The sequence below is a fragment of the Cottoperca gobio genome, chromosome 21, assembly GCF_900634415.1.
Source record: "Cottoperca gobio chromosome 21, fCotGob3.1, whole genome shotgun sequence".
Classification (NCBI taxonomy): Eukaryota; Metazoa; Chordata; class Actinopteri; order Perciformes; family Bovichtidae; genus Cottoperca; species Cottoperca gobio.
Genome location: NC_041375.1, coordinates 19,955,918 through 20,099,307, shown reverse-complemented (window position 1 = coordinate 20,099,307; position 143,390 = coordinate 19,955,918). Strand labels below are relative to the sequence as shown.

At 41.9% G+C, this 143,390-nt stretch overlaps 9 protein-coding genes across 14 annotated transcripts in view; 5 read left to right on the top strand and 4 right to left on the bottom strand.

Annotated features, from left to right (window-relative positions):
* LOC115026779 (glutamine amidotransferase-like class 1 domain-containing protein 3A, mitochondrial) overlaps positions 1 to 500 on the top strand; it is a 2,157-nt gene extending 1,657 nt beyond the window's left edge. The window contains exon 4 of the mRNA XM_029459740.1: positions 6 to 500. Within this exon, the coding sequence (XP_029315600.1) occupies positions 6 to 201 (196 nt within the window). The 3' untranslated portion in view covers positions 202 to 500. The remainder of the gene's footprint in view (positions 1 to 5) is intronic.
* Positions 491 to 3,354, bottom strand: acod1 (aconitate decarboxylase 1). The gene is made up of 5 exons (XM_029459739.1): positions 3,298 to 3,354; positions 2,938 to 3,099; positions 2,256 to 2,345; positions 1,958 to 2,157; positions 491 to 1,592 (listed from the first exon to the last, which is right to left on the bottom strand). Exons 1-5 carry the CDS (start codon positions 3,307 to 3,309, stop codon positions 656 to 658), a joined length of 1,401 nt encoding a protein of 466 aa, XP_029315599.1. The 5' UTR covers positions 3,310 to 3,354; the 3' UTR covers positions 491 to 655.
* Positions 3,355 to 4,564: 1,210 nt separating this feature from the next.
* On the top strand, positions 4,565 to 6,063 carry kctd12.1 (potassium channel tetramerisation domain containing 12.1). The gene has a single exon (XM_029458399.1). The coding sequence runs from the start codon at positions 4,618 to 4,620 to the stop codon at positions 5,485 to 5,487; it is 870 nt and encodes a 289-aa protein (XP_029314259.1). The 5' UTR covers positions 4,565 to 4,617; the 3' UTR covers positions 5,488 to 6,063.
* An 18,752-nt stretch (positions 6,064 to 24,815) lies between these two features.
* Positions 24,816 to 68,746, bottom strand: lmo7a (LIM domain 7a). The gene is made up of 31 exons (XM_029458694.1): positions 68,635 to 68,746; positions 68,276 to 68,385; positions 62,947 to 63,017; positions 61,003 to 61,072; positions 56,486 to 56,592; positions 48,466 to 48,496; positions 46,993 to 47,106; positions 45,787 to 46,006; positions 44,725 to 44,974; positions 40,354 to 40,383; positions 39,458 to 39,572; positions 38,516 to 38,655; positions 37,312 to 38,020; positions 36,732 to 36,989; positions 36,325 to 36,439; positions 35,331 to 35,492; positions 34,232 to 34,416; positions 34,069 to 34,132; positions 33,723 to 33,779; positions 32,488 to 32,513; positions 31,739 to 31,846; positions 30,389 to 30,475; positions 29,578 to 30,029; positions 29,297 to 29,353; positions 28,295 to 28,344; positions 27,976 to 28,134; positions 27,424 to 27,607; positions 26,855 to 27,181; positions 26,069 to 26,177; positions 25,515 to 25,617; positions 24,816 to 25,425 (listed from the first exon to the last, which is right to left on the bottom strand). Exons 2-31 carry the CDS (start codon positions 68,342 to 68,344, stop codon positions 25,403 to 25,405), a joined length of 4,452 nt encoding a protein of 1,483 aa, XP_029314554.1. The 5' UTR covers positions 68,345 to 68,385; positions 68,635 to 68,746; the 3' UTR covers positions 24,816 to 25,402.
* Positions 40,403 to 44,207, bottom strand: LOC115026085 (LIM domain only protein 7-like). The gene is made up of 3 exons (XM_029458695.1): positions 43,461 to 44,207; positions 43,004 to 43,150; positions 40,403 to 42,550 (listed from the first exon to the last, which is right to left on the bottom strand). The coding sequence occupies exons 1-3, from the start codon at positions 43,871 to 43,873 to the stop codon at positions 41,764 to 41,766; spliced, it is 1,347 nt and encodes a 448-aa protein (XP_029314555.1). The 5' UTR covers positions 43,874 to 44,207; the 3' UTR covers positions 40,403 to 41,763.
* Positions 68,747 to 70,416: 1,670 nt separating the features above from the next.
* Positions 70,417 to 74,206, bottom strand: uchl3 (ubiquitin carboxyl-terminal esterase L3 (ubiquitin thiolesterase)). Its single transcript, XM_029458345.1, has 9 exons — positions 74,058 to 74,206; positions 73,875 to 73,886; positions 73,015 to 73,143; positions 72,673 to 72,826; positions 72,065 to 72,150; positions 71,672 to 71,719; positions 71,471 to 71,546; positions 71,274 to 71,332; positions 70,417 to 71,173 (listed from the first exon to the last, which is right to left on the bottom strand). The coding sequence occupies exons 1-9, from the start codon at positions 74,097 to 74,099 to the stop codon at positions 71,084 to 71,086; spliced, it is 696 nt and encodes a 231-aa protein (XP_029314205.1). The 5' UTR covers positions 74,100 to 74,206; the 3' UTR covers positions 70,417 to 71,083.
* Positions 74,207 to 74,770: 564 nt separating this feature from the next.
* Positions 74,771 to 78,326, top strand: commd6 (COMM domain containing 6). Its single transcript, XM_029458396.1, has 7 exons — positions 74,771 to 75,097; positions 75,875 to 75,933; positions 76,170 to 76,235; positions 76,338 to 76,414; positions 76,739 to 76,907; positions 77,014 to 77,166; positions 77,265 to 78,326. The coding sequence occupies exons 1-7, from the start codon at positions 75,073 to 75,075 to the stop codon at positions 77,313 to 77,315; spliced, it is 600 nt and encodes a 199-aa protein (XP_029314256.1). The 5' UTR covers positions 74,771 to 75,072; the 3' UTR covers positions 77,316 to 78,326.
* Positions 78,327 to 79,189: 863 nt separating this feature from the next.
* Positions 79,190 to 106,618, top strand: tbc1d4 (TBC1 domain family, member 4). Of its 4 annotated transcripts, none has more exons than XM_029458668.1 (24): positions 79,190 to 80,276; positions 85,949 to 86,077; positions 86,171 to 86,402; positions 87,555 to 87,799; positions 89,667 to 89,756; positions 90,220 to 90,324; positions 90,543 to 90,675; positions 90,788 to 90,879; positions 91,075 to 91,185; positions 91,744 to 91,866; positions 92,420 to 92,479; positions 94,568 to 94,785; positions 95,258 to 95,410; positions 97,413 to 97,570; positions 98,001 to 98,213; positions 99,300 to 99,302; positions 99,813 to 99,974; positions 100,094 to 100,252; positions 100,604 to 100,704; positions 100,807 to 100,950; positions 102,252 to 102,411; positions 102,582 to 102,751; positions 103,155 to 103,331; positions 103,983 to 106,618. In XM_029458668.1, exons 1-24 carry the CDS (start codon positions 79,878 to 79,880, stop codon positions 104,211 to 104,213), a joined length of 3,768 nt encoding a protein of 1,255 aa, XP_029314528.1. In that variant the 5' UTR covers positions 79,190 to 79,877; the 3' UTR covers positions 104,214 to 106,618. The 4 variants fall into 4 exon arrangements, with proteins under 4 accessions (XP_029314528.1, XP_029314526.1, XP_029314529.1 ...); XM_029458666.1 differs by having other exon boundaries at positions 79,191 to 80,276; positions 94,565 to 94,785; XM_029458669.1 differs by lacking the exon at positions 95,258 to 95,410 and having other exon boundaries at positions 79,192 to 80,276; positions 94,565 to 94,785.
* Positions 106,619 to 133,553: 26,935 nt separating this feature from the next.
* The window catches only part of klf12b (Kruppel like factor 12b), a 41,157-nt gene continuing 31,320 nt past the window's right edge, over positions 133,554 to 143,390 (top strand). The window contains exon 1 of one of the 3 annotated variants that reach the window (XM_029458525.1): positions 133,554 to 133,647. In XM_029458525.1, the coding sequence (XP_029314385.1) occupies positions 133,554 to 133,647 (94 nt within the window). Of the gene's footprint in view, positions 133,648 to 133,706; positions 133,957 to 137,378; positions 137,496 to 143,390 lie in introns of those variants that run through there. The other 2 variants (XM_029458526.1, XM_029458527.1) reach the window with 2 other exon arrangements.

Genomic DNA, 143,390 nt, shown 5'->3' with positions numbered 1-143,390 from the left:
CTCAGGTATCCTGACACTACTGACACGGCAGCGGCCATCAACCAATTGGGCTGCAAGCACGTGAGTAAGAGTGTCAGCGAGAGCCACGTGGACGAGAAGAACAAGCTGATCACCACCTCTGCGTTCATGTGCAACGCTCCGATACATGAGATATTTGATGGCATCGGAGCGATGGTGCAGGACGTGTTGAAACTCTCCTGATTGTGCTAATTACTCACAAGATGGTGGAAACAAAGGAAAGAATGGGTGGCTGTCGTTTTAGAGAGCTTAACGGTAGCTGCATGCTGAACGGAGATAAAATTACGTTTCAGTAACTCCTTGCTCAAAAGCAACTTCCAGATACTAAAATATACGTGTGTGTAGTAGCAGCATGCATTGTCTTGTTTATTTTTGTTCTGTTTGATTCAATTGTATTGGATTATATTCTGATGCAGTGGATCATATTTTAGAACATCAACAGATATTGTACAAAAGAAAATGCAATAAAATGAAAAATTTCAGTTCAGTTTATTTCTTACTCCATGCAAGAAAAATGATGAATATTAATATTAACATTATGATTCTATTAGAAAAGTTTAAAATATTACATTTTCACACATATAACACACACATTGGCGTCATTAAATACTGTATAATCACAAACTCTGCTGTAGAACTACTCCTGTTGACCACTTGTCATTCTCAGATATGAACCCAAGATTGAGCATTCTCTCACGCTCTCGATGTTTCCCATCACTTCGATCACGCCCTCCACTCCCTCTGTGCACAACGCTGAGGAAGCATTAACGCTGAACTTCTCCACCAGATCCTTCTGACTCAGTGGCCTCCTCCAGTGGCCATAAAAGGTATCGCATCTGGCTGCATAACTCTGCCCCTGATCAGTTTCTATCTCCACCTCACAGTACATCTTGTCAAAATTTGGTTGGTTATCTTTCGGGGTCTCCACCAGGACTTTGGACAAGAGCTCCTTTAGAGCAGGCCGGTTAATCTGAGTTTCACTGAAGGAAGACACTGTCACTTTGTTATCTAGCAGCGCAGAAGAGGCGTTGAACTGAAATGAGTGCCTGGCTTGGTGCTCTGTGGCAGGTAAGGGGCAATTAACGTACTTGGACGGAGGCACTCGAAGTGTGACGTGCCGGATCTGACTGAGGTCAAAGTTCCCGACTGTATTGTCAAGCTTTGCGCGGGCTGCCAGCGCTGCATCCACAACCCAGTGCATCCCCAGGTGAGCAGGGATGCGCTTGAAAGCCACATCCTGATCTTCCAGAATCCATTTAAAGTCACTCGAAGCAGGAATAGTCATTTCTGAAGGACTGTAGTTCTTATAGTAAACCCCAAACCCGCAGTTTAAGTCCAGGATGGCTGGGTTCCCCTCAAGTCCCATCCGGGCCAGCTGAGCGGCCTCCAGGCCTCTCCGAGCAGCATTTCCAATATGGAGAGGTTTGGTTTGCGTGGCAGCGTTGGCCAAGGGAGCCCCAGCAGAGGAGGCTGCGATAGCCAGAGCGTGACTACACTGTGCAGGGGACAGACACAGGAGCTTTGCTGAGGCTGCGGCGCTGCCCATCACCCCAACAACACTTGGAGGGTGGAACCTGAGAGTGATGACAGACGATCAAAGCACGAGAATCTATTAAGACAAGCTGACAGAAAATGAATTGGCAGCTACTTTCATAATCCATTATGTTTAAATCATTGTTCAAGCATAAATGCCAAACATTCACCAGTTCCAGTTTCTCAAATGTGAGTGCTGCTGCTTTTCTTTGTCTCACCTGATAATGGAGGAAATATTTCACTATTTTCTGACATTTTATAGACTATAATTAATGGAGAAAATAATCGGCAGATTAATTTATAGTGGAAATAACCGTTTATTGAAGCCATATCTGATACTTCTGCCTTGGTTTGAGACATTATATTAAAAGAACCTGATGTTGGTTGATATTATTGAATATCTCACCTCTCAGGGATGTTGTAGGCCTCTCTGGAGAACCTCATGAGTCTTCCCTGCACCTCAATGCCAACATTAAAGGCCAGCAGCAGGTCCAGACCAGAGGGCCGACTGGGCAGCGTCTCAGCCAGAGCCAGCAGGGCAGGTAGCACAGCTCCTGAGGGATGAGTCGCAGGGTGCCAAGTGTCGTCAAAGTCCATGGAGTGAACCTATTAGCAAACAATGTGACGGAACAGATGATCAGAAGTCAAACCACCTTATTATGTTTATGTTTTCTATATGTTAATGATTTTTGACTTGAGTTTACCGCGATGCCGTTGACAAATGCAGCGTAATGAGGAGGAAGAGTTGTCTTGGATTTACCCCAAACACTGCTCCTGTCGTCAGACGTGAACAGCTGCAATCAGACAATACTATGAGGATACGTGTGCAGTTAAATACGGATTTAACTCTTGAGCTTGTTCCCAATTTCCAACAAACAAAATGACGATCAAATAGCAGCATAAAAGGGAATATATCAAGTCTTTTGCTTTGGAGAGGAAACGTCTCATGGAGATGGGGAGTGAAACAGTGCACAATAGTTCAATCAGTAGTATTGGATGTAAAAGATATTTGAGAATGAGTAGCTTAGTATTTATTAATTCCAATCAGCACAGACAACCTCTGATGAAGCCAAATAAAGAACGTTCTCAAAGGTTGACTAATAAAAAGAGATATAGTATATAAAGGGTTGATATGTGTTACTAATATGTATTTAGAATTTAATATAAGCCAAGTCTGGTGTTTTTAGTCCTATAGTGAAAATCACATTTTAAAATTTTAAATAGGAAAATTAAAAAATAAAAGAAAATTGAATTAAAAAAATAAAGAAAATGTAATTTTAAATTTAAAAAACATGTAATTCTAAACGTATTTTTTTTTAAAAATAGGATGTTGTTGTATACCATTTTTGTATAATATATCTACTCCAGTCAAGCAGTTTACCGTACCTGGCTGTACGTGAGAGCCTTGTTGAAGACAGCTGTCCTGGTTCCTAACAACCCGACACCCAGGGTGTCCAGCATCATCCTCTTGCTCCTGCTAATCACACCATCTGTCAGCTGAGTGGTGTTTAAGGCGTGGATAGCAGCTCCAAAGCTCTCTGTAATACCCTGGAAAGGTGAAACAAGGCCAAGTCACATCATGTGCAAACCTCCACAGTACACAATACAGTTGTTTTTAGGATCAAATCAGCCTCGTGGAGTAAAAGATATGCTGCATCGATGTGTCTTAAATATGCCTCGTCTAAATTTCTCATACAGTGAAAAGCTGGAGAGACAAAAAGTAAATATATAAGAAAGCAGCGATACCTTGCGTAGCATTGTTGCAGCTCAGCAATGTGTTCAAGTGACAAAACATTAAAGTGCTGCCTTTTATAGGTAATCTTAAGGCTGGTCAACCAAATTTCCAAAGTGGCAACAGACGACGACGATGAGAAGTAGGAACTTTCACAATGACGAAGTCGTCTACTTAAGTCTCTTAAAGATAAATGCAAAGAAGTGTCATAAAACTTCCTATGAAATGGGAACAGGGAAATGAACCTCTGCCCATCCCATGACGAGGAAGTGTCATTTCAAACCTTAAAGAGAGTAATACTACAAATCAGCAACTTTGACCTCGGTTATGATATTACAGAAAGTTTAGGGTTTAGTTTAGACTGTGGACAGCAGTTTGCACATAAACACAAGAGAAACTATCTTCACTAAGCACTCAGATCCAGAAAGCAGAAGCATGTAAGGGTATTTAAAGATTGTAGTTTGTCGATGTAGATTTTAGACACGTATACCGGATGGATTAGTAGTACAGTGCTGCATTAAATCATGAAAGCATATGTTTTTTTAAGTAACTATTAGTACTATAAGTGGATTAAATAGAACAATATTTCCATCACAAAAGTGGGGTAGAAGTACAAAGTAGCACATAATGGAAATACTAATAAAAAAGTTTATAAGTACAAGTTTATAAAACATTTACATAAATGAAAATGAATGAAATTTGAATTTTAAGCCTTGATATTCAGTATTTTTGTAAGTCATCAAGTGTGTGTGTGTGTGTGTGTGTGTGTGTGTGTGTGTGTGTGTGTGTGTGTGTGTGTGTGTGTGTGTGTGTGTGTGAGAGATGGCTGCATTTCCATCAGAAATACAATGGGTGTCACTATTTCCATATTTTCCAACAATTTCTTGATTTCAAAGCAGGTATAACTCAGGCCAACTGCACGGTTTCTGGTTTTGTGTGTTCATATAGGATTTGCAAACAAATATAAATATAATTGATTTCATTAATTAAATAACCATCAGAAAGAAGGTGGGTTACATTTATATTTAAGTCAGACAAGGCAGGGAAAAACAAATGACTCAGATGTGGGTGCTTGATGCTGAAAGAGTCTCTCTCTGTGTCTCTGACACACACACACACACACACACACACACACGAAAAGAAAAAGAGAGAGAGGACGAGAGAGTTGCTTATATTTTTGGCAATGCAGTCATGTTATAGTTAAATGGTAATTTTACAGTCATCACGCACGCGCACTCATGCACGTGGTAAATCCAGGCTTTATAAACAAGCCTCTGCCTCTCAGTTGCTCAGTGTTTCCACTGATCTCACATCAGTGCAGCGGCTCAGAGAAGATGGCACTGGCCGACACAGAGCGCGGAGTGTCCAACTGCAGCGATTTGGGTTCCCCGTTTTCAGAGATCATTGAGCTGAATGTCGGCGGACAGGTCTATGTTACCAGACACAAAACTCTCATCGCCGTCCCAGACTCGCTGCTGTGGAACATGTTCACCAAGAAGTCACCAAAAGAGTTGGCGAAAGACAGCAAAGGGCGCTACTTCTTGGACAGGGACGGATTCTTGTTTCGCTACATCCTAGATTATCTCCGAGACCTGAACTTGGTCCTCCCGGACTACTTCCCCGAGAAAAGTCGACTGCAGAGGGAGGCCGACTTTTTCCAGCTGCGGGACCTTACCAAACGCCTCAGCCCCCGGGTGAGTAAGGACAATTCAATCAGCGAGGAGATCAGCCAGAGTGACACGGAGGAAGGTGCGCAGCAGTGCAGCTCCTCCGGTGGCATGGAGACGTTACGCGCCATGTCGGTCAGCGGGGCTACGCGCTCCCCGTCACTGGACTCCAGAAAGTCGGGCTATATCACGATAGGATACCGTGGCTCGTACACCATTGGCAGAGACATCCAAACCGACGCCAAATTCAGGAGAGTGGCGCGCATCACGGTTTGCGGGAAGACAGCCCTGGCCAAAGAAGTGTTTGGGGACACGCTGAATGAGAGCAGAGACCCGGACAGGCCCCCGGAGAGATACACATCACGGTACTATCTCAAGTATAATTTTCTAGAGCAGGCATTTGACAAGCTGACAGAGGTGGGCTTCCACATGGTGGCCTGCAGCTCCACAGGCACCTGCGCCTACACCAGCAATGACCCAAACGAGGACAAAATTTGGACCAGCTACACTGAATATGTCTTCTGTCGGGATCAGTAAACTGTCACATTGATGTAAATAGACATTTCTTAATCTAGATGGGGATGTCTTAATAGTATTGCATTTGCTGTGTTGAATGGTAACGTTTGTCAAGGGCGAGTGACTGCAAAATACTGCTCCATTATTCTAAGAATAGACTAATAGAAGTAGCCTTTTACCACTTCTGTGGGTAAACCAGAGACACACAATGCCACTAAATAGACTCTACACAAACAAATGGAATTTGAGTGTTCAAAGTAAGCAAAGCATAGTTTGAGTTGACACAACAACAAAATACCATAATCATCTCAACCTCACAGAGCTGCATATCAATGTTTCAGTCAGTTCTGACTCAGAAATGTGTCAATTGAGCAGCGTCCAAGAACAGACAAGCAGCAATTAGTATTCAGTGTCATTGTAATTTCTAGGCTTGCTTGATCACGTGTGTGGCAGAGTTTTGTATGATCTATTAGGCTCTTATACATAGCAGTTCTATGACATGCTTGTAAGTGTATGTGCTTGCTTGGTAGAGTTGTATTTAAACCTGTTCAGATGAAATAAAATCTTGTATTTGGCTATTCTCAGCCCCTTTGCCAATCATCCTATCTTCTTCTTAACCTCGTCTGCACAACATGTTCAGAATAACAACATTCTGGCATTCATATCATCTCCCTCCAACCTTTTCAACTTTACTCTGTAGGGAATCAAAGAGTCAGCCTCAAAGAAAGATGCCAACCCATCACGGCACTGAAGCTGCCAACTCAACGAAATCTGTCCGAGTTTTGACTTTCAAAATACCAACCATGAACTTTCCTTGGCTCTGACGAATCACATTGTATCTATTTTTTTTTATCGTCATCACCCTGCTATTAAATGAATCGGGCAGAAAAGCTCCACATCTGAATACAGTTAGCATTTAAATACAGTAGGAGGACCCGTGTCCACCTATCCATTTTGTCACACAAATACAGCTGCACGCTTTGTGGCTGCAAATAGTGCAGCTGCACACACATGATGTCATTATCATTTCAAGTGTAAATAATGAAAGGGTCCAGCTGCACACAAATAGGAGGGTCCAGTCTGCCAGGGAGCATGAATGGAGAGTGGATCGGTGCACCTCTGCTACAAGAGCGGAATTATGCCTAGTGTGTACAGCCAGCGCTGGATTATACGTTTCATTCAAACAGACATGTAAAAAAGCCCTTACATTTATAGCCATGGGTGGGATGACAGAACATAAGGGGCTTATAGACCAGAGGCAATGATGTAACCCTTCTAGGGGTCCGGGGACATCCTGTCAGAGGGAACATCTTTGGGTTTCATGAGTCTGGTTCAATTTGGCTTTAAGAAGTTGGAAAATGTTCTGTTTGGGAAGGAGCGAAAAACATTGTGGATCATTGTGGATATATTATCTACGTAGGCCTTTTTTTGTATTGAAGACAGTTTTGACACATCACAGTAAGAAAAGCCCAGGTGTAAATAATTAATTCAATGATGGCAGATTCAGTGTCAGAGTCCTGGTATTTGTGCATGCTTGGCTCACTGTCACACTGTCGTGGCTTGTTAAAGTTATTAATAACACCTGTGCTTTCCCTAACGACGAGTCAACAATATCTGGTGTGAATAAGGCCTAAATGGTCTACCTTCTATTCTTAAAACAAATACTTAAATCAGTTTGTGTCCCTTTACATGCACATTAACAGTAAGTCCACAAGTACATTAAAAATAGACATGAGAGAGCTTTGAGTCTAGAAATATAGTCACAGCCAAGTAAAACCACTTTAAATGTAAGCTTTAGCAACCCTCCCTGACAACAATACAATAATAGACAGAGAAGAAAAATAATCCAGATTATTTATTATTTTATTATATAGTTTCTGTTGATACTTTCCTAATACTAGTTTACATTGCCTGATACTTTTCTGGATTCAAGATAAGGTTTTGGGGGAAGCATGCTTTATTTGAAGACATAAATGGTCTCTATCATTTGTTTCAGTACTTCAACAACAGCTAACTGGTGGCTTCTTTGAGTTGAACCCACAAAAACATGTGTCAGCCTAACTGACTCTGCAGGTTTACTGTACATAATCCCGACGGGATACACCGCAGATGTAGCAGCTGCAGTAACTGCAGATGATCCTTCACAGACATCTGCAGTTACATTTATCAGTGATAGACTCAAATGTTTCTGCCACTGTAAATTAATAGCCAAGATATTGTCGCAGGCCTGCAGAAATGTGAATTATTCTTTGTCGTTTGGCACCTAAAACGAAGCAATCAGAGCGAACATAAGGTGTTTCAGAAAATATGTCCAAACAATCCCAATTTTGATAGATTCGGTTTCTTATGGTGTTCAAATGAGTTAAAAAGTGTAGCCATCTTGAGATTTAAATTGGAATAGCCGCATCAAACCATTCATGGTCCAGTTCCCCTCCAGACTTTGATCATATTAAAACTTGAAAATAGACCCAAGAGCTTATTTCTTTGATGTTTTTCTTTTTTTGTGAATGTAGAAAAAACTGTAATAATTTCTCTGTACCAACTTCCATTGGACCGAATGCAGGGAAACACCCTGGATCAGTCACCCGGTCCATCACAGATATCAACCTACAAACAATCACTGACTCGCACCCACAGTCACACACACAGCACGAGTGTCTCCACAACACTTGCCTGTCTCTGGACTGTGGGAGGAAACCCACTCGATGTGCAGCACAGGCTATCACTCACCGCTGAGCAAAATCTCTCAAGCTGTTTCAGCACATGCAGATGCAATCCCATTGTGCACTTGTAGCAATGAATATATTTCAGCCCGTTTCAAAGGAGCAGGATTATTTTTTTTTACCTCCCCTACGGACGCTTAATATCTGTAATTTGAATTAAAAGATAAGAAACCATAAATTACAGTCCATTCAGAGAGATTGACATGTTGCTTTAACTAGTCTCCTGTAGATTTATATTTACATTCTGACGATGCTCCAGTTGTCTTTTCATTGTTTAGTCACATATATTTATATACCAGTCACGGTATCTGACTGTAATTTGAATGTAATTACTTATTGACTCGCAACATTTGTTCTGAGAATGAACAGTTTGGCAAGAAGAGGAAAAGAAAACAACAAAACAGAACAAGCAATATGATTGTAGTGGTATTAAATTGTGGGAAGTCATGAAAACTGTAGCCGCACATAGTATGATATAGTAAACACGAATAATTGACTGACAATTCTCAGGACTGTTACCTTTCAGTGAAATGGAAATGCAATAAATGGGTTTTTCAGTGCGAGTGATGACGAGATAACAAAGAACAAAAGAAGGAAACTGTGAGACAAATGGAGTGAAGGAATGGAGGACAATAACAAGATTTGAGAGAAAAAATGACTTTCGATTGACAACCATTGTTACCGCTCTGTCCTCCTGTGCTTATCGCTCTTTGTCATATTTCTCTCTTCTACCCCTCTAATGTGAGCACGCTCCACATTGAGCTCGCCCGACATGAACATCAGCAGATCGGGACTGTTTGAATTCCACGCATGGGTCCATGATGCGTTTCAGCTTCCTGAGTTATTTTAGATCAAAGTCGCTTTCATTAGCACATCACAACAGTAACTCTGGACCAAAGGCTTCATTACTGTAATGAAATTCTGAGTCAGAAATACATTTCAAACTTGACTTCACAACAGGGGATATGCCTCAGTCAGCGCTCAGAGGAGGAATAGTTCCTGCTGTTATGTAAAAGCATAACATTCTAGTGTTTCACAAGGTAAAAAGGCTCATGGTGTTAACAAAGCTCAGGTGTTAGAGGATCTTTAGATGTATCTACAGTAGTAAGATATTTGTAACAACATTGACATCAAAATCATCATCACTGTAGCTTTGTCGCTCACATGCTCACACTTGAATGATATGCTCAATTCTTAAAACACAATGTATATTGCAAAGAAAGCTACCTATATTAAACCAAATAAATAACAAATTGTTTCATTATTTTCGCTGGATAAAGTTTCACTGGGTCTGAAGTTCACCACCAGCTATTGTGGTATCATATGAAGATAGCAGCAACATTATCTGCAGTCGCCCAATCACTGTTTCTGGCCACATATGGTCATATTACCCCAGCTTCAGTTAAAAATAACAGCATAGAGAAATAAGGTAAAGAAGGAAACAGTTACAAACTGAAGGAATGATTGCTCTGTTTGCTTTTCAGAAGTGAGCGTGGCATCAGCTTCCTCACTGTTATGAGAATAACAACAGCAGGAGCAACAATATCACCAGAAATATTATATCAGTGATAGTAATGATTTGACTTTCGCTAAAGAGGGCAAAGGGACAGCAGCTCGAGCCAGCGTAGTCACTACTCTGTGCATGTGCCTGCATTTAGATGAAATCCCTAAATTACAGAAATAAAAAATATTTTAAAACGCTCCGTCCTGCTGAGCGGTTATTGTTATAACACCAGTAACATCAGACTGAGCACATCTCAGGTCGCTGAGAGTGCCTTTGATATTCTTGAGAGTTTCTAATGTGCATTGCACCCTTAGTTCAGACTCCTTTTGTTTTAGACTTCAGCTAGAAGAACGCAAAATGTCCTCATTTGTGATGAGCAGATTCCACTCTAATGTAATGTGCCCTGATCATCTGAGCTGAGATGCTGCTCTATCTATTCACATGGCCATTAAAACTCCCACCTTTCACACCAGCGCAGTTCTTTTGAAAATTACAGTCATCAAATAGAAAGAAATGTCTTTCCACAGCTGCTATATAAAGGCACTTTTCTCACATGGAGGCCATTCATTTGAGTGGTCTCCACATTCCTACTCTTATTGCAAATGTGATGTCCTTTGAAGCAAGAAAGATATTTGTTATCTGCTTGATGCTCTGCACAATTTTAATTTGTGTACAGCTGACTGCAGATAACCTTTTTCTTTTGTTTTATCTATCACTGCACAAATAACTGAACCTGTCTTTGCCTGGTTTTGCTTTAAAAACTTTAAATCGCTTTTTCATTGGGAGGCATCAGATGTGTTCTCCGTTTTTGGACAAGCAAAAAAATTGCTTATATGCTGTGCAACATGCTTTTAATGATGTATGTAATGTCATGTAATATATACTGTAGTATATTGCTGACTCTGGGAGGTTGTTACACGTTGTCTGAGTCAATCTGTGAGTAGAATTAGTCCACGATGACAGGGTTACGTCTGCACCAATGTGGTTCTCATTCAAGTGGTAGAGGCTTTGGTTTTGGTACCCATCGCTGTCGTTTCAGGTTTTCTCACATCTGGCTTTGTTTTGAGAATTGTTTAGGAGGCTGAATTACAGAGGGCAGTAGCATAAATAATAAAAGGGGGGAAATGATCAAGTCAGATGCTTACGCCTGAATACAAAAGACAGGAATAGGCTTAAAAAATGTATTAATGTATTACTCCGGACGGACGTGTTAAGCTGAATAAGATGATGTTCTGGGGATAACTGCAGCATCAGTTCTATATTTACCGATACAACACAAGGCAAACACTGTGCGAGCAGGGAGACGGCACTCAAGTATTGACAGGTCTTTTTTTACCTCAGAAAATCCAATGTTGCCTTATTGGCGTCTTTTAAATGTACTTTCAACAACACTTTGGGTTCATTTAAATAACGTATTGACTTCATTGACGTCAATTTGATAAAAAAATCACACATTTGCCTCAATCTTTACAGAATACACCCTTTGACCCTTAGCTTCAGATAAGGAAAAGCTCCCTCAAAAGAAAAACCTTTCAAAGTGGAAAAATGTTGAAACGTCTGGTCTGCAATAAAAGTTGTGTGTACAGAATAAATCAACATAATAAAATGACAATAAAAACAATCCACGTGATAAATTGATAGGTATAATGTGAAGATATATGAAACACATAGATCCTGGAGGAGGTCAAGCAACTTCCAGGTGTTGACAAAACACTAGAGACTGAAACAGAGCGACACCCTGCAGGAATAATGTAAATTATACACAACCACAGCAACCTCGTGGTCCTTTACAGTCTCCTCTTTAGCCTTGGAAGTTGACTTGATAAACTGCAACTCTCTTTCTTGCACAGAGTTGAAAAGATCAATTCTCGTCTCATATCTGTACAGAAAATATGTATCTGGAGCCAGCAGCCGCTTAGCTGAGCTTAGCTTAAGGACTGGAAACAGGCTGTTACAGATGTAACTACCTGGAGTCCCCGCTGGTTGCCTGGAAACTGCACCTGGCCAAGAAATGATCTGGCTCATAACCCCCCATACAACAAGGGAATTGATGTTTTTACACCTTTTTGTTAAATAAAAAAAGATGTTAAAGGTTCATTAGTGAGCTCGAGATGCAGGCAGGTGGGTTTTGCTACCTTTGGAAAGAGCAAATAGATTTAAAGTAGCTAAGCTAGTCACTCTTATACTACACAAGTCTTTTATAAAGACTTGGATGAAGTGATATATATATATATGAGGACATTTAGGGAGGATTTTATGCAAGTGTTCTGTAAAATACAAAACAATACCCACTGGTGTAATATAGTACATGTGGCTACACTCTCAAATGACTCAGTTGGCATTGATTACAAATACGTCCAGTCATGTTATGCTGCCAAAGTCTTCTGAATTCCTCTGAAAGCACAAGCAACTTTCAAAAGCTGGTTTAGTTTTCATGCAAAGTGTGCACTCTGAAGCATATTATCATTAAGTGATTAGGAACAACTCTTTTGCTGGTTGTGTTTAAGTTTGCACATTTCTTTTGGGCAGAATGCTGAGGATGGAAATGTCGTAAAAGCGCCAACAGATTCAAACTGATTATTTGCGGTGTAAAATAAATGCAGCCCAACTATAATTTAGTCTAAAATACCCTGAGGACTATGATTATTTGTATTTGCACATGTAATGTCGATACTCTTTAGAGAAAATCCCAAACACAACTCTGTCTCTATCTATAAGGAGAGGTTATGAGGATGGACTTCAAGCACCGCTGTGATCAGTGACATCTCTAATAACAATAGAGACTTGTCATTTGTAGAAAACCATGGCGTGTGAAATACATCAAAACCCAGTGAACTGTTCAAATCTGTCAGAAAGAGACAACTTTCTCTCAGTGCATCCTTCATATTCGTGCACAAATCTTCTCTCTTGTTTTCTATTGGTCGTCTGTTCCCCCTTGAACATCTAAATGAAAACAAGAAAATATAAAATATATAGTTGAAGGGGTAGACCAATTAGGAACATCTTATCAATTTCTATATTTTATATTGATCTCTCATCGTCTACACATTAGTAAAAACAGAAAACTAAAATGTACTGGTCCTCTTTAATAGATAAAAATTAGGAAACATTAAGAGGATTCGAGTCTGAAATCACAACAGCACTTTCAAACGCTGATACAACCACCGAGACAGCTGTGGTGCTCTGATAAAAAGGAATAAATGTCTGTATCTGTCATATCAGATTAAAGGGAAGAACTGGTGCAAAAAAACATTCTGTATACAACATTTCACAGGTGATTTCATCCAGCTTGAGCTTTGCTGCGTGATTCATCTACACACTGGCTGTCTGACAATCCTCTATTTGTAGCAGAAGAATAAACACCGGAGGAGTTGATGGAAGCCCCTACAGATATTATGTAACACACGCTAAAATCAATACTAACCGACAGGGACTTATATTACAAGAAAAAGAACACTTCTCTCTGAGGAACTACATCAGGCCGACAGTCTGACAGACAGGTAGGAGATATTCATCACAGCGAACTTTTAAAAAACAGGGACACGTTGTCAGCGGCACAGAACTAAAGCATGAGCTGTGCAGGAGGTCCACGGGGTAGTGTGTGTGATCACAGCATTGACTTCGGTTCCCATGTTCGGGAATGAAGAGATGATGTATCGTAGAGAGCGATAGAAATACTGACTTAGTAAACACAAAATATCTAACATCTGCTTGACTCATTTCCAACAGATGTCTGCCGCTTCTGCAGTACATGTTTACAGGTTGCAGCTTGATTGGATAACTAGGTCAAATAATCCTTAGCTTTTCATTTTCACATGATGTACATGCAGGGGCACTTCACAGTCTTCTTTTGTTTCGGACAATCAACAAATAGGACACGGCTTATATTAGTTACCGAGGATGCAGAGGAAGATGAAGCTCATCACATGCCATGGACACACTCAAGCAGAAATGCAAATCTATCAACTCATCAGCAATAAGACGCAAAGAGACGAGTTTCTGTTTGACAGAAAATCCCAATCACATGGTCTGCCACTACAACCTCGAGGCACAGCTTACACTGCATGTTCTAGCAAACATCAGTAGAGCTCTTTTGATGCACGAAAGGCATCGCAACAGTGAACTACTTTTTGAAATATATTTGGGAGGCATGTTACATGTTACTGCCGCCAAAATCCTGCAAAAGACTCAGTGACACAGTGAATGACACGTGACCAGAAAAACAATAGCTAACAAAAGATTCTAAGTGCACTTAATGTGACATTTCCATCTGCTAAGTGTTCAGCAGAAGAGTCTGACAATAGACAACATTTCTGTGCAACTTCCTTCAAGGTTATCACCAGATACATTTTCATCCTTGTCCCTCAGACTATTTAATAGTCTCTGTAAATTGAACAGACACATGTCGAACGTGCATCCACAGACTGTATTGGCATGTCAAGTATTGCTTTTGCTTCTGGAAGAATCCAACAAAGCCTCATTTTGCCAAATATGTAAATCTGATATAGCTTACTTCTTCCCACCAGAGAGATCTAATGATGTGTAATGGAGCTCTCTGACTGTTAAAGACATATACATGTGCCAAATTGTTGCACTTGGTAACATTAGTCTTCATTACGATGAACATGGGCACTGTAGTTTATTTTGTAGTCGATGATACATTGCCCTCCTGCTGCAAATATTAACAAGAACACAACATGTGTATTAATCCACAACATAATATCATTTCCAGTAAGTGCACAAGTCTTGTTTGAGAAGAATTTGCTAAAAACTACATCACCCAGCTGTTTATTTTATCATTTCTTTACTACTGTCATGATTATAATGTGCTGCCTCATTTTCTTAATATTTGTATGTTTATTATTTAAATTTTATTAAAAATTCCACATCCTGTTTGTGGCTGAACAATGATATTAACTTCTTGTGTCATATTTGCTGGAAATGTTCATTAAAAAACACAAAACTTAATAAAATAAAATCGTACAAATTATTTTGAATCATTTTAATTAAAGAGATTTTTAAACTTATTTTGGATTTTTAATATGTACTCCAAAAAATACTGAATAAAAATCTCTAAATTTGGAAAGAATTGTTAGATTGTCATGTCCTACCTATTATACTGTAAGAAAGCAGTGCCATTCAGTCAAGACTTCAGAGGGTTTCCTGAGACACCCAGCAGACGACACAATGCTTGTAATTCTCAAACAAAGCACCGACCGGACTCTCACAGAGAAACCTTTAACTCTGCGTCAAACTTGGCCATTAACCCAGAACACTCAGCAGTCTGCAGTCAAATACCACTTGAGTATTGACTCTGATTCTATACTTGCTCCTGTTTACAAAAGTCTCTCTCTTGGATCCCCTGCAGTGCATCAAAAAGGCGGCTTGGCTCTGGCAGAGACCCTTGCGGCTGCTGGGGAGACCAGCGACCTGCCTGACTATGATAAAGGGACATTGATCACTACAGTACTTCTAAAGCCCTGAAGTCATCACTAGTGCACAGCTGTGTTTTACATTACATTCATTCATTTAGCTGATGCTTTTGTCCAAAGCCTACAATAAGTGAATGAGGATACAAACTCAGAACATCAAGAATCTAACTTCAAATAAGCCAAACCAACTGAAGTGCTACATACAGATTTCTTTTTTTCTTTTTTTATTGGCCAAAGTGCAGTCGAAACAGATGGGGTTTTCAGTCTGTGATGGAAGATGTGAAGACTTTCTGCTGACCTGATATCAATGGGGAGCTCGTTACATCATTTTGGAGCCAGGATAGCAAACAGGCGGGTTTTTGTTGAGGGGTATCTGGGTCCCGCTCGCAGTGAGGGAGCAGCGAGCCAACTGGCCGATGCAGAGCGAAGTGAGCGAGCTGGGGGTGTATGGTTTGACCGTGGCCTGGATGTAGGAAGAGCCTGATCCATTCACAGCACGGTAGGCCAGCACCAGAGTCTTGAAGCAGATTCGGGCCGCCCCTGCTGAAGGGAGGAGCGGTTTTACCAGCAGTCAAAGCTGCAGTGTGGTAACTTCAATCTTGGCTAAGGGCTCATTATATGTGAAGTGGGAGCAAGTAGGAAATCACATGTGAGATTGTTGCAAAGAAAAACACCTTTATGGAAATGGCAGGAGGTTTAGAGGGTTGAGTGGGATGTGGCAGCATCTTCCTCATCCTTTCAACTGAATTCAATTCACGTTGATTAGATGAGATGATAGGAAGGGAACCATTTAACAGCACTGGGGAAATGTTGCCGATTTAAATTTCACTCTTTCTTAGAGAGGCGGCTGTTCGGAGAGCCCTGCTAAATCCAGTTACTTATTAATGTGATTGTCTATGACTGACTATGTCTCGTTTGATACACAAAGGATCTTGAGTTCAGGTTTAATGGCATGAGCATTAGATGATGCATGAAGACGCAGCCTAGCTGTAAATAATTCTCTCACTAATGCACACAGATCACATTGTGCTTGATGACGACAGTGCAACAGGTGGTCTGAAGAGTTGCACTCAGTACATTCCTTTTTTACCTCGAAGCGCAGATCACACTGCGACAGGTGACATTTAAAACATACTGCAGTCGTTCAGGGACATTTTTCAGGAAATGTAAAGGTCACATTATGCACAGCATGGCTGAGAATAGCAAAAATATTAGACTTGAGAGAAAGCAGACATCTCCACAGCCAATATCTCCAAAACTGGGCAACTCACGACAAAACAATCTAATACAAATGAATAAATAATTATACACAAAAAGAGGAAACATTTGTATTTTGGGGTGTACTGTCCCTTTAAGTTATTATAGTTTCACTGTCAAACATCCTGCTAATGAATCTGTAGTGTAAATTATTTCAGTCCTTCCCATCCAGGAGACTTCAAGGGGGTTGCAAGATCATTGCCAGCAACAATTCTCTGGATTGCTCTCTCATATGCACAAGGAAAATGGGAAATATTGTGATATACATTGAAGAGTTTTTGCTCTCCAATTCCACCATGTGCTTTACTTAATTACTTACATCTGGCCTACTGTTTGATCTTGTCTTTGTTCTTCCAGTCAAACTGATGCACAGAAAGATCCACTGACGGGTAGGACTGCTCACAAAGAAAAGCATCATCATGGTCCTGTGGGACAGATATAGACAGCGCTCAGGTGGATTCATGCATGTAATTATTGAAAACATTCACTTATTGTACATTTTATGCTTCATGACAGCTGTGAGTTGAGAGAATCATGAGGTGAAGGAGACAGATGTATGCAAGAGACAACAGGAAGTTAGTTATTACTATTAGCAGCAAAATCCTGCGCCTGATTGTAGGAGTTTTCTCCAAAATCGTAGGCTACTCCTTATATTCAATATAATAAATTGTAAATCATTGGAAAGAAAACACTCCTTACTCCAAAACATGCCTGAGAATCACTATGTTTTTAAGTTTTTGTCAGTACTGAAGTAATATTGTGATAGCTGTCTGTTCATACATGGATACACTGCAAACAGGAACTACTAATAGATAATTCATCATACTTTTAATGGTACCAATTTGCCAAAATGTAACAAATACAGGCAAAAAAAACGGAATCCATTGCTGAATCCATGGCAACACTATACTTCCTGCTTACATTCCCCAAAGCATTATGGGAACTGTAGTTCCAGATGTTGTCTTGATGGGGGGTGGGACTTTGAGAACCTCTAAATTTAAAGGAAGCGGGGGAGTGCTTTTGAAAACACATCTTGCTATTTAGTTTTTCTAATGTAAGTTTTTGATAATACTTATTTATTTTTTTTATCAAAAATCGTGACAGGAAATAATACCGTATCTTAAGAGCCAAAACAATTAAAAGCACGGCCAAAATTATGTTTTAAGTTAGATATATATATAGGTATATATGTTAGAAAACACAATAGAATAGAAACCTCTTGCTAGTCCTGCTGTTAAAATAATGCTAACCACCTGCTTAACCTGTGTCCGTTTTGAGTACTTTGCAAGGTGTTTATATACCTGTCTGTCTGTCTGTCTGTCTGTCTGTCTTTGGCAGTTGCCCCCCCCCCACACTTTGCAGACATGTCCCATTTTGGCGTTGTGGCTGGTGTGATCCCATTGCAAGATGGTTGCTAGTTAATTTGTGTGTGTGTGTGTCTGGGATGTCTATGAAGCTTCTGGTGGAATATCTCTCCTCAGCACGAGGTACTGTTTAAATGCTTAAACAGCTCAACTAGAGACAGTTGGTGATTAATATCCTCTAACGGACTGACCCATGTGCCGTGCAGTTTAACCCTTACAATTAGTGCTTGCTCGAATTGATGAGGAAGTCAATTGAATTTACAGGGACCTAATTACCGGCCTCTGTTTCCGAGTACAATTCTCTCAGTGTTGGTTCATTTCCTCTTTTTTTCAAATGACTATATTCAGGTCATGTTTCTGCCCTAAAACAGCACAAGCCATGTTTCGTTAGTGTTGTTGCTATAGTTCAAAGTCAGTTTCTCAACTCAGGATCTCTTGTATTATAGACGTGAAAATCTTTTCCTTCCGTTTGAACGTGGATATCCTTTGGTTGAATCGTCTCAACTTGAGAAAGTCTTGATCTTTCACACATTTCAGCCGTGAAATATTGATTACAAACGGCAGAGTGATACGCCATAGATGTGAAACGCAGAGGTGGCTTAAGATTCATTATATTGAATCATCAAGGACCAACTCCTGTTGCAGCTTCATGATTATCAGCACTGTGCCCTGATATCATGTGCTCTACAGGAAAGCTTCTCATTGGATTATGTTAGGACATTTATGCTGATTTAAATTACAGGTATAATAAGAGCTGACTGGCGCTTGGCTGTCAGCTTGGCTCCCTCTCCTGTGATGCCATTAGAGAACAAGAACAATTATATAATATACAATTATGTAATGACCTAACGGTAGTGCCAGCATGATTATAGCAATTGACACCATCAATTAAAGTACAGTTTGGTAATATCTACATAGATACTAAATATTAGATGTATTGATTTACATGTCCTTAGTTTTGAACTTGACTGATCAATGTATTGATGGACTTCTTCTGAAGATGAAAGAAGGAAATATTTTTCGGGTGCAGCTGAGTAAAAGAAATCCCACCTGCAGGTTAAAGAGGATCTAATCCGTCTGCCATTTTATGTCCCCTTTTTCACTCTTACCACAGAGCAGATGCGTCTTAACACTCAAACCCCAGCTGCGGTCTGATCTTTACGGATAGAAGAAGAGCAAGGCAGCAGGTCTTCCTATCAGCCTCCCACCAGCCCCTCACAGGACTGAGGTAAGCAACCAACTTCACCCTGGGATGATCTTCTGCCTCATCCTGCTCACTTAGCATGCTAATCTCCCCCTACCTGGGCAACCATTGACCCAAGACAAGACATTTTGTAGGCAGGATGAGGCCAGATGGGATAGCATATTAGTGGTATTGATTACCTTTTAGACTGGAGAGGGTTTGTCAGGAAGACAGAGGGTGGTGTTTAGGAGGAAATGCAGCCTACAGCAGCTGTGATCCAGCTGGTGAATCATTGGCAGATCGCTTTGACATGGCCTACAGTTGAGAAAAATAAATAAATAAATCAGCCTTCTCAAATCAGGGTTAACTCCATTTCCATAGTAGAAGTCAACAGCTGCCACTCTTCACTCAGGAAATCGAGCTGGGATGGGAGAGATTACAAAAGGGCAAAGGAGGAAATAAGTGAGCACAAACAAAGTGAGATAAACAATATTCAAACAGAACAATACACTTTCTTTCTATCTGTACCACCTTTAATATATAATAATATATGAGATATTAATATTATATAATATATAGATAATAATATATATATAATAATATATATATATAATAATATAATAATATATATAATATATATACTTCTATATATATTATATATATATAATTATATATATATATAATCTATAATACTTATATATATCTCCTCATATATATATTATATATATATATATAATATATATATAATATATATCTATCTATATATAATTATATATATCATTTCTATATATATCTATATATATATACTTCTATATCTATATCAATATAATAATATCATTAGTCTCTCTATATACTGATCCTCCTCTCTTATTATACTCTCTATATCAATCTCCTTCTGCATGTCTTCGCTCTCTCTCCTATCTCATCTCCTTCTCTCTCTCTCTCTTCTCTCTTTCCCCCCTATCTCTCTCTCCTGCTCTCTCGCTCTCTCTTGCTCTCTATCTTGCTCTATCTCTCGTCCTCTACCATCCCTTTCCCCCCCCCCCTTTTTGTTTTTTCCCCTTCCGTTCTTGTTCTGCCTCAAGCCCCCGCTCACCTGTTCCCGCCCCCTCCACTTTCTTTCTACTCTGTACCCCCTTTCCTATCTCCTCCATATCTATCTCTCTCCTACTCTCTATCTCTCCTCCTATCTCTCTCTATACTCCCTCTCTCTCTCCTCCTCTCCTCCTCTCTCTCTCTCTCTCTCCTCTCTTTCTATCTCTCCTGCTCTTCCTCCTCTATCTCTTCTCTCTCTCTCTCCTCTTCTCTCTCTCTCTCTCTTCTCTCCTTCTCTCTCTCTCCTCTCTTATATGATATATAGATATAATATCATTATATAATCATATCATATATATATATTATATATATATATATATATATATATATATATATCATTATTATTATATATATATTAAAAAAAAATATATATATAATAATGATATATATCGATATATATTGATATATATATTGATATATATAGTCATATAACATCACTTTTAAAACCACACATTTTTGTTTTTACACTTAAGTTATTGTTCTGAATAAAGAAGCCAGATACAACATGTTAATTTGTTAGCTTTAAAGGTGCTTGTAGTCAAATCATCTAATTCTCAGCAAGAGGACGAACAATTCCTTTAACAAGACCCAAAAGTTCCTCAAACTAAAGCGGAACAATTCTTGTGATCTAAGCATAAGAGTTGAATGTTCAGTATTTTAGTGTTTTAAAATACAAGAAAAGCGTGCTGGAAATAAAACTCAAGATTCTTCCAGCACCGGTGAGATCTGAAAGCTTGAAATAGCCGGTATGATTCACGTGAAGCCATGAAGAGCCAAAGCCCTTGGAAATCAATCAGAAAAACATGCTCAGTCTAACATCCTCAAGTGGCTTGCATTACAATGAGAAGCGAGTGTTTATCAAAAAAAAAAACTGCCCGGCTTAGCGGCGTTGTTAATTAAGAAAAGGGATTATTCTCCAAAATAATTTGAGCAGATCCTCGGGAATGTCGCACTAATATCACAAGAAGAGAATTTACATTGCAGCTGGAAGACGTTTAAGTTTGCTGATTGTCAGACGAACTAAGTTTGTGAATATTGAAGATGGTGTTTTGTTAATATCTTACAAAAAGATAAAAATCAAAGAGACTCCCAAGACTGAAAAATTGTTATCTATGGTAACCATGAATGTGTTGCATTCCCATAGATACGTAAAATATCACTGAAACTAATTTGTATTGATCTCCGCTTAAGTTCCCATCGGTTTAAGTGAACAAGAGATAGTTTGTACGGCACATGACGTGCACAACTCTGCCATTAATTCTAAATATAGCCTGCCACTGGTAAACTATATCAGGTCAAATTGTTAAGGATATAAATGAACTTTTAAGGCTGGAAAAGGATCTTAAAAACCCTGACAGTGACATTTCCATTGGTCTGACTTTGTTTGAAAACAGACACAGTGTGGACACGTGTGTGCTGCTCTTTGCTTTGTGTGTGGCTCGGTAGCACTCACAGGGTTTAATGATGAACAGAGATAATGGCTGGATAACAAACAGACAAGGATACTGCCAGGGGCAACTGGTGGTCTGCACTCTGTTCATCAAATGTGGAATTTGTGGTCAAGTATAACAGGAAAGCATACCGAGGGAACCTGGTCGAGAGGTTTGTAAATGTCTGAAGCAGCGTTTAATTAAGACAACATATAAGGGACAAGACTTCATTTGAGAGTATAGTTTTCAACACAACAGAGAGGAGATGATTTACCTTTGAGGTGGAAAGTCTTTCCTTTTGCTATGGGCGAAGGCAAAAGTTTTATATTTATATTAATTAACAAGAATATGAGAGGACATTTGGAATTGTATTTCCTGTATCCACAGAGAACCATCAACATGGGAATTTAAATGATGAGCATTCATCCAAAACAAACAAAGTGTTGAACAGTGATTTAGGAACGAGGGCTCTGCTCCAGCTCCAGCTCTATTCCCCCCCCGGACCTGCAGTCAACTATGAAAACGATAACAGCTGGCGTATCGACGTCTCGTACGCCAGGAACTTTAGGGCACAAGCCTTGCAAAGTTGAGCTCGACCATTTTCAGCCTTAAAAATCGAAATTAAATTAGTAAAAGTCTGATAGTCAAGAATCTAAAGAATACCTTGTTTCAAAGTGTTAACCCCCCCCCCCCCCCCCCGCCCCCCGCCCCCCGCCCATGGGTGTACAGCGTGCTACTGAGATCATGCTCTCTTACAGCCTCTTCTTCACAATGAGTGCAGCTGATGTCAATTCTTCAATATGTCAGAGACTGTCAGGACTATTTCATCCCCGAAAGTTGTATCGACGTCAATTTTTCATTCTTTGTATATACATGGCACAGGGACAAAACCTTCTTCAGCGTTGCTGTCATGAAAATGGTTAATATCAATATGGCGACAATAGCCCAGCTTCTCTGTTCTAGCACGGACAAAACAAGAAGCTTACAGTGCAGGAAATGATGGGTTCTGTAAAAGCTATTCACCATACAGTGATTACAGCTCTGCAAGGGAGATATTGATGTTGAATGGACCACAAACAAAAGAATGGGCTTAGAGCCTCATGTTCTAGTGGTGCTTTTCAGATGAAATATTGCCCGCTTGCTCCAGTGGCAACAATAAAGTCCCATTTCGACTGGCCTGCCGCCTTTTCAGGAGTCTATTCACTCAGCAGTCTCCTGTTCTTCCCCGAGACACAGTCAGGCAAACGAGAGGTAAATTATGCACCTCTGGAGATTGAGGGCGAGGAAGAATCTGTGCTTTTATCTACACTTACATTTTTACTGAATTTGATAAATGTCAATACAATTTATTTTAATGACATAACGTCATAACAGATTATATTCAAACTGCACTTATAATGGCGATTATTTACGGCGATATCAGAAATCATTGATTTCCATGGAATTAAACTGTGCAGGCCAGTCACTGAGAGCACACTGACAATAAACACAAGAAATCATAATTGCTATTTAAATGAATTTAGCTTGTTTCCTGTGTTGCTGGTTTGGTCTTCCCACAAGATAGACAGCCAACATTAAAGAAATAAATGTTATTCGTCAGAGCAAGAAAGCTCTTTTCCCCCAGGAGGGCATCCTCAGATATACAGCATGACCAACCATGGGTCAAAACACACACTTTGAGAGCATTGATGTGTGTTACAAATGTCTGAGATGCCAGACAAAAGTCAAAGTCAAAACCTGACTCTTGAAATTGCACGCTAGTGTAGCGAGAACAACCCATCAGGCAGCAGAGTCACTGTCAGGCACATCAAGTGTTGCTTTGTGTAAGTGACGTCTGCAGCTCTGAAAAGATGTGATGTGACATGAGCTCCGTCTTCACACATCATCACAGGGACGTTCAACACAAACCAGAAGACACAAGACATGGGAGCCAGAGAAAGGAAGATCTGTTTCCTGCTTCAGCAGCAAATCCAAGAAAAAAACAGAAGAGCAAAAAAAGAAACCTTCTATTTTGCTTTTTTTGTATGTCATCCATTGTACTGCATTATCTTTCACCGAGCGTAGCTGTAGGGAGAATCCTGAGAGCTGGTCTAATTTAGTCGTGATTGAGATCATTTGAAGAAGTTGTGCTTGTATGAATGGCCACATGTTGAACCTCCGATAATTGATTTTTTTGGGCAGGAGTGGAAACTATTTGTGCATGAAACATTAATTTGTCTTAATTTGTCACCAAACAGTTGCTTATTTACACATTCAGCAATTATTTAGCATTCATCTGGACCCACCTGGCGAATGTAAGGGACATATTCACTCTCTTTTAGCTCCAAGCTGAGGGAACCAAATACCAAATACTGAGGGAAATATCTGTCTCTTCAACAGTTTCCACCAGCTAATGGAATGTCACTTTTTAAAGCCTGCTGAAAACGACGCTATAAGAGCAGTGAGAGTGAATCAAAACAGTAAAGTTGCGGGCCGAACAGCTAAACAATAAAGGGGAAACTTGCTATGAAGCTCTGTCTCTCCGAAAAACAGCTGCTTTAAGTTGTGGATCTTAAAAGGCAGACTCTCCCTGTCAGTCTCTTTGCATATGTGTAAGAAAACCAGCCATGTTTGTAGATGTTTAAATCTGTGTCAAAGGAGTTTGTTGTAGTAACACGACCTACTGCATTATCTGTCAAAACTTGGCAACTAAATTGTCTGTTAGACTGAGCTCAAGAGTTGCCATTACCCATGCACGGGGCGGCTGTGGTCGAAGGGTCGATCCCCGGCCCCTGCAGTCAGCAAGTGTCCTTGGGCAAGATACTGAACCCCAAATTGCTTCCGATGGCCAACAGTGTGTGAGTGTGTGTGTGACTGATGTGCACCTTGTATGGTAGACACTGACTGTGTGTGAGTGTGTGTGAATGGGTGAATGCTGACATGTGTTGGAAAGAGCTTTGAGTAATCGCAAAAGATTGGAAAAGCGCTATATAAAAGCAGCTCATTTACATAATCTGCAAAACAGTCCATTCTGCCTAAAGTGGTTAAAGTTCCACAAAAAGATATTTTAGGCCAAAAAAGGAAGGATTAGAACAAAGCAGATGAAACAAACAAATGAACTGTTCAGGGAACATTTATTATTCAACAGCTTGCTAGTTATTCAATCTCTTAAAGATTTAATTTCTTTAAACGTATAACATTCTAAAAAAGCAAAACACCGAATATCTATGCTTCACTCTCATGATTCATTCTCAGGTGTTACATAATCAAATGAAACAAAGACAGGGAATGGTTTTGCTGTCAGCGTTTGTTAATCGGGCTGTTTCAGTCTCAGGATGGCTTTAGGCTTTCCAGAGGATTACTGCGTCGCCCATACAGCTCCAGACAAGTGCTATCCAAGAAGATGGTTTTAAATAGGTTTTGAAAGAATCTTAATAATCTTAATTACTTTTCCCCCGTTACAAAACAAAAAGGGACACAGACCTGACGAGCATACATTGGTCGACAAACGGGTTAATACCACAAGACTTAGCGTGAAACGAAGCATGAGTAAGAGAAGACTGAACCCTTGCAAACTCTCTCAAGATCTCTAAAATCTTTATTATCAGTGAAGGTCATTACAAAGATCTGCAACAATAATCTTATAGACAATTTAACATATTTGACTAGTTTTGTAGCTAAAACGTTTAAAACTCCGGTGCATGCAGAACCCCTTAATACTTAATATGATATAAACGCATTAAAGTAGATAACTTCTTTGCAAGCTTACCCTCTCAATCACACGCTGAAAAAAAAAAAAAGGAAACACAAATATAATTCTCATCAGCGAGGCAACTGAGATTTTCATAAATGGAAATATGTCCACACCAAGTGTCCCAGCTACTTGCAATGGCTTCAATGTTCACTTTAAATGTTCATGGGTTGTTGTCGCAAGTAGTCTCTTCGTCAATCTGCTGGAGTACAGTCACGTCACATAGAGGTTGGCAGGCCAGCTGAAAGAAAACAAAACGGAAATGTTACACCTCAAAAGGAAGCAGATAACGACACGTCATCACGCCGAGCCGATTGGTCACGCACTCACCTTTGAATCGCATGTAGCAGGAGTTACAGTGGAGCTGTTTGTTTCGTATTCTGACTTCAGCACCGGCTTCCGATCCGCCGAGACCAGACTTACAGTCGATACACTGAGGGAGTTTGGGAAAGGCAAAAGTTAAAGAGCTACTCATTGGATTTAAAGATAGACCAACGTATCCGAGTCCAAAGGCGGAGGGATAAGGACAGACAGAAGCCCCTTGTATGTGTTAAAGGAAGAAAAGGAAGAAGAAACGAGAGTCGGATGACACAGATTGTCAGGATGGATCACAGTTCAGATGCAGGAGACCAAACTCAACGTTCCAGGAAGGATCAACAATTAAGGAATTAAGTTGGTAATGAGGGACAAAGTGAGGGAGGGGTTGATTAGTTTGGCTTGAAGGTTTTTGGCAGCTGTAAAGGGATCAAGACCTTGAGATTCACCAGGATACACCAGGTTAGTCATACAAAGAAAAAGAGTCTAAAGTGATCAGTTTAGCTTTTGAGGATCGGCCGAGGTGTGTTGATGACATGCTGCGGGGACGACACAAGCCCAGCTCTCACCTTAAAACAGCTCAAATGATAACAGAGCCCAAGGGACTCGATGATCATAGCTGCTCCCTTTCCCAGCGGGGTGTCACAGAACGTACAGATTTTCTTGCCACTCACTGACCTGGATTACAGAACGCACAGCTGTGATTTGAGAGCCGAGCACACATGTACGACGCATGTATGTATATACACACACACACACACACACACACACACACACACACACACACACACCCTCCTCCTCGATGATCATCGATACAGTAGCTCCATTCAATGAATTCAGCTAAATATTTAAGTTTTTGCATTTTTACAACTGTTTAATTACCTTTAAGAATTTCTGACATGTGTAAAGATTTTCTTTATTCTTTACAAGAATAAGAATTCATTGAAAATCATTATTTATCATTTTGACATGGACATTTTTTAAACAAAAATGATGGGATAGTGTTAGCTGCTGATGCTTAAAAACAGTTCAACAGAGAAACACACACTCAATAATACAATACTGTAAGTGGAATGAAACAAAGAGCTGGTTTCAAAGGACTGTCGAGAACAGTGTGGAGTATAACCTGTCAGATGTGAAGTGGAGGGTAAACAGATGGAGAACATGAAACAATAGTGCATACAACATCATATTATAATACAGTCAGAAGTGGAACCAAATGAGGTTCAGTATTCCCTTACCACCACTCCCTATCTAAAATAAACAACACCACCTGGACTACGACGAAGCAACCCAGTGAGAGGTTAGAGGAAGTTTGTTGGGGGTGTTAAGCGAAGCAGCATTGTTCATTTTACCTGCTCCGCTGCTGAGGGTCGCCCGCCTCCGACGTGGGCTCTGGAGAAGTGGTGGGTGATGGAGAGGAGGGTGTGGGGGAAGACGACTGCCGGGACCAAGGGGACGAGGGGGTTCCTGCCCCGCCTCGGAGGGAGCCCATGGAGTAGGAGGAAGGCAGAATGGAGGAGACGGGCCGCTTGGACCCCAAACCACCACCGTAAGAGGAAGTGTTGCCAGAGAGGGCAGATTGAGGACCAGTGTAGTTTTGGATGTAAGAATTGCTTCTGGGAGTCCATGATGAGCGCCAGGAGTTTTTGGAGGCGTCCAAGTTGTCAAGAGACTCACCTCTGCAAAGCCAACCCACGCCACACCCACGTTAGAGACATTTAAAAATGTCTGGCTACTAATTGTGGCAGTTGTTTTTATCTTCAAATATTTACTTATGGTCCAATCCAACCAAATGTGCCAAGGCACAGTAGTAGCCAGACAAATAAATGTTTTCATTTCAGCACACAAGTTGACATCATTAAGAGTAAAAAGCCAATCACCATCATCACACAGCAGAGTTGGGATTTCTTTACTCTCGTACCTTCGCATGGGTGGCACGTCGGACTCCTTGTTGGTGGCGATGGTGGAGGAGCCCTGGCGGATCCAGCTTTTGTCCCTCAGCATCGGAGTTTTCTTCTTCATCTCGTTCAGGATCTGCTGCCGCTCCTGCTCTGCTTGCGACACGGACGTCCTACCCTTCATCTCACCAACACCACTGCCCGTCACTTCGCCCAAAGAGGAGAGATAAACTCAATATCATGTTTCTGTGAGGTCAAAAATAAATCACGACTGGCAGAGAGATTGGAAAGAATGGGACGGAAAGAACAAGTGATGATGTTGATACGGTGTTTCGCCGGTCTTGATTTGACCTTTTTAAAATAAAAAAGCACAATTTAATTATGGAAGCGATCTGAGAGAAACTGCCCTGCAATCAATGAGCCAATTGTTTTTGCTGCGTGTCATTTTCTGGCTTGTTGATCGATTGATTGGTCAGCTGTTAATCAAACGGCGGTACGTTTTGATTTGGTGTAATTGTCATAATTGACTGTTCCATTGATCATCATAACGAGAGCAGCTGAGCGTCTGCGCCCACCTCTCTCCGGCTCTCTGTATCTCATGGCATTGAGGATGTTTCTCCTCTCCATCTCCAGCTCTGATGCAGCCCGCTGACTCGGAGTCTGTTTGTCACGCGCACTCCTCACCTGCTCTTCCAGCAGCCAGTGAGCCATGCCCCCCGGCTGCCCATGCACACCTACAGTAGAGTACAGCCCACATATACTGTATAATATGTACACGTACATGCGTACATTTATCAAAACAACCGGTGTGAAGAGAAACAGAGAACAATATTTGCATCCAATCCATCACTTTTTACATTAAAAAGGTAAATATAATGAAAAGAGAAGACTGACCTTTAGGTTTCTCCTCTTCATCAAGCTGGGGAGATGATTGAGATCTTATCCTGTCAAACAAAAAGAAATACGCGTTAGGGACCCAGCATAAGTACTTTGATATGTGAAATACCACAGGGTAAAACGGCTGTAAAAGGAAAGTGTAGACTGCAAACCAATCAAAGGTTGTCTCCATCTCAGCTGGAGACCTAATCCACTCGCTGGGTGCAGAGAATACCCGGACACGTCAGCTTTACAGTAAATATGTGTGTTCTACTGAGAAATGTGTTGAAAATATAACAAAAGGAAAACAGGATTCACTGCTTCAAAGACACACGTGAAGTCAAAATGATGTACCTGCTTTATATGTTTTTAGAGTGAGGGACAAATCGTTCTCGTTGGTTAGAAACTGGTGTTGTTTGTTTGGCAGTATTATTTGCTTTTGACACTTTTGGTGCAATTCAGTCAAGAACAACGTGTGTTGCCAAGTTAACTGCTGGTGCAGAGAATTATATAAAGAACAAAAGAAAAGGTGAACCTGGAGCTGAATTGGCGCAAAAGCTAACGTGAAACCAACATTTATTAATTTAGGAATCAAATACAACCAGTAACACTTGAAGTCCCCCGTTAATCAGTATACAAACATTTAATAAATGCGTTATAACACACTGTAATGTAGTTGTAAGCAGACGTAAGGATCTTTTAGGTACTTATTATAAGTGCATTAATTGTAAGTAATTATAACTTCTCCTATGACGACATATTTTACATCATTACAACTGTGTTTTACTATATTGTCATTCAGTATGTTAATGAGTGTCCACAGGAGGCGTTACAGTTGTTGGCAAATACATTAATAAACACTCTTTTGTTAAGTATTATTATTGATCAAAATAGGGTATGAAGCAAGCGGGTATTATTAGAGCCAAAAGCTGATTAGCTCAACACATTAAGAAGCATTATCTTATGACTGCAGATGCAGTTTGACAAACGCAAACACAATCTGTCCTGTACAGTACTAACCTGTCTGTAAAGGACAGTGATGGCTGGATATTGGAAAAGCCATGGGAGTCACCAGCCCTTTGGTAAACGGTAGTGTGTAGGGAAAGGTGGGAGGAGGTGGGACGACCGTTACAACACAAAGGCGGAGGACAAAGGACATGCAAACACATTAGTTGCACTTATGCTAATGCAGAGACAACAAAGCAGGTTATGTTTTCCACTTAAATGTGTTGTTATTAGCATTATGGACACACATGTGAGTAAAGTGTTAAAGTAGTAGGAGGAGCAGTGTCTCTACTGACCACTGTTGCTGCTGCTGCAAGGCTCTCTCCCGCTCTCTGCGCTGCTGCTCTGCAGCTTCCTGCCGCCTCCTCTCCTCCTCCTCCCTCTCCTCCTCCCTCCTCCTCTGCCACATCAGCTCTTCCTCCTCCCTCCTCTTTCTCTCTTCCTCCATCTGCCTTTCTTTCCGCTTTCTCTCCTCCTGGAGTCGCTGCAACTCCCGCTCCTCCTCTTCCCTCTTCCTCCTCTCCTCCGCCTGCCTTTGGCGCTCTTGCACCTCCGCCTGCCTTTGGCGGTCTTGCTCCTCCACCTGCCTTTGGCGCTCTTGCTCCTCCACCTGCTTTTGGCGCTCCAGCTCCTGCTCCGCCTTCCTCTTTCTCTCTTCCTCTTCCCACGTAGGAGAGGTGTGCAAGTTGACAGGAGAGCGTGGTGAGTGTGGGCTGATGCTGTGTCTGTTCACTTCCAGGCTCCAGGGCTGCCAGGGAGAAGGAAGGATAGAAAAGAGGAAGCATTTAACACATGACGGCATTTGGCAATCTGACCTTTGTCAAACTCCAGGAGGAACTGCAACAACAGTGGACAAACCGGTGAGAAATTCCATTTGAAAGAGCTTAGAAAGACTTCTGTCATTATGGGAATCATAGCCACACACTGTGTGTCCTGTGTGAATATCCACATGACTAAATATTGTTGTGCTCTTGCTTTCCACGTCCTTTATGTGAAATGGACTTGCGTTTTATAAGCCAAAAATACCAGCTTTTTCATCCTCCAGCTTTTAATACCCTCTGGCTGTTTTGAGTAATTTATACAAATTAAAACACTTTTTTTTTTCACCTCTTGTTGGTCTACGCTGTTGGCAACCTCTTCTTGATCCTTTAGCCATTCCTCCTGCAACTTCTCCTGGTCTCGCTTATATTTCTCCTGGGGAGGAAAAATGAAAAGCAGGGAGAGAGGTCAAAGGTCATTCAAATTGAATGACATGCATGCACAGTCGCACACACAAAACAGATACAAAGAATTAAATGGCCATATTGTTCAGTGGGAAGAAAAAGTAAATAAAATAAAAACTAAATAGATATCATAGCTGTATTGTAATCAGATAATTCCAAGCGCTCCTACATGTTATGTAAGTTGATAAAGCCAGAGAGTCTTGCCCAGGGCAGGAAGTCTCCCTGGCACATCATGAAATCAGGCCGTGTATCCACCAGGGAATAAGACTGGAGGAGTAACAAGCTTTCCCGACTACAGCGCTCTGTTTGGACACCTTTGATCTCCATCCAGAAATAAACCCTCAGAAAAATGTTTTGACAGGATTCCACTACATTTAAGTTGGATACTCGACATATGCTTTACTTTCAGCTGTCAGAGCACGCTGTAAAGTTTTCTGTTTCGAGCCTATTAGGAGCAGTCTGCTGTGATTGTGAGGACTTTCCAGCCTGTCGCTTCAAGCGCCGTGCCTCGTCTCATTTTGTCAGACGGGGCACACGGACAGATTTACATACAGGTATTTCAGATCAAATGGATTGTGAGGTTGTTTCAGTTCAGTTTTATTAGCGGACGACGCACTCTGTTGTTTGTTTGGTACACCTAGCTAAGACTAATGCACTGCAACACAACAGTCGTGCAATAAATCCTTAACGAAGGTTATAATATTCAGCTTTTGTTGAAACTGATGTAGAGAGGTGTTGATTCAACTTCAGGGTCATTTTAAAAGCTGTGGTTTTTCTATTAAATTGTAATGTGTTTTACTGAGGAAGTGTCGACCTTGTTTATTTCAATGAGTGCAGCAGAACAAACATTAGAACATTGTGTATATTCAATACAAATTAGAATATAGTTCTAGTCTTGGAATCAGAAAAAACATTATTACACAGATGCACATAATATAAAAACAAAAGCAAAAAGGATTTGTATTCTATTTGTCTATTTTTATGGCTTTTAAAGTATTTCTATTTGTCCTTGAGTGTCCTTATTTCATTGTTTTGGGATTTGGCATTGTTGCTTTCTCAGTACAACACAATACAACTAAGCAGCCTTACATATGACAGAAGCAGCACCTCTCTCGTAACACTGTACATCTTCATGAAAGCAACACTTGTTGCAGAGCTGATTTATTACCCTGCATTAGTTTTTAGCAAGGTGTCCCTAATAAACTCACTGCTACACAAGTGTGCCTTCGTGTACCTGTAGGAGGCGCTCCTGCTCCTTCTGCCATTTCTCTTGTCTTTTGCGCTCCTCTTCTGGGTCCCAAGACCAGCGGCTGGAAGAAGGAGTGATTGAAGGAACAGGTATCTGCAAACAGAGAAGATACACAAGTAGCATAAATGCACGTACTTGTACACTCAATCCAGCAAAGTGTCAAGGCTTGTGATGTTATCAAACTAATGGATGCAACTGAGAGTTGAAGCACAGCTGTTGTTTGTGATGATGGTGTTAAAGCAAAGCTTGAAACTGCAAATATGCCTATTTTAATAAAACCCCTGCATACAGTGGAGAAAGTACTTGAGAACTGTACAATTTTGAGGTAATAGTACTTTCACTTATTTCCATTTTCCCATCACTGTCTGCATCACTTCAACTGCATGTCCTCCTAAACGACTTTGTGCTATTGTCAAGTCAATTCGATCTACACAGCTTCAAATACAAATGTTGTCCCAGAAGGTTTTACAATGTGCGCAACATACAACATAATTCATCCTTCGACCCTCGAGTATTTTTATTTCACTCATAAAAATGAGAGCTCCCTGCAATTATAGTTGATTAATTGGGGCGTCTGAAAGGCTTAAGAAGCAGCTTCCAAAGTAAACTAGTGCACATGAGATTCTTAATAATGGGTCTAGACTTTGTAATAACTGTGATTTTAAAGCAAGCTATAAAAGCAAACACAACAAAAGAGATAAAATTGCCCTTTATGGACTGAGAATACTACTCACATCTGGCATTGCAGAGTCTGATCCTCCTTGAAAAGAAAGAAAATCCTGTAGTCAATACTTCTGACATGCTCCGACAGAACAATACAACAGAAGTTTGCCTCAAGGCCAATTACTGTAGCAACACAAATTTAACAGGCGTATTCAATTTTCTTGATTTAAGCCAATTTAAATCAATGAAATTGACATTTAAAACCCACAAACAGTAAATTGATGTTTTCAACAAAAGGTTAAATTTCACCTCTTATGATTCATCGATTCTCTCAATTCAACTTTACCTAGTTGTTGATATTTCATTTTGGATGGCAGCCAACAGGAAAATCAATAAACTGATTGTGATCAAACCAAACTGGAAGAACGACACACATATGAGCAGCATGCATACTCAAGATGCACACAAGTTCAGCGCAGCCGGTCTTGAAAGGCGAACAACCGATCAATACATGCATGCCAAGAGAGCAGACAGGAATGCTTTTAACTTCATGCGCAGCAGAGTGAAAAGTGTAACCATGTGTTAAACCTGGACACCACTCAAAAAACACCACAAACACTACAGGATTCAAAGATTTGTGTTTGTGGTTGGTACGCTGGCGTAGTGTCTGACATGCTGTCCAGCCTTTGGAGCTGAATGTGTTTTTATTCACAGACTGTTGAATAAATACGGGGGTCTCTTCTTCGCCACAAAAACATTTTGTGACGATGAGCTGAGGATTTTTCACCTTCATCTTCAAAAATAATAAAAACTAAAACAAAGTTTGTTTTACTTTGCGAGGACACAATTTCCTCAATTCGCCTCAAAAACATCACTCGACTCTGTTGGGTTGAAAAGCATGTCAGTGTCCCAGGGTGTACCAAGCAAAGGTGAGGAGGTCACTGCACACTCAACCCTGTTTACCACAGAGGTAGACCAGCGCACTGACATGGGACCCTGAGCCACCTGAAGGAGGGAAGGGGCACAGCACAAAGGTTAAGCTCTGGAACCAAAACAGAGCCATGGAGGAATCTATTTGAACCCTGACAGCTCATAATCAATGGATAATAGGTTACTTATCGATTGAACATGAGGGTGTGATTGATAAGAAACATGCAAACAATCCCTTTGAGAATCTGACGATAGACAGTGAGACAAAAGCACAAAGAACCACCAGCCACCAGATTACACAGAAGTCATTATCATTATTATTACAAGAACCATCCCGCCACGATTCAGTCGGGGCTTTTTACATTCTTTTTTTTACCTTTTTCAAAAAACTCTGACCTCCGTTTTAAGTTTTTCAAAGATATGGTTTCTGACTCTACATGAGAGATGGAAAACAGGATACAGTGAGGCACATTAGAGGAGAGAAACAAGTTTCACCAGGTAATATTCCATCTTATGTTACCAATACATGAATTAGGATGTATGATAATCATAGGTTTCATCATTTTGTTACATAACACAGTAAATATCCATCAATATTATCCAATAATAGTTCATCGTTTGCAAAGATCTTCCTCCCAAAACTAATATAACATCCATATGTTTCTGTATTCAGAAATACAGATCAATTCCTGACATTTCTGAGCGTGCGCTCTGCTCTTTACCTTTGTTCCTCATCGTCACCTGCTGCTCACGGAAACCTCCATTGACTCCGTTTGAAGCCACATCCTGCAGGGAGACATGGCAGGGTGTGCGCTCATTAATGGAGGCACGACACACACACACATAAAACTTCATCAAACCTTGAGTTCATTCTGGGTCACTCACAACGACGGGGTGGGCGGGGGCATCTTTGGATGGCAGCTTTTCCACGGAAGAGCGTGAAGTGAAATCCAGGCTGGAGCTGACAGTGTTTGTGTCAGGGGAACCTAGAAGTATCGGATGATCCATACTGGTCAGATTGATGATCTTATGGCTTTTAAATGGCAAGGAAGGTTGATCTCTGTCCCAGTCTGCATGCAGACAATGCAATGGCAAAAAAAAAAAAAATAGTGTTTGTTTGCACATAGAACCATGTTTTCTGTGCCAGTGTTTATGCAGAAGTTAGTTCTGTATATGTGAAACGTTGACACTGAATTGTATATTTACATTAAAGCAGGGGACAAGGTTGTTGTTATGGTGTTATTATAGAGAGCAACAGGGTGTGACAGAGAAACCTTCCCCAGCCATGCAGCCTATTAAAGCTTTCATAGACCCACACAGTGTTTCTAACAGGCTCACCACCACCGGGCTTCACTAAACTATTTGAACAAGTACTGTGTGTTAGTTCACGTGAGCTACTCTGGGGTGGTTTATTCTTTTTTTCTTCAAGGTGACACTGACGTAGTTGGAATAAGTAAGCCTGCTTTACTAACGCTGTGAAAACAGCACACTCAGACGACCATAGACCAGAGCTGGGTTAGTTCTCCACAAGGAAAACACCGCAAGGATACAGAAATAAATGCTGATGAGACAGGAAAAAAACAGAAGAAACAACCAGTAGAAATAACAAGAACAAGAAAAGGGAAAACAGGACAAGAAAAATGCACACAGGAAGAAAAAAAAAAGTAGGAATAATAACCACTGAAGTCAACACAATAACAGTCTTTCATCGTTCAGAGGAGAAACAAAAAGTTACAGGTCTTTCACTACTTCGGTGTCATGAGATCATTCATGGATGATTTCACAATAGTTTACGGACCAATTTAAAGTGTCAAAACTGTTTAGCAACGCTAGAAGCATAAGCAGCACTGTCAGTCAAGGAATGCAACCCTTAAAGTGGTTCAATTCAATCTCACGCAAGCAAACACCACACACACACACACTCAGACACACTCAGACACACTCAGACACACACACTCAGACACCCAGTGTTCAGAGGACTCACTGTTCTTGCCATAATGGCGTATATCCATGACCAGATTGCCCTCCTGAATAGCCTCCTCCATGCACGACTTCCAGTCTGTGTAGCTCATTTCTGCCACCTTGTGCCCGTTCACCGTCAACACCTCGTCTCCGACCTGAAGCTGGCACATCTCTGCCGGGCTGCCTGCAGGAGACAGAGAACACACGTCATTGGCAGCAAAGAAAGTACACAATTCTACCTCTGCAGGGACATGGTTGGTTATCACTCGTAAGAGTTTTTAATCTTGGATAAAACAGTAGTTGGTTTAGTAACTTCAGCAACATTTAATTTACAAGAAATTACAGTATTTATTGTCTTTCTTCTCACAACCACCAATGTTTTGTTTCTTCCTGCTGTATTGCATGATCTTATTCATACTCATTATATGTCATTGTGTTTAGAAGATCTTGCCAAAGGACTGACTTAGTACAATTGGCTCATTTACAGAAATACTGATTATTGTGCGTAGTCCTTATAAACAAAGACAGGAATAAAATGAAACATAACACAAAGGGTGATTTGACACGACACGTACGACTGTATTGAACAAAGTTACACTCATGTATACTGTCGGTTCAAACCGGTGGGACAAAGCCGGAGTTAATGCATTGATTTTGGGTGTTAATGAAACGTTACTAAACTGCATGAGATACTGTGAAGGTGGTAAAATCTCAGTAGAAAGAGAGGCTCAGGCCCAGCAGATCTGACCCAGATAGATGCTGCCCTACATAGGTCTGGCATCGCCACTGCAATGGTTCTGAAAACCTGCTGACAACGATCCAGCAGCGCCTAAAACATAACAGAGCCAGTGCTGCCACTGTGCTGTATCTGTGAATACATCAGTCCAGAGTGAGATATGCCTGATTGATCTTTTTCAACCACTGGGAATGTAAAGCTTTAAAAAGGTTGCCAGTTTGGCTGATAAACACATAAAACTGGAAGGTGAATAAAGCTTTACCCATACAATTCAAATTACCTGGCTGAATGGTCGTGACGCGAGCTCCTGTTGAGTCCCAGACCGCCTGGAAGCCAAAGTCTCTGCTGCTGTTGGGCTTCTGGTTCAGGCTGATCCGCATCTCAGAGTACTTCTCCTTGAAACCAGACACCAACACATGCGAGTTGAACAACAATGATTCACACACACAAAAACGCAGCTTTAAGTGCACACATGTGGAACTCCTGACTTTCCATCGCTCTGGAGATCAGCATGTAGGGTGCCAGCTTTGAAAGAAAGCCTTATATTAATCATTTATTGCTGTTCATTAAATGCCAACCTGTTGCTAGTTCTGCAGTGCAGCAGTATATTATCTTTAAGCAAAGAGGTCGAAGCAAAAATCACATTTAATGACATATTTGGGCTGACTAATTATTATTATTAAGTACCTCGCTGATTTCTTTGGCTGGAGCAGGACTGACTTCACTCTTGAAGTGAGGAGGGACAGGTGAGACACTCTGAGTAGAGGTGATACTCTTCCCCGTGGTCTTGTTTTCTTCCTCCTCCTCGTCTTCACTGCTGTGGACCGAGCTGGACTGAGAGTGGTTCTCGTCCTCAGAAGTCATGAACTGATGATAGCGGCTCGGCACCGACGGTTTCTTAGGAACATCTGCGTCGCCGTTGACGCGCTTCTGAGCGTTGTCCGCCTGTTCGGGGTGAACGCAGATTGTCATTGGGGGGGAATCAACTTGTGATATTGTCAACTCTTTAAGTGAGAGTGAAACTGCTTCACTTACTGAAGTCATAAAACTGTAACAGTAATGAACGTGAGGGAGGCTGTTAACACTATTACAACACTAACTTCATCTATTATTCACTGTTCCAGTAATCAGATCAGACTCATGGGCAACATTAATGCACTCGAAACACAGAACACTGTACCTGACGAACAAGACACTTTCATCTTTCAGATCTTTCAGCCCCTTGAGCTACACTTTGTATTTAGTTGCAGAATTAACTAGTACTCACTGCAAAGGCTCGGGGAAGTGAGGTGAGGCGGGACGACTGGGTCCCAAAGGGCCTCGCGGTGACAACTGAGGTTAGACGTGCGCTATCCGATCTCTGGTAGCTCCTGGGAAGAGAGGCGGAAACCCGAGACACCCCGGGAGGCTTGGGTTCCATTGAGCTTGGCTGTGGTTGTTGTTTGTACAGAACACCAGAGGAGGGGGCCCCCAACTCGGTCTGTGTGCTCGACAATGGGCGCCTTGGCTCGGGCACCTTTTGTACGGAGCTAGAAGAGGAGACGATGGTTGTGGTCTCCTCTGTCTTGACTGTGCGGTCTGAGACAGGACCCCTCTGTAGAGGTGCAGCTGCCGAAGACTGGGAGCTGTTGAAAAACCTGCGGCTGGTGGGAGTGATGGCGGGAGTGATGGCGGGAGTGATGGCGGGAGTGATGGTGGTTGTGGCGTAGCTGCCTGCAGGACTGTCCAAAATGTCAACTTTCCGTGAGGTGGGAGGGGAGGCGGCCCTGCCAGTAGCTGGAGAGGCAGCGGGGGGTTCGTCCTCTTTCAGAGAAGCCTCAGGGGTTTCAGAGGAATAGTAAGGAGTGTCAATAGTGTAGCTCCTAGGATGGTTTCGGATGCGTGGGGTAATGACAGGTCTATCAAATACTTCGTCGTCGTCCAGGTAAGACAGAGATCCGAAACGACTGCCGACGCTGTCTTTTCCTTTATTTTCTCTGTGCACCGGACAGAAGAGAAGTGGAAAAAAAAAAGTGGACAGCGATGGGTGAAATTAAAGACGAGGATGGAAAGGGATGCAAGTTAGGGAGGTGAGGGGGACAGGTGACAGGAAACAGGGTGTGAGTGACAGGGTGGAAAATAGAAAGAAAAGCACAGGTTGAAAAGAGGACGATAGAGAAAGGTGGGACAAAACAAGGGGAGGTAGGACATAAACCAAGATTAGATTACACTTTCACATTGACTGAAGGACAATTACAGTGTCTCCTACTTCACTCCTGCACAAATAATCCTGTAGTCCCCGTGTTAAATACCGCGGAACATACAGACCTTTTCTTTTATTACCTTAGAAAAGGATCCTTCTCCGAGGGAGAAACAAAACCAAAAGAGGAACAAATTCAGTGTGTGGAGCTTTTGGTTAAAAACAAGGGTCAGGAAATAAAAATAGAAATTCTACAGCATTAAATCTACCAATAACGTACTCAAACTCTTACCTCTCCTCTTGCATCTCCTTGAAGGTCTTGGACCTTCTGTTGCTGCTGATCGTGATATCCTCTATCTTCTCCCTTTCCTCTTTTTTCTTTACTATATCAGAGTTGACACTCCTGCGCCTGTTCTTCCATTTGCTCAAGTCCTGCAGCAAAAGTAAACCAAAATCACCTCATGCACCATTTCGTAAGAATTGAGCTTAAATCTAGATAAAACAGAGTGGTTGTGTTACATGGCTGGCTGTAAGGCTGTAAGGGAGTAAAGTTGAGAAGGAGAGAGAAAGACACAACCAGAAAGGGCTACATTTGAAGGTGTTCTATTTGTGTGCTTTAGGCTCCTCCCGGCTCACTTCCCCTGTGTATTGAGGACTATATGACCTAAATGCTGCTTTAAGACACTATTATTTTGCCATGACACCAATCAGACACACCACTGTCACAGCAAGTCATATAAATATGGATAACTTTACATTTATATATGTAAGAATGAGCACTTGTGATGGATCCCTGGTGTTTAAAACCAGTTCACCACTGACCCCTTGGAAACTTATTTTCCAGGAATAACTCACACCCTCAAGTCAACTTCACATGTCTAGTTATGTTCCATTTTGGGGTCTCTGTTTTACATAATCTGTCTATATTACATCATTTTTATTGGAATTTACAGGATGTGGCGTTTCCTGCCACAAACACTGATTTGGAAATGAGGGCAGTCCAGAGCCAGAGGGCAGTGGTGCACCAACCCGTGTCTGTCTCCCGTCTCTGGCTTCTATCTAAACAGCTCTTCACCCTGCGGACACAGACTGCAGCACAACACCTGCTCACCTGATGGTTTTAGATCATGTGCTCATCTTTCATTTCTGTTTTGGGAACAAGACTGCTTTCTGCCAGAGTCAGCTTGTCTTGATTTGTATAACAACAATGATAACATAAAAAGGTAATGCTCACATCCTGCCACCTATCATCACTGTCCTTTATCTCCTCACGACGCTTCTGCAGCTCTTCGTGGAGAACCTGCCGGACGACGGTGGGGTTGACCTGGATATCGCTTGTTGATTTACTCCTGTGGAAAGAAAGTTAAAGTTAAAAAATGTTTTTTAAAAGAGCTTGAGATGTGGAGGGGATGTTTAGTTTGCATATCCTGGCAGAAGCTTTACAAGAGGTAAAAAAGTTAAGAGTTATTCCACTTCAAATATCCAAATCTTTCACCATCGTGCCAAAAAAAACTGTACAAAACAAACAAAAAAAAGAACACAAATAGTCTAAATAATTTCCACCTTGCACCTGTATGTTTGGATGCTGATAATAAATTGGATTAGACCTTTAACCTGGTGTTAGTTTGCAAACACAGCACACGGGTCAACCACAACAAACCGTGGAGGGATGTAAGCTCAGTGGGTTAGTATCACGTATCACCGCCCTCCCCGTCATGCAAAAGAGCAAAGTCACTCACAGCCTTCAGAAAAATGCACTTTGTTTCCACTTACCTGTAAAGATTTACACATGTCTAATATTGCTATCAGGGTGGTTAGACCAGTGCTCAGTCACAGCTCTCACTGGGACACACTAGTTTAGGTAAATGACCTCGCATATTGCTATTGTATGCACCTTTTTCACTTTGTTGTGTTGTCCAAAAGAGCTTTCTGGAGCAAACGAAAGCCACCCCCAGCCTCCCCACACCCTGAACTTGGCCCTGTGCCATACAATACTCTGTGTTGTGTGTCAGCATTTAGCAGCTAGTGAGTGAGAACAGCAGCACAAAAGCAGGGGGCAGCGAGGTGCGACTGTAAGAGGCCAGAGCAAATGCAAACGTGCCACATTCCTGGGACCCCGTATCAACTCACCCGTCGATACTCTCTTGCGTTTGGCACTGTCTAGGAAACCGGAGAGAATCAACACACAACAAAAGTCACATTTCTGCAGAAAAGCCTTTGACCCGGAGTCTGAGCGTTGTCTTGTCAAGAGCTTCAGGCCAATTAGTGATTTTTAGACCAACTCAACCCCAGCTGGTGGGCCACAAAATGTGTGTAAACCCAGCTAAAACATGCTTATCACTTTATACACTGAAGAAGTTAGCGTTTAAGATGTGTGTATAGCAGGCCTGCAGCACAGTACCACCTTTCCCTACCCTGACATTTAGCGTGTAGACATATTTGCTCCTCTAAACAATGCTGCCTTTTTGGAGACTCCGACATGATGTCACTGGAAACATGGCTTTACATATGGAAGTGAAGTAAATCCAGATGGCCTTGACTCAATGTTAAATGGTTGCTTTGTGCGTGCATGTGTGCGTCTGTTCATGTGCAAACACTTCAGTGCAGATTTGTGTTCAGGTTACTATGGAGTCTCATCTTCTTTCGAAGCCATGGGGAATTTCTATAGGCTTTCATATCGGCTCAACACGCAGGACTACATTAAATTTCCCCGCTTGGTGCTGTCAAATGTTCAGGACGTTATGTTTGGATATTACTCAGGCTTCAATCTTTCCACCCTCTCCTGCTGCTGCACTTTGAGCTTTACATGTCAGTGTAAAGTTCCCTCTGTTGAGGAGATCAACATTGAACTCCGGTCTGATTTGTGTCACTTGTAGGTGTTCGGTGAGATCAACAACCAACCAATTCAATCCATCACAAGATCATGAAGTCTCTTATTTTTCTTTATTAGTCTTGCATATTTGTTCCACTCACAGGCAAACTCGGTCTGATAGGAAAACAAAACCAAAGATAAAATGCAGAATCTGTTGTACCTCGTGATGCACTTAGCTCACTTTGGTTGATGATGTTGGAGATTTGTGTCGTTTTGTTAAAAAAAAAAGAAAAAAAAGAAATCACACTTCTAAACCACAGTAGCTTCATGTACAGTCTTGCCACTCAGCATGTACATACCCTGTGTTGCTAAAGTAAAACCATGCAGAAAACCATTACCAATGGCCCTATGGTGACGATGTCATAGGGACTTTCATTACAGCTTCTTTCTACATTTAATACACAACAAAAAGCTCTGAGCTGTTTCTGCTCCAGTTTATGTGACTGACCGTGACAATGAATGCCTAACGCACCAAGGTTAGTGGCCATAAAGAAGAGTTTAAATAGATAAAACTCCCATCTATGAGAGTGACGGCCTTCATATCAATCATTTACAAGTTGGATCATCATGCAGTTGAGACCACTTCACCATCACACAGAAAATATTTCAAGATTGAAATGAGTTTTCACAGACTACAAAGTAAGGAGAAACTAACAGGCAATCTGTTTTTATGACCTCAGAGCAGCCAGCCTCTCCACCATGAGCCTCTTCCTATGTCTGAGCTGACTGGCTTCCCTGATAGCCTGCCATCTCTGCAGGTCACCTTTGCTACAGGAAGAAGGCACTGAAGGCGTCATCTGCGAGCTCTGGCTCTGATCAGAACAACCTCCAAGTTTCCGGACAAGCATGTCATCTGTTTTAGGACGAGTCTCATTCTCGGCCTGGTTCTGTTTGTTTGCCGCTGCCTCCTGGGTCAGAGGACACGGGGGGCACAGGAGTCTGGCCTTGAGATCAGGAGGCAGATCCCACGGCTCTGGGATGGGCATAGGGGCATAGTTGTCAGGGGCTCCTGAGAGAGGCCGCCGCTGCTGAGCCTGCTGGCTTTTCTCCTTACGATAAACCATATCATCCTGCTCGATGTCCGGGAAATCGTTCTCGTCGGTGCTGACACAGCTGTGGCGCTGGGTGACGATGTTGAGTTGCGGCTCAGACGTGTAGCGACGACGGTTGACGGACAGCTGAGTCTTCATCATAGCCAAGTCTGTGTTAGACTGGAAGGCAAGGGTTCGCCTGGTAAACATGTCATCGTTCGCCAAGTCAGGGAAAATGCTCTCGTAATCAAAACGGTCCGGGGGCTCCCGGGGGTCTTGGCGCCCCAGGAGTGGCCACCTCTCACATTTGACCAGTCTGGGACCCGAGGCGGGGTCCACTGGGGCAAACACCAGAGGGGGGGTCTCTAACAGAGGGGGCTGTATCTTGGGGAGATGAGGGACAGTGTGTGCTTGAATATGAGGACTGCAGGGTGGGCAAAAGGAGAGAAAAGGACAGAGAAGTGATGAGTGCATGCATGTGAAATGGATAAAAGAGCAAGAAAAAGAAGGAAGAGACACATCAAGCAGCCATAGTGCCATAGTCATATTTGATTCAAACAGATGTTGAACAAATGAGGATTTTACAAATCCCTCTGCTAAGAAATAAAACTGCAAGGCTCGTTGCAATACAAAAGTAAAAGTCTTCACTAGACTATAGAAAAATAGGATAATGCTGAGAAACTGCCCATCTTACTACTTAGGTGCTTTAAAGTGTGTTAGGGTAACCTCCAGTAGCTTGACAGTGTATTTATCATTAGTACATTAGAAAGCAGCTCATCAGAAATGTAGCCTCAACAGGAGTCAACTATATATCTCCTCTAAAATCTGGATGTTCTAAAACATTCCTTCATTGTCACAATCATGCATCTGTATCGACCTTTTCGCCACAACAAGGGTGGTGTGAGCCGAGGCCTCGTGTGTGTGGGAATGAGAGTGAAAGGGGCCGGAGGGAGAGGGGGCAGAGGAGAGCCAAGGACTGACGTCACAGTCTGAATCATCTGACGAAGAGCCCGACTTCTTATGGCTACGGCCGAGGACAGAAGGGTAGAGGGTATCAGAGAAAGATGAAGGTGAAAGAAAGGAGAGCGATGCCGGGGAAAGAGAAATAAAAGTAAGTGGGAGGAATCTATACAGAAAATGCAGTGAATGACAGAAAACCCAATTCTGAATTTTAGAATCTAACAAAGGTTCACTTGGCATGCAATAAATATTTAAGGATTGCAAAGTGTCTGGTAGAAAAGTAAGAAACAAATTGTGCAAGAAGCAGGGAATACATTTTATCCATGATATTGCTAGAATTCCACATGATGCTGGATTTTAATGCCCTCACACACCTGAAGCCTTGTATCTTCTTGTACCAGGGTCTCCTCTGAGAGCCCAGTTTGATCTTCTGTATGTGAACGTCTTCTTCGGGCGTCCAGAACTTTGGTAGGAACTTGTCATAAGATACTTTGGCAACAGGCTGTGGTTTGACGCCCATCTTGCGGGAGTAGAGATCATCTTGGATGGGGTCAGCGTAGCCCTCCTCCTCGTCCTCATCCTCAGAGTCACCGTATATCTCCCTGAACAGGCTGTCAGTGGACACGGGCCGGCGGTGGTCCACCCTCACGGAGCCCTGCTCAGGGGGCTGCATTTCCCCAGTGTTGATACTGCTGCTGCTCAAGAGAGACAGCCAAACCAACGTGTCAAAAGAAATGTTCAGCAGCAGCACAGCACGCCAGTCACGCAAAGAGGAGCATAATGACATGACTGCAAGGATTAGCAAACCAATGCAAGCCCAAAACCAAACCGTAAAGGAGGCACAATTTGATTTGAGGAGTTATGTTGACAACTCAAAGCACTCCTCCAAGCCCATACAAGTCAGAAGGCACAAATAGGGACGTGCCGCAGAGCAAATCTCAAAACAAGTCAAACAGAAACCAACAAACAAAAGACTACAGAGCACTGTTAGAGGCAGCATACTACTGTACAACCAAGGATGTTGCTCATGGTTACAATAACCATGCAAACTGAGGGCAAGAGAAGCGTTCTAGTTTGCTCTCATCAGGCAGGCACATCAAAGTCACACTGTTGCTTCATGTTCTCTGACCTGAGGCAGGCCACATTCTGTTGAGGGGCAACATTGGGAGTCATAGTGAACTTAGGCCAGGGGCCCCCACTACCGCCAGACGCCCTTCCCGCTGCCAGGGGACTGATGGGCACGGCGAAGTTGGTGGGAGGAGCTGGGGAGGGGCTGTGGAAGCGTCTGCTGGCAAGGTCATCCAGAACAAGGTCAGGGTCTGGGCGATCTGAGTCCGAGTCGCTGCCACTTTCATACTTGGATGCCAACTGTTCATGAGTGGCACTCTGGGAGACTTGACTGCTGCCATAGCATTCAGAGGAAAGCCTTGCATCGCTGAGGTTCCACAGCAAATGAAACACAACACCATCGACCATTCGCAGACAACACAACCGCACCACAAACAACAACATGATGGGAGAGGAGACAATGTAAACTTCAGGCATTTGAAGCACAAACCAATGATTTGGGTGTGAAAGCGACACTTTTAGATGACTTTGTGGTATGTTGCTTTTAAGAAATACAAATAAAAACGGTACCTGGTGAGTCTGCCTTCATCCTCGGTGTACGTGGGGTTGGCCCAGCTGCGCCGGCTGTCCTCATTGCGTTCAGCCCGTTTCTTCCTTAACGGAGCGGGCACGTAGGCTGATGGTTTGTTTTTAGTGGGCAGGAACTGGTTGAACTGGGAGCTGGCCTTGGGAGTAATGGTTACTGACCGGCGGTAACTAAGACTGTCTTTGTTCTCAGCCATCCTGAACACAGAGTCTGCCTCAGTGTCACTGCAACAACCTGGAGCAAAGACAGAACAGGAGATATGAGGAGGTGTGAAACAGATGGGAAATAATAAAGATGTGGGAGAAGAAATGAAAGAGAAGAGAAAAGAAGAAGGAGGTCGGATACGGGTAATGAAGTAGCAAACGAGGGGAGGGCAGAGAAAAGAGTGAGGGGAGTGTGTTGTGTGTTCTGGCGTGACTTTTGGAGGAGTAACAGAGGGGTGCAGGGTGGGGAACGCAGGCCTCCTCATTTACAAGGCGGTGTGGACGGCTGTGGAATGTCTCACTGTCCTCTCCTATAGGGGGGGACAACCTCTCTGAGATCACTGACCAGCACTCCACCCTATCAATGCATGTCATGAAACAAGATCAGATGGACTTTAGCGTTCTTGTATAATGTCTCCTTCCTTGGCAACTTTTCCCTAAAAACATTCACTTTCAAAAGCACACCACTAGATGGCAATAGGTGTTTGTTTTCACAAATGGGAGGCAACTTTCTGGCTCTAATGCAGCATATTTTCCCTGTTCACGAATATTTAAAGTTCTAGACGGATTGAACTTCATTATAAATATTCATGCAGAGATACAATGGGAGAAAGTCTGCACACTTTAATGACAATCTACAGCTAGGGTGCGAGAGGGATAACACAAAGAACAATCACAAATATAAAAGAAAAACATGCTCTGACCTCTGAAATGCCTGAAAGTCAGCTTCAGAAGGGTAAAAAGAAAGAAGTCAAGAACAGCAGGTCTTAAACATTTTTGCCAGAATAGCACAGCGTCTTAAGTATGTTTGAGTATAGCTGCAAATGACATGAGTTTTCCTACCCTCACTGCTGCCTTTAAGAGTGGTGTCAGATGAGATGCTCTGGGGTTGGGAGCCCAAAGAGTCCAAGCTGTCTAGGGAGTCGTCTCTCCTGTGTCCGCCTCCGCCTCCTCCTACTTCTCCTCTCAGTTGGAAGAGCTCCTCTCGCTCTGAGTACCAGCTATCTCCAAAACCACTGTCTCTGACGTTGCTGCCTTTCTGACTGGACGATTCCTGCAGAGTCTTTCATACACAAGCAAACACAAAACAGTCAGATAATAGGGTGCCAATTACATTACTTTGCTCCACTGTGTACGTGGTGTGCGAGAGATCTCCCAGGTACGAGTGTGAAGTCTGGCCTCTCTTCCTTGCACTCGGTTACTGTCACTAAACGCTCCTATAGCGTCTATTAGAGACGATGCATAATAACCTCATTGTTTCCTATTCACGGACGTCTCTGTCAAAACAAACAGTGCCATCTTTCACGTACCCCTTGATGACTGTTTACTGCGTGAAGAACATTTTATTGCACGTAAAAACATAAGCAAGCCCCGGAGGCATTTTAATTAACCAGCGTGCTTTAAAACAAGCAAAAACTTGTCAGCCACTTAAAAAGAAAAAATTATTTTCAGATCTGTAATCCAACCAAATCCTACCAGACAATACAATTCCACAAACTAAACCCAGCCTCACCCCCACGCCAGTGAACCGGGATTATCGTAGCTAAACTTACAAGACGCACAGCAACCAACTGCTATTACTGAAAATCCTCGGAGCCATTTGAATTACAGAGGACTTGCACACCACCACCTATAAATCTATGTGAAAGCAATGTGCCAAATTCAACACTAGAACGAGGAGGAGGAGGAGGAGGAGGAGGGGGGGGGGGGGCTATTTTCACCTGCAAACTATGTGAACTGTGTGCCGTGCCCTAAACAAGATTAGAATAGCCGAATCAAGGGATCAGGTCATTTATGACTTAACGTAGCTTTGGTTTTAACGGCCAGCCATCTAAGGCCCCCTCGGTCTTTCACAGTCATTCTTCTGCACATAGTCTACATACCAGGGAGGATACAGAAATGTACTTGTGCAGTGGCTGTAAACGAAGGATTTCATTCATGCTGTTTCTGGTTTCCCCCCCCGAGAAAATTAAGCTTTTGTTTCATGACGACACAGATAAGACAGCTCAGAGTGCACAATGGGATGATTATCCACTTTGAGAGTTTTACCTTGTATAGTGCTGTGCCCAATAAGCCCTCGAATGCCTTAAAATTCAGGTAAGGTCCATCATAGAAACGTTCACACTGAGCTCTTCTCCCCAGCCAGTAAATGGTGATCAGTACCTGGAGAGAAGGAAACAAATGGCTTATTAGACAAACCATACATGGAGGAAATTAATTATTATTCCCAGATAGAACACATCAGATTACAGCTGGACCTTTACCCCAGCTGATGAATGTTCTCTGCCGTGCTAAAGCAGCTGATTGTTCTGATAGTTGCTACACTGACACAAGGTGATGTAACCCAGCGCCCTGCTCTCGTTTCCAGGCTCATCCAGAATACTCTGTTGCTGTTTGTGTGTGCATTATCAGGCTGGGCAGGTAAATGTGCCGCTCTAAAGCAAACAATCATCGCTTCATGGTCGATGCTGGTCCCCTATTACGCGATACGGCTCAAAACTGACATGTCAGCTCTTTGGTTTTATGTCACGTGGCCACATGCTTTAATGCAATATTAATCAAACGTGACGAAGCTGTGATGAGTAATGCTGTTTTCAATTGCACTTGAAATTCTATGACTTATATTAAACATATGGGTCAAAGCAATTTAAGCACTTACATGTTGATGCCTTTTGGTTACTTTTTTAAACTTCCAGGGAAGACCTTGAAATATACAGTATCTCAAATTTAGTCTGGGAATAATGTAATAATAAACTCATTCTGTCTATATTTTGATACATAAATAAATCAAATACAAAATGAAAACTAAGAGTGAGTGTTGAGGCCTCCTGGTGGCCGACAGGTTTACGCTGCTCACATGGAGTTCTTGATTTGTTTGTGGCTGTGAACCCTGTGCTGTGCCTGTCATCATCCCCCGTCTCTCTCATCTTATGTCCTGACACAACAATGCTGTTTTAACTTTAAAAGGTTAAATATCACATTAAATGTCATCTTAACAATGGGACCTACAGGTTTAGGGACTATTAAGGTATCAAATGCAAAGAGTACTACATAGATGTATTATTCTCGGACTCAAGATGGACCGTTTTAAAAAGAAATCGACATCAGACACATTCTTCATCTAGTCGAAACCTGGTGCCTACATTACCCACAATGCACAGTGCAAATAGCCTCCAGTACAGATGAGGAGTTACATGTCTGCTAACCTCACTTCTTTCTAACTCTGCACCTCTGGATTCTTTTCACTTTCATGCCTTCACGTCTCCAGCACCATCCAAATCTGCCTCAAGTGACATCACTTGAGGCAATATATCAGATTTAGCCTCTGGAGCCTCAAACGGTTTCATACAGTTTCCCCCCCACACATGTAGGAAGTACTCGCCAACATCTGTAAAAAAGACTTCTACTCGCCAGTGATACCCGAACCGCACTGAAGCTAAATGATGTTTTATTATTGCTAAATGCAATAACAAATCAAGCTCTCCGAAAATAAATAAATATCGCTTATATGTTTCCACTCACATTTTTCAGCCTCCTGTTGGTCTCTTGATGCCTGTGAGAGAAAGAGCAGAAAACAGAGATGTATGTGTGAGAGAAAAGCACAATAAAAGAACAGAGGGCATGCTTGTTGGGTCTCTGTGTTGGGCAGTGAAAGAGCTGGAAAGTGAGAGCACAATCCAGACTAGTGCCAGCCCTTCACTCACTCTCACACAGCAACACAAAGGCTGAGAGGAAAACAAACACACATTTCTGGAAAATAATTGTAAGCCATAAAGTAAAGTGTTTTAAGTGTGTGTGTGTGTGTGTGTGTGTCTATTTATTTTTTACACTAATCTCACAATTAAGCAGCTGTAAAAACATCAATTTAAAATTTAGGGGCATGCAAGGGGGTTTCAGTTTCTGATTTTAAATAATGATAAGTCTAATAACTGATGATCTATATATCAAACAAGGCTCTACTGTTGGAGCTACAAAGCCCCACACATGCTACCCAGGTCACACAGAATTCATATTTCTGGGGTTTGACAGTCAACCTGGCAGTCAGTAAATCACTTTCACAGGGAAACGTCAGGTCATTCTTGCTCCTGTGAAACCAAACCAACACAGTGTCGGCCCGCGAGCCGGATAATACCTTTCTTCATATGTACCCGTCACGTATGTAGTGTCTATTCAGAGCGGTCAATAAACAGTTATGAGCAGCTACAGTACAGTAGCTATAATGGGGACAAAGGAAAGTATAGAGTCTGCGTCACATCCCCTGTGCACGCTACACATTCTTGCCATCATGTGGTAACGCAATAGTCCACACATGCCTCTTTAGCCACGAGCACTTTAAGCCCCTTCCCAGCATGCAATGTAACCAATGCACCTGCTGAGAATGTAGTGCATGTGTGACATCGACACCTTAGAGGCCCGTCAATCAAACATGGTCAAGTTCATATGGCTGCTCGGTTCAGGGGGAGGAAACGAAGCAAACGTGTATTATTGGTTCAATTCTTGTACTTGAGTACACATTTGAGGTACTTGTACTCATCTTGAGCATGTGATGAGCAGTGGGAAGGGAGGCAGAGCAACCTTCTCACCAGTATGCGCCATCTCACACCCAGGGCTTCCAACAAACTAACTCGCCAACAGGGGAAATCTGAAATGGACGTTTACCAATTTGGCAAATTGCAAAATTATAGGCCCAATAAAAGAGGCGGGAGAAAGAATTGCCCTCTCTTGTGTGGCTTGGAACGCTGTCGCAAAGGCTCAGAATATAGCAGTAAAAGCCAGAATCAGAAAAGAAAAATAGCTGTGTACCAAAACTACCACCACATGGCTTCCTGTAATGCGTATTTATGGCTAGTGGTAATAGCTGAATAGAAGGGAAATGATATAAAAAGGCTATTTTCAGGCCACTATAGCCTTAGGACTGTTAGAATCAGCTGAGTGCTCATATGATGGAGCACAATCCTCAAGAGAACGTCATCAAATCAGATGCATGCAAGTTCTGCACAGAAAGTACAGGCTCGGAATAGCTTCTCTGAAGTACTGTTATTATTATTATTATTATTATTATTATTATTATTATTATTATTATTATTATTATTATTATTATTATTATTATGTGTATCTTGTGTATGCAAGCAATGAATGCAGCCTTTTCTTAACTCCCCATGCCACTCAAATGAAACTATATATTCAATACATACCATTAAGGCTGTTTTTTGTTTTTAAATTTAACAAGCAGTATTTTAGCAGCATAACAGCAGAAAGGCAGGGCTGAGTACACTTTAATATCCCTTTATTTATTGCAACTAATATGGTTATATTCAACAACGTTATCGCATATTTGCCTCATATAGTGAAGCCATTACATATCTTGTCAAATAGATAGCATCAGAATAAAATGTATTTTCGTCTTGTGAATGAGTGATGATCTTTTGTTATGTTTCAGGTAAAAAATAAATTCTGGTTCAGGAAGTGAAACAGGACACTTTAATCACAGCGTATATACACATGCTACAGTAATAAAAAGAGAGTTTGACAAATTAACAGGACACTTTCATTACTTCCACCAGCCATAACGCCATAAAGCCTCAACCTCTGTCAGTTTACACAGACTTTCCCTCTCTTGCCAAGGTCACAGTGTGAGAGATATCCTTCTTCTTCTTCTAACTTCCAGTGAAAGTGCAAAGATGCAAGACACAAACACTTGCTAGCCACTGTGCGCTGAACACTCACCAACCGCACGATGCAACACAAGTGGACAACATCAGAGTGACTCATCAAAACCGTAACTTATGTAATACTTATGTACTTATGTAATGTAATAAACTTGCTGACACAACATAATGTATTTATTATTTTATTAACACAATTAACTTCTATCAGCAACTATTGTGCTGACACATGCGATTCATTTAATTTGACTTGAAGGAGTCAAAGAGTGTGTTCTGCCAAAACAAACCAGACACAGAGAGAAGCACAAACAACCAAAGAAACATAAACCACTATTCAAATGTTAGACAAATAACTTCTTGACGTGAGCCAAAGAAAGTGATCTTCCCGAGTCCAGCAACGGAGGCAAATGTACGTCTTAATCTCCAGCAAGTCAAAAATCTACAACTGACCAAACCGAGACCGCAGGATGCGCCTCAATCCACGTACAGCAACAAACAAGATTAAGGCACAAGACAAACAAAAGCCTTAAATTAATGGGTGTGTATGTGTGATCAGAAGCATACCTGTGCAATGAAGATCACTTGCTCTGCAGCATTCAACACATGTGACATCCTTCATCTCTCATTCTAATGAAATGCTTTGGATTTAAAAAAGACACACCCAGCCGCTCTCATGCATCAGGAGTCCGGAAAAAACCGTAGACACAAGGAGAGTTTGAATAGAGGAATCAGCTGTGGGTGAGACTGTGTCGGGCATCATTGTGGCGTACTTATCGGAGACACTGCATTCTCTGTGAGCGAGGAAACAGGGTGAGGCTGGCATGTCTCTCTCCAAGTCAACTAAAGAGCACAACTATAACCCTTGTGTTGGCCTTTTACAGCCAGGGCCGTGTCCATGGTGTAGAAGCTTTATTAGCCTTTTACCATCATCGCTCGTTTGGTTTCACAATGTGCCCACAGCTCACACAATACTGCAGTAAGAAGTGACAGCGGTGCCATGTATTAAACTACGATCCCAGTGCCAGCTCAGTGAACCACACCCGAAATACTAACTCACATTAGGAAATTCCTAAAAGGAACATTAATACTTTGTCAAACTACCTACATAACAGTACACACATGGCATGAGGTTCAATATATGATGGTGTTGACTACATTCTGATAACAGGCTGTGTTGTCAGTCCAAATTTGTCCGCGAGACCGCACATTCCTTCGGGTAGTTCAAACATTAGGCTTGATCCAGAGCCAGGTATGCAGTTGCATAATCCAAATTATGAAATTACACTACACAACCACTCCTGTTGATCTATCGTTTAAAAAGGGACTAACTTAGTCAACCTGTCAATAATTTGCTTAATGAAACGACTGAGACTTTGGACTCCTCTCAGCGGGGGATTTGTTCTGTCAGTTAATGGAGGTCATAGAGCAAACGCTGGACTCATTGCCATATATTCTTTACTTCAGTAAAAGTACTTATACTACAGTGTAAAAGCACTCCAATACAAGTAAAAGTTCCTATAAGCCTCAATAGCTAATTTTGGGGCACTTGGGGCAGCAAACACAGGCTGTGAACACGACTTTTAGACATATCATCACCTTTTAGGTAAGTTCATATGGCAAACAGTTGCTTATTTACACATTCAGCAGTTCAAGAGAAACATTGTCTTTCATTTGAAGTCGTTGTTCTGGTCACCTGATGAATGTAAGCCCAATAGTCCCTCGCAATAGTTTAACTCTGTTTTTGGTCTCTACCAACTCTTGAAGGAGATCCGTCTCTTTAGCTGCTAAATGCTCCACTATGCTTTGTTCCTCTGCTGTTTTAAGGAGAGCAGGTAGTGTACAGGGGGGGCCTTTAGAGCTTTAGAGCTTAAAGCTGCTTTGAGAGTGGTGAGAGATACTCAAAACAGTAAAGTTGCAGACCAGACAGCTAAACAATGAGCTATAAAGATCCTTCAGAAAACCGAGGAGATCTGCAGATTCAAGTGATGCATTATTATCATTAAAATATTGATTGCAGCCACTTTAAGCATCAAAAGAAGTTACTTAGTCGTAGTAACAAGAAGTGAGTACTTAGTAACTTCCCAACACTACTCCAAAGCATCTCTATAGTATATAAAATCAGCTGTAATTCCTCTCAGACTCTGATATACAGTCGGTATGAGGAGGGTAATCCTGAGGTTCATGTAGTTTACATACTGATATAAGATGAATAAGCATGAGAGCAGTTCCCTCAGCAACTACAGCACAGTGTGTCATGTGACTGTACATCCTTGGCTTCACACGTAATTTCCACCTCCTGAGGCAGATATGTTATTTAAAGCATCTCTATGATAAATGGCACTTGTTAAAACAACAGGCATAGAGGTCAAGCATACAGCAATCAGCTGACATTTAGTGTCATTAGGAAAATCCCAACATGTTATGACCTTTTCCTTGATGTCAACTCAGAGTTATGGTCCCTGTCCAACCTTGACTCCATGCTGCTAAATTTCCAAATGACAGCTATGGGTCTAACGGAAGTGGCTGGAGTGGAATAAAATGGAGCACTTTCAGATGCCGTGATTCATCTGAAGCACTCTCATGCCCTCAGCCTCGGCCTCATTTCCTGGGCAGCTGCTAGAAACGGGCAGAGTCAGTCTAAAGTAGCCAGTGAATCATAGCCTCCAAATGATGAATCAGATTGGGCCTGGCCAGTATGAATCCTCCAGGTGTTTGCACTTGGTTATAGTTTAACGACACATGGATGATGTGAGGAAATCTTCCAGAACACATCACCCATCAACCCACAGTCGCCTCTTATCAGTCCGTGCCAGCAGTTTGTCTTGTTATACGACACATTTTGATGTCGATTGTGTTTAGAGCTGATAAACGTCTTTATCAGAAAGCAGGTTTCTCAACATGTGGCAATAGAGCAACATGCACTCCAGATGGCGGTAAGGCCAATACTACGACAAATGCAAAGCTCAAAGGTCAAAATAGACATCCAATAATCTTTTATGGCGTGACAACACAGAGCAATATGAATTAAACTTTGTTCTCAGCACACCTTGCTAAAGTCAATATCTGACTCCAGCTTTGAGCCGAAAGAAAGATATCCGTCTCGCTTATAACTGGATTTCAAGAACAAGCCATCAAAATGGTGTGAAATTCAGCATTTCTCATCAATAAGACTAATCAAGCTTAAGTCAATGAGGTTTATTTTGCTATGAACGAGTGTTGAATAATTAAAAAATATGTATAAATCAATCTTTTTTTGTTGTGTACCACCTTGGATACAAGTTAGTGCAGATTAGGGCTGCAACTAATGATTGTTTTATTAAAGAATCCATTAATTGTTTGGTATTTGAAATGTCACACAATTCTTCAAATGTCTTGTTTATCCCAAGCGACGGTAACGATAGAATAAAAAAGGGGAAAGCAACAAATCCTTACATTTGAGAAGCTGAAGTCAGAAACGATTGCTCAATACATTAATCAGTTATCGATTACATTTATACCGACGCCGATTAATCATCGAGCTGGTGCCGATACAAAGCTATGGGGGAACTAATGCACACACAAAAGTTAAAATTATACTTGGTGTGTAACTATAACCATAAAATCATACCAGTAAAATGTAAAGACATTAAAAAAAAGGGATAAATAAATAAAAGGCAGCTGCATGTTTTAAGTATTGGTAAAGGGTTTTGCTATGAAAGCAGTAGCTGAAACGAAACTTACAGCACCTACATGATAACAACCTTACTGCTGCTGAAACAGGGAAAAGGGAAGCTGAGCAAAGCACCCGTCAGACTGGGTTTAAGGGAGTGGAGGTTGGACACACACCAGGAGCAAAGACAGCTGATAGAGACAACTTTCTCTCTCTCTCCCTCTGTGCTTTCTCTCTGTGGCACATTTGCCTATACACTCTGATAAGCAACAGTGTAATAAAGCCATTGGTTGCTTGTCTGCAGCCTTGTTTGGAATGATCTCCTCGTGTTACTCTCCGTGTGCCATCTCTCTCTCTCTCTGTGTGTGAGTTATAAATACTGCAGTTGGAGAACCACATCATTTGGTCCACAAACTCAAATGTCTCTACATTTTAGTGCCATGAAATTATGCTACATTTAGGAACAAAAGCGACAAAATAAATCAATTTCAAGAAGAAATCGTACAAGTCATCAAGACTGACTCGTGTATAAAACACTTCAGCTTCGGAGCAGCTGCAGATACCTCAAAAACAATTAGAGCCGGTTTGTGTTTAGCATCGTTTTACACACAAACACACACTCAGGTGTACTCTCAAGACCGCGAGCGGGGGGAGAACGTACAGGGAGGAGACAACACACTATTAAAAGTTCTTCTTCCGAGTCCTGATACCATTCCAATCAATCCTGCTTGTTAAAGTGATCCACAGCTCCTAAAAATAGAAAGAGCCCCCTCCCTCCCCCCTCTAACCAAACCCCCGCACGCAAGCAGACATGGTGGCAAAGAGCTGAGCTACAGAACACTTCATTCAAAGAATGTTTGAAAAATAATCATTTTAAAGTTACATGTCAGCATAAATGCTGTCGCCAATATCCTGGGAAAAGGTAATGTAAGAGAGGAAATGTCTGATAACACACAAGCCCATAAAATAATTACATATTCATGACACTGAATCAGACCTTTAGTGAATCATATTGCCGTATTTAAGGGCAGCCTATCTTCTGTTGTGGGAATAGGGTGTGTCTTGAAAAAAACAAAAAAGGCAGATGTATTCATTTAGAGTTCATATTCCAGTGTACAGTACCTCCTACAGCCTCTTGATGTGTTTTTGTGACGGCTGTGGTTTCAACACCATTGTTTGTGATTCTGAAGAATGACTGACAGAGACTGACAAAAGATTCCTAGACGTTGTGGCAACATCTCAAAAAGAACCATCCAAACTGAGGAGTAATTGCACAACTAAGTGACACAGAGTTGCAGAAAGAAGCAGGAGCATCTCTGGTATGCAGCATTTTGGGGAGAAAAAAAAGCTCACAACTTCATGACCTTGCATTATTTTGACACCTATTTGCTATAGGGTGCCTACTTCAAGTTTAACAACCTACAAGTAAATTGACGCCAAAGCAATTTACTTACTTGGACAGCAGTGCCGTTTAGCCACACAGAGTGTGTCACAGCGGATGGACTCTGCTCTGATCTCTAACTTACCTCACGCCGTGCTGAAAACAAGCCTGTGTAAAAACTGAACAGGTTGTTCAACATACCTGCCTAACATACCTGACATAAGAGCAACTGTCTGAAACGGAAAAAATATAAACACTGTCTTTTCTGTTTATCCTGTTGGGTAGCTAATGCTCCAATTAAGCTTCTTTCTCTTCACACTATCAGAACATTTTTTTCTTTAAGATGTATAACCTGTACCTGACTTTCATGTCTAATATTTTTTGTGAAGATTTTCTAGACCTGCACCAAAAAGAAAAATCTATTTGATGTCGGAGAACACACGATTTGTTCTTCTGACCTGTGTAGTTTCACCAATTGTTCCCTCCATCATATTTGAAAGAAAACACATAGAGCTGGGCTTAAACAGGTGCTTACCAACACAAGAATACACACACACACACACACACTGAAAATAGCGCTGACCTTTTTTAACTGCAGTTTAGATCATGCCTCACATGAGGAGACGCATGCTCTGAAATACTGTATAGTGTGAACGTTACATTTAAACGCTCATCTTCTCTGTGCGTATTAACGAAACATAAATAGAAGCACGCTCGATCAAGGAAGAGACAAACGTATGAGATGGTCTCAGCTTACAGGAGGACGTTAACTCTGTTATTGGCAAGGATGAATATTCCAATGGCACCAGTTCTAATATTTACCAAACTCATAAGATCAGAACTTACTTGACAGTGACTCTTGTGGATAAGTCCTGAAGATCTCCCGGGTGAAAGAGCTGGGCTTCCTTTAGTCCAAGCTTCCCGCAGGCCTTGAGGAAGACGTTTAGGTTGTCCTGGACAAAGAACAAAGCAGGGATGAGGGTTGTCCACCTTCAGAGGCGAAGAATAAATCGCTCAAGAATTCTCTGGCAGGGACACAGCCTACAACTCATTGCTTCCAAAGTTCATATCACCAGAGAACAGAGACGGACGGGGAGGAGCATGTGTGCAGCAAATAAGAAGTGACCCAGTACAGTACACACACAAACACACATGCAGGGGGTGAGGCTACGTGACAGGAGCTGACTGACAGCTGCAAAGCTACCTGTGGGCTGGGTTAGGGTGGGAACAAAGCCAAAACCAGGAAGTATGACATCAGAGCTTTGAGCTAGTCCCACCCAACCGGCCATGCGAGTGCAAAACTGACACACACTGGAGCACAATGCCTACTGCGGTATCCTTCTCATCACACCCAGAAACTGTCCCCTCCCCTCTCCTCCCTGCCAAACCCTTTACTAGAGAATACCTGCGGAATCTGTGGGGCGGTGGAGTATTTTGGAGACATTTGGTTGCCATGAAACAAGAGGTCGGGTGACAGAAACTGAGAAATATTTTTCCTGAAGCAACTCAAGAGGACATGGGAGTGTCCTACACTATGTCAATAATTTCACGTTTATTTGTGTTGCACATGAATTTCACAGATGTGGACGATGTAATGGACAATATGCAAAAAGACATGTCGCTCTATAAATGTAAACACAACCCATGCGTTCTAAACTAATCTTCCACCACAAAAATAACCATTCCCTTTTCCGGGGTTATGACTTTGCCACCGTGTTTGTAAAGTCTGCACTTCCCATTGGGAAAGCACTGTCTGCTTAAGAGGGTTTCATGTAATGACACATTGCCTCAACATGGCCTGACGTAATTAAGGGGTAGCTACTTCTATATTTAAATGGAAAACATGCTTATTAGCAAATGGTAGCACAGAGCTGAGCTCTCTGTGCAGGAATCCTTTACTGACAGCTTTGTTTGTCCTTTAATGGCCCATTGCTCGGACATACAGGTCACTGTGGGCCCCTATTCGCGACCCCCCCCTACTCTGAATGAGCACAGAAGATACGCTCTCTTCTTCTGCTTTGTCTTGGTAATAGACATGATAATGTCATTTTCCACATTGCTAAGGAATAGGATTGAGTAACTGAGTTAATTACATAGACTTTGAAAGTTAAGCTTGATCTCATACAGTACGTAGGACCTTCTTATCGCTCTCATCATTCGTCCGTGTGACGTAGTTCACATGTCCATTTGTCAGTGACACTTAATTTATGACCTTGTTATTTCAATGCATAAAGCAAGTACGCTCATAAATAACAAAGTATACCTCGCATCACCTCAGTATGTTGGCTGACAAGACAGCACTAATTGCATTACATGTATCATTCAAGTACCGATACCCTGCATGTTAAATATGACTATAGCGCGACCGATACTGTATTTTTAGGCTGATAAAATGTAATGCTCTTAAAATGTATATTGGCGATATTTCTTTAAGATAGAGACAATATTGCGACCACAATTTGTACTGGGCAGCACATTTTATTCATATATTTTGTCAGTGCTCTCTGGTGGACAAACTATGCAACTGATCATAATTGTTATTTGTGTACAGTAATTAATTTGTTACTTATCGACTGACATATAATGGCAATACGACACATTATATTGATCCGTCTAGCTCTAGCTATGATTTCTATGCTGAGAGAGCTTAAAAAAAGGATCATAACGGATCTCTTACTTTAGGCACTGATCCTCCCCTTGTGAAGAAAAACTCACCTTAAGCCAAAGTAATCAAAGCTTATATAAAAAGGAGAATTAATATCACTTAGGTATGAATGTCATTCAACCTCAAAGCGCATTATGAACACACTCAAAGCCCCTCTAACAGCCAGTCCCAGAACATGCAGAGATAATGATGTTGAAGGAATGTTATTCTGATTTGTGCCTGCACATAATCCTGCTAAATATGCAGTACCCATCCAGCAGCCTCTAATCCTCTCATGCAGACTTGAAGACCCTGATTTAAGCACTTCACACTGAGAGACGGAAAGATTTGACTCATAAAAGGTGTCTGATTTGGTATAAAAGGATCTCTGCCCCTACTGGTCACATTGTGGTCACTCTGGTTTCTTCTACTGCATTCTTTGTCTCAGATGGACATACTCTACAATTACACCCGACTGACCCTTGGCAGCGCTTCAAACACCAAGCAAAGCTATGGTTAAAATATCAGGCTACACATGTTCAAGCCCTGTGACAATAAACCCAGAGGAGATTGGAAATACTTGAAATGTTGCCTCTCCTGAAACAGACCCACTAAAAAGACCCTCCTTTCCCAACAGCCAGATCCAGTCATAACATGCAACACAAACACATTAACAAAACATGGTCAAATGCCTGTCATTGCACGGATGATTACACAGACATTTAGATGAGTAAAGACACCCTCAGGACCATTGAAACTGTCTTTCCCCTCCCACTGCTACCTCAACTCACCAAGGAGTTGGTGTATGCGGGAACATGTCAATTACAGTGTGTTTACGGTGGGCAGAGGCCGATGGAGTCATCTTTAGCTCCGTCCCTCTGGATTCAGCCCAGTGGGCTTGAAATCCTGGCCGCCACTCACTCGGCTGCCCCACCACACAACTGTAGGCTTCCTGCCCAGCTGCTGGTAAAAGCAGAACCCGTACCAGTAGGTGCCATCAAACCTACAGCCGAGTGCTACAGCAACAGGCAGAGAAGTGTGCTGACATGGGAAACATTCCCTTGGACACAAGTAAAGCCAAATAATAGGCCCAGGTCTGGAGACAATGTTGCTAAATATTCCGCAAAACCAGAGATTTCCGTTTGCTCCCCTTTTCCCTCCCTGGGCTTTTTATTCTGCCAGAGCTGAGGCCGCGTATTAATGCTCAAATCTTTCAAATAGCCAAACTAAAAACAAAGAACCTTACATTCAGCAGTGATTAAAGTTATATTGTAACCAACAACATTACTCTTGTTTACTTTCTTTTTTCTTCCACATGCCATTTTCAAGTTTAAGCAAAACTGGAAAAGCAGCATTTTCTCCAGTTTCTTATTATCTGGATAGTTTATATGACGACCAACCCGATGCAAAGATCCTCACTATGTGGAGACAGGTGAGCTAAGCACATGAGAACACAGCTAAATTCCAAACACTTAGAGAGCAGACACATTACTATTTATAGAGATGAGAGATACAGGACAATCTTAGCAACTCCACTTGACTGCTTTGGGAGAAAAGGATATTCCAGCAGAGTGAGAGATGCTAGTTTGGAGAGCTTTCCACTTTTCTCCATGTGGTTGGCAGTAACTGATAGCCGCGGGCCAACCAGGAGCCTTCCCGTTTGCTAGAGAATTTATGATCAGGTGGTTTGAGGTTTGTGTCCAAGTCTCGGAAATACCACAGCAGCGCTACTGATGGAGGAGATACTTTACCTCATTACCTCAGCAGGTGCCCAGCCAGTTATATTACTAACCGCCCAAAACAAACTGGCAGGAGATTTGATTTATGTCATAACATAGATATGATGGTACAGCGTTTGGCACTGCAAATACCATGTTTGCTGTTTACATCTAGCATGAATGCCAGTCTGTTTATTCTACTGCAAACTTGTCATTGCCAAACATGTTAAAAGTTACTTAGCCCACCGACAGACACTCAGACTGGCTGGGTTAAGCTTGGGGTTCTCTATAATTCCTCCAGACAGCTGGACTCAATTACTCCCACAAGAGAGCCTTGTGAGTGATGGGTTTAAAAAAGGTAGGGTTTTCAACCCTCTACTTCCCGAGAACTTTTATGCAGACACTCCCAAAACATTTATTTCAACTGAGCCACTGTGGCCCAAAAGGCCTCTGCCACAAGCTGCTTTAATTTGAAGACATCGCTTGGCCTAAAAAAGGTGAAAAGATTGAGCAACGCTGAATCAATAACGGGTTATTATTACGTAAGCCAAACTTTACCCCCTTCTGACCTCCCGTCGCTCAATCAAAAACTTAATTATCTCACCAGTACAGAGATTGTTTCTCTTAAATGACTTTGATTGAAAGCAGCCTCGAGCATGGCAGACATCATATTTAGGGTGCACTCAAATGCGGTCAGTAGCCTTTCAAGCAGCTCCACTTTCACTGAACTTATTAGTGTGGATGAATATGAGGAGCGACAAGTCACTGAGGCAAACACCTTCCTCTCATTGGCAGCAGTGCCTCAGACCTGTCACCAGTCAGCTTTAACTGCTCGCACCATTTCTTCACATCTCAACATATGACGTTACTCTCTGCAGTAATAACAGGAGGCAAAATGAAGAAAAGTAGGATGAGCTGTTGAGGCTATGTGTGAAGATATCTTTTAAAATGTACATGTAATGTCCTATGACATGATTTAAGATGAAAATAAATAGACTTACCAGTCCAGCAATAGGTGTGGGAAGCCTGTTAACCCTCTTTATGATGCCAGGCTTGATCTTGTTGATCAGACTGTGAGCAAAAGAAAGAGAGAGAGAACATTAGGGAAAGGAAGAGGGTAAGTGAAAGCCCTCGGTCATTGGCTGGGCTGGTCTATCAAACAAGGACTGAACAAAAAGTGTTGCAAAGTCTCGGTGTTGTGTGTTTACGACTTTGTTTAATGGTGGCCACCTGGCTTCAGTTTAGTAAATGACCAGTGCTGCACCGTGATGTAAACACGACATGGGTCCTCGGCTCCTAAACATACCCTCTTCTACTGGGACAACCCCAAACAAACCCTGAAATCGCCACATCTCAGCTCGGAAAAACAGTAATGGTGTTTGATAGATGATGCATTTTTTTGGTGCTTTTCAGATCTTCTACTTAAGTAAAAATAAGTAATAAATAATCTGTTACAGGTGCAAGTCTTGCATTCACAAGTAACATTACAGAAGAATTAGCAGCAACATGTACTCAAGAGTAGAGCTGCAACTAACTAACTGATAATCTGCTGATTGTTTGCGGCATAATCACTTGTTCTATAAAACATGCACCAGAAAAGTGAAAAATGTCACAATTCTCTCGAGCTCAAGGCAACGTCACGTCACGCCCAAAATCTAAAGATATTTACTATAAAGTAAGTCAAGAAAAAGCAGCAAATTCTCCCACTTGAGAAGCTGAAACTTTCAAACGATTATTCAGTCATCAAAATAGTTGCTGATTGATGGGCTGGGCTGGGGGTATCAGACTTTGCAATGTTGACAATAGATGTAGACAAAGAATGCAAAAGGAATGTGTGTTTAAGTTAGTCATTTAGCAGCGAAACAATAGAAAGCTGTAATATTTCATCAGATAACACACATTGTAAAGCTAAGTAGGATGTAATCATGTGTGCGACCCACACCAAACATTCCCTTCCAAGTGGTTGTGATAACCACAACACAATGGGAAGGGAAGGCCGAGTTTCTAGGTGAAAGCGATTTAATCTCCGACTTCCTCACGCTGAGAAAACATGGACAGCTCCCTGAATGAAAGTGTCTCTGTTGTTCGCTGAGAGTGAGCAAACAGTGGAGTCAGGCTCAAATCAGCAGAATGAGGGGCTTCATCTTTGAAACGATGCCAATAGAGGGTTGGAAGATTCTGCATGGGCTGCTGGTAATTACGGCTTCCTGCTGATTCGTGCAAATCCCATCACTGTGTCCATCCACCAGTGCTGCCCACATACACATGTTTAAAAGGGATGATGCTAACCCTCTCTCTCTCTCTCTCTCTCTCTCTCTCTCTCTCTCTCTCTCTCTCTCTCTCTCTCTCTCTCTCTCTCTCTCTCTCTCTCTCTCATACACACATCCCTAATCTGATAGAAGCCACAACTTAATTCACAATTTAGAAGAACAGTTGGTTAATCAATGCAAAAGCCAATTATGCGTAGATATATTTGTTCCACTAACTCGTCAAAACTCTTGATGCATCTGGGCTAATGAGAAAGCAGGGTGCCCTGGCTCTCCGATGTGGTTTCAGCTGGAGGTTTTCCATTCACTACACGGCTTCTCATAGCTCTCATTAAAGTAAAGGATGGCACCCTGCCCACCCACAGATCTGTAACATCTGTCAAAAAAAGGCAACATGACTCCTCTTGAAATAGATCACACTTTATATTCTCAAACAAGACCACAGAGGGTAGATCTGACACTGGAAACATCAAATAACTACACAATACAACCTCTATTGTGCTGTCTGGAAACACTGGCTCACTTTATGTGGCTGACAAACAAACAGTGACCCCGCAGGGGGTCCGCCTGGGAAATATCAGGAACACTTACGTTGGAGTGCAGACCTGGAGGGGAGCAGAGGGATTCCATATGAATGAGTGCCTTAAGAGAGGTGCCTGGGAAAAGCAGAGTACTTACTCACACAACAGAACTCCATTCTCCAGCGCTGATCGGAAGTCGTCGCTCCCAAGTTTTTGCTTGGTTACTGCCTGGAAAAAATGAATACAAAAACAGTGAGCAAAATAGCATGAAGGGTTGGGTAAGGAGAGGAGGCGGGGGTTACTGTGTGTGAGGTGGGGTGGGGAGGCTGGAGAAGAAAGGTAGGATGTAGAGAACAGTAGCAGAGGAAGTCAGAGGCATTTCCTCCTGAGTTCCTACAGTGTCTCTGGGACAGAGTTGAGTACAGTGCTTCAGGTATTCCTCGGGGGTTCTCCAGCGGCTCCGTTCCTCTCACTTTAATGCTAAACGCTGCTGGTAAACGGGAGAGCTGTGCTAAAACTGTGCTGGAGCCAGGCTGCCCAAGCCACAAGGCTATGGGAGCATCTGGAGGAACACAGCACTGTGTTATAGCCTCATGCCTTTCCCATGATCTCAAACCACCATTGTGGGAACAGCAAGAGTCATTATGCAGGCACTGCATGCATGACGTCCAGCTTTACACTTAAACACATGCACATATACAGTAGACGCACAGAAACTCTTCTGTAGTATAATCTACAAATCATAGCCTTTCATATCTGCAATGTATTTACTCTAAAAAGGAAATACTAGTAATGTTTTGTTCTATGTTTTCTGGTGAAACTGCAACTTTGTTATGGGATATCAAATTCATGCCGAAGGCCACTCCTTAATACAACTTCCTGTTCTGTTTTGTTGGAATGTTTTCACCATCACCATCAATCAGTGAGCTGCTAAATCCTTACTTTAGAAAGCAATTAGAGTTTATACTTCCAATTCTGCACAATCTTCCATAATTATTATTTTATGAAATGTTTAAATAAAAATACAGTACGTGTTAAAAATACATTTATACATGGAAGCATTCACTTGTTACATTCTAGTAAGAGCAGTACTTCATGAATAAAAGGCAAAAATGTGGAGCCAAACACTTATCACTGTTACTTGGCACATGACCTAACTTTCTAACATATTTCACTAAAACCAGTTTTTGAGATATCCTGCTATATGATCTGAGTCAAACAATCACACAAGCTGAAAAAACACTGGCAGCCACATGGAAACCAAATGTTGTTGCAGAATTGGTTAGAAAACAGTCTCTGTGGGAAGATTTGTATTATTATTATTATTATTGGAAGCTGAAGTTTGTGCTGCTGTTGAAATGCACTGACCCATTTAAAGTCTGCACGCAAATCAATTAGTTTACTTTATCAACAGGGTTAGCACACAATTATCACACTGTAAATATACAGTGAGATAAGACAGCTGCTATTAAATAAGTGCACACACACACACACACACTCACACACAAGGCAAAACCAGTCGAACTGGTTTGACACACCATATTAGTCGGATGTGCCTTTTTCCTTTGAAGGGAAAGGGACAAAGGCTGAGACAATTACTGGCATAGCTAAGTACATCATTTGTGGAGGGCAGGAGAAACCGGCACAATTATACAGACTACCTTAAGGACACTATTATTATTATCATCACAAAAAGTTGTGTTGCACCTCAGACCACACCCTGGCTAACCTTTCAAGAGTTTCCATTCCAAGATAATAAGACCATGTGGTAATAGTTTTATTATGTCTTTCTTTATTTGCACAATGCGATCAAGCTTTTGTTAGGAGTTACTTGTCCTACTTCTCTCCTTCATTGGCAACAATACAATCATAACCAGACACTGAAAACAGGAACACACAGACAGAAAAGCTGAGCTGCAACCACACACATATTCACACACAGAAAACAGAATTCACAGTACAGTGTGTAATCAGTCAGGCGATGCTGTTGGCATATGCAATCCTGACCCCTGCTGTTCTATGTATGCTGGAGCCAGCAGCTGGGATTCATGTATGCAAACAAACAACACAGGTGGACGCAGAACGATCATTTAGATTCCCTCTTCCAGTGGGGCTTACTTGAGGTGTTTGATAAGAAAATGTGTAAGAAAAGCGACAAAGAAACAGAATGAATGCAATAATTAAGATATTATCTCCTAGTCCATGCGTGGAAGGTGGGACCTGCCCTAGCACTGAAGCTTGCACTAAGTTGGCTGTAACTGAATATTTTCCTCCTCTCCATCGTCATCATTAGAGGTATTAACTTCCCCTTAGATCCAGCCTGCTGTGCCCTCTCTCTCCTGTTGAACCTGCCATGTGGGATAACCACTCTAATCTGCAACAACATACTGCTACTCTGATTTAACAGGGGAGATTTAAGGCAGGAGCAAGAGATTTCAAAAACAGCTTGCCTTCCTGCAAAACGCACCCTCGCTCCCCTCAAGAATGTGCCGCTGAACGTGTCGAAGAACTCTCGTTATGACTTTCCTTTCCCGACATTAAAAGATAGAAACGGGGCCCTCAGAATTCTTTACGGGCTCTTAAAGTGTCCTGATACATGTGTGAAATTAATTAGTATTATTATTAGAACACATTAAATCAGAGGAATGGAGGAGTCTCCACCACAGCTATTGTTTATTCATGCAGGGCACTGAGACAAATCAGTATTCAAGGTTTGTGTGGATGCAACCCCCCCCCCCCCCCCTTTCTACTAATTGTTCCTAAAATTCTTCTGCAGAGGACAGGGACATAGGTCATCAGAGAGCAACAGGGAAATGATCCAAATATTTCAGGGATCAGACTCAAGATAAATATAGCACTGTAGAAGCCATCGGTATCAACATATAGACCTATATCCACATTTAACCGCAAATGAATGGCTTTGTGTGCAAAGTCCTGCTTCACATGAGTGCATCTGAATGCATGTGACCTAGTTTCTAATTGTTCTCAATCAATAGATTAAAAAAAAACAAAATGCCGCTACAGTGAGGTGACTGATGATCTGGTATGAAAAACAACACAACATAGGTCACGGAAGCCATGAGTGTTGACCCCCATAAGTTACTTAATAGATAAGTAGGTAAAACAAACTGTTTCCAGCTTCTCAAACAAGTAGATTTGATGCTTTTTCTCGTTTTTGTTTCAATGCAAATTGAATATATTTTGAGTTTTGGACTGTTGATCGAACACAACAAACAAACATGAGCTCTGGGGATATTTATATATATATATATATATCTGGGCATTTTTGACAATGAACTTGGTCCAGTGTTACATGACATTGTGTTACCCTTGATTGGCTGCTTTGTTCCAGAGTATGTGAGGAACACAATATGGTCCTTTTCAACCAGCCACACACAAACGCAGCCGGGGGGGGGGGGGTTAACATCTACATACAGATTATGGCCTGGGTTATTAAATGACCTTTAAACCAGATCAATGGCTGAAGTGAAGCCCTGCCTAACACCTTCCTGAGTGGCTCTTTGAGAGAAAAAATTCTTGGCCACCACAATCTAAACAAAAGAAAAACTGACGTAATATGCCTGACGCTGCTGCAGTACGTTTGTGATTTATTAATATAACAACCTACATTTGTTAAAAGTGAAACCATAAAAAAGAAAACCTACCTGCAAACTAACTTAGATATTATTCATTACAGACGGTTTGTGTTTACGGTCCGTCACATGCATGATCCTCTGACCTGTAAGTTGCATAAACACTTGGTCTTAATTGTCCCAACAGTCACACTTACAACCTTTCTTATTCAATTAACAAGGAGCTCTATTATTCTACACAGCCCTGTGGTTGTAGGACGCCGTGCCCTGTGCTGACAGCTGGCCAGCTCTGAGGGAGCCATGTTCACAGCCATGGCAGCTAATGCAGGAATGTGTCCATGTGACAGGCTCCAGACCATTTAGTCTAGTTTTTTAACAATACCACCAACCTCGCCATGCACACATGCCTCTGTTTAAAGTTCTACGAAGCCAAGCAGCTTGTTAATCATTCAGTGGCAGAATCCAATACGCACAAAACTTTGTCTTCGAAGGGAAAGTGCTTGCCCCGTAAAAGAACTTGGTCTCCGATTGCTTTTGTATTTCCACCAAAACCTCACATACCTACACTGTTATTATACTCGTCCCATGGCCTGTACGTTAAGAGAATAGCAGTTCTTTGCTGTACCTTTACCTATTCAACTTGTTCAGCTTCATGCTCTCCCTCCCTAATCTTCCTGCCCCTGCCTGAGATCATACCCCCACCGCAGTCCACGAGTTAAGCCACTACAATGGGCCAGTGTGCGAGTGTGAGAGACACTGATGTCACATCAGAAGAATTCAGATTCCCCCCTCATGAAATTAGAACAATATTTGTTTAGTTACAGCCATGCAGCAACTCTGCACCACCCTGCTGGGAAGAGAATTTGCGAGATGAGGAAACATAATTTTACCCGCTTGTAAAAAGAAAAGAAAGAATGAGAGTCTGGCTGTTGGTTGGATGGAAACTTTAAATAATTTGACATTTTGGAAATAAAAAAGGATCGTTTTGCACCGTTTTTTCATGTTTGAATTAGTAGTTGTTTTGATTAAGGGGTACATTATGATTTTGCATTTCTTGCCTCAAAATTAAACACATGTTGAAACTTCTATTCAATATATTACACCTTTTTATTTTATTTATTTTTTAATTGTCATAATCATCACAAGAGCCATAATGTGTTGCAATTTCAATATTCTGGGTATGGCCAAGAGTATAACATTTAATAGCAAGTGTCATAAACAAGGCGATAAAACCCCAAACCCAGTCACTTTATTAATCTGGCTCAATCTGTGTTTACAGGAGGTGTGGTAATAAAGCTTTGGATTTACAGATCATTTACAGAATGAGAGCAGTTATTTTTTATTGCTCTGCTCACTTTCTCACATCATGTTTCAAAACTGTAGCCTCAGGTAGCGAAAGGTCTATGCAAAGCACACAATAATGATGAATGGGGGTCAATTCCATGTGCCTGAATTGTGAAGAAAGGCACAGATAAGATAAAAGGGAACAGATAATGCATTTTAAAGCCACATAATTTATATTGGCTGAAATAATAGACTTGATTCTACTTTACCAGTTACCTGATACACATGGTCAGGGCTGACACATGCTTCTATGCATTTGTTGGTCCAGTCTATTACCAGGAACTTTGGGGTAATCAGCTGAGCAGAGCTAAACCCATACCTCTAAATCAGGCATATATTGGAAAGTAAACCTCCGTTTTACACATTTATAGGCTCGTGTCAGTCTTATAGTAGCTAAATATATTAGGAAATCCAAGAACACACCTTTCCTGAATTGCCATATGGTGATTACAAGCAGTTGCCAATTTGATTTCAACTTGTCTATGATTAGTAGTAAGTAAGTTATGTTGTTATAACTTATATGTTATTTTTTAAAAGGTTTTGACTCACCTCAATCCATCTCTGTGCCTCCAAGTAAGCCTCGTCACAGCTGACAGCGGACTGCTCGCGCCACTCCATCACAAAACACGTATTATCCAAGATGCACCGGCGGGCCAGATCTGTTCCCACATTTAAAAGTCAAGTGACATCAAATGTGGGCCAGTCCAAACAAGCACGACACAATGCACGCACTTCAAACAAGTCTACACAAATCTACAATGTAGAGTATCATAGGTGAACTTGTAAAATCACTCTACTCATTCATGAAATATGCCTCCTATTGTTCATTTCCACGAGCTTATCACTGAATGAATGCAAGGTGTAACAGAGATGCATTCCATTAGCATCACCCTGCTGCTGCTGCTTACCTGTCCTTTCATCCGACACACCTGTGGTTTGTTTCGTTTTGGTATTTTCGCACTCCGCTCAGTTTACTCCACCTATGCAGCGACCAAACGAGTCTTCACAGTCCGACCCGGGCTCACCTCGTCTAGTAGAGAGACTGACATGAGATATTATCTTCCCATGAATTTTAAGCTGCATGAGGCTGTGGCAGGAGGGTTTCCAAAGTGAGGTCGGAGGACCACCCACGGGTCCTTTGAAAGGCTTCCAGGTGAACACAAGTTCCCTGTCTGGGAGGTTATTTTGATCCCATGTTTTCACTGCTGCCCTACAGTCTGTGCACAATAGTATAATTCTACACTGAATCATAACCAGCTACAAACTATTCTCACATTACAGTTTCTCAGGTAATGATCGTATTCATTGGAAGTCGGTGGGCTCTTGAGCACCAAATGACAAACTAAAAGTTAAAAAGTCCTCTTCTACTTGAAGAAGTCTGACTCTCCTTTTAAGAAGAATCCCTTTCCTGCAGCGCTACACAGTGGTGTGTAGGCGGCAATGCAGGGCCTGGAACACAGGACTGACTAAGTAATAATGCAAACTCCATTTAAACGTGATTTTAATGTAAGAGCAGCAGTGGAAAACAGCTATAGTTCATTTGAGGTACTTGTACTTGAGTATACACCACTACATTTATTCGACAATTATAGTTATTTGACAGATTCAATTCAAAATATAATGCATTGTTATTGATTAAAATACCCAACACTATATATTGTTGTTATAATTAGCCTAACCTTAAAATCAATGTTAATCCACTGTATACCAATAAAACAGAATAAGTAGGCCTACTTAATTTGCTAAAATGTGTATGGGCTGTCCAGCTTGTTATATAAAGAATAATACAACCTGACGTGTTTTATTCTTTAATTTAGTGTTATTTGGATTGATGAGCATTTTAATATACCGTGTGGCTGGATCACCTTGAAAGAGGCAACACGCGTATCTATGTGCAGAATAATGACAAAGAGGGCTTTAGATTCTTGTTATTGTAGAAGCAGCAACAATGTTCACCATAAGCAGAATTTTCATTTAAAGTTGTTTTTATATCAGATTCAAGTGCAGACTTACAGGAATAATCAACTACAAGCAGTTAAGTTTATGGATGTTTTAATCATGATGTAAACTACAGCAGTTAAGTCGGATGGTCAAGTGTTTATGTGGTTACTATACGCATGTCCTACAGTCAAGATAAACTTTAGATGCAGTTTGCTTGATGTTAAAATGTAAAGGCACACGTTTTTATAACAACATTCTTAAGTTCATCTGAAGCTAATGTGAGGCTTCAGTAGTCCTTATTTCCTTATTGTCCCTTCACCGCAGCTTAGCAAGGAAACACTATGTGAAGAAACAAAGAGGAGGAAAGACTTTCTTTGGAAGAAATCCTTCATTTGATTAACTCAGACTGTGGAATATATTTTTGCAAAGAATGAAGATCCCATCAATTACATTGAAAGTGCTTTAGGGGGGAGGGGGGGGGGGGGAAACTTTGAATGGCCAATATCAACAGAAGGAACGATTATAGAAAGTACATCCTGTTTCAATTTTCATATTGGAAACACACTGGTATTCCCGGGGGAGAGGCTCCTGAGATTTCTTAATAATATTTCAATTAGCCATTTCTTTATTCTCTTCAGTAAGCCTGGTCAAGTTGTCTACATCTGACAATAAACCCATAAACAATGATAAACAGATGAATATTTGTAACTAACTAAGTTGTGTGTGCAGCAGAAAAGATCCACAAGAGAAATGTTTAGCAAACTTGCCTTTTATTTGACAGAATTTCTAATTCTTATTACAAAAAAAGTAGGCACCTTCCACATGGATGTACAGTCTCACTTACAGGAGACGTTTTTGATAACTTTTAATAACATCATCACGGCATACAACAGCATCAGACCCATCCTGTTTTTTTCTCAAAGCTATGACTCAAAGTAAAGCCTTGCAAAACGTGTTTCTTTTCCGATTGGTTTGTATCATGTGGTTAGACACACGATCTAAAACACTACATACATTAGGAATCATTGAACCCAGAGAAAGAAGTTGAGCTTCCTCAGTTACGTTGGAAATCTGTTACATTTCTTTCTTAATTAAACAAACTTTAGTGCAGTGTCAAGGTAGTACAGCTGATATCTGCATTACAGTTATCGAGATGCTTCAGCAGTGGGGAAATGGAAGATTTTGATCTGAACAAGAAACACTTTTATTCTAACAGCATCACACTGATTTCCATCCAACTCTTAACAAGGGATGTATAACAAAATGGAACATTACTTCAGAAGGATATCCCTGACATTTTATTAATTTGCCAAGAATTTAAAAAAAAAGAAATCTAAATTTTCCAATTAAGTCAGCACTTGAGAATGTTTGGCAGTAATGTTTTCTTTGTTTTCTGGGATCACAAGGGAGCTTTCCTCAATATGAATCTTTGGAGAGGGCAATGATGGTGAAACGAACCTCCTGAGGGTCGCGAGCCATGAAGACCTTACAAACCTCTACAGCATCCTGCAGTGCAATCGGACACATCAGGAAAATGATGACTTGCAACTGAACTTGAAAAGATATTTTGATGACAATTTGTACGTTTTGTTCGGTGATGTCTTACCTCGAGGAAAGTATCTTCTGAAGTTTTTCCGTGGACAATAGGGAAGGGTTTACGGCCATCTAGGTTTATAAAAAAAAAAGAAAGAAAAAGACTTCAAAACCTGCCACCACTAAATGTGGGATTAAAGTAATCACAGACAACGAGGCAAATGCTACTCAATAGTTTCAATATAAGCATCGTTCAGCAGGTTAACTCACCCAGTTCATATAAATGTCCTCCGACATTCACAAAGGCTATAAAATGCAGATTCACTTTCTCATCTAAACTCGGGGCCTAAAAACAGACAAGAAATGAACACAATGTGCTTTTGAGTTACACGTTCTCTTAGATTAAAACACAAAACTTGTGTTGCTATTTCCGTTAAAAACAAGAAAGATGATCTGAAATGCAATACAAACCTCAGTCTGTCCCTCCTGTGCACTGGATTCATGTGTAACACGTATACTCTGAAACAGAGAGTTGGAAAAAAGCTGATGATTTGCCGTACAAACAGCGGGGCCTGGTAGTTTTAATTACATTGTCATTTTACTAATATCCAGCACATTTAAGATCCCAAGGCCAGTTTTATTATTTAACGAATGACAGCTATAGAGCTGCTACACATAATTGTAAATGCTAAAGTTACCAGGACATCCATCCCCTGAATGATCGATTAAGGAAGTATGGGAAAATATACAATGAGTGCAAACTGTTCATTCCTTTTTGTGAAACGCTGACTAAAACCTGCCAAAACTTTACTGAAGCGATCACTTCATCCTTGAGCAAAGAATTTATTTTCAGTGTTTTCTTACCTCATCTTTTTCCAGGAAGGTGGCCTTTTCCTCTGAGGTCATCTTAGAAGTTTGTTCAATAAACTTCTTAAGAGCAGAATCGGGCTCTGAGGAGAAAAGGACAACATGCAGTGAAATCTATAGAAAACTGTCTGCAAGAAAGGAATGCGTTTGGATTTAGAGCTGGATGATGTTTCAACATGTTTTGTAATAGATTGTGGTTAATGTTTCTTGGTCTTAAAACCAAGTGATGAAAAACAGTTCTAGCTGAGAAACATGAACAAATAATGCATTAAACTGTTTACATACACACACACACACACACACACACACACACACACACACACACACACACACACACACACACACACACACACACACACACACACACACACACACACACACACACACACACACACACACACACACACACACACACACTATCAACTCTGAAATCATACAACCATCTTGAGTCGCTGAAGTTTTAAAACATGGAAATCTTTCACATCCCGACCATGACATCCATCCATCCATCCATCCATCCATCCATCGTCTACCGCTTATCCGGGATCGGGTCGCGGGGGCAGCAGCTCCAGTCCGACCATGACATGAACAGAATAAATACTCACCAAACTCCAGGTGTGCCCGGTTGTTTGCCACTGCATGAATTAATCCTATTGTTCCACAAGCGTTTCCAATAGTTTGCTTGATGAAGTAGACATCAGGAGAGACTTGTTGTTGACCCTTGAGTTTCTCTTCCTCTTCTTGCTTGAACGCCTCATACTGGACAGAAGGAGGAGAGAAGAGACATTTTGGTTTGTTTCTTCTGGCATGGACATGAGTCTGTACAACACCATGTATGGAACACTTAAGTTACATCACTCACTTATAATGTGGAGACATCTATTAAGGTTCATGAACATGCAGAAAATACATTTTCATCAAAGATGTTGCAAAGAAATAATATGTACCTTCTCTGTCACTGGGAAGAGAAGAAGCACTGCGCACACTGGTCGTGGTACCATGCTGAGAAGCTCTGGATCCAATCCGTATACATCTCCAAATTGCCAGGTTGGTTTCATACCTAAGCAATTGACAAACTACACAAAAGTTGAGAGTAAATTTGTATGCATACGATACAAAAACATAACGCTAACCTAACAATATCTGTTTAACTTAAGTTGTATGTACTAGCTGGATCCTGCACCACTGAAAGGCTAGAATGCGTGTCTGTTTCATGATTAAATTACAATTGAAATGCCAATGTCATTACTCTCCAATAAATATTCACTGCATGTCAGCATACTAAACTTTTGTTCGAAAATCTTAGAGTTTTCTGTAAATAATGCACATCGGTACTAATTAAAAGGGAAAACAGGAATTTCCTAGAAATAAATGTTATATTAAAACCCACCTAAGCAAGTATTGATTAATTTCTGATCCATTATTGTAAACTTCATTGTCATAAATCACCCATGCTGTGCAATGACTAAATGTGGCTAAATTGTCAGGTAGATGTTACTGAACATGTCTAGGTGTCATATAGGGTGAGACAACTTTATAACATATATTATCTTAGACATACAATTTAAGCATACTACTAGCAACACATTATGTTAATGCTTGTGTCAAATTATTGGCAGCCTGTTTACTTCCCTTGCGTTTATCAGACAGTAGCTAGTCTCTATATTGATTCGTAAGTGTTTTTAAAACGTTACGTTGGCTGCAGCATCATCCCTGCTGGGGAAAGTTAGGCCTTGTCCCTCTGCAAATCACTCTGCGGCTGATTATTCAAGCCACCTGTGTAAAATTAAAGCAGAAAAAAACTCACCTTTGTCATGACCTGAAAGGAAAAGACACGAATACAAATATTAATGAAATTGCTTTAACAAAGCAGCCACACTGGCTTCAGCTTTTGTTCTAACGGCTAGCTACAAGTTAGCTAGCCGTCCCATGCTTGTGAATGAATGACTTAAATAAAACAATATTTTGAAGAAATATAAACAAAATATACTTCTGGATTTGACTCCAGAGGCAACCAGCGTGGACTGTCCATTTTGAAATAACGTCAATTGTTCTTTTCCTCTGAACCGAGGGCTGAAATTGCTTCACCAAAATATGTTTGACAGCTGCAAATAGCTTCCGCGTCAGCAAAACGGAACTTAACATATAGGTGATGTGAAGGGGTATTTTTTTATAGACCAAATACATTACACTCAGTACTTTACGACATGAGCAAACACGTAACATATATCGATTATATCTTTATTATTGTTTTACCCTAGATAGTTTTGTCATTGTTTTTATATGGAAAATTGAGGATTTTTTCATTTACTACCCACACCATCAACCCAACAGTGGACCATTCCAGGGTCATGGGTGTGTTTCAGAGATTCCCAGCGGTTGTGGCTGTGCATCATTAATTTATACACTATATATACAGTCTATGATTTTATACAGTCTATGGTACAGCGTCATCTCTTTAAAAAAATATTTTTTTAATAATAAAAATAATAATAATAAAGTAATGATACTAATGATGAGAAGAAGAAGAAGTCATTTGACTACCAGACGGGGGCGCTGTTGTCCTTCATTAGCTTAGTCGTCTTCAACACTTTTCTAAAAGTTCTTCAAGGTATTACCTTAATATTCGTAATTGAAAATGGAATTTATTAGACTATAAAAGATATAACAGATGTCGAGAAAGACTAAATCTAGGACGCGAACTGCCGTAAAACCTTAAGGAGGGAGAAGACACTGACACTTCAGTACAGTAGGGGGCGATATCCACCTTTAACGATGTTTGCGATCCGCCGAGAAACAGAAAGAAGAAGAAAATTGCTGAACCTCTTCATTGGAGAAGAGTTTTCTTTGGCCAAACATTTGTCGGTTTATGGAAAACATTTTGAATAATAATATATTTTTTTGAAAAGTTGCTAATGGGGTCTTAAGTTGCCAGGCAACAAAATCGGTAAATTGGCAACACTGTCACGGGGGTCAAACCTGCAACCTGGTAGAGAGAAAAGAAGATGCCAGCAGCAGACGAATCGCTAGGTGGGTTTTTTAACTTGCATCATGTAGCGTCACAGTGTTTTCAGAAGATTGTAATTTGACTACAGTAATGAAGAGACTGAGCTTCTCACGATGCCATTGTACACCACCCAGGAAATGTATTATTTACTCATTAGCGTTAGCATAACACGGTAGCTAGCCGGAGGTGTGTACACCCTGACGATTTGTGTTCTCCTTAAAGTTAGAGACCCCAACCACTCGTCTTCTTAATTGCTTAACCCACAAGTGTGTTATATCTGCCACGTTTAACCAGAACTGTGAACCTAAGCCTTGCTCAAGTGCGTGCCTGCCATAAACAGATAAGTTAACGTTAGCTGGATTCAGGAAAAGGGCCCAACTTCGGAATTAAGTCCAAACACTCATATTATATTAATTATTAATTATTATGTTTGGCTAAAATTCATAGGAGCAAAAAAGTTAAGTATTAATATTTTAAAAAATATTTCTTGAAATAGGATTAATTACTTTATTTCTAATTTATACACTTTTTTTCTTTCATATTATTATTATTATTATTATTATTATTATTACAACTATATTTTATACAGACATTATATTTTGTCTGTACCCTGAATAAAGCAAAGATTTCTTCAGATCAAAGAAGACATTAGACTGATACATTACACATATTTTGTATCAGTTATATCATAAATAAATAAATAATTTGATCAGAAATGGTTTTGCAGTTAAAGTTGTTTGCACAGAGCTACCATGATTAACATAGTCATCTGACACTGTGACGTCACTTCTGTGCTTCAGGTGTCAACAAAGTTGTGGACAGCATCTGTAAGCTTTCTCCAGATCTGTTGGCTGAAGCAGTGAGTATAATTTATCTCTAGTTTTATGTATCACCATGCAGTCCTCATTTTATAAGATTTGCAACAGCATGATGTTGTAGTGGAGCAATGGGATTAACAATGGGATGTTAAATACAATATAGTAGTGTTGATTGTAGCGCTAATAGCAGCCATACTCTGCACAAGTCGAACAGGATGTGGTGTTTTTGCATTTGAGGTTGCGCTGTAGTTCTGATAACCAATCTTATAATCTGCAGTGTGGCCATATTCTGACGTATCTCCAAGGGCAAACTAGAGGAGTAGACTCAGCTTTAATTTCTGATGTGAGTCAATATTTCCTTCAAAAATATTTTTTTAACTTATAGTAACCCATCTTCCCAAGTTCCTCTTTCATTACTTGTTTTTTTTTTTTTTTTTCTCGGCAGGGATTTCAGAAAGCTGGAGTCAGATGTGACCATGAAGCTCTGCAGAACATTGTCAGATTTCTCTTGTTAACATTCAGGTATATTATGTCTTCTTATTATTAGTTTTGCCTCTGAATGTTGTTGTTAAAATGTGGTAACTGGTGAAAGTGTCTTCTCCTTTGTAGCCCATCTTTCCTTATTATGTTAATGATTAGCCCATCATGTTGTTACATGTTTGTCCAGTTCGATGTATTTGCATATTGATTCCCAATCCTCTAGATAAGAACACGCTATAGCATTGACTCCAATTGTGTAACGGCGCTTTAACAGCTTTTATCCTGGGTTATGCATCTGGCAAAATCATACTTCAAGATGCCCTTTATTGTACTGTAAGGTGTGATGGTTAACATTTATATCGTCAGGTCAGCTGGGAAGAGTAACCTCTCTGGGGATGACCTTGTGTCGAGGCTGGAAGAAGGCAGTAACAAGTGGCCCAAAGCTTCCCTCCAGGTGTTGCACCGGTTGTGGAGTGAACACGGTGCATTAGTCCATGCTCAGCAGGAGGTCCAGGCCATGCTCAGCATCGGTCAGGTATGTCCAAATCTCATTTTCAGAAAATATATCTGATTACCCGAACACAGACTTTGTCTACATTCAAGACTTATGAGACATTGTTGTTCTTGCTGCATCTCTCTAGTTAGTAGACATGCAGTGGAAGCTTGGCATGGCAGTGAGCTCAGACACCTGCCGATCTCTCAACTCCCCATATGTGTCTCTGCGGCTGAAGATTGTTGAGCCCTCTGGACAGATTTGTCAGAGATCTCTTGAGATGACCATTCCACAGTTCCAAGTGTGTATTGATTGCTATAAAATGTAGTGTTGTTGATGTCATTTAGTAACCGGCTTGATTGTGTGATTGATTTATTTATTTTTGTCCTGAACTTGCAGAACTTTCACAAGCAGTTCAAGGAGATGGCAGCTGTTATGGAGACTGTGTGATGGACGCTTGTGGAAATGACACCCCCAGTTTACACGTAACCAGCGGGAGAACAGCTTGGCACAGCAGTAGACACACAGGTCTTCTGGCTGTTTCAAACTGTGGATACCAATTACTTTGTCTGCTTTGCACTTCCATGTTTCCACAGATTGCATAAGCTCCTAAATGATTTACCTTTAGGACCTCCAGCTGTTAGAAATGTTTAAAGTATATACTTGTACTGTACACTCAGTTGCCTATTTATTACGTACACGCAGCTAAAATGATCAGTGATATAAATGAGGTGGACAAAATAATGGAGACACCCATAATGCAATACGGTTCAACTAACAGCACATCAAACTACATCCTCCAAAATGTTTACTGGTTTGAATCTACACCCTCTAAAACAATTTAAACAAAAACTTTATATTATAACCTTCATGAAGGAAGGATTTACTTACAGGACTGTTGCATGTATTAGTTTGAACTAGGTGTACCTAATAAACTGGCGACAGTGCATATCTACACGGCAAAACCCTGACTAACAAACTATTTGAATATTGTGCGTCCTATATATCTAAACCAACAAACATATGGTTTAGATTAATAACAGTTTGCACTAAACTTCGGTTCCCTTCTGGTCTTTTTGTTTACCACAGAATGAAAATACATTTCCACAGTGAACGCAACCTTTGCTTATGTTGCTGTATTTTGTATCTAAGGTAAGAGATTGATTGGCCAACTGTACAACATCCTGTATACTTTATAGTTTCATTTTGTGGCTAGAATTTCACATAGACTTTGCAGTACACGTTTTAGTTTGAAAAGTTTGTGAACTGGTCCAAATGAAGTTTTTACAGTCCTTGTGCTTTTTTTTTTTGTTTACGTCTAAATTATGAAAATGTACTTTTGCTGTTTGTGTTTTTTTCCCTGGTAATGCTGAAATGGCTCATGTGTGGTTTTTCTACTTTGGTCCGTCCTCACTTTGATGCCATACAACAATGATGCAATAAACAATTCTTAAATGTAAACCTTCATTGTATGGTTATTTGATGCCGACTTCACAGCTCAGATCAAATTCAATGTAAAGCAATTATACACTAAATCAATTGAATGCTGTGAAGTAGGACTGCAGGACTGTAAACGATTCATCAATTATGATGCCGCCCCTGATTTGTTCCTCAAACGTTTCTCAATTAATGAATCATTAGCTGCTATATCATTTGATTAAGATTTACTCTTTCAGTTAGTTCCTCATTTGTTCCCTGTTGAAAAATAGTTTGTACCTTATTGTAACTTATTACAAATGAATGGCCATTTCCCCTGCAATGCATTGTAACCAGTTAATTCAATGCAATGTCAACATATAAAGAACACAAATCCAACCATATGATTTAATCAAATGGGGGTTAGGGTCTATTTGATAGCCTGCCCTTTAATATAAAAGTCTACAGTTATATGTGAACACATATTCTTCACCAGTAGAGTTGGTTCAGTTGGCTGCAGAGCTCTAATGCTCCGGCCTCAGTGATGAGGTTATATATATATGGCACGGATACTATTTTGGGGATGGACTGAGTGCTTGGAATTGTGGCATTGGGTGGATGGGAACTCCTCTAAAGCATATCAGATGTGATTCAGCTTTCCAAGACTATGAATCACCACAGCATGCTTGTAAACAGTTAGTGATGAAGTGCCTTAGTGAAGTTGTGCTGCCAACATAGTGTTTGGCCAAGTCTGGTTTTCACAAGCGGTGCACATTTTACAAGGTGATGGCAAAAATTACCATAAAAGAGCTTTCCAGTTATTATGAACTGTAGAGAAAGGTGGAGCTTGGTCCTGTCACGTTTCACACGCTCGGCTCTGCCCTGCCCACTCCTCCAGCACATGGGGTGGGATGGGCGGATCGTAGACGCGTACAGCCGCTCCGCCTCCAAGGCGTTGTGGAAGAAAGGATCACTGTCGAGAGACTGCATTAAAGGCGATAAACAAGCATAAATGTATGTCTTTTACAAAAAAATGCGACCGCGCCGGCTAAGCTAATAGGATACCAGGGTTGGGACTGTATTAATGCGCCGCCCTGTTATGCGCTTTGGAGTAACGTTTAGCGCGTCAAAGAAATCCGATTTCTCCGGGCGACTTGTGTTTACACAGGAGCCATCCAAAGCCACGTTTTAGCAAGCAACCTTGGTTGGGACAGTACAGTACAGGACTGTTTGGCTTTTGAGTCACTGCCCATGCAAACAGTGGAGGACCAGAGCAGGGAAGCAAGCTACACATGCATGACCATATAAGTGAATTTACTTGAAATACTAGAAGGAAAACTGTCCATCGGAGAGGTTTTGATAACATGAAGTGTTGCAACTGATCGACAGCACGAGCACATGTTGTGCATGTAGCAAATCGCTTCGTTGTATGAACTTTCACTGTGGATGTGGACATGGAAAGTGTTGCAAACTAACTACAACTACGCCTGGTCTTGGTTGCAGGGAATGGTTGGCTACATCGACATCATTTTTGAAAGTAGTCTTTAGTCCCACATCGCTGTCAACGAGCTTCGGCTGAAAGTCTGCTGGGTCGACATGGAGAGTCAGGATGAGAGGGAGAACAGTCCTCCGAAGTCGGACAGGAGGTTCGCCCTGACTTACATCGGATGGTCCTCGCTCGACAGGCGGACCACCCTGCCCATGCTGCCGTGGCTGGTGGCGGAGATCCGCAGGAAATGTGAGAAAGGCGACTGCGGCCCCGTGGTGCAGCCGAGAGAGGTCCAGCTGGTCCTCAACCTCTCCTTCATCCGATGTGTCCCGTCCAACAGCAACAACTCTTCAGTCTTTATATTTGAACACAAAGCACAGCTCATCTCTCGCTTCATTCACAACAGCAATGACCTCACCTATTTTGCCTATCTCCTGCGAGGCCAGCCCGACAACCCAGAGTCCGAGATGTCCTGTCACGTCTTTAAGGCCTGCGACCCCAACCAGGTAGGCCTGTCCAACTGTCAAACATACCTTTACACGTGACACAACAGCAACTATACCAGGAAGAGGGAAGCGCACCTAAAAGCATGATAAAGAACAAGATATTGAGAACATTTCGATATAAAAATAACAAGATCTGTAGTGTAAATCACTCAAATGATAAATATTATTGATGTATTGCTATAGGAACTTAAGAAGTGCATTTTCTTTTAAAGACCTCGTACAACATAAATCTCTCATTATAATGTGTTCATGATATCCCAAATACATTATTATTTAAAAGTCCTGACGGTCCTTAACTGTAAATCCATTATGTCTTTATGTCAGGGTTTATTTTTAGGAATACCTGTTTATATTGTCATACAGTATATACAGTTTATGATTGACTGAATCTAGCTGTATGTGTAAACACAAGACAAAAGAATGTCCTCTAAAGCCAGAATTTAAATCTCCTTTAGGTGACAACTATGCCATTTAATCTCAAACACACAGTAGATTAGTCGATGGTCCAAACATGTTTGTTTTGGTATTAAGTATTTAGGCCACTGGTCGGTGGGAATGATAAACAGAGGACCCTGGATATTTGTCAAAATTAATCCATTTCTGTGCTTTCTTCTTCAGGGGATGAGACCTCTCACTGGTAGAGCTGCAACTAATGATTATTTTCATTATCGATTAATCTGCAGATTATTTTCTAGATTAATCGATTAATAGCTCGGTCTGTAAAATGTCCAAGGTGAAATGTTACGTTTCTTTGAACAGGGACCGTGTACAAAGAACATTAAACAAGGGCTTTTAGCAAATAGCTCTTTTCTGTCCGTAGTCCTTGGGGACTAGGTAGACTAATAATAGTAACATTTGACATTATGAGAAGATTAAACATTACAAAAAGCATATGCCACACCCCACATCCCAACACACAATATAAAACACAAGGCATTAAAAGAGTACACATATAAAACAGAGAAAAGCAGGAAATGTCCAAGTTTAAGAAGCTGAAAAACAGCATTTTCTGCCATTTTTGCATGAAAACTAAACTAACGATTATTTGATTATTAAAATAGTTGGTGATTATATCACTTGACCAACCGGTTAGTTGACTAATCGTTCACTGCATTGTAGTGTGACAACAACTGCATTGGCAATATTGAGTCAGCACATTTACATGCTGATCAGCATGCCACTCTTGAGTAATAAACTGAAAATGTGGTAAACAGTCCAAAATCAGGAACGTGGGAGTCAGTGTTTGAACATTAACATGCAGTCATGTTTTTTGGTATTTGCTGAAATGCAGTTGAGGTCATAGTGTAAATGTAAGGCACTGTGCTGCAGAGCTCACCCCCATTAGCCCTGGTGTCTGTGTGTTTACTGACGTGCGAGTGAGAGTTTGCAGCAGTGATGCTTAATACATATTTCTTTGTGTTTATGAGTCCTGGGGTTTGGAGTTGTGCCAACATGGTTATTCACCTGCTGTAAGACAAACTGGAGTCTTGCAGTTGTCAATGTTATTCTCGTTTCTCCGAGTAACAAGGAAACCTTCGCAAATGATGTTCTCAAACAGATATCCAGTTGTGCTCACGTTTTGCATCGATCTGAAATCTGACACAACGCATAATTGGCGTTGTGTCAGATTTCCTGTGGTATGTGTGCAGGGCTCACAGGCTGTTTGTCTGCCGGTGAAAGCTGAGAGTAGAAGAGGCCAAACATTCTAGGCAGACGCTCTTTCAAAGTGTCTGGTGTTTGCAGCAGTCAGAAAGGCATCTTGAACATACCTCATTCAGTATTATTACGTAACACAGAAACTGGTTTGGCAGCCAGCAAGCTAGCAAAATGTGCAAGGTGGACCATGTGGAATGCATACATGGCCATGTATACACCCTGTTACAGCCATTGTTAAGGATTTTATTATTTGCCAGGTGTTTCCTCTTTATAATACAGATATTCTTATTGAACTGCTGTTGATGTTGAATACGTTTGAAGAAATGATATGTCTTTGGTTTGTTTTTGACTGACAGGCATGCTTTTAAAATCTATTCTTAGCTGTAGACATGACACTGGTACATTGTGTAAAGGCTAGCATCTACTATTATGATGTGAAGGGTTAGAATGAAATGACCTCTTATGATGTCTTGTAGAGCAAAGAAGCTTAGTTGGCTCATCAGATTTTGTTTTAACACCAAGAAATCTCTGGACTCTTGATTGGTGTATCCATGACACCACAGCTTATACATAACATTTTGCCAGACACAACCATTTACGTCCTCAGTGAAACTCTCATGCACGCATTTAACACCGACTCAACGCATCTCCATTGTGCTGTTATCAAGCCAGCAATAGACATTGTGAGCCTGCACAGTGTACACCACAGGCCACCTCTACTCGCACTTGGAGCTGGGCCACAGTGAAACCTCTCACTGTGTGACCCTGTGCTGTCTTGTGGGTGCCGGTCATCATTCAAACAATAGTGACATGCTCGACTGCACTATACAAAATCTAATCGCATTTAGGAAACTTCAACAGACATTTTATATCTCCGTCTGTGTTATGGAGTAACATAGAAAACAGACATGACTTCTGCTGTTGTTAATACACTTGTTGAGTCACGCCTGTGCTAGCTTTGGTCAGCCAGGGCAGGTGAGGTGCCGTGAACATGGTCACGTTTGCTCTGGTAAAAGTGCATTGGGAACAAATTGACTTTGAAGTTGATTATCTTTCCGGCTGTACTGTTTGATTGAAGACACAATGTGAGAGTAAACTTGTTCTAATGAAGAACTGACTACCCCGGATCATTTCATAACATAATTTCCTTGTTATGACATTTGTAATGTAATGACATACTAAGTAAAGACGCACAACGTGGATCTTCCATTGAAGAATCACATTTAATGCAATATAAAGCTGTCTTGACACATTGTGATTTTAACTTATGATATGAGCTCCTTGACCCCTGTGAAGGCGACACAATGTTTGTCTTGCTTTGTTTTGAGTTGGGACATACACTTCCACTTGTTAAACTACAGAGCCCAGTTTGTCCTCAGGCTGATGGAAAAGCACTGGGAGGACGTCACAGCTCCTTTTTTTAGAACCAATCCCTGCAGAGTTCCAGCCACACAAAGACGGTTATGTTATGTGTATTCATCCAGGTTTGAAGTTATATTCATAAGTGACACAATTCTTTGTCAGTTGCCGATATTTCATAAGGAGGTTTCTGATTCAATTTCCTTTTTGTTTTGTTTGTTTGGAGAAATTAAGTTTAGCTCTAATTTGATGTCCTTGTCTTTTATTTATTTTTTGATTAACTTTGCAAGAACTTACATTGATTGCTTAAAACAAGAAAATACTTATCTTTTTTACGAAAGTACAGCTGAAGGTTGTAGACAGACAGGAAGGAGGGAGAGAGAAGGGATGACATGCAGCATAGGGCCACAGGTCAGATACGAACCCGAGCAGCTGCGGTAGAGACTCAACCTTAGTATATAGGTCGCCTGCTCCACCAGGTGAGCTACCAGGGCGCCCCACATTGATTACTTTTTACCTAAAAAGCATGTAATCTTGTATTGCTTCTGTTCTGACACGGGGAATTATCTTCCAAGCCTCTGATTCAACCTTTTATCTTGTATTGACACAATGATAACCCGTGTGCCTAATAAGGCCTAATTGTAGATAGTTTGGGCAGGTGTGTTGGGTTCACTGCGGTTGGGTTTAACGCTGGCAATAAGGGCAACAGAACTATGTGCTAGCGTCTGTTTGATCAGATATTATTAGGGTCTATCGTAGGGAAGTTTGACGTGACATGAGCCATGCACTGAGAGTGCTCAGGACTCCACCAGCTCAGAGGGGACAATCCTCCTGTTTGTTTTCACCTAAGCTCTAAAGCTGCTGGAGTTTATGTAGACAGGCTTTGGATCTCATCCAGTGTCACTAATATTGTTTGATAAAGCCAGGCAATGATGGGCGAAGGTTATATTTAAAAACCAGTTTGAAGAACCGTCGGAGGGGGGAGTGTTTGAATAGATCTACAGTGGAAAACACAATGCTTTCTTCTTTCCCCTTTGTGCCTGTCCCCACCCGAGGAATAAGCACCTTTTTAACTGGCTCTGTATTAGGTTGACTGCAAATAATTAATCAGATCAAATGATGCTGTGGCGTCATGTTACACATGTATAATCCAGCAGTGGCCTTCTTAAATGTTAAGACAGCGCTGTTTTTTCCTACACTGGCCTCGCTGCATCAAGGCCTCTGAATTACCTTGACCTCATAGTGTCAGCTCTGCTTTTGCCGATGATTTTTTTCATGTTTGAGGTTATTTTGTGAATATTTATGTGTAGACATTGGTCTCCTCACCTTGATGTTTGCAGTTATCCCACAAGGTACTTTGAAAGTTCTCAAGGATTCCAGAAAAAACTGCCAGGAAATCAATTACACAGGTCAGTTTTGTTCGAGTGAACAGCTGCCAGAGTACGTATGTATGAACAACCACCCACCACCTGCCGTCTTCCTCATCTCAATGAAGCCCTCTGTCACCAGCCGCGCACAGCTCCACCCTTGCGAAGGCAGGCACTTGGAAAATGGGACTTTTAAAATAGCCCCAGCAGCAATATGGCAGACGAGTATTTGATCTCTGTGTTTCGTACATAAACAGGCCTCCACCATAACGCAGGGATACACTTTGTCAGGATGTTTTATTGTATTCACAATCATTTCTTTCCTGTTTGTCCCTCCAACCTTCTATCCTGTTGTTCTGGTCACACCTCTGAAGTAAGACTGATTTTGTTACATAACTTCCCTCCCTTGTCTACATTATAAGTATATTTGCTCAACAGTCAGAAGGCAACTCTTATCAGATAGCCACTGTTTGTTTTTAACGCTCATTGTTGTCTTAAACACGGTATTTGGCTGACCTTGGCCATGGTTCTAGTAGGCGCTTTTGCTTTTTAGGGAATGGGAACTCAGAGGTTGTCGGTCCTGTTGTGTCTTACAAAATGATTGTAATCTCAATTGATGGACTGGTGTCAAATTCCCAAGTATTGCTTAAGAGTGTGCTTTGAAAGACTTACTTTTTCTGTCTCAACTTGTTTTTGTCCTGGATGCAATTTACCAGAAACGATTTCCTGTGTCGATGGCACAAGCTCTCCCTGCAGGAGTTGAACAAGGTTAACACAGCGGAGCAGAAACAGGCTCAGTGACCTTCAAGTCTCTGATTCCTTCCAGCCCTTTTGTTTTGTCTCCTGTACGCTAGCGTGGGCGTTTCCCGTCTCCTCACCTACTTCTGTTACCAATGTTGTGTTTGGTCTGTCTGTTGTTGACTAGCCTTAGTTGGTTTTTAGCCTTGAGTTATTTAAAGTCGCAACATGAGGACAGGTCAAGTTCTTGTTTGACTTGTTCTGCTTTGACGTGCGTTTGTGCATTGAGTCTACATTTATGTCCCGAACACCTGCATTTATATGATCTGATTTCTAATATTATAGAAACTGAAAACAATGTTGTTGTTATTGTGTCTGTCAGTTGTGTTGAAGTTATGTTATTCTCATGTTGTCCACTTACAGGAAGAGCTGCAGAGAAACGCTCCTCTGGCACGTGTTTCCAGTTTACTTCCCTTTCTCTTTTGTTATGGTTTTCCTCGTTAATTTCTAACTTTTCCTCGCATCACTTTGTTCCATTCTCCTTTCCTACAGGTCACTGAGGTGGTCAGCAGAATTCGCCAAGTGTCCAAATCAGCCCTAAAGGAAGACGCCAAGCCCAAACAGGAAGTTGAAGAGTCCTTCTACAACTCCCAGAAGTTTGAAGTGCTTTATTGTGGCAAGGTAAAAAAATAATGTGCTCCTCAAAACATGAATTTGTTTCCCTTTTGATTAGGCTATTGTACCCACGCTGTTGAATTTCAAAAACAATTCCAGGTGACAGTTCTGCACAAAAAGGCTCCAGCCACACTCGTCGATGACTGCATCGATAAGTTTCGTCTGCATGAGGTCGAGCGCAAGCGCCTGCGCCTGCTCAACGGCCAGCGGGGGTCCACGGAGAGTGCCTCTGTGGAAATCATCATTGGGGAAGAAGGAGACCCACTCTCCTCTGCTCTGAATGAGAGTATACAAGACCCCGAAGGTTCTGGAGTGGAGGACATGACTGGAGGTAACAGCCTCATGCAGATTGAGGATTAGCATTAGCTCTTTTATAGAAATGTGTTCGCCAAGCCCCGCTACCACATGGTTACTCTTGCTACACCTATCTCGGCACATATGCGGTATACATAAGGGTGGCAGATTTACCTCCTTGAAAGTCTTTGTAAATTTGGAAACGATTCGTCCTTCGTTTTATAAAATGGCTTATCGAGTTATTTGTTCGAATGAATTTGAACGCAACTGTATAGCGTAATGCGTGCCATACAATGAACTGTGACTGTCACATAAGCATGTGTGGCCAGCAATATTGATGAGTCTGTGGTCAGAAAGTGTCTTACCCTTCTGTGTAGTTATTATATTTTTCCGTTTGGCGCCACTTTGTGTCTCGAGGAGGCAGTCAGGCGAGGTTGTTCAGTTGACGTTGGTGAATACTCACATTTGTTTGCTTAAAGTGAGGCAGCTGCTTTTTACAAAGTTGGCAAACACTTTAATTTTGCCATTTTGGAACTCAAAACACGTCCACACACTGCTTCTCAGATGCTTTTATGTCAAGATTATCCAATCAGCACAGCTAGTGTCCTCTTCTATACCTATTTATTAGTTTAGTTTACTGATGGGTCAATAGGGAATGTAATTGGACAAGCTTTAATTCATTCATTCTAATTTAATATCCTCTGCTGGACTACAAGGAAAACCTCTTCAAACTATCTGTTGTACATTTAGACTGTATTTGGAATTACAACATGCATCATTTTCTTCCCACATTCAAAACACAAATTTGAATTTCAAATAAGAAGTGACAGCGCTGCTAGCTAAATATGCTAACGATAGCAAGAGGAGTTGGTTGAAAACATCCTCACCAGTTGATCATTCATGTAGAAGATTTAATGTTAAATAGCATTATTAAAAACCCACGTTGTTATTGTGTTGCAGGGTAGAGCTGGTTTGTATGTGTAATAATTGTATTATTATTATTATTATTATTATTATTGGATTATATAATATTTGATGGGATAAGGGAACATGTATGACTAGAGGATGATTTTGTTAAGGCTTCTCTGATTGGTCATGTGGTGCCCCTGTACACCAGTAAGAATAGTGGCTAAAAGTGCCATGTATGTTAAATAATCAGCCATGTGTATCTTTGCTGTGTGTGTTTCAGGTAAAAGCCTGTCCAACAGTACCAGTCAGAGCAGCCTGCGAGGAGCGTTTCCCGAGTGCATCCTGGAGGATTCTGGCTTCGAGGAGCCCCAGGAGTTCCGTACTCGCTGCAGCAGCCTGGCAGCGAGTCTGCAGAGGAAGCCGGGGGAAGGCGTCATCATGGGTCCCACGCGCCGCAGACACTCGAGCGCACCAAACCACGTTCAGCCATCTGATTCAGACAAGAACCGCACCATGCTCTTCCAGGTAGAGGAACGTTGATAATGCTGTGGACTGACTTCCATGAAAAGTAATGATGTGCTGCACTTTTGCTGACGTCTTGGTTTCAGCGGCTCTGAGGTTTCTTATTTCTGTGTTCAGCTAACTGTGGAAGCTCAGTCTGTTGAGCACTGAGGAGCTTTATCATAACAGTAATGTTCTTTCATTAAAACCTGCTTAGTTTGCACTCAAGTGCCTGGCCAGGACCAAGGGATCTATTATATTTGAATTACAGTCATTTGCAATGAATGAATACTATGTGTGATTGAGGTATAGATGGACAGTTGTACTGAGTTGTAGTAATATTTTATACTCTTTGGAAATACTAGTAGATATTGGGTTTATTGCTAGAACTCTAAATGTACTGCCCTTGTCAATGACACTTTGCTGGACCACAGTAAATCGGGAGCCAGCCCTATAAATGAAAAAGTCGTCCACGAGTGATAGAGTTGCTAAGTGATGATGTAACACTATTGGTCGGTGAGAGTGATGAAGTTACACGAGGTGGAGTTTCCCAATTTGTTGTTGCTCTTTCAAAATGGATAGACGCTGCAGTGTTTCCGCTGAAGACGTCTTTGCCTCTGCCACAATACGTGGTTGTTGTTGCTGGGAAACGCGTTTGTTACTCTCGCCTCAAGGTTTTCAATCCTATATTTGTCGGGTGTTAACATACAGTATGCTATAAGAGGAACGGGCTCAGTGTGTGGCGTGCGTGGTCGAGCGAGACAGTGATGGTGATCGGAGCAGATAAGAAATTAGAAGTAAAGTTGTCAGATGGTAGTAAATGTACAATTTCAGTTTCAGTTTGTTCATGAGTAAATGCTGAAACTCCTCAAGACCCACGTTCAGTTCCTGTGTCTTTGTTTCCAACTGCTGGCCTGTTTTCGTAATTGTCATAAGATGCAATCTAGGTCTGATCTGTTTAACAAAGCTACGCACGGGCATGTGACTGAAATAGGACAAAAACACTTTAGACGAGTAACCCAGAACAACAAATTGTTGAAAATGGCATGATTATATTAAATATATTAAATGAAAACGACTGAAAGACGTAGCTAAACCACGTCATATAATATGCTACCTCAGTACCCTTTGAGAACAAATATTATTACATTTCAGATAAACATTTTTCACTGTCCCTGTAACAATTTAGCCTCAATTAAGCACTTTGACCACATGTCATGTATTAGGTTTCCGGCTAGTCTTGTTTCACTTGACTCCCATCTGTCATAGCAGAAAACCAAACGCTTGCTTGCATCACGCCATTTGTCATCGAACCCCTCTCTGCATTTAGTTCTGAGGTTCACGCTACAGCAAATCATTTTTATGTACCCGCTGGCTGGCAGTTATGATGTACAGACGAGCTCTGCCGTGTGTTACCGCTTCAGATAAAGAGGCTGTAACTCCTGAGTAGAATTTGTGAGTGCAGCGCTACTACTCCCGTTCAGACGTGAAGCCACCGCTTTGTGAAAAGCATGCGGGCTGCAGAGTGAGCCAGCTGCCACTCCTCACTCGCCATGTCCATTTCCTGATGAAGCTCATTTTAAAAACTAGAGCACAACGCTCAATATGATACTCAACATAGCAGTCAATTATGGGAAAAATCGTTGGTGCAGAGTTGTTGACCTCGATTTTGAGAGTGCTATGCGTGTTTTGTAAGTGATTGAGCGAGTCTCAGAATAGCCATAGTCCTTGTCGTGAGATTCTTGACACTGAGATTGTCTTTTCCTCAACTTGTATCCATGATCCACAAACTGTATGAAGGTATTATTCATTTGTTTTAGTACTTTTTATGTATCTGTATGTGTTCTTGCATGAATCTATCTGACCATAACATACTTTTATGTTTGTACAGGTCGGGCGTTTTGAAGTAAATCTCATAAGTCCTGACAGTAAAACGGTGGTGCTGGAGAAGAACTTCAAAAATATCTCATCCTGTTGTCAGGTTGGTTTATTTTTACTCTCTGTATTTACACTAAAAGCCTCTCTTTTCTGTCCCTGCTGCAGTCCTTGCGATAAGATAGGCTCAGAATAATTGTATGCATTTCTTTGCATTACTGCCCGTCTGTGCAGCACAGCAAGCCTTTTATTTTAAAATCCTTAATTTGATCACAAAGTACATCTTTACCAGTGATGTAGAAATATGTTTTTATGTTGTAAATGCCTGATGCGATCCCATTTCTTTAAATAGACATCCTGCATAAAGAGACTGTTTAGTGTGAGCAAAGGGGTCGTTTTAATAATTGTATGGGAAATGGAGAGTGTCATGAGCCATTAGTGTGTCAGTGACATGTGCTGTTGCAATTTTAAGATTTGTATTGCTGGATTTATTACAAAGATTCCAAATGTTTGATCTGTCATTGCTGTGATTTATTCTAGTGTACTGTTTTGTCTTGAATTTAACGCAGGGCGTCAAGCAATCCGACCATTTTGGATTCATCTGTCGCGACCAAATAGAGTCTGGTCCCAGTCAGTATGTGTGCTACGTTTTCCAGTGTGCCAGTGAGTCCCTGGTGAGTCACACAAAACACGTGCATTCAAATTACGTTATCTTTTGCTCTTAACATTATGGTTTTATTTTAATCTGTCTGTGTCTGTGTCTGTGTCTGTGTCTGTGTCTGTGTGTGTGTGTGTGTGTGTGTGTGTGTGTGTGTGTGTGTGTGTGTGTGTGTGTGTGTGTGTGTGTGTGTGTGTGTGTGTCTCGTCCTTGCATCTGACTGCCCTGTATCAGGTGGATGAGGTGATGCTGACCCTGAAGCAGGCCTTCAGTACAGCTGCAGCCTTGCAGAGCAACCAAACCCAGATCCAGCTATGTGAAGCCTGCCCCATGCATGACCTGCACAAGCTGTGCGAGCGGCTTGAAGGTTAGCCAGTTGTAAACACAGTTGCTCTTTCTACCTTGACTCGATGTATTAATACTCGTTATTCCGAGTTAAGGCAACATAAAAGAGCATTCTTATTTCCTCTTGTTTCAAGGTCTCTACCCACCCAGAGCAAAGCTAGCCATCCAAAAATATCTCTCCCAACTGACTGACAATGAGCAGGCTGAGATCTTTGAGCGAGTTCAGGTAAGGTTAGCTCTGCTTAGAGAAAGAACTCTTTATTACCTGCTAAATTAGCGACAAATTGACAGTTTTTTAGTGATTGTTCATTTGTAGAGACATTGTTTTTTTTAGTTTTTTTTTTACAAATGGTGCATGTGCTTCAAAGCAGTGTTTCTTTTCCATCTTGGTTGTTGAGTGTTTGTGTATCCACGTCTGCAGAGATTGAAGCCCGGGTCAGACCAAGAGGACAATGAGCTGGTGATTCTCCATCTGAGACAGCTCTGTGGAACCAAACAGAAGTCTCACCTCCACATCGGAGAAGCCCTGCAGGTGAATACTTAACCCTGTAGATACTAAAAAAACACAAATCGTATTCAGATTTCTTTACTTTACCTACTAAATAACTGAAACTAACTGACATTTTTACTCAAATCAAACGTAATTGAATGTGTCTCAGCACAGTTTTAAACAGACAAGGCGACAGAAAAAGATCAACATAATTATTTAAGACCGTTTGAACTCCTTGAATTCCAACAAACGAGTCAAACTGGAGTTGCATAGAATTGCATAGAATGTGTCTTTGCTACCGTCTCAGATGTAACGTTCATCGCTCCCCGTTTGGAAGAATAATGTTCCTATTAAAGAACGGAGCTGGTTATCAATCGAATCACTGTAATCTTCCATAAATGGCTGCGGGGGAAAGCGTGACATTTAAATGATGAGGGCTGTGGATTATTACTTTAGCATGATCTTGATATTATCATTAAAATGGCAGAACACCAACCACAGATCCGGTATTATGGTTTGCTTCTGTATGCTTAAGTCACATTTCTATTAATAACTTCTGTGATTTAGTTTTTTTGCCTTTCTATTGTTATCATCTGACAGAACGCAACAAACAGCTCATCGGCAGCAGACGGCTCGGCCACCAGCAGTCGCTTCAAACTTGATATTCTCAAGAATAAAGCTCGCACCTCCCTCACCAGCTCCCTTGAGAACATCTTTGCAAGAGTAGGTCACAAGAGAGGGTTTTTATTTATTTATACCACCTTTTCCTTTCTGTCCCCGCCTCCTATCTTAATTTATTATCCTGCTGTTATTTTATCCACCGTTTGTTTCCCCCTGTCTTTCTCTAAATGTAATCCCTGACTGTGTATCTGATTTCTTCACCTCAGAGAGAATATAGCCACTGTACTGTGCACTTTTATGTGTCTCTGCGCTCTCTTTGTATCAATTGTGCTGTTTCTGTGTCATTGTCATCCAGGGGATTTGCATTGACCCATATCTGCCAGTGAGGCAGCAGAATAAATCCTTAGTAGTGAGATCCACGCAATCTGAGACCTCTGCTGCCATCTGTCTCAGAGACGTAACCGATCAATGACACTGTTAATGTTTTCGAGTCAGGAAATTTAAGTCCTTTTTATGATTTTATGATTCATACGACTGCACTTTTTGTCTTGAGCAATTTGGTGCGCTTTTGAAAAAGGATTGCGTAAACATGTTGTTATTTATGCATTATATTTCAGAACATGTTTTCATTTTGTGTAATCACCTCTGTCACCAGGGTGCAAACCGGATGCGGGGCCGTTTGGGAAGCATGGGAAGCATCAGCAGTTTTGAAAGGGTGAGTGTTCTTGAGGGGAACATGACAATTCCCAGAACTTCACTCGAGGGACTTTGGGAATTCTCTCTTTTTACCCAGTGGCTTTTAAAAGCATTTGATACTCCGTCTCTGTCCTAAGAAAAAGACAAGTGTGATAGGCATGCTTTCACTTTAATGAATGCCAGGCGCTGCCAACATTTGGCATTGGCCAAAAGACAGAAGAGTACAGCAGGTAGTGTGTTTACAGAGCTGTCAGGGAACCATTTGGGGTTGTTGGCTCCACTGTGTTACAGCTGTGCAAAATGTGAAGTGAGTGTGTGATGCAGTCCCACTGACTCCCCATCACTCATGATGAAGTTAAGAGAACTCCACCGATTTTACATTTGCAATCCTGGAACATTGTCGGACTCATCATCAAAATTGATGCAACAGAACAAGAGATGTAATCTGTTTTTATTCTACGCTCACTTCTTTCTTGTGCCTGTGCCTACATTACCCACAATGCAACTCTACCGCCAACAGTTCAGTCCAAGATTCAATTGTTTTATGCTAGTAGCGGCTAATGTAGCTTCTAGCTGCTAGCTTCATGTACAGATAAGGCGCTACAGAGTTCTGCTATGCTCACTTCTTTCTATCTTCACACCCCCAGAATTCTTTTTTCATTTTAAATTGTAGTCTTCAGACCAAACGAACGCTGACTCAAGTGACATCACTTGAGACAATTTATCAGATTTTACATAGCACCCTCTGGAGCCACAAAAGGCTTAGCATGTTACTCCTTAAGACCCGTAAACAGACTTTGATGTGTAAAAGTAAGGATATGTTGCTCATAGTATTTAACACTCGGGTATGAAATGGACCCTTCACGTAGCTGTCATGCCTGTTGCATCATGCCATGTCAAATGTAATAGAAATATGAAACCCCAAATCAGGGAATAAGCCTGCAAGTGGCAGCTCCAAGTGATGGGATTTTATTAAGCTGCTAAATCTATTTACCTTTACCACCAATACTGGCTTTTGCATAAAAATAAATAAAAGCTAATGAATGACACAGACAACCCTATTTCTGACGACGGAGTAATCGTACTTTTATGAGCATCTTGTGTATCATAGATGTCCTTCTGTTGTTGTTCTATGCAAAAGTATGTGACCTCATTACATGTGTACATTCTTCCAAGGCTCACCTGTGCCCCTCTTTGTTATGTTAGTGACATTCAGAAGAATGTTGTTTGCCTCGTAGGCCTACTCAAGTGAATAAGTAGTCACCTGGGGATTGAGTCAGGATGCCAAAGTCGAGCAGGAAATTGAGGATGTTCGGTTGACAGGATGTCCAGTTGTGCAGAGCCGTGCCTGTCCTTATCCCGGTCATAGGACACGGCACTAGACGAGCGTCCATCCACTGAGTCACTTTATCTTATCAGTGTTTCCTAAAATCTACACATCACAGTTAAGCCATTCAGTTGACTTGCTTTACCTTTTGCAACCTGCAAAGTGATGATTAGCAGTGCAAGAGATAGTGACCGTAGCAAATAGTGCTGAATGTCTCCTGTCATGTCAGATCTTAGAGAGGGAGGTCTGTAAAAGCATGAAGGAAGTAGATTGGAGGGTTTTTATGTGCAGCTGAGCCACTGAGGTCCTCCCCACCAATAGTGTGTGATGCTGTGAGTCACAGGACTTTGTTCATTAGAATACAATAGATAGTGGGAGTTGTGCTGCCAGGCATGAGACAACACAGAGTACAGTGTTGAGTGGAAAGTTAAACCTGTAACGAGTCTGGCTTTGGGGTAACATTGGCTAGGTGAGTGCAGAGCTGCAACTTGAGTAATTGAGGTGTTTTGGGGCCTCTGGAATAGAGTTACTAGCTTCATGTGGTTTGACTTTCAAAGACATTTAGAGTTATTTTTACCCTTTTGGATTTTGCCTGCTTATACCTATGTTATTGACCTTTTGTTATTATCTCATTGTTTAATCCTGTCACCCAGATACATCAGAACATCCAACCATGCTTAACAATCTAGATATAGAATCTCATTAATGTACATTAATGTAAAAGGTTTTCACTCGTGCACTGACATCTTTCTCCCGTCCACATTCTCTCCTCCTCAGCAGGATGAGGAATCTCCCAATCATTCCCCTCCAGGTTCACCTCCCGCTTTCCCCGACGACAACCCGGAAGCCGGAAGCCTGCAGTTCCGTCGGCGTGCCCACACCTTCAGCCATCTACCTGTGAAGAAACGCATCTCCTTCGAGGGCCAACCGGCCAGCCAGAGCAAACAGGCTCCACTGCGCAGACAACAGTCTGTTAACCCAGAACTGCTGCAGAGCAGGTAACTTACACTTCACTAGTTTGAACCTGTGTGAGAAAATAAGGATTAATGCAGAATATGCACCTCTTTAGTTATGTTGCAGAAGTCAATGTTTGACACGGAGGGAAGTGTACGAAAATGAGGACTTTGTGTTTTGTTTGAAGATATGGCTAATGCTAACTTTGCTTGGAAACTCAGAACCTGTTGCTTCTCTTTTAATCAGTTGAACACCAACTAAATATTTAGTTAACCTTGATGTACACGGAGACAATGTAATCTATTTGCAGCGCTTTGATCAGTCCTTAATCTCTCCACCTCCTGCTCCTCTATCCTTGAACAATAGCATCACCAGTTTCCTGTCAATGTTTTGATCCCTCTCGTGTTCCGCAGTGTTTTTCAGTGCTCTCACCAAAAGCCCTTTCTTTTGTGTAACGTCTATTGTATTGTTTTGTTTTTTTTAATGTTGTGGGCATTTCGTGTTTGGCTCGCCCAGTCCCGTGGCTATCTCCAGAACGCGCAGCGTTTCGGAGAGCGAGTCCACCTTCAGCCTCCCTTCCTCCTTCTCCGCCCCCACTTTCCTGAAAAGCATTTACCAGGGCTCACTGGGCTCCCTGAGCTCCCTGGCAGACAGTGGGAGCCTCAAGAGGTGAGAGGGGGTGCACAGACAAACCCCCCTACTTAGACCCAAACGCATCGGCCACCTTTCTGGGTTGGCAGTAGTCGTATTCGTGTTGGCTGTCAAAAACCTTTTAACACTCAGCTTTTTTCTATCCACAGCAACCATTTTATTGGTTTTATTGGTTTCTTTTTTTCCTATCGTCTCTGCAGCTGGACCCACCCTCTTCCTGTTGCTTTCAGAAGTAGAAGGGGATGCTGATACACCCCTCTCTTGTTGTATTTGCATGTGAACTAAGCTTTTTTGCACGGCACAACTGTTATTTAACTGGGATTTACAGCCTTTATTAACAGCACTTCACCTTTGCTGACCAGCTGAAAGGTTGTTGTTAATGTCAATCAGCTAATATAGTATGTTTGAGAAAACAAGACGTACCACTGAGAGTCTCCTCTCTCAGGCACGGTGTGCTAGGTGTCTGGATGGCAGAAAGTAAAGGTTAAACTTTCCATTATGAATGAGATTCAGTAGAGCAGACCATCGTGAAATGGCATTTCCACAGCATGTTTTTCTCCTCTGAGAATATTCAGCGATAATGCAGCAAGAGGATCAAATTACCTCTAAAGATGGATAAGAGTAGGTTTAAAAGTCAACTTGTAGGAAAGCTTCGAACCTGCCGGGTATTTAAATCCGAATATGTCAAGATATTTACAGCCAGGTTTGTTTTATCTGTTACATTGTGAGATAACTTAGCCCCAGTGTTTTCTTTTATGTTACTTTCTTTAACAGAAAGACATAAGAGGTGTCAAGTGAAGAGGCGATGTGCAGAACAGCTGTGAGAGTCATGGTCTCATGGTGACATTTGTCTCAATACAGGTCACTTCCTGTTTTTCATTGTCCACATGATCAGACTGGCACTTGTGTGCTGACCAGGCTTATTAATTACTGTAGCTGCAACGAGTAACACATAGATCTTGCTTCTTTAATAGAGGAAAAATGTTATTTGAGTCATTCAGTGTATATTATATTCTGTAAAAAGGGTTGTCTTAAATGCAAAAAAGGAAAAACAAATGATTGGTGCCAGGATTTCCGTTTATTTGTGTAAACACAATATGTCATATAATAAATGCCTATCATGTAATTTCCCTGCAAGAGGGAACAAAAAACTTAAAATGGTTTAGCAACTGTAATATTTCTGATATGACGTTATTGTCACATTTATTAATCAAATATAGTTGAATGCAGCCTTACTGATTATTTAAGTAAAACAACACAGCCTGCAAAAGATTATAGACCTTTTCTTTAATTCTGCTGCTATTATACTAATTATTTTGTGCTGCAGAGCCGGTGATTGCAGGATGCATCATTATGCATGTAAAAAAAAGAGGGAAATATGGAGAATAATGTTTTCATAAAGAAGCCGTGCTGCACTCTATTTCACCCACATTTCATGCTCGTATGTTTATTTTCCACATATGACTAAGCACTTTATTTTGGTTGTTAAAAGGGGACCTTTAGGATTTAGTTCAACACTAAATGTTGTGTTCTTGTAGGTGTGAAATTCAAGGCCTGGATATTACGACTCTGACAAACGTGAAACGTAACATGAAACGGTGATCGTGAAGTTTTCCCTCCAGCAGCTCAGTAACCACATTTTCTTCTCCACTAACAAAAGCAACTTCTTTTCCAGAAGACAAACGAGCACGCATGCACCTGAGTCAGCTCTGACTGTTTGTGTGGCTGGTGTTTGTCGTCAGTTTACATAACAACACTACCTTCTGCATTAATAACATGGATGTTGGGACTCGGTCAGTGTCGGGTACATATTTTCTATCACTGTGTTCAAGTTTCACCCTCATCATCTCTCATCAGTTTGTTGATGGGGAAGCTTGTAAAAGCTCAGACGTATGTGCGTTTGTGTCCTCCTAGATGTGTCTGTGCCTGCATTCGTAAAACGTTGCTGAAAGAGTGTTGGTGCAAGATGACACCTGGCTCATTTATCGGGTGTCTGTGACGCTGTTGTCTTCTCTCGTAGCAATGGAGAAGGCAGGAAGAGGACACTGTCTGGCTGCAGCAGTGACTCAGTGAGTGGAGGTCTTCCTCCGACCCCACGCCGGGTCTCCTGGAGACAGAAGATCTTCCTGAGGGTCGCTTCACCCATGAATAAGCAGTCTGCATCGATGCACCACCCAGGTCTGGTAACACAGTGCCTCACGCAGTTCAGACACAATGAATACTCTCTGAATATTCCACAAGTGCATAGAAAATGAGGACAAGGCAGGGAGGACATTTGATTCTTGTGGGAAAAATGCTTTAAAAACAAATGTGCAAGCATATATGAGGAAAGCAGTAAGGGTTGAAAGGTAAGAGGAATTTCCACACTCCCTCCTTGTCAGATAAACACTGATAAAGGCGCTTGTGTAAGTGATCCTTCTACTTTCCTCCTTTTTAGAGTGTTTCTTTTTTGTTTACTCAAGGGAGCTAAAAAATGCAGCTCGCAGATCCAGAACATTAATACAATCTTGACCAACAAGTATAACTTGTATAGAACACATCGTCATTAGATTTATTATTCCTTATGCATTGTATTTTCTATTGACGTCTTTTGGATGTTGTGTTTCAGACCACTCTGATTGCAGGGAGCTGCTGCCTCTCTCCCCTCGTGGCTTGCACTCAAGTCTGGATCCTTTGGGGCGTCTGCTGCCCACGGCAGGTGAACCCCTGTCCGGGGAGAGGCCTAAGAGGACGGGGGCTGACTACCGGGTCCTCTGGAAGACTGCCATCCACCAGCAGATCCTCCTGCTGCGCATGGAAAAGGAGAACCAGAGACTGGAGGGTGAGTTGCATTTACTACCGTGCACATAAAGTACGACAATCGCCCTGGGACGAATCCTTCCTTCGGTCACATGGATGACAAATATGAAGAGCATGATGTCTGCAGACTTGTTGCTGCCACATCATTCAGTATTGCTGGATGTTCAGTGTATTTGTTTCTCCGCAGACACTGGTGGTATTTATAATTTATCACGGGGCTGACCTTCCCGAAGTCGTCTCACACTGAGTCTTATTGTTAAGGTGGTTAAAATATTTATTGGCGAGGGTTGAATAGGACGGAGGATGACGTAGAGATTGTAGAGCCCTCTGAGGCAGATTTGGGATGCTGGGTTATAAAAGATGAACTTGACTTGACTTGACTTTATTTATTCATTACAGTAGAAACCATTCGATCTCTTAAAGTCCTCTTGTTCCTAGCTGAAGCTTTATGAGCGTGGACGGGGATTGAAGGCTCGAGGATTCCTTACGCTGTCATTTCTGTTTATTCTGAGAAGTCAAATGTTCTGGATCAAAGCTATATTCAGACCAAATGTTTTGGTGTTGCATAAACACGCTCGTGTAAACACATGCAGATGTGCTAAACTACTTAAACACTCAGTAGGTTAAAAGGCACTTATGAGCAAAAACAACAGTAACAGTTATAGCATTTGGAAATATCGCCCTCTACTGGCCGAGGTTATTTAGGGTGTATCCCACATTTTTTTTAGCACTTATTTTTTTTCTCTCCTCCTCCTCCTCCTCCTCCTCCTCCTCCTCCTCCTCCTCTCACAAACACAACAGGAAATTAACAAGAGGAGGAATGTAGTGGAGAACAGGAAGTAGAGGCCATTTGGGACATTAGCTACTTCACGTCACTTTTTACAGTGACGTGAAGTGAAGCCCACCTTTTATAAATGATAAAGGTCTAAGAGCATAGTGTGATTGTAGGAACGACATTAGCTCTCACAGAAAAGGAGGAGATAGGTATCTGTAGATATTATATAATATAATATATTATATTATACCAACACATCTCTTTCCCTTTTGTTTGTTACGATGATGCCAATGCTGGTCTGAGGACCTAACTGTGAATAACCCTTTTCAATAGAAGGTAAGCGGTATGAAAGCAACCCTCGGGATCACGGCAGATGGATGTTTTTGCATGATTTTGGGTGTCGGTTATTAAATCCATTCAATTCAGCTTCTTCTTTTGTTTGCATGATCAAGGACGATCATACTTTTTATGGTGTTTCTATTTCTTTTTGTCCGTTTTACCTCTCCCCACTATCTCCATGTAGCCTCTCCATGCCTCCAGCATAATACAAATGGATCTGTGGTGTCAATGTTGGTATTGTGGCTTGTGTTCACGTGGTAAGTTTTCCATGGTAAATGAGGACAAAAGGTGTGAGGCACTAGTTCCACACTTGCTTTCAGATCTGGCATCTTTTAATCAGCAATATTTTTGTTTTATAAAAGCAAAAACAGAAGTACAGCCCTGCTTTTGTCGGCCTTTCGTCTGGATTTTCTGGTGCAGCAAGAGAATCTTGATTGACAAAATGATGTTGAATATGTTCTTCTGTCCTTTTTTTGTTTTTTTTTTATCCTGGTGATTGTGTTGCAGCGAGCCGGGATGAGCTGCATATTCGCAAGATGAAGCTAAACTACCAGGAAGTGGGCCAGTGCTCCAAAGATGCGCAGGCATTGTGGGAGAGAAAACTGACAGCTCCGGGCAGAACAACAGTCCCACAAGACAAGGAGGAGATGTATCGTGCACTGTGCCAAGGTGAGAGATGTGTGTGTGTGCGTGGTTGTGTCTGAGAAAGTGGTTGTGAAGACGTGCTTCCATGCATTTGTGTATCTATAAACATAAAGCTGTACATGTGTCTCCATTTTTGTGCGCAGGTGTTCCCAAGAGCAGGCGTGGGGAGGTCTGGCTGCTCCTTTCCCATCAGCACCGGCTGCGTCACAGGCTGCCCCAGCGTCAGCAAGCCATGGACACCCCCTACCACGACCTGCTCAAGCAGCTCACTGCACAGCAGCATTCTATTCTGGTGGATCTAGGTGTGTACACAATTTCTAAAAAGGTTCTTCCAAACAGTCACTGAGAACAAAGAATGGAATTTGACTGTTTTTGTATTTATAGCATTGGAAAGTTATTCAAGATGGATGTCGACGTTAAAACATTTTAGGACAGCTTCAGCCTCAGATGCTCTTTAATTGGAAGCGGTCATTATTAACATTAGCAGTTGTTGCTGAAGCAGTAGTGGGTTGTTATTCTTCTTTCTATTTATTCACGGGCAAAAATTAATACAAAATTCTCCTTTTTTATGCTTCTCGTCACGTTGAAAGCTCACAGAAACTATGAACATTTAGTACATGTTCAGATAACTTTGATCTCTGCCTTCCACTCAGGCCGGACCTTCCCCACGCACCAGTACTTCTCAGCCCAGCTGGGCGCAGGGCAGCTTTCCCTCTACAACCTCCTGAAAGCCTATTCTCTGCTGGATACAGAGGTACATACTGTAATCCTGTTTCTTTCCCCTCACAGTGTATCACTGTAATGCCACATGACATTGACAGTACATATTTTGTGCACTATTTTCCATGCCACACAGGTTGGCTACTGCCAGGGCATCAGCTTTGTGGCTGGAGTGTTGCTGCTGCACATGTGCGAAGAACAGGCCTTCGACACTCTGAAGTTCCTCATGTATGACCTCGGCATCAGGCAGCAGTTCAGACCTGACATGGTCTCTCTGCAGGTCGGTACACGAATGGCTGGGCGGACCACGAGAAACATGTTATTAGAATATGAGGGATCACATTACTATGTGAGAGTAACATTCAGGTACAGAATAGTCTAGTTTCTTTCCCACAAGATAATTAAGGGATCAGAAACAGACGTGATTACTTACCAACGTTCAATTTCAAAAAGGTCAAATTAGCCAAATTACAGCTTTTACCAGACTGTTAAATAAAGTGGTGTTCACTTGAACATTTGGTACAGAGGGAAAACAAATCATCTGAACATTAAAGCCACTATGAATAGACTTCTTTTGGCGTCCCTCACTGTTGGTATCGAAAAAGACACTGTACCCCCCCCCACACCTCCCACAACAGATCTAACCAAGGGGCCGTTTTTACAAGGAAGTAAAATAAATTGTCTCAATATAAACTTTGGCTCAGAAAAATTTGAGCTTTTGAGTTTGGAATAATAAAAGCTTTAATCACAGAAAAACTCTACTCATAGAAAGTATGTGAGGAACAAGCACACTGGACTTTACTATTATTGTTTGAGATGTTATCTGCCTGCTGTAAAAGGCCTTGTGTGGGTTAGTAGTTAGCAACAGCAAACAGTAGTCAAGTGTCTCCACCTCCTTATTCAAACCACACCTGCATGCCTGCTCTGTTAGCTTCTGTTAAACATCAGCTGACCTCACCGGGGTGAAATGCATCAGCAGGCGTGGTAATGTATAATCTATATCAGGTAACCGTGTAGCCAAGCAGTGCCCACTTGGTTTGCCCTACGCTGCAGTTCTGTTCTTTTTTTTTTTTTCTTTTTTTTTTAAGACTAATCCAAAGGTTTCAAAGCAAAGAGGAATTTGTGCCGTTTTTCTCTGTGCAGAGGCTCAGCACGAGGAGGTAAAGGTATTACTCGTGTTCTTTGTAACGGTCAGGAAATTGTAAAACTGATAGGAGTCTAAGTTTAGCTTGAGCTAACTTCTGCTTTTCTTTTTCGTCTGCTGTGCATTTCACTGTAGCACTTGTCAGGATCACTGTAATACAGAGTTGGAGAGTTAGTACAGCTCTTTAAAGGCTTGGCCTTGATGCGTGTCTGAGCAAGTCTCTAAGACAACACTGGTAATACTTAAGGAGCTCTCAGCCTGGGTTAATGTTAATTTGCTAGATAATAATTCTCAACTCTGCAGATCCAGATATACCAGTTTGTTCTGGCACTGCATGTTTTTTTACTGTGTGTTTTATTAACTGTTTTTATGTGTATGTGTCTGTGTGTGTGTGTGTGTGTGTGTGTGTGTGTGTGTGTGTGTGTGTGTGATCCCAGGTTCAGATGTACCAGCTCTCCAGACTGTTACACGACTACCACCGCGAGTTGTACAATCACTTCGAGGAGCACGAGATCTGCCCCAGCCTCTACGCAGCACCGTGGTTCCTCACTCTCTTCGCCTCACAGTTCCCCCTCAACTTTGTGTCCCGCGTCTTTGGTATATTTTTAGAATAATGGCCCCCGTGTTTGCTCACACGCAAATGCTTAACGGCACAATGCTATTTTGTAAAGAGGATGACATTTAAATAACCCCGTAATAGTTGCAGCTTAAGGGATAATGTGTGTAAGCATTTGGTGTTTATAAAGCCGTTTGTTTGTTTTCTTCAGATTTCGTGTTTGTCGAAGGGACCGGCGTGATCTTTAAAGTGGCCCTCTGTCTGCTGAGCAGCCATGAGGGGGAGATAGTGGAGTGTGACACTTTCGAGAGCATTGTGGACTATCTAAAGACTACACTTCCCGCCCTCACTCAGACACAAATGGAGCAGACCATTGTGAAGGTACAGAGTGGGATGTTGAAATAGAGCCCCAGGTTTCCAGATGATACCAGGCACGATGACTTGTTCATGTGTTGAGAGGTGTCAAATATCCAGTATTCATTAATAAAGGATTAGATGAATCGGGAAAGACAGTGTAGAAATGGGTATGACTTTGCCTGTGCAAATATTATCCAGAGAATTAACATTAAAGGATAATGTTTGTGAACAAATCCCATGAAAATCTCAAAACTTTCCAACTTCCCTCATCGATGTGGCACTCAACCCTTAAGCACACTTCAAATCCTTTTAAACTCTATACAGACACATTTTATGGACCTAACTATACAGTTAAGATCCTGTTACAGATGCTGTTGACTTGTCAGTTGATGGCTCCTGTCTCCCTGTGTAACCTGTTGTTTGCCAGGCAATGGAGATAGACATCTCCAAGCAGCTGCATGCGTACGAGGTGGAGTACCATGTCCTGCAGGATGAGATGCTGGAAGCCGGACCACTGCCTGATGACTCCGACCGGCTGGACAAACTAGAAAAGACGAGCGTGCAGTTGAAGAAACAGAACATGGAGCTGCTGGAAAAACTTCAGGTAAGTAGGAGAAGAGTCGCACTCCACAATGGCCTTTCATCCATATCAGTGGGAATGATGAGCGTATGTGTAAGTGTGGAGGGTATTTAAGTTGTTGGTCGGTTTATTATTCCTTCTTTTGATGGAGGGGTGAATGGCTCTGTCATATTTGTTTAGAGATCCACACTGATGGTGCCTCCGATTACCCATAGATGGCACTAAAACACAAGTTAAACTCAACCAGAGCAAGACAAAGGGACTGAACACTATATGTTCTCCAAATGCTCTTAACATTTTCACAAGTAGTTTGTGATTCTGTGCAGCAGGACTGGGCAAAGTCACTCCTGATGGTCCTCATATTAATGAGGGTCAAAGAGGTATTGTGCTGTGCTCATATTTGATGTGACAAAGAAGAATGTGTGGACTCTTAGACTTACTATATAAACTGTTACCACAACATTTAACAAGTGTGTTACACAAAGCTTGGATTCCGTATGAACTACAATCTCGTTTGATTTCCCTTTTGTTGAGATTCTGTGCTGGTTCTGGTACAGAAGTCATACACACGCTGACTTCTAGTGGAGTTTTTTTTCCTTGCTTTTTGTTCACCATCTATCCAAATGTCTGTCTTTTGTGGTGTGACTTGTATTTACTGATGTCTCCGTCGTCCAGGCTGCGCGGCAGAAGATTCAGACACTGGAGACGACCGTAGAGAACTTCCTTTCTCGGGAGAGCAAAATGAAGCACATGATTCGCTCTCTGGAGCAGGAGAGGGCAGCTTACCAGAAGACCATTGAACGCATGCGCTCATGCCTTCCCCCTGACGCCCTGACAGATGTGGAGATGACCCAGATCAAAACAGGACCCAACGGGAAAGCCAAAACTGCAGCCAAGAAGCCCTGATGGCAACCAGGGGGCTGGCTGCTGTGGGCAGACGCACAGGCAGAGACTGAAGCGAACAAATGTCAGCTGCTCTATTGTTGTACTGCTGTAAGAGTAGCCGGGTTTTGTAAATGTGTGATTTCTGGACGTGCAGACGGGAAATATCTATGTGGTATTTGTCAGGATATAATAGAGCAGTGGGAGGATGGTTTCAGTTATATTAGCAAACAGACTGTTCCATCAGTGCATCAAAGCTGCTTATCTGTTTCACTGATAGTTTGAAGGTGAGATCAACATCCTTCCTTATTCAGATCTTTTTGGTACTCACGGGGGACTTTTCTAGTTTGACACAAGTGAGAAACGCTTCTGCCTTTTTCAAATCTCTTTGAGCACTGCCTTGATGTATTTACTGCCAGTCTCAGTAGAACCACAAAAGCAGCGAACAGAAGTTGCCTGTTGACAAACGATCCTTTGGACCTCAGGTTCAACTTATAGCCATTACCAGTGTGTATGATGTCCCGTTGTTTGTGATGGAAACTCTGCCTCAAAGTTATCACATTGCTTTTTTTTTTTTATTATTTCCTTGTATTCACTTGAAATTCGTGAATGTAATTTCACTCCAGAGATAATTTCGATAACATTTTTCTTCTTACAACAGAAACATCTGTGTACAAATCTGCCATATTAGGCTTTAAATGTCAGCAGACATACTGTATGTGGCATGTTGTAGCATGTCCCTCATGCACCGCACCACTGCCTTCACGTGAGAGATCTTTAGCACGTCTTGCTGCTCTGAAGGAGGAAGTGTTTCTTCCAGCTCATGCAGGATGTGAGGTCGTCTGCCTTTTCAGTTTCCTGTGTGACTGTTCGCGGTGTCGCCTTTGTTTTAGCAGCACAGAGTTCACGCTCCCCAGGGGGGCACAGAAAAACAAACTAAGGTGGCAGAGTGATCTGAATGTACATCACATACGTCTGTTTTTAATGTCTGGTTGACAGTTTTGTTATTTCTTTTTTTAATTTTTAAAGGTGGGTCTACAAGCAGTTAGTGTTGCTTGGCTCAAGATTTCAAGACCACACATATCCACAGTTGCATTGCTGTTGGTCACACAACCAGTTTCATGTTTGCAGTAAAACTCAAGTGTTTCGGTGAGTAGAGAGACGGCAAAGGAAATAAGAAAAACTTAATGCCAGTTTCCTTTTTGAGTGGTGACAAGTCTCTCCGGATACTGCGTAATATATACAGTATTTGTACACACACACACACACACACACACACACGCATACAAACAAGCTGTGCAGTGAGCTGTCTGACTTTATGGACAGACGGTTCAAATTAGTACAAAGAGGTGTCCTTGGCTCTCTCCTCAGTTTTGTTTTATCCCACCTCCATGTCTGACTCATCGTCGCCAGTTCTGATTGAAAGCAAAACAGTCCTGGGCTCGACTCCGCTTTCGTAAAACACCCGTACATTAAAACCGAGGTGATGTCTATCATGAGATAAGTACTTACTAACAGTGTCTTTCCTTCCTTGTTGACATGTTGCGGTGACACATTTGTCTGTTTCAGTGTAAAGTCCAAGCAGACTATGTCCTTCAGCAATGCAATGCAATATGTGTATGTTTAGCAATGCTGTGTGTTTGCATATACCCAGAGCACTTGCCTACTTTTGCTAAGTTACAGGAGCTACAGATATTCACAAAGAGTTTGATAGATTGATAAATCCGGCCAGACGTTCTCTGTCTTGTTGAAATGTTCTTGTGGTAATTGAGGTGACGTTGAAAAGGTTTGCACCCAACATCTCATAAAGAATAGAGTGAGGGAAGAGAGTCACCTCTGCACTACAGGTGATCTCTCAAACATACCAAACAACTTTTTTCTCGAAATCTGTCAAAGGATACCAATGCAGTCCGACTCATACTTTTTTTTGCCTGTATTTTGCTCATCTACAGTATTTGTGCGTAATATAAATTGACCGTTGAACCAAAGAGGTGGTTGCTTTTCATAAATGTATGAATGACTTCATCCAAAATGCTGTGATGTATTATATATGTTAAATGTGCTAACTTCTTTTTGTCACTACACCTTTTCATCTCTCTTTAAGCTTGAAAAGATACCAAATATTGGCAGTAAAAACTTGACTCTTGAAAAAAAAAAAAAGAGACCATTGGCAGACTTGTTTACACATCGTTTTCATTGTATTCCTTTGTGCCAAAAATAAAAAATGGCCTTTATTCTCCATTAATCGGAGATATGAGACTGTTATTTTACACCAGGTGCTCCGAGTCCTGACTGCTACATAGTGCTTGTGTCACTGTGTTTTAATGAAAGACACTTAATAATAGATGGATTGTTTTTCAGTCAACATGAGGGCTACACAAAAACAAAAGACACTGTCATAAATTCTTCAATAAACACCTTGCCTTGTTTTCTGTCTACTCATGTTTGAATGCCTTTCTTGCTCGGTGAGCTCTCGTAAAGAAATCATGTTGCTTTCCTGCTCTACAAGATAGCACATCAAGTTTAGGATATAGCCTCAAGCGGAAATGGTCTCTGTGTGTAGACGTATCATTGCGTAAAAGGCCAAGGTAGGCTTCAACAGTTTTAGAAAGTCTATTTAAAGGCTTTTCAAGAGTTGTACTTGTGTTAACGCCTTGGGCAAAGAGAACTACAGGTCTCGAGTAGGGAAAGAAATCCTGTGAAACTGTAGCCTACCCTTTACGACCAATTGTACATTTCTGAATTAGCCGTAATGTAGTGAATTAAATAAACTCACATTCTTGACTTCTGATGAAAGAAACAAAGAAAAATCAAGTGTTCATTAATTTAATTAAATGAAGATAGTTTGATAAAACCACGTTGGTGTAGGTCAGTGATTCCCAGTCAGAGGTAGGCCTACTTGTCTACTAAGATTACATGAAAATGAGTTAGCGAGTCTACAGTTAGCTGAAAGTAATGGAACAATTGTTGAAATAAATGGTAGCCTATATGGATACATCTTTAGGGGAAAGTATATGATAAACTGGGGAAATAGTTAGCTAATAATAATTAATTAATTCATAAAATATAAGGCCTACTGGTTAAATGGTGAAAAGGCTAAAAGTAATGGATAAACAGTTGAAATAGTTAGCTAACATTACAAGTAGGCTACTGGATAGGCTAAATGGTGAAAAAGCAAAAAAATAATAATGGTTAAACAGTCGAAAATAGTTAGCTAACGTTACAAGTAGTCTAGCCTACTGGATAAATGGTGAAAGAGCTAAAAGTAATGGATAAACAGTTGAAACAGTTAGCTAACATTACAAGTAGCCTAGCCTACTGGATAAATGGTGAAAAAGCAAAAAGTAATGGATAAACAGTTGAAACAGTTAGCTTGCGGCCTTTAAAAAGTAGGCTACTGAATAAATAGTAAAAAAGTTAAAAGGAATGGATAAATGATGAAAAAGCTGAAAGTTAAATTATTAAAATAGCTAGCTTCACCTGACAGGGTACATCAGACACAAAGGTTGGGATCCACTGATGCCTTCTTAGTCCTTTGTTTAATCTGTGTTCTATGAATATAAACCACAGAAGGAGCCCAGCAAGAGCTCCATCAGCCGAGGAGGGGCTTTGAAAGATAGCAGCCATAAGACCAGTCATTGTTTTCCAAGGAGGGTCTTACCCAGAAAGGTCTGTTGAGTGTTGCTCTGATCAGCCTCTGCCAGGCCTGGAGCTTGTCACACATACAGTAAGACACACAAATGACTGCCAACCAGGAGCCTATCACACACTAAACAAAAGGGGCCACATTCCTTGCGTATTCCCACACGAGGACACATCCTGCAGCAGGGAAAGATTGGGATACTGGAAATCCACTGGGGATTGGCTGAGAACGACACTTCCTCTGCCGAAGGTCTTATCAGCTCTGTTTGTGCTTTTTTTCTCTCTCTCTGTCTTCACTGTCTTCATCTTTCAATCCATCTCTACCTCCCACTCTGCTTCCCGCTCCCCTCATCCCTCCCATTGGAATTGTGAGGCTGGATCTGAAGCTTAGTATAATATTTACTGTTGTGTGCAACTTAAAGAAGAAAATGTAGCAATGCAGGTGTCCAGACATGTATTTCAGTGAATGACAGGCTGAAAACACAAAATTAAAAGTAACAGCATTCAAACTGAACGAACCACCAGACACACGGACTGTTGTTCTCAGGCGTGTTTAAGGGCATTAGATCACAGTCTTAGCAGAAAGGGAAGAGTGAGCTGACAGTGTGAGCAGGTTGCTAGAGTGAAGGGGTAGAAGAGGGAGTGTGGAGGAGGAGGAGGGAGAAGGTTTAGAAAGGGTCCTCCTTCCTTATATGGGAATTCATACTGCTCTGCTTGTGGCGCAGTCTAAAATCTGGAGTTGTTTCAGTAGAAAACACTGGGCTATAGCTGTCAGTACAAAGTATTACAGGTCTTGGAATATCTATACAACAGCTCAACTTTTACTTTGTAGCACAATTTAAATCAATAATGTGGTTCGAAGGCAAAACATTACACAACTGCAGAAATAAATCAAGACTGTACAGTGAATAGGCTCATCCGAGCGGCACCAGGCTTGTAGTTGCAGACAGAGATTGGGAGTTAGGTGGGTGATGGGATGGGAGGGAGAAGGTTTGGAGGTGGAGAGGGAAACAGCTGGAGGGGTGGGGGAGAGACTCAGGTGGGCTCAGTCTAGTCCAGAGAGAGGAGTTGGTTCCCCAGAGGCCAGGAACACACACACATTCTCACGGACACATTTCACTGCGTCTCATAGTTTAGCTGTGCCTTGATTTCTCTCCCCATCTCTCCCCTTATCCCCCTACTTTTCAGATACTCCCATTTCTCCAGCTCTTTCAAAGCTCCTTCTTGTCTCTCCCCTTCTCTAAAGCTATGAAATAAACTCTTCACTGCAGCAGCCTTGGATTCCAATCAGCTATCCACACTACACAGGCACACACAAGCGTGCACCCAGACACACAGCACCACACCACACTGACATGTTTTAGTTAGCATGGTGACAGATTTGTCAGAGTGCTTTTCTCTCTCTGTACCTGTCAGAGATGCATCTGCCAGAGGGGCTCATGGTAAATGGCCAGAGCCAGGAAAGGCAGAAGGAATAGGGAATTTGGCAATAATGGAGCTATAAAAGAAACAGAACTAAACACACACACACACACACACACACACACACACACACACACACACACACACACACACACACACACACACACACACACACACACACACACACTTTTCCTATTCTAATGACGAGTCCAGTCCATTCCTTTGGTTCCCTCCATTGAGAACAGGTAGATCCACTATCACTACCTGGAGAATCTTGTGATTAATGGCACGCCTGTCATGTCTAAACCCTCTTCATGTTTTTTCCGCAGGAGCCACTCTTCCTCTCCTCACCTCCCCCCCGGCGGTCTGGCAGACACACTACTTTCCCCTGGGGCCAGCTGCAGCCCATGCTGGGGTGTATCGCCCGGCTTACCTGATCCAATGCTTCATTCATCTGTGTAACCTCTGGAGGCCTGAAAAACACACTCAGTATCCTTATATGCACACACACATGGGAATTGTAGATATATGTATGTACACACACACACACATGCACTTTAAGACACCACAGACATGCTGCCCAACCCCTATATTCCCACTGGCCTTAATATACTCCGTGTTAAGAAACATCTCGGGCAAGGCTGGTGCACACATTCTGACACTTTGAAAACAAGAGGCAATAAAAGGTGAGGCTCAAACACCGTAAGTAACAAGAAGATCTTATTGAGGCCATCTTCCACCTGGAGATCCCCAACAAATGCGGCTGAAGTCTCAGGTGACTGGAACGATCAGACTAGAGACTTTGCGCCTGAGAACCTTCTAATCACATTATCCACTGGCTCTGCCTGGCCCACATCACCTCAGCAATGATTAAGACAAATACAGGCGAGAGGGGAGGAGAAAAAGAGAGACACAAAGAGAGTGCTGGCAGGCTGGAAGGAGGGGGTGGTCAGACAGACAAGGAGTGAGTCAGACAGGCAGATATCCTCCTACATGTAGGTCCGTCCAATAAAAGTACAAATAATATGTCAAGATCAAGTCCCGTACAGACAGTCTTTGAGCTGACTTTATCTGTTTGTGTGTTCAGGGTTAAGCCCTGTAAGACCTGGGTGTATGATATCAGCGATAAGGGACTCTCGGTGCGAGGTTGGAGATATACTTCTGACATCATGCATTGTGTGTACGTACATCCTTTTCACAAGGCCACTAAGGGCACAATCACAAAGATGAGGTGGTGGGCAGAGCCTGCATGTTTGTGACTCAGTGCGCTCTGAACACATTCTGACGTCAGTCTCTGGAAACTCGATGAAAGCTAAAGGGATTTGTCCAAGCAGAGGCTGCCAGAGGTTTAAGTGTCCACCTTCACTAGTTACTTTCTAAACCAGAGTCTCCCTGAGCATCACTGGGTTTTGTTCAAGAAACTCTCCAAGCACAAGGCAGAGATGATAGGATTTGGTGATTCACAATTCTCCTCTCTCTTGTTCACTTTTTTTTCCCCTTTTCACCAAGCCACCCAGCTGTTCGTGTGAGCACAGACTAACACACTGGGTTTTATTATGCTGATCTGACATTGCTGAAGTTGGGAGGGGAGACAGCTGTACTTGTGTGGCCCTGGGCGCACCCGTCATTAGTGCCAGCCTCACAGCACTCTTCCTCCATCCCTCCCTTGTTCCAGATCTCTCTCCCTCCCTCCCTCCCTCCCTCCTACATTGTTTCCAAAACAATACCACACCCTTCAATAATATTTGCTGACCTGATTTATCCCAAAAATAATTCTTCCAACCTGTCCATCCTTCTTAACAAGACACTGCACCCTCGCACATCTTCACCTCCCCATGATCTGCCACCAAGACAACAAAAAACAGCCAGCATTGTGCTAGTAAAAGGCTGAGTGCTGTATGCTTGCCACTCAAGATTTCTTGAATAGATAATTTCCAAATTGATTCAAGCTGGGCTCACATCTAATGGTCTGTGTGGGCTCTAATGTGAACAGGAGATAATCAACACCCTGCACTTCTGAGCCCTGTTTGTCAATCCTTTACATGTCTATGACTCTCTCTTTCTGCCAATACCTCCTCATTGTCTTCCTTTATTTTTCTCTCAGGGTCTCATCATCTGCTCCTTTTCACATAACCCATTTCTACCCATTCTCTTTCCACCCCTATGCCTCTCTTTTTCATTTCGTATGATGCTATCTGTGATACTCAGAGGTTGATTTCCCACTGTGCGTCATTAACCTTTTCTCTCTCCTCTTGGTTAAACCCAGTGAGTACATTTGGCTGTTTAAGACACAGGAGACTTTTGGAGCATGCTGCGCTCACTCAAGTTGGATAGGGGTTTCACTATCATAACTACATCCTTATTAGCCTCTGAATTGATACTGAAATGGCACTTCTGCTCCTTATCATATACCAATATGTCCTTCTGCCTTGCTCTATGTTACATAATTTCTCTCAAACTTGAGTTTTTACGTCTGTGCAGAGAAGAGATACTGTAGAGGTGTCAAAGAAAATGTCTCTACATGATACCAATCTCACCTCTCTGTGTGTGCCATGTGACATAACACCCGTGGTAGACAAGCATGCACATGCCATATTGTCACCATGGATGATATTTTTGATATGATATAAGAAGATATGACCCAGTACAGCGCTTTGTCGTTGATAAAATGCATCATGCCTGCGGGGAGAGAGAAAGGTAATCTTTGTGGTTAAATAAAGAGTCTTTCGACTTCCTCTAAAAAGTGTGTCTAATCACAGCAAGTGAGGTGCAATTAATGCTTCACTGGTGCGCTATGTATGTGTAGTCCAGGACTGTGGGTGAGAGGATGTAGTGTGCGGTCTCTCTAACAAGCTCCCACTCACCCCAGTGGAGGCAGGCAGGGAAGGCTGGAGTGACTGCGAGGCTGTTAGAGCAAGTGGGTTGCGTTGGACGTGTCCATGTCTGTGTGTGTGTGTGTGTGTGTGTGTGTGTGTGTGTGTGTGTGTGTGTGTGTGTGTGTGTGTGTGTGTGAATCTGTGTGAGTGTGTGCTTGTCAGTTGGTGTGTGTTGGTGTGTGAAAAAGTGTGCATGTGTGTCCTTTTGTGTGTGCTGTACTGGGATGTGGAAATTGAATGGAGCCTTTCAGTTCTACTGCTCGTCTCCCCGGGGGTGAGAGACTGGTTGCCATGGTTATCCTGGAATCCTGCCGCTAATGGGTGGGAGTTTGTGTAGCTCTGGCAACCTGGCCTGTCTAGGGTGGAATACGTGTGTGTGTGTGTGTGCGTGTGTGTGTGTGTGTGTGTGTGCGTGTGTGTGTGTGTATGTGTGTGTGTGCGTGTGTGTGTGTGTGTGCGTGTGTGTGTGTGTGTGTTGGGTGGGTGTGTAAGTGTGTGTACCAGGGGGGTGTGGTTGGGTGGAGGCAACATTCTAGGACACAGGAGGTCACATATGTGAGAACACAAGCTTCCATTCCTGTATGCTCCTGCACTTACAAACACAGACTCTTGTCATGTACACATGCGCTTCACAATATACTGTATACTCTGTTTGCAAATATATCAAATGAAACCTCCATGTCCACTGACAAAGCTCTGCAAAGCTCTAAATCAATAGCACAGTACTGCTTTATGTCATAGTTCCAGGCTCAATTCACTTTATCTCCCAATAGACAGCAACCATTGCAGAAACCTCTGATTTACTCACCCTACAAAGTCAAATTACAAACATGGTTGATATCACAATCGTGCGGTGATGAAATAATCTTGTACTTTTACTGCATTATTGCAAGTGTAAAACATAAAGCAATGAAATAGTTAAGCTCTGCTCTCCCGTCATCCCCATTACCATCCTTTTACCCTCAGGCTAGTAGGACTCTTAACTGGGCACAGAGACCCCACTGAACAGGAACACAGTGGATAATGAAAACCTCCACACAGAGTAGATTAGTGTAGGGAAAGATATATTCTGACTGAGTGTTTCCCTTGCTACACAATTTCAGATATGATTATAAATGCTTGTCCACAGAAGAGTTCCACCTCACAAATATGTGTGCACATCGAACAGTACATGCTAATTGGGATGCATTATTCAAATTGCATTATACATTTGACACAGAGCACTTAATGAATAGCAGCGAGGCAGGGCATGTGCTATTGTGCAGAGAATATATGCCTGTGATATGCAATGTGACCAGATAATCCTGGTTTTTACTATTCCTAATGTTCTGGTAGAGGGGATCAGTCCCTTCTAGTCACACAGATGTCTTGGCTCCTGTTCCTATGTGAAGACTGATCCATACGTTATGTGAACCCCTGTGGATTTAAAAGAACTTGGCTTAGGAATTTACTCTCCTTCATTCCAATCATTATGTATAGCCAATTCACTGTGGCCTGGAAACATTAGGAAAATGTTTCTCTTGTACAGGGTCCAACATGCATAAAAATAGAAAATAAAAGCGAATGCTATGTTGTGATTACAATCATGCATGATCCTTTTAGTGTTTGCTCTAGAAGACGGACCAGGGGTCCAGGGATGAAATCATTTGGAAGGAAACTTGCTGCTGACAAGTTTGATGTGGTTTGATTCATTTTTGAGCCGAGCCCCTTCCAGAGCACGGCAAATGAAAAGTGCACAGACCGCAAAACACAGTGAAAAGAGGCTAAAGAATGTTGGCCTGACTTGTGGTCAAACCCAGCAAGTCATGGGGGGTAAAAGGATCTTGTAGATCCACCCCTTGCTCCTTAGTCCGGATTTATGTCAAGCTGTTATATAATTCAATAAACACTTCCAACTCTGTGGCTGAAGTCCAGCCACAGGCCATCTAACCTTCAGACAAACACATGATCAGCAATTTCATTTGTATGACTACCAACTAACTATAGAACAATTGGGGGGGAAAAAGGTCATTTTTAATGTTGGATGATGATATGTTTTATATGGTATATGGATAACATAAGACTAAAGGTATAGTGTATATTTTCTTTGTAAAACGTAACACATATATTTGAACCTCCCCTCCACTGAACATGCTCACACTAACTCTGTGTATGTCCTGTTGAGCAAATATCTTATCATCTTATGTAATACATTCCTTCCCCGTGTGCTGCTATACAAACAGGCAAAGGATCAGTGACAGTACACTTAGTATATTTGCAGTACTACAGAATACACCCACAGCCATCTCCTAGCTTCCCTTCTTCGAACACTATGAGAATGTCCTTTAAACCATTATTTTGTATGTTCCCTTTTCTCCTCCCCAACCCATAGCACTTTTTTTTTTTTTTGAGATTTCCACTCACTAGCCCAGACAGCCTTAGCCTTGACTCGGGGCCACCCCATGCTCTCACTGTCCAACTATTTAACTAACCGCAGTGAAACAGCTTTAATTTCAGCTTACTGCTCAGCCTGGCTGAATGCAGCATGGCTTGGGGGTCTTTCTGGAAAGCCTTGGTATGGGGCCCAACAGGCCAGGCAGGCAGACGAAGGAGAACAGCAGCCCAGTGCAGTTAGATCTCAGAAACCCTAGAGACACATACGTCAGTCAGGGCAGCCTCCCTCAGGAGTCGTTCAGTTAGTTATGGCTCTTTTAAATGCTTCTCTGCACCTCTGCTCGATACACAAAGGTGAGAGTTATTGGAGAGCCAGTAGTCAACGCCTGGATAAAAAAACCTATTAAAGACTCAACATCTTTGGGATGTATTGAGTGTATTGCCTGCAGTATTTGTTTTGCACATGACATTGGCTTTTTCTTTGTTATTACAGCTAAAACATATTTACTCAATGGGCTTAAAAGGAAGAAAACAAGACCTGGGTGGGTCTGTTTTAACTATGGTCATCATTCCAATAATTTATGATGACATTTTACTGGCCACGTTTTATTGTATGGACTTTCATTGTAAAACTGTAGTTTCACTTCTTGAAAGTACACGGGGGTCAAAGTTGCAAGTTTAAGTAAAACAATGACATTGACTGTTGTTTTCACTTTACAACATGAAAGAGTAACTTAAAGGAATAGTTCAACATTTTGCAGAGAGTTAGATGAGAAGATTGATACCACGTTCATGTCTGAACAATAAGTATGCAGCTGGGGCGAGCAGCTGTTTAGCTTAGCTTACCATGAATACTGGAAACAGCTAGCCTGGCTCTGTCCAAAAGGGGAAAAAAAACAAAGAATCTGCAGTCCCTTGGTTTGTTAGCCAGGACCAGTAACTTCCTGAAACCTCTACTAGTTGCTTGGCAACTAATTCCAGTCAAGAAATAGTTCAGCACGCAACCCTTTGTGACGGTGAGTTTCATTGTTTCCTTTGGAGAGAGCCAGGCTAGCTGACTCTCCCTTGTTTCCAGTCTTTATGCTAGGCTAAGCTAACTGGCTGCTAGTTCCAGCTAGCAGCCAGTTAGCTTTAACTTAAAGTTAGCTTTAACTATCTTTAACTTCATACCAGACTGAAAAGCAATGTTCTATTTCCCTCAAGTTTAAAATCTGTTGCACTTCAGATGAAGGGTGTGGTTGGGTGAGGTCATAAGTTGACTGTACAACTCCTCTTGGTGATGGCAGGGGAAAGCAAACCAAAGTGCATTTAACACTTTAGCCTTATTTTTTAGTTTTGGACATTTTAATACTTACTTATTTATGGTTATAGATCTGTATGCACATTTGCACTGCACTGTTGGCACTGACTCTATTTGCACTAAATCTGCTCAGGTTTACACAGCCACTGGTCAATGTTGCAGTGTACTCTTATATTTTGTTTCTTATATTTTGTCTCTTATATTTTTTCTTACTTTTAATGGTGGGAGGGGGGGGGGGGGGGGGGGGGGGAGATGTGTATTGTCATGTGTCTTTTAAGCTACTGGATGCCTAAATTTCCCTCGTAATCAATAAAGTATCTATCTGTCTATCTTTAAACAAAGACAACCTAAGAATTATGTCACAGTGTACTGACACACCCTATGGTACACTTCTACATCACTGCAGTAAGGTGGAAAGCTAAACCACTGGAGGTCAGCAAAAACAAGGTTTGTGATAGTATTTTGGGATAATATGGTCTGATTGCTTATTTGGGTGCCCTTGGGTGCTTGTAGTTTGGTATAGTAAAATATTACTGTATTGGATTGGTAGTCAAAAAAATAAAAATAAGACCCAGAATTTTTTTTCCTTATCCTATATTTCAAGATATGAAAAAAGTATAAGGTAAAACAAAAAGTGAAGCGTCTATGTTCCAACAAAGGTGAATGAGTGTGTGTGTGTATATATTTTTGCTGATACTGTGGATTTGTCTGGATGAAGAGGAATACATTTATGGTTTTTGAGGAGTGAGGGCCCACACGAGCCACCCTAGGGTCTTGTTATCCTCTCCTATGTCTATGCTCTTGGGGCGACTTTAATGAACACTCCTGCTCCAGCCCTCTTCTGGCTCCAGTCAGGCTATCTACAGGGCTGCCCCTATCCTCCCTGTCTGCGCCTGCCTGTACGGCAGAGCAGGTCCCTCTACAGCATGAAGGAAGACGAAGACAGAGACAGCAAGGAGGCTAGGTGATCGAACTGAATAATTGATGTGCAGAGTTCACTCAGGAACACCTCAAGAGTTTGAACACACTGACCACTGCATGTGCACTTGTTCCTGTGCCGATTTTAAGGAGAAAATGCTAAGATGGTGTATGAGTTAAAACTTTTCAATCACTGTACCTTATATAAAAATTGCCACAGGCATCCGATTAGAATATACAGCGAATGAATGTAAACAGCATAATAAGGAGCAAAATCGCCCCGCTGCCTAAACTGATAAGACTCAAATGTGTGTTACTAAAAGGGCCAAGCAACAAGTGCTGGGGCGCCTACCATTACCTCATGGGTAATGAGAGTTCACAGTGTAAATAAGCCAAGAAACATGAGGTACTAACATGAGATGAAGAAATGTTTCAACACAGTATCTCACTTTTATGATAAAAAAAAGGTCAGAAGCCGTCTCACAAATGTTCTCAATGAAAGTTCTGTATACTGTAGCTGAACTGAGTCGAGGAAACATCCTTCATTTATGAAGTCAAGTGAGAGGTGAAGCAACAGCTGTGGCAAATGTGGTGTTACAGAATGTGAATAGTCATTTTTTTCAACAGTTTGTGGGTTAGAAAAAGATCACGGACACATTAATAGTAGATCTCTCTTTGACAATATGATGCATGTTTCCCAGAGCTATAAACATGCAGTATTGGGTATTTTTGATTGATATTATGCAGCCAAAAAGTTAATAAAATAAAAGAAACTCTTGTTCTGTTACATTCCTAAAAAGTGAGTTTTCTTCTTGTATTTTTAGGGCAAGGGTAACAGCACAGTGTGTCTGCATGTACAGTATATGTACATGCGTGTCTTTGAATGTGGAGAAAGGCTCCGAAAACCAATACTTCTACAATGCCCCCTGCAGACCGAGGACTTCAGGGTTGGGTGTGTGTTTATGGGAGCGTTTTGGCAGGAAGAGGCAGGGACCCAGTCCAGAATAACGGAACAACAGTGGAATGTGGTACAGCGGGGAATATCCTGAGTCAAACACAAGGCAGTCCTGGGGTTTGAGGAGGAGCAGTTTGTGGCAAGACTTTCATAAGCAGCATTTTTATATTAAGATTGATGACGCCCAGCACACCATTCTCTTGTGCGGCTGACAACCCGACATGGATGCCTGCAATCGGTTTTCATTTGATTCTTTTCATTTCACACCACAACTAAATTAGAAGACCATGTCCCATGGAATATCTCTCAAACCTGTGACTCATTCACTGAAAATCTCTATCCAAATGTGAGAGCCTCAACTGTGGCAGTGTTGAAGTCACAGTGAATTTGAAGTGTTAGTATTTCTCTCCAGGCTGTGCATTAGGCCGGATGCCACGCACCTTCTCCCACATGCCTCCCACGACCCAGCGCCCGTATATAGAGGGCAGAATCTGAGCCCAAGCTGCAAGCAGGCAGATAAAGACAATCTCATTGATGTGAGAGCAGCTCACTGGTAAAAAGAGACATCTCTGACACAACCCTGTTTGCGTTACCCTTGCTGCAGAATCAGATTAACCACCGCAAAAATATTGTGCTAAGGCTTGAAGGCGTAGAGTCAGCTTTCACATTCACATCAAGCAGTTATGGTGGATCTGTATATGTGAATATGTGTGTTTGTGTACATGGCCATAAACCTGGTGGTTGTAGGGAAAGACCTTTAAGTGAAACATTGACAAGCAGCTCAATCCATCAATTCCTTTAGGAGCCATGACTATGCTTGTAATGCCATAAATATGCACTGTGGAGCCGGTGAATTACATGTTCCACCCACAATCTACAACTACACATCTTAATACTTTATGGTGTTTCTTTTCTCATGTAAAAACATAAGAATTTACAAAAAAAGAGCTCAAATATAAACCTTGAACACCTTCTAGGAATTCAAGAAGCATTATATCCTGGTTAGCTCAGTACCTATCAACTCCACAGTACCACCAACATTACATTTGACAAACACCACCAGCGTTCCTGTGTTGTATCTCTTACGCTAAACCTTCTTTCAGAAGTATCCCACTTGATTTGTCTGTTTTGTATCATTATGTGACCAGTGTGATGAGCAACGGTTTAGTATGAGCTAGTGCTGTGCTGGCTTGTCTTGCTCAATCTGTCTTTTTTTCCCCCCAACTCATATGCTTTCTCTCGTTTACTTTTTCTCCCCTTCTCACTCCCGGTCTGTTTCCTCTCACTCTCTTTGTCTTTGTCTCTCGTTTTCTCTTGCTCTGTCTCTGCCAGACCTCTACTTTACACTCTCCCTCCTCCCTCGCCTCCTCCCGGAAACCAACTCCTTGGCAACCAGTTGCAGCGTCTCCCAGAAAGGTAGACAGCCTCTCTGTGGTGCCACAGCAACCCAATGCAACATCAGACAGTCAGGCATGCTACATTATTAACCAGAAACAGCCAAGAGGAGCTGTAGAGGACGGTGTTGTGGACATGAGGGAGGGAGTGAGAGAGAAAGAGAATCGGGGGTAAAAAGGTATAACTGCTGGTTGTTGCATTTTAAACTTCAGAGGGGAAACGGCACTTCCAGCTGAGTGGAGATGCATATAAGCACAGAGTAACACATATGCAAACAGTGTGAGCAGTGTGAGCATGTAAGAGAGAGAGAGAGAGAGAGAGAGAGAGAGAGAGAGAGAGAGAGAGAGAGAGAGATGGGGGGGGGGGAGAAGAGCGGTTACATTCAGCCAAATCCACAGGGGGATCAATAAGGAACATCTGGGTCTGGGGCGGACAGGGCGGCTTTTTTTTTGTAGCAGGCAGTACATTGGCCTGACACCTCACCCAGATACTCTCTGGGTTTGTACATGGGGGAGGGAGGAGAAATTGCTGGGGGAGTGTGATCGGGCAGGGAAAGGTGTTTGCCTTTCCGCAGGCAAAATGTGCAAGGCCAAGGCCACGGACACGTTACCAAGAGTGCTAATAGTAAAATAAAATGGAAAATGGATTCTATTTTTTTTATATAATCTCTCGCCCTATTTTTTAAACTAGTGTCTACAGCCCCGCTCTTAGCTCTGCGAAGCTGTGACAATGCTGAAATACTGATGTTTAGCAGGTAGCTATGATATTTGTTGATATATGTTCACAATATTAGTTTAGAGCGATAGTATGCTAAAATTAGCGTATTAGCACTACACATAAAGCACAGCTGAGGCTAATGGGAATGTCACTTAAAGCTAGAAAATCGTTTTTTACATTTATGTCAGAACCCATGTCAATCCATACAATTTTTTGTCAAGACACATGTTCATTTTCATTTCAAATGTGAGCCTCAAGTCCGAGGATCACCAAAGTCATCACAGATCATCCTCTGGGGACGGCGAGAGTCTGTACAAAATTGAATGGAACAGTCCCTACAGCCAATAAACAGGCCAATGTGTGGTCAATAAACTAAAGGATACAATTTCAATAATAGACAGTAACATGTCTAAAATATTACCCAGCATGTTTGTTAAGGCAAACTTTCTTAGCTAAAACAAACTACATAGTTCAAAAGTTGTGGAGCTGGAAAGAACCGTATGCTGTAACAGACCAGGGGTGTATTAACCTGCAAGGGTGCTCCAGGGCAAAATTGAGCTGTGGCCCCCTATTGGCTCCAAAGTTCTCCACACACTCTGCGTATGTATATATTTATGTTTCTTGTTGCCTTGAAGCACACATCAGGTGCAGTGCACACAGCAGCCTACAAATGGCAACTTCAGTATTATTTTGCCCGGACCACACAAACCCAACCAGTACTTCTGTTCTGGAACACTACGCTTCCCTAACTGTGGCTGTGCCTGAAATCACAGCGTAGTTAATATTTAGGGCGCTAATTACTCTGAAAAATGTTCTTGCTGCAACAATAATATTTCTAAAAAACTTTCTGTTAACAATCTAACAGTGCCATACATTGCATTTTATAGATGTAAAAGAATCACTGTTGATTTGTTGAGTGTAAAATATCATTTACGTTGATATTGGACTTTAGCGGTGTGTGCTTTTACAAACAAATTTAGAATTTGTCAAATTACTAGATCATCATAATTGATGAAAGTCGGGGCAGAGGTCTCGAGTCCTACATCACCTGGCTCATTATCCAGCCGGGGAACAGACAAGAAGAAGCCATTTATAAATATTCAAACTGCAACAGAAGATCAAGAGTAAAGACATCACTGGGTAGTACTGTCAGAATATATTCGGTAATTGAATAACTTATGAAAACAAAAAGTCAGAGGGATAGAGAGACTGTCAAAACAAACATCCAATCTACAAACTTTATGAATCCATTTACATGCTTACATTGTTAACCACAAACCACACATAGTTATTGCATGCTGAAGTGCATCTTTCAGTAAAAGTCTGAATATGATTTAAAGAAAATGCTGAAAGAATTTCTCTATTGTATTAGCAAGAAATGTCATACAGTATCCTTGACTGTGCTGAACTACAGAGCTCCACAGTCACAGCGACAAAAGAGAAAGATTCTCTATTCTTCATCAGGTAGTTGAGTCTCTCGCAGCCCATCCCACTTTATGTGCCTGGAGATGAATGTACTCTCCTCAGTCTGCTCTGCACTTTAAACACGGGGAAATACACAAATGTTGAACTGGAGAGTCAGACAGAGAAAGCAAAGGCTGGGGAGGACTGAGATGGAAAAAAAAAAAGTGGAGGAGATGAGAGAGGCTGAAGTAGAGAGAGAGGGGGGAAACTAAAACACAGAGAGAAAGGGAGTTGGAGGGTGGTTTACTCAGCGAGAGAGAAGGGGAGCGAGAGGAGGAGAGAGGAGAGGTAATGAGGCCAGTGACTGGCTTTACACCTCGTCTCTGTGGAAACTAATTGGGAGAGAGCTGGAGGGCACTAATTTGAGCACTCTGCTGGGTAAATGTAGTGCAACGAACTATGAAGGGTAAATCAATGTACTACCTCTCCCTACACCTCGCTTTCTCCACCTCAAACCCCCTCCTCCCATTATTGTTTCCTAATAAAAATTCCATTGACTTCAACTACGCTTGTGGGCATGAAGGTATCGACCTGGGTAGATATCATGCGTGCTGATGAGATACAGCTCACCAAAGAGAAGTTCAGCTAGTTAGGCGTAAAAAAAAAAACCATACTGAATCATCAGGACTCGAAATCTCTGTTCAATCAAACGGGCGCCATAAGGAGTCGGCATGTGGCACAGTTCCTACTGAGCTCAGCTTTACTGTACATACTGTATAATCGACCAATACATTACCCATCTGTCTGGATATACATTTTCTTCCCACAGCGGCTGAGCATCAGAGGGACGCAATGATCAGAACACAGCAATGCTTACATGGAAAGTATTCGTTACAGAATGTGTGTGTTCTCTCCCAGGGCGGTAATCTGTCTGATGGGAGAAAAGGAAACAGAATGTATAGTTACCCCCTGTAGTGAGCCCAAGGGTGGTTGAACAAGGAGCCAGAATTGGGGAGGTCTTAAGGGGAATTATCCTCACCCTCAGGCTCTGGGATATAGCAGGCTTTTCAGCCTCACATAAGAGAGGAGCCCTGGTCTCATCGACATACACTGTGAGATTCAACAATGCCGAAAGAAAAAAGGGAAACAAAGACTGAGCTATGTGCTTTAATAGATGTAGAAGTTCCAATGCTTGGTTATTCATCACTTATTGAAGTTCTGCCTTGAAATGCATTTGTAGAATTGATGTTGGTTTATACGTTAATTGTTGGAAATATGAAATGAAAAGAGAAAAAAATGTGCCGCCTGTGAACGAATGCATTATACTGCATGATTATGTCTGTTTGTCTAACTCCACCTTTCATTGTGATACTTGGAGGATGCTGATCTGCTCTGTTCAGCGCCATCTGCCCCCCTCTCTCTGCGACTGTGCCTTGCAGCTCGGCCCCCTGGGAAATAGCTGTGGATAAGTTATTCAATTAGAGGGGCATTATTGGCCCGCTCTCTCTGAGGACAGAGCTGATGATGCTGTGATTATACCGCTCTGCATTCCTTTATGGCTCGGCACCCTCTATGTGGGTGTGTGCTTAGACTTCTACACTTACACAGTTTTGCAGTGCGAGTGTGTGTTCCTGGGTGTATGTGTGTCACTGCAAATCAACAAATAATGTGTGTGGGGTGAATGGATGTGGAGAGGAGGTGGGGGTTAAAAATAGGGGCTCTATCAGAGATGCTTGGGTGATTTCAAATGAGCCCATCTAAGTATGAATTGAAATACACACTCACACAACTCATATGGGCTGACCACGCAGCGTCTCGGAGAGGATGGAGACGTGCCCCTTCTGAGTGACTAATCAGTGTGAGATGGAGAGTCTCAACAACTCCCACTGGCTTTCAATTATCAGTTCATTTTAAAATCTTGCAGTTACAGTTATGTGTTACCATACGATGAATTGGCATTACGATTTCCTCCTAATATGCGATCGTTACTACTTGACAGTGAGTTTTCAAACCGGATTTCTTTTGTCTCCAGAATTCTAGTCAGAACAAGAAGAACAGCACCGCTGAAGACAAAGAGATGGAAGGAGGGACATCTCAGCAGGCCAACACAGAGGCCCACACACCCAAATCCAAACACATTCCCTCTCTGTGGACCAGTGAGGTGGTCTTTAAAGTGGTGCCATGATGGGTCTGCCCTATCTGCCCAGTGCAGACCCACAGATGCCCTCCCGGGGGGGACAGGCTAGAGGGGAGCAGGGCAGCGGGCCGGGAGCCTCATCTGCTCAGCCCAGAATACAAATAGGTCAGTGTGTGGTGGAAGAGGAGGAGCGTGGAGAAACCCACACACAAACACACACGCACACACACACACACACACACACACACACACACACACACACACACACACACAGAGACACTGACCATGAACAAGAAGGGGTCCTGCCAGCTGAATTCCTCCATTGCCCATGATGGGAAGGGCCATCTGGTATCAATGTGGGGAAGTCAAGCAAGCTTGTGAGAGCGCACACATTCACACCCACACACACACACACACACACACACACACACACACACACACACACACACACACACATACACACACACACGATTTTGCGTCTCTAAGTGATTCGGGGCAGCACCTAAACATCATGTCATGGACCTTGCATTCAGAGTCTCCGATCGCATTCCAATGGAGAGACACTGTCACCTTTTACACCAATCAACTTAGATACGCTGAGCATGCATCTGTCTCTTGCTTGACTAATGGAAGCGTCATGCCCATTTATTGAAAATATCCTGTCGTCCATCCAATGACGTAATGCATTTACTTCTGCATTTTGCGCTCGTCTTGAAACAATGACCAGAAATTCGCTGAGCTACAACAGAACTTCAGAAATATTGCCCATTGCCCGCAGAGTTTAAATCATCCTCAGACACATAGTCGATGGGTTCGGAGATTGATTATTCATGGACCGGCTTCTTATTAAAACCATAATACTGTCAGACTTACAAAATGCTAAAGCGAGAGAATTCGTTAAAAGTTTTACTTATTGAAAAGGACCAAACTACCCTATAATTTAAGCCAATTCATTATTAATTCAATACAGTTAAGTTAGAATATTGATTTATATTTATATTTCAATGTATTATAGCAAATAAACCTTCTGAGACAAAGACCTGGAACTAGTTATCTTCATACAGACTCCCGTAGATTACAGTTCCAAACACCCCTGAAATGTGTTTAATCCCTGTATTGACCTTGCTTTTATGACTGCAGTTTAATTTAATTTTTGAAGCACTGGGCTCAATCTTTCGGATTTCTCCTGTTTTGGAAATTCCTGGAAGTAAGAACAACTTTAGCTAGGGGTAAAAATAGACATTGTTTGGTTGTGATGTAATCCTGTGGCTGTATTCTGAAGTTTTCTTTCTGCTGCTGGTGCAGGCTCAACATATTGCTGAAAATGAAAACTGATTTATTTTGGCTTAATATCAAAACCATGGCCTGATGAGGGAAGGCATGCACAGAGTAAATCAAATAGAAAATAAGCAGGGTTGAATTTCTTTTTCTTTTTTCAAAAGCCAGCAGGCCCGTGGCAGCAGCTCATGAAAAAACAACATGTCTGCGTTTTCCATCATACCATTTCTTGTTCTTACTATTAGCACCTCTTCATAGATACATACACTTTCAGAAGAAAAAAAAACACCAAGAGCTTTACATCAGCCTGCTGCACAAGTGTATAGAAACATGTGCATCATAAAAAGTATGTAAGACCTCTGCTGAACAGTACATCTGCCAGCGGCAATGTATGAGTAAATGAGAGTTGAAGAAGTCTGGATAAGTACTGCTGTTCATGTACTTTGTGCCGATGTTTTAGAGACCGAACTACAAGTTACAGAGATGGATCTGGAAACCTTCAGCTTGGAACAAGGAATTGATTCGTCTCCCAGACATTCACATCCTCTCACTGAGACACAACTATTCAAATTATTACGACTTGAGCCTTCTCTCCTGCACTTGCATTAGAGAGATAAGTTCTGCATCATGGCTCGCAAATATCTCAAGCATCCTTGTCTCCACCCACCACAGTCTTATGTCTGGTAAAAGAAAATCATTTGTTGTGCAGCAATCTGTGTTTTTTTGATTAACACCCCCATTCTACTCCCTTGGCGTGCCCCCGCCTCACCTCTCTTTCTTCCTCCTTCTCCCTCTACGCACATCCATCTCTATGATTATTTAAACGGGTGCCAGAAAAACACTGTGACCCGTCTAATTTGGACTGTGTGAGAGCGTAGAGAGAAGAGAGGGGCCCTGCGATTTTCCACACTCCCTTTTACCGAGCGGGGAAGTGGCGGGTGAGAGAGAAGCTGTTGCCATGGCTACCTGCTGGCAGCTTCTGTCCTTGTGTTTGGAGAGCACTGGCTGTTCTCTCTCTACCCAACGCCTGAGAGGGAGCGGAGGGAGGTGAGGGGAGAGGACAGGGAGGCGAGGGGAGGAAGGAGGTGATGGGGCAGAGTCTGGGAGGGGTCGAGCTGCCAAAGGGGAACAACACGAGGTCTCACCGCAACAAAACCAAAGGGCTGCTGGCTGGGAAAAGAGCAACAAAAGAGCAACACTGAGTGCTCTGGTGGCTGATCAGCCTCTGTACCCACACACACACACACACACACACACACACACACACACACCAGTGTTGATGACAGGCTTGACAGCAGTGGGGGTATGTGGAGGAGTGGCAGTGGATAATTGCTTCGATGCTGCCGTACAATTCAGGTGTCCACATTACCATGTGAGGAGGCTTATCTTTCAGCTACTGTATCTTAAAACTCACAGCAACGTAGAGTAAAACAGAGGATTGATATTCCCATTAGTAGTTTGGTTGAAGTTGCTGCCACTGTCACTGTCGTGGTGAACCATCCCCACTCAAGTGTCAAGGTTTTGCATTTTCCCTCGGTGGTCTCGCTGAGGTCCGATGTCTCATTTACGACCTTTTTTCCTGGTATTTCTTGCAGCACTTCTTCTGTGCATTTGTAACTCGGGTATTTCAGGGTGGCTTCAGTGTGGCAGGCCCCACCCTTGGTTCTAGCCACCCAGTAACTGATCCAGGTAATGGATAGCTATGGAATGGACATAATACGGAGCTCGCAGTTTTAAAACACACAGGTCTCCTTGTTAACTTTCCAAGCTTCTCTTTCATCCTCTTAAGCTCGGGAGTTATAGTTACTTTGTCAGCTAATCCAAACTATTTCCGTCTCTTTTCGTTTGTCTTACCATATTTGGAGAGTAAAATATGTGAGAGGCTTGCTACAGGGGATCCTTGAATCTATCCCTATGTCTATCAGCGCTGGCTTGTTCGCGACTTTATTGTGTGTCTCTGTATTGGTGTTAAAGTTCACTCTAGGAGTGTGTGCAAGAGTTTTGCAGTTGCTATTAGACACAGTGTGCTGAGGCCCTGGTGGTCATGCTGAAGCGTCCCCCTCCTCGCCCCCGCTCCCCCCTGGCAGGAGGCTGACCTTGGCAGGGCCTGACAGAGAGCTGGCCTGGAGGGGGATCCATGGAGCTCCACGCCAGCCCACTGAGCCAACCCACTGAGCCAACCCACTCAGTCTGTGCAGGTGTACTGACGCCTGGACAAACACATGCACGCATACACACACACACACACACACACACACACACACACACGCACATGCACATGCATAGCCACTAGACCAGGGGAGGCCCCCTAAGCAAGCAGATGTCCTAACGCTCCATTTCTCTGTTTTACCTTTCTTCTGGATTTCTCAAGATGACTCCATTTTCATTGTATTGCTTTTAATTTCCTCTTCTTCTGTCTTACTGTATTGTTGGCTTCTATACTTGCAGTCCCGTCTTCACTTATTGCAACGATACATAGCAGAAAGCAATAGAAATGTGGCTTAATCCCACTTGTAAAGCGTTACGTTCCAATACTGTGTTTTATTTTTAAGCGTAATATCATTTCAGACACTTCAGTCGATCTTTTCTATCAGTTTAACGATGCAGTCAACGCCACAGACCAGCGCCGCAATGCTCGGAATCTATTAGTTGCTGACAGATGCACATGAATAAATAGATGTATAAATGTATGTATGAATCAATAATTTACTCCTTATAGCTCTCTTCACCAGTGTTCATATTTATAATATCCATGTATCAGAATATTGTATGGCTTAAGAGAGGCCTATACATCTGGGAAGGTGGATACATCTGACGTGGAGGTCCCAGTGGAGGTCACCTTCCACTAAGATCAACCTAAGATCAGCCACACATGTGGTACAGTGCATACTCGTGAGTTATACTGCATGCACTGCAGCCACTTCCATATCCAAACCCTCTGTTGGCATCCTTCACTGTATAAATTCAACAATCTGTTGAAAAAAAAATCATTAAGTCAGCAAGGCATTGCATCATGTGAGCAGCGGCTCCTGCAGCAGGAGAGAAAACACACAATGAAAAAGGAATATAAGGAAGAAATGCAATCGTGTGTTTAATTTAATAAGAACCCAGACATGTTTGGATTGTGCGACTTTATCAGTAGATAAAAGGACAAGTCATCATTATCCGTCATATAAAGTATGTTGTATATCCATTTCTTGTTAAGTATACTTTGAAGACATCAAGGTGTGGATTATAAGAAGGTAAGGTCATGGAAAATCTGTGTCAAACAAGAACAATATGGAGGTACATACATGTAAGAAAGTTTGACAGGAGATTATAATCTAGACTATTTACAGAGGAATCAAGAGTTATAATGAAACTAACTAATACAAAACATAATCATATAAATTAATTGCAGGATTAAGACATTTTCTGAAGCAAAAGACAAACACCTGACAGTTGATTTTATAAATGATTTCACTCCCTGATGAACTAAACTCAAAAATGTGTTTTGCTTGTTGTTACTTTACTTAATATTTGACATTCATTGTGCAGAATGACGTCTGTGCAGTTTGACACTAGTATTCTGCTTTAACATTTATTTACTGAAGGTGTAAAGTTTCTCTGGGCTCAACTTTAATCTGAGTTCAAGACGCTTTTATGGATTTATGGATCACGACACAAAGGTGACTACCGAAACGCGAAACCTCGGGCGCACATATACTGAGAATGGACTTCTCAGTGGAGACATGTTGTAACCAGCCGTTCAACTTTTGCAGTGAAAAGTATTTTTCATATTCATAGATTTTCTTTTTCTTCCATTATTAAAGAAAAGAGAAAAGATATTTATATTTCATATTATTATATATTATAAAAATTATATCATATTATACACTAATGTAATTATATACTTAAATAATGTCTGGAGGGGATATTTAAAGATGACAATGATTTAAATTATTTATATTTATACAATATGAACTTTCCATATCATTTCTTTCCACTTTCCAATAAATAACTAAACCTTATAAATAGTTGCCAAAGGGCATTATTTTACATGTTTTACATAATCCTTTTAACAAAGACACCATTTACCACACAATGATTTCCCCCCTTTGATTTCTGCTTTTCACATGAAAGGAAAAAGCATTCTGAACATCCCTGATGTTGCATGTGATATTCTTCAGTGACACTTTTTAATGAGTGACATGTGCTGCAAGAAAAAAAAAGGTGCTACAGCAAACATGACACCTTGTTGTGATATGTAATCACATGTGAATTAATAGGATTGTTTGCAGATGTGAGATGAAGCATTCGTTCAGGTTATCTCAGATTCAGAAAACTCCGAGATACAAGACTTCTGCAGATTTTGGTAAAATCAAGCAGGTACACAAATGTCATTGCAATTGTACGAAACGCTAGAAATGGAGCCTAGCATCAGAAATACTGTGTAACGTAGTAGTAGTACCCTCCTTTGGCAAACCAGTGTAATTTTTAGCACACAGTAAGAGAGTCATGACATGCATCAATCCCCAATGTTTTGTTAAAATCGTCGAAGATATTGCGCATGACAGGCAGGCGGACAGATGAACAGGCTGAGGCCAACCAATTGCACTTCTCGGATTTCATTCTGTAGGACAAAAAAATCGTTGACTTGTGAAGCTGAGAATAAGCGCTTCTCATTTTGTGTATGTGGCCCTATTGTTTTGGGAATTCACAGAGGGAAGAGAGTGGGACTGCAGGGGATAAAGAGAAGCTCCAGAGGTGAGCACTTTATTGCCTAGAAACCAAGGCTGTCTGACAGTATGAATAATATTGTCGATCTTACTTTCAAGGTTTCAAGTTGATTCTTCACTCTCGGTTTTCTCACAAGCAATTCCCTTTTTTTTTTTTACTTTTTTTGTTCACCTGCCAATTTTTCATTATTGAATTCAAAGCCTATTCAAAAATATTTGAATATGAGCTATAAATTATGTTCCACAGTTTGTGCTCTACTTCAAAACGGAAAGGAAAGGCATACAACATGTGTTTCAGTGGATATGTATTGATTATAGTGATATCCTCTGTCTCGACTAAAAATAAGAGGACGTCCTCCGTTTCTTGAGTGTTTTTCTCCCCCCTGTTCCCACTCCCTCCTTCCGTTCCCACTCCCTCCCCCCTGTTCCCACTCCCTCCCTCCGTTCCCACTCCCTCCCCCCTGTTCCCACTCCCTCCCTCCTGCCTGTGCAGTAACAGGTTGTGTTTAGTTTCTCTGCTCCCTACTTCCTCGTCTGGCATGTCTGTTCTTTTAGTCCAGAGTCTAAAGTTCAGCCAGAGACAACAGGAAGGGAGCATCACATCGCTCACTCACATTTCACAACACACACATTTATTTTTTCATTTTTACTAAGACAAATACAGGCTTCCTTTGCACAGTATACTCGCCCCCTCAGTGTAGATTTTTTGCAGTGTGTGACTAAATGATGAATGGTGTTACAATAATTTGATGAGATTGGGTCAGATGATGCAAGGTAGAAGTGTGTAATGATAATGCTCTTGATGATGTCTTACAGCTTATTATGCCATTCCACAAATGATGCCCCCAGACACCCACACCGTCTTTGAACTGCTCCCACCCCTGGGTGACGCATTAGCAACCTATGTGGAGTGGGCGTAGCCTTAGGAGAGGTGCTTGTGTCTCTGGTGTTTAATAAGCCGTACTAGGTGCACCAGGATGAAGCTGGGATTTCTGAGTTGAGCATCTGACCCCCTTCAGATCCCTCCCTTCCCATGCCTGATCCCTCCCCCATGTCCCTCAGACCATCTCCTATCATCCTCTCTTATTCTTCCTCCTCTTTATACTCTCCTCAACAGATCTCTGTAGCTTCCTCCCCACTCTTTTTCCGTCCTCACCCCTCCCTCGAAGCGCCTGCTTGCGCTCCACTCTGCCTGCCTTCCTTCAACACATGCCAGGACTCCTGGGGCACCAGTTACACAGCGAGGATTTCATTTGAAAGAGCTCCTCAGGACGTCATTATAAGGATCATCACCGGGCCTTACGGCTGATGCTACATTAGTGTTCCATCAAACACACAGAGCCTTTAAAGTGCCTATTAACTAGCCAGCCCTCTCATCTCACAAATCAGATTTTTTTTCTCTCTCTGAGATTAGTAATGTCATATTAATCTGTAATTGATGATTCCCATCTATCAATCCACTCAAGACCGTGAGATGAGTAACCATATGTCTGTAATTTGCAGTGTCTGTGGTTTGTATGCACTTGTACAGCATTGTGTAGATTAGAATCACTGGTTGCTTTAAACAACGGGTAATTGGATATGTCGGATTATGCAGAGAAGAGACTGACAGTAGAGGAAGTTTGATAGTGTTTTGCCACCAAAACAGTATGTTGCATTGCATTTAATTGCAGCAACGTGCACAGACCTGATATTCTCATGCAGCTGCAGTTGCGTGTCCCCCTTCTGTTAGTCGGCAAAACGTCAAATTATTCAGCTCTGGTTACTGTACGTTCATCTTTGTTGCCACATGTTTATGGGTTATCTCTTTTGTTTGTTAAGAAGAGTGTCACCTTGTTATGAATGGATGTGTGCTATGCATTGCAGAACTATACTAAACAAAAACAAATTTAGCTGTGTGTTTAACAGCCGTTACATTTTGTGCACGTCTTGTTCTATTTGGATTTTGTTCTCACCCTCAGAGCTGTTCTTACGGTGTGATTGGTCGGAAGGTGGCTGGGTATTGTAGTAGGTGTCATGGAAACACACACAAAAAAAAGCTGATTTTTTGAGATGAGGATAAAAATTGTTACCTTATTTCACCTCTACTCAATAAAAATAGGAGTGGAACTGATTTATATCTCATTATACTGTCGCTTTTCAAACGTCATTTTTTAATAATTATATATAAAATCATTGACAATCATACATCTCAAGTGCACTTAACTCTAAAGCAATATGCTTTAAAAAAACACCTTTAAAGGAATATTTAACCACTCTTCTAAAGCTGATTCGTTTTTTTAGTCTATAATTATATCCCATTAGAATTTACTCCGTGGCCAGATCATCCTTCCCCTTCATTATTCTGTCCATCTATTCATTCAACCAACACCTCTTCTCATTGGTCACCTAGAGCCACTCCAAACCAGGCAGCCACACAATACACTTCTTAATTCATCTGCATGCAATGACCCAACCATCCCTCTATATCCTGCCCATCAAACCTTATTAAACCTTTCATTCCTTCCTCTTGTCTCCACCCAACAATTTCTTCTTCCATTCATTGCGAACAGAAGACACACAGTATCTGAAGTGAAACAGAATGAATATTAACTCTCTCTCTCTCTCTCTCTCTCTCTCTCTCTCTCTCTCTCTCTCTCTCTCTCTCTCTCTCTCTCTCTCTCTCTCTCTCTCTCTCTCTCTCTCTTAGGCTTTCAATCATGCTTCTCCAGCTCCACGATAAAGCACCATGTAGAGTGGCATGAGCTCCATCAGCCATGCAGATGAGTCCTGCTTCTTTTACCTTAATTAGAGCTCCCAGGGGACTGGCTGTGGGCGCAGAGCAGCATCAGCATCAGCCTCTCATACCACAGAGATACCTTTCATCAAGCCAGAGAACACCAGCAGGAAAACTGACATGCGTACAATGGCTGAGGCACTGCACAGAAGAGAATTTTAAAAGCAGTCATTATTGGGAAACGTTCCAGCCTGTTATTCAAGGCTGGTCATGTAAAAAGCAGGCAGAGATGAGATATGTGATTTTACTGTCGGAAAATAGACTAAAATCCAACACAGAAATAAAAGCTCTATTATTCATAAAAACGTATACAGACACATATCCTGTGAGGAATTTGGAGTTTGGCCAGTTAGAGCGAAAACCATTAGTCGATCATTGATTAGTTGATCGGCAGAAAATAAATTTGCAACCATTTCAATAATCAATTAATTGCTTTGGTCATTTTTCTAAGCAGATATGTCCAAAATGCACTGCCTTCAGTGTCTAAAACGTGGATATTTGATATTTTCATTGACTTCTATGAAAGTACATTTAACATCTTTTTATACTAATCTTTTATACTTATTATACCAACTTTGATGCAATATTTGTATTATTTTCTAACATTTTATAGAGCTGATAATCAATTAAATACTTCATTGATTGATAATAAAAAATAGAATAACAGGTTAGTTCCCCCCGTAATAAACAGTATAGTGCATCATTTCATGTTTTATGTTAATGCTGCTAATTAAGGTTCACAGCTGTTATGTTTGTAAACACAGGTGTAAAATAAATATTTTTAAATCAAATTATTTTTCATCTACAATTCAAAATCTCTCCAATATAAGTGAACTATGCACTATGAAAATGAAGATGATTAATCGATTAATCAGCCAATTGTTTTCTATGAAACATCAGAAAACAGTGAAAATGCCCATAACAATAGACTCGAGCCCATGACGTCAATACATTGCTTTTTTCTTTTGATCGACCAACTATCTGAAATATAAATATGTTTCGTTAACGATAACAAGACTCACAGTTTGGGAATTTTTGTGATTAATTGATAATTAAAATATTTTCCAACTCATTTTCTGTCTACTTACTGATTAATCAATCAATTGTTTCAACTCTAATGAAAGTAAAGTAAGCTATACATTTTTTTAATTAAAATATATTTTCATAATTGTATTATATTTACAACAATTAAAACATTCTAATTCTCAAACAACTATCACGACTAAACGTATATACTGTAAATCAAAAACAGTTAAAAAAATTAAAAATTAAACTGTCCCCTCTTTTCATGTACACCTTCCTCTCCGTCCCCTTTAAACGGGGAGGTGCTCCGGTGCTCACCCCCAGCCAGGGGCTCTCCGCTGCGCTCCGGGAGGGGTAGAGAAGGAGTTCGGGCTGACTGAGAGCGGACGCGTCGGAAACCTCCCCGGAGGGGCCCCGTGTAATTCGATGCATGCTGTTAAAGCTTAGAGTATATTGTCTTCCCTTTGCTTATGAAGCCTCCACCCACCGGCCCACCCTACATTTAGCGGATCATGTGACTCGGGGTAAGTCATTTGCAAGTACAACAGTTCTCTGTGCGCTCCCATTCATTTCCTGAGAACTGCCTGAGCCGAGCAGCTGAGAGGCAGAAGGGGAGGGAGCTGCTCACTCACATACACTCACACTCACTCACTCACTCACTCACACACACACACACACACACACACACACACACACACACACACACACACACACACATACACACACACGCAGAGTGAGAGGAGAGAAGAGGAGAGGAGAGGGAGAGGAGGAGAGGAGACAGAAAGGATTGTAGAAAGGAAAACAGTCTCCACGGCTCTGCAGCTTCTGACAAGGTCTGTGCATTTTTTCGTCCTGTTCCTCTGCTGGCTGCTGCTGTGTGCTTCATTTGTCACGTTGCTGGGCTTTGTGCTTGTGTTCAGTGTGTCTCGTTCAGCTGTCATTTCCCTGTCAAAGCAGATGACAGCTCAGATCACCTATGGCATTGTGTTTGGTGTCTGTCAGTGGGGGAAAACAAGAGACCCTGCATGGTGCTGACTGGACCTGAAACACTATTCCCAATGTAAATTCATAAGCTGTCATGACAAAAGAGGACAATAAAAGTGATTATACACTGAATGACCATGGGCATGAGCAGCATCCTGACTTTACAGTACCGGCACCAGTTGTGAAATCTCATATTTCTCACTTATTTACCTCGCGAAAAAACTTCAGAACATATCAGCTGAGCAGTGTAGCAGTTTTTTGGTAGAATACAGCCTGAGTGTCTTGGTGGAAGTGTGAAGTGAGACCAAAGCACCAAACTCTCCCTCAGCACTTCTCGCTAGAAAAAAAGTTTGCTGCTTGTCAGAGTTTTGTGCATGCCTTCAGAGAGTCGTGTGGGTGTGCATTTGTGTGAAGCATTGTGGTGTGTGTGTGTGTGTGTGTTTGTGTGAGGGAGAGGGAGAGGGAGAGGGAGAGAGAGGGAGAGGGAGAGGGAGAGGGAGAGGGAGAGGGAGGGAGAGAGAGAGAGAGAGAGAGAGAGGATTGTTTGCCTACCGTTGCCCACTGTAGCAGCTTAGAGACAGAGAAGCGAGACTGTTAGCAACGGGTTAAACATTAGGAGGCTCGGATAGCGGAGGAAGGACACTGGGGGGGGGGGAGGTGTGTATGTGTGTGTGTGTGTGTGTGTGTGTGTGTGTGTGTGTGTGTGTGTGTGTGTGTGTGTGTGTGTGTGTGTGGGAGTGTTGCAGGGGTGGTGTCTTGGATGTCATCGGCAGCGCTCTCACTTCCAGGGTAATAGTCATTGGTATTGATGGGTGGCTGTCAGAGAGGGAGAGAGCCACCAGGTTGGGGAGAGTGGCCGGGGGCTGGCCCTTGGCTGTTATTTTCAATTACAGGGGACCTGGGCAGAGCTGACAGCAAAGGCATTTGTACATCCAGATAGAGGGAGGAGGAGGAGTGTGTGTGTGTGTGTGTGTGTGTGTGTGTGCGGGGGGTGGGGGGTGGGGGGGGAGGGGAGATGGTGGCGAGAGGAGGGGAGGGCGGGAGCAAGAGAGAAGAGAGAGGAGGGTGGGAGGGTGGGAGGGAGGGAGGGAGGGCGGGAGAAAGGTGGGAGGGGGATGAGACTCTGGCCCCTGCTCCTGGGTTTGATGTGGAAACTGAGCACTGACCTCTGTGACTTTACCCCCTCGTTGTGGAGAGGCCCTGTCTTGCCTTTAACTGTGTGACAGCCGTAGGGTGTGTGTTTGTGTGCGTTTAAGTGGGGGAAGTGGGGGTCTCATCAACAAAAAAAGGGAGGGGGGCTGGGTCATGTATGTGCGGATGAGACCCCCTGCAGCTCCCGAGTGAGATTAGTGCCCATTTAAACTCTCACTTAAATCCATTTACAAAGCGGCCTTCTCCCTGTGCATGAATAAGCAGGCTGATATTACCACACATGTAGAGAAGACTCTGTACAGTGTGCATGAGCAGCGAAGAAGAATCTAATTGGAGCTCTGAAATAGGCAAGAGAGGGTAATATTACCCAAAATTAATGTAACTCTGCGGGGTATTATTTCAATAACAATATTCACGATGATATGATAAAATGCTGAAGAATATACTTTAATGTTATTGATGCAGCGTTGAACCACGTGTGTGCGGCCAAGGTGTCAGCACTAAATGGTGTAGCTGCCATTAGTGGCGTTTAGTACATGTACGAATGAATCTTTAACGCTGAATCTTCAGACCGAACTGACTCTAATGAATCTTCATTGTCACTTAACGAATCAGTGGCTTTTTGGATTTCTTCTCACTGCTGACTGAAAGCATTGTTCAGCTCAGTCGTGGTACGCAGTACATTAAAAGCATATTGAAATACCATGACAGCCACAGAAACTATCTTTATGTGATAACTCAAATAGCTATTAACCTTTGTTTAGGATCAAAAAGGACTTGGTTAGAATTAAGAGAAGATCGTGGTCTGGGTTAAATTACTACACTTGTTAAAATCCTTTTTATAACGTTTCAAAAATCATACGGTTGTTATCATGAACTATATGATGTGGTGCATAGTTGTTTTCCCCCATCAAGATCAAGCAGCCATACTGCCACTCTCATTCCTTCGATGGCTCAACCCCCCACCCCAGACACGGTCCAAGGGCTTATGATAGAGATCAGTGCAGGTGGGGGGGACTCAATTAAAAAGCCAATCACCGAAAGATAGACTCTATCTGTCCATCAAAACCGCTCTGCCCAGCCCATTTAATTGCACAGCAGGATTCCCCCCACTAAAGGCATCATCTGTCTGCCACAGATCACAACACACAAATTGTGAGCGTGTTGACAGATTGAATCTTTCAGGAAGAAGTGATGTGCAATCTCACAACGTGTAGGCTCACTGTCTTATTTAGGGGGATGTGAAATTCCCTGTGTTACCCCTAATCAGCTGGGTTAACTGCTGGCATATTGACAGACTGCAGAATCATTGATCCAGGTGGGTGTTATGGAGTGTATCGTCATTGATTGCAGATAGACCACAGTGCACTATGTGGCTGGATTCATTCGGGTCTCCGACTGTAAGCCAAAGCCAAAGAGGAGTGAGGCAGGTTGTAGAGGTTGGTTGTGCTCAAGGTGCATTGTGGTATTTCCTGTGGCCCCTGGTCTAAGAGGTGGTCTTGCGTCAAACCAGGATTTTCAGCCACAGGAGCCTCCCATCGGCAAAGACCCTGAAACACATACACAACGACACACCCACCCACAGGCTCTTACAATAGCCTAGCATGTCAAGGGCATCGGTGTACAACATGTGAGACAGACAGCACCTAAATAGACGGGTGACTTTGTATATTGATAGATGTACCTGACCAAAAACCGTCAGGACATAAAGGTCATAGATCGAGATGGTTATACAACCTAAAACATTTGCAGTTATTTTGCTGTTAATTGATTCTGAATGACGAGACAAGTGTTGGGGGCAATGTGGAACTGCTCGCACGTGAAATAAGACAAATATTAATAGGCGACGGCTGTGAGCTGAACTCCCCGAGCTGTTATTTCACCATGTCAGAAGATGACAAAATGTTCTCTCCCTTTGCGATTTCTCTTGTGGATTCAACCTTTGACCCCAGTGTCCAGCCCACGTTTGTTTACCAAAATTGAGTTAAGGGTGTACATGGAGTGCTAGAGCATGTGTGTTTTGTGACTGAGAGAAAGCACGAGAGAGAGAGAGAGAGAGAGAGAGAGAGAGAGAGAGAGAGAGAGAGAGAGAGAGAGAGAGAGAGAGAGAGAGGAGGAGAGTACGGAAAGTATTGTGCAACTGCCAGTGACTCTGAAGTTGATAGTCTAAATAGTGAACTCAGACAGAAAGAACTACAATATAAAAATGGGTGATTACAGCTTGTCAAACATCACTGTGAGTATTTTCTATCTTTTCTGCATTTCTCTGTTGAATTCTTATAAGAAGCCTGTTATTGTTTGTACCCTGTCTTGAGCAACCAAGCTTATCTTTTCGTAGAAAGAAAGGTTGCCATCAAACCGACCAAAGAGAGGCAGAATTTAAGGCGATGTGGCCTGACCAGCGCAGCGATCCATGTTTTATTATTTGTTTCTAGTTATGACACCATCTCTAGAGTAGCACACTCAGTGCTTACTGGAAGTGACTCATTTTGCAGAGCTTGCCCCCAGACTCTGATTTTAAGGTTGCTCGACATGTTTCCATGGCTAGGATGGAAAGGTATGTCAATGGAAGGCCTGTCTATCTGTGGTGATGTTTCCCCTGTCAGCTAAGTGTGTATTTTACTTTAGCCAAATATGGTTGGTGAATACGGAGAAGGAGAAAAGGAAGGAAGCCAATAAAAGAGGATGGAAGAGCTTTCAAAGTCAGCACTTTCTGAGTGTTTTGGACCCTTTTTGAACTGGTTTTACTTAAAGAGTTTCCCTTTACACAATCTTTGGGGAGTTGCATCTCTCAAGCCTCCGTGCAGATGGTTTCAGCAGACCTGTGTAAGGATGCTGCAGGGATCACTGTGAACTTTGTTTCCAGTTGTACTGTAGGTCAAGGAAATTGTGCATACAACATGTGGAATCGATTTGGGGTGCCTGTGGCATTCCACAGACTCTTTGGCTTTAACTCAACCGAATGTAGGTTCAAGCTCTGGACCATAACTCCTCCTAATTAGTGGCTTCAACCAGGTATCAGCACGACACAGCATCAGCTGAAAAAGAGAGGAAAAATGATCGAAGCGAAGGCGTGAGTAGATGAGTAATATAGGTAAACACAGCTGCTGGCTTTTATTGAGTAGTTTTGGAGAGCTGGAATGGGTCAAACCAAGGGGAAGAACTCGGTGAGTGAAAATAACTGTGCGCACATTTGGTGTAATAAGTGTGTTGGAATGTTTTGGTTGGTCCGTTATTGTCTTTTTCCATTTGACAAATGTTCGGGTGGATTTGGCTGCGTCAGCACAAAGTGAGGTTAGATAGGGTAGGCACTTCGTGATGCTGCATCAAGAGGACTCTGCAAGACTATTAAAGTGAAATGCACGTGTGCTTGTGTCTGTGTGCATGCCTGCGTGCAAAGCTTTATTTGAATCACAAGAGATGACAAGTGAGAAAAAAAAAGGCACAGGGAGAGAAACAAAATAAATAAATAAAGAGTGTGTTAAAGTGCTTGAGCTGGTATTATTTGTAGGTGACTTGTTTATAGTAGATACTGTAGATGAGTCAGTGTATTGGATGCCTCTCCATGCTTGCATTGTACAGTTATTGTAAAACATCTAGGTCGATCTTTGAGAGTGCATGTGAGTGCACTTGTGCTGTGATGCATTCAGTAGACAACCTATTGTGAGTAGTATGTACACAGTGCATATGCTGGGGGAAGGGGGATCGCTCACACACACATTCAGACATGCATGTTGTAACACAAGCGAGCACACACACATACACTATCAGAGAGCCTAAGGGGATAAAAGGCAGTAGCCTACTCTAAGAATTCCCCATTAGGGCAGGAGTATACTGGCATCCCTTGGGGAGGGGAGGAAAAGAGAGAGCATGTGGGTGGTTCATGGTGGTAGTGGTAGCGGGAAGGATGCAGGTCATTGTGCGGATGCTAATCTAATGCATCCCACCTCTCCCTGGTAAGGCAAGAGATGAGAGCAGGGTTTTAACGCTGACCCTCTGCCAGTACATAGAAAGCAGCTAAATCCTTTGCCTAAAAGGATAAATTATTAACTTGCTTACACCTTCACAATATGTGAGGTTTTATTCTCAACACAGGCTGTCTACAAACGTTGGTATTGCTCCATTTTGTAGTGGTTTCCTTGCACTGTAGCTGTTAAAGCATTCAGAATAAAGTATTCACTGGTATCCAATTATTTTATTTGCTGTGAATTCCATGCAGAACTGAGCCCACGATGCACCTCTGTCAATTTGAGATGATTATTAAGCTCTGCTGTGTTTGGTCACCTCAACCTAGGACCTGTGCACTGAGAGTAAATAAGAGACGAGAACAGAGTCACTGAGTGCATTTCTTTATTGATTTTCTGGAGCTAACCTCTTTCTCTCTATCTCCCTCTCTCCCATGCGCACGTGCAGGATAGATAGCCATACAGTGCATAAACGTCCCGATACACATGCAAAGAATATTGCAGTATCTTCCTGAAAGCCTGCATTTACTAACACACGTTTACCCTCGGTGTCACCTCCCCCTCCTTTGGTACAAGTGAGGTTTTTGTGTCAGTGGCTATTTTAGATGCACAGCCACTGACCCTACTGCATTTACTGTGCGTGCTTGCGTAAGTACGTGAAGGGTGTTCTAGAGAGGTCACCTGATTATGTTGAAACACGAAGACCTCACAGTGTATTGGCTCTTTAGGAGCTGTTTAGTGGTATCTATTTGTGCTTTCTTTAGCGCCAAACTCAATCCAGCCCTCGCACAGAATATTTAACTTATTCTTTCTGATGATTACATCTTCAATTGGACATAAACTGTCTAGCATGGTGTCACAAATTACTTTGACTTCTAAGTCGAAGCTCACTTGAGTAATGCCACCTCACTTTAGAGCTGTCACAGTCACAGCTTGTTTAGCTGTTTCTCTGCTGTATTTGAGGCACATGATGCAAGAGGATGTCAGACTCTTCTGTTTACCTCTCTCTGGAGCACTGTGGAGGAGTGTGTGTGTGTGTGTGTGTGTGCGTGTGTGTGAGATTTGGTGCGTGCGTGTGCACACTGTAGGTGTGTGTGGGTGGCTGTTTGTGTTGAATGGGCATCTATATTCTTCTTTCATGAGCAGAGCTGCAATATTGAGAGACTGAGTTGTGTGTATGCGTCTGTCTCTTAACCTAAGATAAATATGTTTCCTTGTGGTTACAGGCAGAGGTCACAAGTGTGTGTGTGTGTGTGTGTGTGTGTGTGTGTGTGTGTGTGTGTGTGTGTGTGTGTGTGTGTGTGTGTGTGTGTGTGTGTGTGTGTGTGTGTGTGTGTGTGTGTGTGTGTGTGTGTGTGTGTGGTAGCCAGATTGTAGAACAGTGCATGGACTCAGGAAGTCAGCTTTATAAGAACATAGACAAACCAGACAGCGACTGACTCTTTTCGCTTTGAGTGTTTCCTCTCAGAACGAGTAGCTTCTTCATTTCCGACTGTTTCACAAGACCTTAGAAGGGACGGAGTTGGTATTGGCGGAGGAGGTGGGGAGCTTTCACAAAGACACAGACAAAAACTTCACAAAAGATTTCCCTTTTAACCTGTAAAATAAATGATTTTTGATATTTGATGCAGACAGACTTATAAAGGAATTCAAGGTGTTTACTTTTAAAGAAACACCGGGGACATTTCTGCCTAAAGTATTATTACTGGCACAATTTACCTGTCATCTGCTTGGTTTTAATTGTGTGTATGGGCTTATTTTAATGTGCGTGACAGTGACAGTGTGTGAGATTTTGTCATTGTTGTTCAGTATTGTTTAGCTGCATTTACGCCTACTGTTTGAGCACTTTTTATATAAAAAAAAAAAGGGTGTAACCATACTGACACAGTTGAGGTATGTAGTGTCCCATCAGCAAAATGTTCCTTCAAATGATTGTCATCTGTATATTTGTGTGTGTATATACAGTACGCAAGTCTGTGTGTGTGCGTGCGTGCGTTCGTGTATGTGTTTGTGTGTCCTAGTCAAGGCAGTGGACTTGAGCTGCATCCGGCGACCTCATCCCCCTCATCCCGACAGGATTACTGACACAGGATCCCCCTGCCCCTGGCAGAAATAGCAAGGACCCCAAGGGCAATCCACCAGAATATGGGAACTTCCGTGGGCCTTGTTAGTGTGCAATGTGTGTGTGTGTGTGTGTGTGTGTGTGTGTGTGTGTGTGTGTGTGTGTGTGTGTGTGTGTGTGTGTGTGTGTGTGTGTGTGTGTGTGTGTGTGTGTGTGTGTGTGTGTGTGTGTGTGTGTGTGTGTGTGTGTTGTCTGTGTGTTTACATGGGTATCCACTCTCTGGTTGATCCTAGAACATGAGTTCACTGCTCTTCATCTCACACACACACACAGAATTTACTTCACATTAGACTGTATACTGTAAATGAAGGAACATTTTTGTGTGAGATGTGTACAGAAACTTACATAATGAGGTCATTGTGCAGGGATTAAAAACATTTGGCACTCGTTGCTGAGTCCTTTTCCACATATAGATACCGATTCAAACCCCTTGAAACCAGGCTTATTAACCCATTCTGCATTGCACAAAATTAAATAATTTGCTGTCGTAACCGTAAGAGCAGAGGTCTGTAACCTATTGACAGTTCTACTCTGTGCCTGTTTTATGTACAGTTGTAAAAATGTGCATTATTTTGAGGTTTTTCTCGAAACTGGGTTTCACCACAATGGAGCTTGATTTGTATTCTGGCGTATGGATCAATCGGATCAATACTCACCCTTTGCCGTCTCCATTCAGGCTGTGCAAATGGTTTGAGTGTCCACATCTGGGGCTGTCGCAGTCTATTCTCCTCTGTGTCTTTGATTTTATAAATGCATTATTTGACAAGCATTTTGTCGATAACATCCTCCCGCCATGCAAGGCCTATCCAAGGTGTCATGAGTTTTAGAGTATATTGTTGCTAGTGACGGTCTCCTTAAATAAAATCATCCTTTATCATGCGTTTATTGTGCCGCCGAGTTTTTGTGACGTCAAGAAACGGAACCATTGGATGTTTTTTGAATGATGATGTCTGAGTGCAGTAGGGAGCCCCGTTATTCATGTACGCCACATCAAATACAACAACAAGTGAAGCCTGAATAGCATCAGGCAGATAGAGGATGACATTCAGATTAAATTGATGGGACCTGATAAGCTCCCCTAGTTTGGCTGTATGTCCTGGAGATGAAAACATGCAATGTATGAGAAGTGTATTCTGTCTAATAATAACTGTGCTCGTGAAGCTGTGTTTTCCCTCTGTGGAACTGATTTATTCCCAGAGGAAAAGGGCAGGGTGTTTTGAGGTAAAGTGCATCAGTTGAGTGCATCTCTAAGGGGTTTTTAACCCTAAAGGGAACTTTTTCTCCCTCTTTTTTCTCAAAAGGGTAGTGCATATGAACTGTGGTTTGATGCCATTGTGCTTGTCGGGGGTTAGAGAAGTCCATGCTTCTATGAGCAGCGAGGTAGCAGCACTCTGCTCTCTTGAGCCCCGTTCAAAAATGTCCCAGAAGCATCCAAAAGACTTCGCTTGCTGCTCCTGCCAAGGAAAATACGGCTTATGAAATGGAAATTCTGAGACCATTCACGGAGTGCCAGGAATTATTAGAGAGAAAAAAAAAAGACTATGTCCATCTCAGTACATCCAGGAGTGAAGTCTGAGGGGAACACACATTCCCACCTCACACAGACACTACATTACACAGCATCATCACTGTTTACCTGGTATGTACCGTTTGGAGTTAGACATTTTTAAAGGGAAATTCCAGCTGTTTTATACAAAAAGCTCAGTTAACTCAGCATGGGGAGCACTAATCAACCTGCAAACACATTTGTAGGACATCAATTTGAAAGATTTGGACATTTTCCTAGCAGGGAGGGTCTAATGAAAAAAAGTATTTAAAAAAAGCATTGGTTGCATTATGGGAAATGTAGGATTCAATGCATTTAGAGTTTGACCCATACTAAGGACTAAACATCAAAGTATCTCCACCTCTACTGCTTTGACTTTGTCTGTTGTAAAGAAGTGCAATACTAAATTGCTGGAATACGCATTTAGAAAATATAAGCACTATCAAACATTTAGGGAATTTTAGAGCTAATCTCAAGTTTCTGTTTGAACAGAGGGAG

Bases quoted from the DNA above. Each gene is read 5' to 3' on its own strand.
- LOC115026085 (XM_029458695.1), bottom strand. From the start codon at position 43,873: ATGTCATTATGCTCCTCTTTGCGTGACTGGCGTGCTGTGCTGCTGCTG. The intron at 43,151-43,460 runs GTGTGTGAGGGC...CCTCGGCCGTAG, and splicing joins AAGAAGATACAAGGCTTCAG to CCATAAGAAGTCGGGCTCTT. The intron at 42,551-43,003 runs GTCGATACAGAT...CCCACCCTGCAG, and splicing joins ACCCTTGTTGTGGCGAAAAG to TCCTCATATTCAAGCACACA.
- acod1 (XM_029459739.1), bottom strand. The intron at 2,346-2,937 runs GTACGGTAAACT...GTCTGATTGCAG, and splicing joins AGGCTCTCACGTACAGCCAG to CTGTTCACGTCTGACGACAG. The intron at 1,593-1,957 runs GTGAGATATTCA...CATCACTCTCAG, and splicing joins GCCTACAACATCCCTGAGAG to GTTCCACCCTCCAAGTGTTG.
- uchl3 (XM_029458345.1), bottom strand. From the start codon at position 74,099: ATGGACAGTCCACGCTGGTTGCCTCTGGAGTCAAATCCAGAA. The intron at 72,827-73,014 runs GTACATATTATT...CCTTCTGTCCAG, and splicing joins TCTTCCCAGTGACAGAGAAG to TATGAGGCGTTCAAGCAAGA. The intron at 71,333-71,470 runs GTGAGTTAACCT...TTATAAACCTAG, and splicing joins AGGACATTTATATGAACTGG to ATGGCCGTAAACCCTTCCCT.
- kctd12.1 (XM_029458399.1), top strand. From the start codon at position 4,618: ATGGCACTGGCCGACACAGAGCGCGGAGTGTCCAACTGCAGCGATTTG.
- lmo7a (XM_029458694.1), bottom strand. From the start codon at position 68,344: ATGGAGTGGCGCGAGCAGTCCGCTGTCAGCTGTGACGAGGCTTACTTG. The intron at 33,780-34,068 runs GTAAAGAGCAGA...TCTCTCATGTAG, and splicing joins GGTGACGATGAGGAACAAAG to AGTCAGAAACCATATCTTTG. The intron at 31,847-32,487 runs GTGAGTAGTATT...CTCTGTTTGCAG, and splicing joins CAGACTCTGCAATGCCAGAT to ATACCTGTTCCTTCAATCAC.
- tbc1d4 (XM_029458666.1), top strand. From the start codon at position 79,878: ATGGAGAGTCAGGATGAGAGGGAGAACAGTCCTCCGAAGTCGGACAGG. The intron at 90,325-90,542 runs GTGAGTCACACA...GCCCTGTATCAG, and splicing joins AGTGTGCCAGTGAGTCCCTG to GTGGATGAGGTGATGCTGAC. The intron at 99,975-100,093 runs GTGAGAGATGTG...TTTTGTGCGCAG, and splicing joins GTATCGTGCACTGTGCCAAG to GTGTTCCCAAGAGCAGGCGT.
- commd6 (XM_029458396.1), top strand. From the start codon at position 75,073: ATGCCAGCAGCAGACGAATCGCTAG. The intron at 75,098-75,874 runs GTGGGTTTTTTA...TCTGTGCTTCAG, and splicing joins AGCAGCAGACGAATCGCTAG to GTGTCAACAAAGTTGTGGAC. The intron at 77,167-77,264 runs GTGTGTATTGAT...CTGAACTTGCAG, and splicing joins TGACCATTCCACAGTTCCAA to AACTTTCACAAGCAGTTCAA.